This window comes from Ixodes scapularis, unplaced genomic scaffold (assembly GCF_016920785.2).
Source record: "Ixodes scapularis isolate PalLabHiFi unplaced genomic scaffold, ASM1692078v2 PGA_scaffold7__128_contigs__length_106722199, whole genome shotgun sequence".
Taxonomy (NCBI): Eukaryota; Metazoa; Arthropoda; class Arachnida; order Ixodida; family Ixodidae; genus Ixodes; species Ixodes scapularis.
Window position 1 is genome coordinate 26,957,656 of NW_024609882.1, and position 144,179 is coordinate 27,101,834.

At 43.7% G+C, this 144,179-nt stretch overlaps 3 protein-coding genes across 3 annotated transcripts; all 3 read right to left on the reverse strand.

Annotated features, from left to right (window-relative positions):
* Window positions 1-9,766: 9,766 nt before the first annotated feature.
* On the reverse strand, window positions 9,767-22,205 carry LOC8036530 (CD9 antigen). The gene is made up of 7 exons (XM_029973661.3): window positions 21,801-22,205; window positions 17,379-17,576; window positions 15,689-15,769; window positions 14,861-14,956; window positions 13,936-14,037; window positions 13,368-13,451; window positions 9,767-11,212 (listed from the first exon to the last, which is right to left on the reverse strand). Exons 1-7 carry the CDS (start codon window positions 21,858-21,860, stop codon window positions 11,153-11,155), a joined length of 681 nt encoding a protein of 226 aa, XP_029829521.2. The 5' UTR covers window positions 21,861-22,205; the 3' UTR covers window positions 9,767-11,152.
* Window positions 22,206-25,609: 3,404 nt separating this feature from the next.
* LOC8036535 lies at window positions 25,610-38,201 on the reverse strand. Its single transcript, XM_002402799.3, has 5 exons — window positions 38,027-38,201; window positions 32,780-32,980; window positions 29,291-29,371; window positions 28,618-28,695; window positions 25,610-27,207 (listed from the first exon to the last, which is right to left on the reverse strand). The coding sequence occupies exons 1-5, from the start codon at window positions 38,075-38,077 to the stop codon at window positions 27,130-27,132; spliced, it is 489 nt and encodes a 162-aa protein (XP_002402843.3). The 5' UTR covers window positions 38,078-38,201; the 3' UTR covers window positions 25,610-27,129.
* A 32,014-nt stretch (window positions 38,202-70,215) lies between these two features.
* LOC121046571 (UPF0606 protein KIAA1549) lies at window positions 70,216-90,838 on the reverse strand. Its single transcript, XM_042286517.1, has 11 exons — window positions 90,801-90,838; window positions 90,129-90,394; window positions 88,717-88,856; window positions 86,119-86,287; window positions 84,488-84,681; window positions 82,608-82,726; window positions 81,868-81,986; window positions 77,932-78,139; window positions 74,660-74,773; window positions 72,850-72,976; window positions 70,216-70,392 (listed from the first exon to the last, which is right to left on the reverse strand). The coding sequence occupies exons 1-11, from the start codon at window positions 90,836-90,838 to the stop codon at window positions 70,216-70,218; spliced, it is 1,671 nt and encodes a 556-aa protein (XP_042142451.1).
* Between the last annotated feature and the right edge of the window lie 53,341 nt (window positions 90,839-144,179).

Here is a 144,179-nt window from a genome sequence, read left to right on the forward strand (position 1 = left end):
TAAAGCTCTCCATTAACTCTGTAGCACAACTGCCGCCCACCCCAGTTGCAAAATATTTATTATTCGCTCTAAGGTTGCTCCATATCTACTAACTTTGAGGGGCTGTGCGCTCTGAACGTTAGATTGTACTATACTCCGTTCGCCCCTAAGCTGACAGTGCGGTGGAAACTGCGTTTTGCCAGACCAATCAGTGGCCTGCCTCTTATCGCCTGAACTCGCTCTCGGCACGTGGTATGTGGAGATCAGGGTGGTCACGTGGTGCAAGGCCGACAGTTGACTAGTCCAACAAGCACACAGCTTCCACCGCACTGCCAACTTAGGGGTGAACACGAATCGAACGCGACTCGACGGGCGGACAACGGTTGAGACATCCCTCCCAACCTAATCTATAAACCTCCCAACCTTTCTATATTTTCCATCGTTTTCTCCCGACCCCTTCCCTATCGACAGTGTGCGCACTGAGCGGGCAAGCAACTAAGTCAATTTTCTAAAAAAAAGGGGGAAATAAACATCTCTCTCTCTCTTTCTTACTCAACTAACAGCTGCTGTGCCATCGTACCTCGGGATATTAGATCTGCAACAACGAACAAAAGGTCCGTAGAAGGAAAGATCCTATCGTCTACATCTTCATTGTTCCTCGAACCTGCTACTTGTTTCGAGTTTTACACCTTCCAAACGCTTATCTCTGGTGCGAAAAATTCCGAGCGACTCGACTGTAAGCGCAGGTTAGGAGTACGGTATTTCGCGGAGAAGAGCTACTGCGCATGATCAAAATGCACTCCACAGCCAAATAAAGATGGCAACTAACAGAAGATCGAAGGTCTACACCATGCACATGGGCCCCAATGTATATAGGGCCATTCAAATTAGAGCCTTCTGCGAGATACCATCTTTGTTTGCTGGGCTGCGGAACTCCTTCGTATGAGAAATAACCCTCTGCGAAATATCGCACACCCGTCGTTAATATGAAGATAGAGGCCGGTCCGTCGACCGCTCCGTACTATCCGCGTCATGACGCGGCGGGCGTGGCGGCTATCGAGCCTTATCGGCGCTTGGCGCCTCAGCGAAATTAAGCGCTTGGATCGAACACTGTCTTCGCTTTTACTGCTCCGCTCTGCAGAGAGCGTGAAAGTGGATTTCTATTTTGCGACTTTTTGTGGGCGCTGTGCACACGTCATTGACGGCAAATAGTTTGCATTTTGCCCGTGGAAAAGCGCCGACGTTGCTCGGTATAGTTCATCAAAACTCAGATTCTTTCTTTATTATTCAGTGAACGCTAATAGCGATAAATATTTTTACAAAAGAAAATATTTCTAGCGTATCATGACAGAAGCCACTTCGACTTTTCAAAAATGAGCGTGGCCGAATGAGCCGAAAGAAATGCCGACCGCATTCAAGAAAAAAACAAATGGTTACTTTATGAAGTCACCACAGTGCCTCCTGATAACGTCCGAAAGGCTCCTACCCAATTCTCGCACTTTCTTCAGGGAGTAGCAGCAGAGCTGAGCTGATTCACACGCTGAATCTCGGCGTAGCGCGCGATAAGGTGCGCAAGCCGCCACGGGCCGCAGCATCATGACGCTGATAGTACGGAGCAGTCGGCGGTCCGGCGTTCACATTTATATCGACGACGGGTGTACGTCGCATTCGCGTCCACAGCCCAGTGACTCGGCAGTTTTCGTCTTTGTCAGAACAGTCGGAAAAGTGTACACCCTTCATTATGGATTATCACAGATCGATGGAAACTTGTTTTGTTCCGTACGTTACCAGCAAAAAAGAAATGGCATACACGAGAAGCGCATGAGCCAGGAGAAAAGCCCACGCGAGTGCACTTCGAAAAAAAAAACACAGCATACTAATGCTTGGGCGGTAAAATGACTGAAGTATCATCGGTCTAGGCAAGCTCTTGTAAGAAAACCTGAGACTGGGAGTTATTTCACGCGATAGCGTAAGGCTCCCGTTCAGCGGAAAAGCCGGCGTAGCAGTAGTCGTTGTCCGGCGTGACTTCGTAGGCCACGTGACCCGTGTCGAGTCACCCGGGTCACGGCGTCCGGCGTGACCTCGTGGGCGGGCCCCTCCCCTTCCCTGAACACTCGGGTCACGTGACCCGGGTGTTGAATGGGATCCCCCTCCCCTTACCCCCCCCACCTCCCATCCCCTACTCCACTACTCCTATCTGACCCCCACTCCTTTCCCCTGCCCTCCACCTCTTGCCCTCCCTTAGTAGCAGTCGGCGGCGGCGTGACCCTTTGGGAGGGCCCCCTCCCCAGCTCCCCTCCCCTCATCCACCCCCTTCCAAGCCCTCCATTCCCCCAACCCCCCCCCCCCCCCTTCCCTTCCTTCCTCCGCCTCCACTGCCATTCCGCCCTCCTCCACCACTGCGCTGACGACCCGGCCTTGCGCTATCACGTCATACACTTAAGGCGGAGCCTGAGTGTCCCCCCAATTTTTATTTGTCCTAGTCTCAGGTTTTCTTTCAATGATGTTTCCTAGCCAGCGCGCTCAGGTACTTTCCCTCCTTACAGTTCTTGTAGCTGGATGTACAGACTCCCGCAATATGAAGGACCCATTCGACCAGGCAGTTTGAGGCTGTTTTGGATTTGCCTATGCCTGGACCATATTTCTTGACGTGAAAGAATGAAATAAACTTTTATCTTTCTTGTCGCTCAAAATAAAGTGCGCCTGGCCAAAGTGGAATAAGCGCCGCCCCGTAAATTGCATCGGCGAATGGGTCCTTCATATTGCAAGTGACTGTACACGCACTTAGCGCGGGTGTACGGCCTAGGGAGCAGCTCGACATGCGAAATGTCGCGCTCCGTCGGTTCTTCGATGGGGTCTGGACTAGCTCATTTGGCGGCATATGTATAGTCGTCTGGTGGAGATATCAGTCAATCATGTGACACAGTCTTTACTTTGTAAAACATGAAACATCATCTCCCTACCCGGGTTCTTCCTCACCTCCTACAGATAATTGATTCGGCATTGTGATACACAACCGCCACCGAATGCAAAAAAACTCAGGTAGATAAAATAAGATGTCCATAATAATGTTTGAGTCTTGGTGGAACCTTAGAAAAAAAAACTGGGTGCGAACTCCCGAGAGTCCTGAAGTATATCATTGCCTGAGGGCCCGGGATTTTTGATGGTAGTCGAATTTCCCGGGCCTTGTGTAATAAGAGATACTGAAAATTGCATAATTTGGCATGGAACTACTTCAGGTCATGCAGTTAGTTCACGCCAGATTGTCAGATTTATAATGAGCGAAATAATTAAAAGCTCACTAAAACAGCATTAGATGACATATAAAAATACTCTCCCAGACTAGCGTCATGTATCCATAGTGGAGGCTGGACCTCCTCAGGCAATTTTGTGCTTTCCTGAACCAGGCGCAGCTGCCCCAGGGACATTCGGGCTTAAATCTCTGGAGCGAAAAGACGCGTCTTTCAGTGCCAGGGACGAGAATTTAGAAAAATACAGAAAAATAATTAGTATAAATATCAAAATGCTGTGCTTGAATATGATACTAGACATACCCAGCTACATTCTAAACGAACAGTTGATATTCTCAGGCGTTTTCTGTGGCTTCCTGAGCCAGGCGGAATAGCCAAAAACGTTCAGACATACTCTCCTCAGCGATGAGACGCGTTTTTTTGTGCATGTGATCAGATAAAAAAAAAACTAAAAAATAATTATTACTATTATCAAAATACCCTCCTGGAATATGATACTAGACATACCGAGATACGTGAAAGATGTAAATTAAATCTCCTTATCAATTTTTGTGGCTTCCTCAGCCAGGGGCAACTGGGCGGAAAAATGATCTGGCATAGTTCCCGGAGCGACAGATGCAATTTTTTGTGGGAGGGGCGAGATATAAAAAATTGCAGGAAAATAATATTTATGAATATTAAAATTTTTTCGCCGGAGAATGATAGTAGACATGCCCAGCTACATGCCACGTGGAAATTTTACCTCCTCATGCAATTTCTTCTATTTTCTTGACCTTATGAAAAAAGCACTGTATCGGCAAAAAGGCGACTAGTAGCCTAACTCGCACTTTTTACCTACTGCTTTGCCTTTTAACACTCCAGAAGCTTCCTTGAGATTATAAATGCGAACTAGGGTACCATCATCTCCGCTTTAATCGGGGTGATGACATTTTTTGTAGTACCCAATGCCGACAGCACGTGCTCACAACGAGAATAAAAAGAAATACCTTGAAAAAAATGGTGCCGTAGCACAAGTAAAGCGCGCTCCTACCAAAGAATAAAAAGCACAGCGCCCGTATGAGAAATATTGCACCATTGTTGGTGACATGGTCACGTGACGATAATTTACGGGGGTCACGTGACCATCGTCCGTTGCGCCACATTAACCACGTAACCACAGTGATAGAGTGGGCCAACGGAAGCCACAAGGTCATGTTATCAAGATCCGTGGGGTCATAAGAACACGGTCCGTGGAGTAACGGGAACATAACGCGCGGGGCTGGGGGGGGGGGGGGGGGGGGGGGGTTCCTCTGCGCCAGGTCTCCACGCGGGAAATGATATCGCATTTAAGCCTCACAGGTTGTTCAATTGTCCAAGATGACAGTCAACTTTTTGCCGATCACGGGCGAGCGCGGTTCTTCTTGGTAAGCGGCCAACGGACCCCCCCCCCCCCCCCCCCACCACCCGAAAAGTACAGAGGAAGCACCTAGAGCTCCCAGAAGTGCGTGAGTCAGAAATTGTGTGAAGTCGTCGATGTCTTTACTAGGATTTGGGCATGGTACAGGAACCGCAAAATCTCTTATTGGTCCATAATTGCTATCGACATGTATGGCGCTGAAATGAATTCATTTGTCCTCCGAAAAGAATGATCTTGCTACCATGGTGCAATCATCAGAAATATATATTTCATTCTTTAAAATAGTAAAGATTTGCGAAATATTTTGGGCGTGAGATCTCTGCTGACCCAACCATGTTTTAACGCTCTTGCCAGCCCTCGGTTATTAGAGAGCTTTAGACCTAGATAACTCAAAATTGAGCGTGAATTTCAAAATGCTCTCCTGGAATCAATTAAAGCTAAGATTAATAAAGCGATCGCATTTGACCTCAAGCTCCTGTGGCGGCAAGCTTTTCTTCCTGGAAGCTGAATGTCATGGCATCGTTTTCAATGGGAGTCTATGGGATTCGGTTTGTTGATTCGGGAAGGAGATGTAACGGTCGTGAGGCACTGAAATTCTTCAAATAAGCGGGCTATTAGATCAATATTATGGCTCCCCGAGTGCAATTAAATTTGTGGAGTTTTAACTGAATTACAAAAATAAAACTTTTTTGCCCATTGAGTTACGCTGGGGCGCTGACATGACTGCCGAGAGATGGCGTAAGTTGCGAGCGGCGGCATGTCCCGGATTCTTGGGGTTGCGAACGAGCATACGGCGCCGATAGCAGGCCTTTTTAGCAGACGATCTTTTCGACTCAAAAGCGGCGCGCGTTCCGCAGGCGGCGACAGTCGCAGAAACAAAAAAGACAGGCGCGGTAACAGTATGGTGCCTGGAGCGCGTCTTCGACTGGTGTGTTTAGCGTCCTATCCCGCCCATACATCAAAAGTGGTCCCGATGTGGCAACAAATGACGCGAGTGTCATGCTGTTGCCTGTCGCGATCCTGGCGGTTGGCCGTAGAAATGCTGACAAAAAGCACGAGCGAACGCGAGTGTCGCTGTCGTCACAGCGTCCCTTTAGGCGTCCCAACTTCCGGCTGCACTAGATTCCGTGAACTGTCACAGTGGAAAGCGACCTTCCAGCAGAACAGGCATCTGCTACATACACCATAACTGTTGAGACGCCACCAGGGTCGCGACCGGCGACAGCATGACACTTTTATGACGTCATCAGGCGGAAATCGAGGGACCACTTTTTTGGCCGCGGTAAACACACCAGTCAAAGACGCGATCCAAGCACCATAGTAACAGCAAGGAACTGCTGTTCTTGTCTGCAAAAGGGCCGGCTCTCGGCGTCGTCTGCTCGTTCGTTGGCGGCAGTTGGCGTCGCGACCGCTTGCGCCATCTCTTGTCTCCCGTGCGAAACGGCGCCGTGTTATTTGCAGACCGGTGGTGTCGGTGCGTTTCCATAGGAGCTAAGCCTTTTTCTTTCTTTACTTTTTCCTCGGGTAAGTTCGCTCTTCGCAAATTTTACAAAAAAAAAAAGCACCATCTGTGGGCAACGCTGGGCAAAGCATAGAGTTATTATAATGTACGCTAGAGGTTCAACTGGCGCTAGTGTCTATGCGACTTACGTGACGCAAATTGAAGCAGACAGCAACCAGTCTACTTTTGCGGTGCCTCTGTGCATTCCTATGGGAAAACGCGCGTGCATTTTGCCTCTTCACCGAAAAATAACATGGCACACTTTGGTTATTTGGGTCGTACCGAATAGTATGTACCTTGATTAACACTGTAAAATTGTAATTGCTTTAGTTAGCGCATTTTTCTTCATCAGTGAACAATGTATAACTTCGCTACATTTCAGTCCCAAACGTGTGTTCCGCAGCAGGTGTGTAAAAACAAGCGACGATTCAAAGCAAAATTACAATCGAAAGGAATATAGAGTGTGTTCAAGGCTCACCAGCATTCTGGTGACACTTATATATTGATAATATGCTAGTCCTGACACTATATATAAATGACCCCGTCGTGCATGAGCGGATAAAAAACATTCAAACCGTAGAGAATAAAGTCCGTGGGCTATGACATTGTGTCTCTTCATATTGTTTTCTCTGCCGGGCAGCTTTTAGCGAGCACTTGATCTGAGATTTCGAGCGTGCGGGTGATATTTTGAACGTAGAACGAAACATACATCTTCGCTCAGAGCAGAAAGAATAGCGGTACTTACTTATTTAAAATTGGAATAGATTACGTGGCCTTCAATTTATTTTGATCGTACATGCACGGGTAGTTCCTGATCCAGTGTTGCTGCGTAGTTCTTGCCGTCTCCCTTAATTTCCAGATGTTCTCCGTTCGTTTGGCACGTATATCCTTCATGCTGAAAAGCGCTGACGTCGTGTTCGCGCTAACAGTGTCCGACAGTGCACATAAATACACGTACGAAGCCGTTTTAGCACCGTTTTTAAAGCGGCGAATTTGAAAGAAAAACGCCGTAACTGACCAATTATTTCGTCGGCCTCACTGAGAACTGTTCCAAGCTAACTAGTATGTACGAATTATTTGGGATATTTGCTCTTATGATCGAGCGCAGGAAGAAAATGCACTCACTTTTTTCCATACAAATGCATTACCGGAAGTCAATTTTGGACTGGTTGCTGTCTGCTTTAATTTGCGTCAGCACACTAGCGCCACTTCAACCTCTAGCGTACATTATAATAACTCTATGGGACAAAGTCGTAGCGCGATAGGTTAAGACATAGAGTTGTTATAATGTACGCTAGAGGTTCAACTGGCGCTAGTGTGCTGCTGCAAATTGAAGCAGACAGCAACCAGTCGGAAATTGACTTCCGGTAATGCTTTTCTATGGGAAAAAGCGAGTGCATTTTCTCGCTGCGCTCGGTTACAAGAGCAAATATCACAAATATTTCGTACGTACTAGGTACATTGGAACATTTCTCAGTCACGCAGACGAAATAATTGGTCAGTTACGGCGTTTTTATTTGAAATTCGTCGCATGAAAAACGGTGCTAAAACCGTTTCGTACATGTATTTGTGTGCACTGCCGGACACTGTTAGCGCGAACACGGCATCGGCGCTTTCCGCCATGGGGATATACGTGTCAAACGAACGAAGGACATGTGGAGGACCAAGAGAGACGGCAAAAACTACGCAGTAACACTGGATAAGCAACTCCTTTCGCATGCAGGCGATCAAAATAAATTGAAAGCCACGTAATATAGTCCGATTTGCAATAAATAAGTACTGCTTCATTTTTTCTGCCCGTGAATATGTGCGAAGATGCATGTGCTGGGTTCAAATCATCAACAACACGCCCCAAATATTTACAAATAGGGAAAAGTCAGAGAACAGGTGCCCGATAAAAACTGCCTGACATAGGAAATAATAAAAAGGCACACCTTTCGTAGCCCTCGTGCTTTATTTTTTTACATTCGAATGTTCTTTAACCGATCGTAAAGATTCACGACGGAATCATATTCATAGAGTGACAGGTCGGGCATATTAGCAATATATAACCGGCACCGGAATCCTAGCGAACCTTGAATACACTCTGCATTCCTTTCGATCGTTAGCTCAGAATCGTCGCTCGTTTTTACATACCTGCCATGGAGCAGAGGTTTGGGCCTGAAATATTGCGAAGCGTAACATCGTTCAATGGCAAAGAAAAATGCTGCTATTAAAGCAATTACACTTTTACAATATTAACAAAGGTACATACTATCCGGTACAACCGAAATAATAAAAGTTTTTTATGTTATTTTCCGGCGAAGAGACAAAATTCACGCGCGTTTTCCCGTAGGAATGCACAGGAGCACCGCAAAAGTTGACTGGTTGTCTGCTTCAATTCGCCTCCCGGAAGTCGCATAGACACTAGCGCCAGTTCAACCTCTAGCATACATTATAATAACTCTATGCGTTAAGAAACCGAATTTTCCGGTCGATTTAAAGAGCCTGGCGTCTCCTTGTTTCATCCTGTATAATAGTAATACACCTTTCAAGCTTGACCTTCTCAATGGATCAGATCATCAACATAAACTATTACTATACAGGCACCTCGCAACATACTTTTCCAAACTTCTCCGTTACAGTTGGCAATAAACTATTGGAATAAACTACCTGCCGTGCCGATATCATAGCTCCTAATAACTTTGACGAATTCAAGAATGCGTGCGCTTTGTACTTTATGAATTGATGTGTATTTGTGTTCTAGGGTTCCTGGTATCTTCATTTTTGTACTTTGCCACAGTGTTTGTACGCGTATGTTTATGTGCCGCGTGTTTTTGTTATTTTTATTTTTGTACTTGACCGGAATGTTTTGTAGGCATTTTTTACTTTGCCATAGCATTTCTTTTTACGCGCTTTTACTTTTTGTTTACTCTCAATTTGTTGAATTCCCCCTCCCCCCCCCCCCCTCATGTATACCCTAGTAGGGCGCTTGTGAGGTACGAATAAATGAAACTAAATGAATGTTGGGGAACGTCGAGCAGTGTAGCAGGATGTGAGTAAATGCCTCTTTGTTGAAGCACTTAACCGCACACTGAACTCAGAAATTCCATTTAGGGCACATATGTAACAAAATGAGCTTTCTCTACCAAAAACAAATGTGTATAGTATTTCCATTGCTAGACTCATTCGAGCGATATGAAAACATGCTTTGATATCGGGGTCGACGCCCCGACATGGAAACATGTAATTAAAATTATACTCGCCACGTAAACGTTGCGGCGTAAAATTTCAAAGATTTATTTTGTGACATACATGTCATATTTCGGCATGGCTACCAACTTAAAATTTATCTAGCCACCTAAAGATTGCGCTCAAATCAAATTTTAGTTGGAAAAGGTTTGTATTTGTCATACCTTTCCTTCACCAATTTTTTTGTTTTGCAGGGGAAAAAGGGGGCGGGGGGGGGGGGGGGGGAAGGGGGGGGTTAGTGTCTTTTTAATGCAACCAGGGTTTTCATGGTTCAGATAACTCGATTATGTTTATGAAGCAATCCAAATAGCCAGCCGTCTCGATGTACGAACTGAGTAGAGCTATTATGTTCACATAAGAATTAACTACATTTCTTTCTACCAAAGATTAGAAAAAGCGACACAATAATGAACATATTAAGGGCATAGAGTTGGCCTTTATTACACGGATACACACATAGTCACAAAGTAACGCCCATAAAACGAAGGGAAAATAACTCAACACTAAAAACAAGCTGGTTCAAGGAATGATGTCTCTTCTAAAGGAAATATCGGTGATGTGACGTTGCGGCAGTGGGCAGCTGAATCAAACGCACTTCGGTATGCGTCGCCTGTTACAACGACCGCGCTTGACATGGGCAAACCGTTCGTCTTGAAGCGCAATGCCCTTGTGGCCTATGTACAGAGCGCCGAAGGCAAACGGTTCAGTGAAGACTAGGAATGCCGCGTACGTTCGTCGAACCCGAGGATCGACTGGTTCGACGAAGTTCGACCTATGGACGGGGTTGCCAGACTTCTACACAGAAATGTAATAATTTTGAAAAAAGTGCTTTATTTGAAGTATAAGAAAATGATGACCAATGTTTACACAATATAAAAGTAAAAACATGTTTTATACTTCGTTTTAAGTCTAGACGCAGCTGACGCTACGAGGTGATGGGAACAAACAGGCAGCGCCAAAGGCCCACCATCATGGTGTTCGATATGTTTCTGGATGTGTTCTGTCATCGCTGAACCAATCATAAACAGAAAAAGGCCTAGTGACTTGCACTTTTGGCGCTGCTTGACTGGTACCATTACCTCGTAGGGTCGGCTGCGCCTTGACTTCAGCTGAAAGTATGCATAGTTAGCTCATTACAGCGACACAATAACACAATGTACACAACAAATATTGCACTCCTCAGTTGACGTTAGCTCGTTTTTCATTTCCGATGATGCGCATAATTGTTGAACTTCAGTCGAACTTTGACGAACAAAGTCGAACAAAGTCGCGAGCTCGAACCTCGTCAGTCTCGCGACATTCCCATTGAGGACTTGGTCTGATTGTGTCAACAGTAGATAAAACAGTTATGTTTGGGGCCCGTGTTTCGTGGCTTCTATGAGAACGCTCTACCGTCAGGACCAGGGTGTTCTTGTTATATGTACGAGAAGATGATCTGCGAATGGGCTTTGAGAGTTATTTTTTGCACACGTGTGCACATGTACAGGCGCACCTTTTTTTTTTTTTTTTTTTGCTACTGCAGTCTATATATACGTTGGGTGGCTTCAGCTGCTGCATATTTGAGCGAGCTAGAATAGAGAGTCACTAATTTTTGTTTTGTTTTAGGAAAATAGGCGCTGTATATTGAACTCTGAGGCCTTGCATATTTAAGTGAACATTGACACCCGTGGCGGTGAGGAAGCGACCTGATTTGGCACGTGAGGCGATTCTCCCTGTGTACCGACAGTTAAAACCTGTTTGTGCGCGCGCTGTACATTCCCCGCAACGACTGGCTGGGCTGCTTTTCGCTGGAGTCTACTTGGAGTCTTGCCGGATGGTGCAGAAGAGGCACAAAGAGATGATCATCACGATTATCTGAAACAAAAAAGTTCAAAATGCGCGTTGAGTTTGATGTTGTCACACCTCGCGAGTCAGTTGTTTTTGTTACACAGCGGCAACCTATTTTCAAGTGGCACGCAGAGCCACTATATGGTAACTTGCAGACTGTCGGTGGCTGTAGACACTTCTCGGTTTACGAGCTTGAACGGTTGCGTAGGACAACATGATCCTCACACCCGATGGGCATAGTGGAAGACAGTCGAGCGGCTCGTCCACATGGGCGCAGAAAATCTAATTAGAAAACAAAGCAGGGCTACAACGGAGATGGAAGGTTTGCGTGTAGGCCACTAATATAACTGCGATGGAGTAATGGGGCTTTGGGTTGAGCTATAGATGGAGCATGATGGAGATGGAGCGTTGTCGGCGGCCGAGGGTGTGTAGATAGTAATCAACTACCAAGGCAATTCCACTAGATTCAATTTGCTTTGGTGGACAATAATTTCAGTTTGTTTTATTGCCTTAGGTTCCGCAGAGCCGTGGTCAATACCAGCGAAAATCTCCAGTCACAAGGTGATTTACCCCGCGCATTTCCGAACGCTAATGCCTCCATATTCCGCCCCAAATAGTGGGGTAACGAAATGTGGTTCTAGTTCTACTTGCTTGCTCAAAGGCCACTAAATCGCTTCCCTAAGTTACTGCTACAAGAAACACTCTTCACAGGGCATTAAGTGGCAGCTTTGAACATTGCCAGCATTATGTTTTTATCGTCCACTTACGTTGCGCATACTGAGAATGCCGTCTCGAGAGAGAAGAAAACACACGGCAACCCTCAGTGGAAACGACCTGTTTACTGCGTACACAATCCTTCCGAAATAGTGCGTACCGCCCCTATTCGCGACAGATGGCGCTGTCAGCGACTGGAACTATACTCCGTTTCACCGCACGATGGACCATAGCGAACGTTGCTAGCCATACTTGCCAATCGAGCGCTGTGAACATGTCATGTAACTACGCGCCCAGCAAGTCATTGCGCCCCTCCCGAAGGTCACGTGATATTCACACGGCATCGCATTGGTTCCGATGGCTCGTAGCGCCCTCTATACGGTCCGTCGTAAGGTGAAACAGATGTAGGCTATTTTTGTTTTGATCGCTAGATCCACCGCTGCGTTCTTCGCGTCGGCCGTACGTCTTTTTCATTGCTCCTCGGTGGGGTTCCAGAGGCCAAGGACACCAGGTTCCTTCCCCCCCAGGGGAAAAAACCTGATTTGTTGTATGCAGGGAAAGTTAGAGAGTAGGGTCGTAACTTTCACGATTGTCCGAGGTAGTGTACTCGGTCGAAATATAAAGCATTTTATTCTGTTTTTTTACTGTTAAACGAGGCATTGATACACGTCCGCTTTCATTGCGTAGGTTTTGGAAGGAGAAAGAGTGGACGTGATTGAAATCTTTAAAAAAGACTAAATGACCCCGCGTTCAACTTTTACGACTCCATGGAAAGATCGCCGACCTTCGATATTTACGACAATATTTCCATGAAAACGGTTTTGCGCCGGTTGTGAACTGAAGAGGGAACACGTTTGAGCTACTGGGTTTAGTTGAAGGCAGTATTTTGCACGTTTACGCTGAAAATGATTTACTACATTACTTCTGGCCGCCAAAGTCAACTGAACTCTATTTGCAGATTGCTGGGACTTATTATTTTAGACCACGCGATTTTGTCTTATAGTGGCTGGTTTGCCAGATACAATCCGACTTCCGTGAAAGTGTTCACTAAGAAGCCATAAAAAAAAAGGTATCTAGAGATAAGGTGGCCCAAAATTATTTTCGTACATGGCTGAAGCGCGCATACGGCTAAAATTTTGGCATGCAAGCGGTCGTCTAGATTATGAAAACAAGAACCGTCTGGCTCGCGTGGGACAGATAAAAGTCTAACTCGTTCATATCAGTTGTAAATAAATACGAGACTGAGTTTTATGCATAGAGTTGCTGCATGAAATACCCAGTGAACTAGAGCCTCTCGTTGGACCAGACAGCAGCAGCTTTTCTTGGTGTCACAAATTATTTGTTGTTTAAGAATATTTTCGTCAAGCAGACATTTTAAACTTTCTGTGCACACAGTAAACACGCGTACATTTCACTGAACACTAGGAGTGACTTAAAAGAGATAACTCGCTATAGGGATTAGGCTCACCTGGACAAAGCCGAGCGCAAGGCCCAGGCCTCCCACCACGGCACCGGTGCGCTCCAGCACCACTCGCAAATTTTCGCTACAACCCTGTGGAGAGTAAAGACACGGAGCTCAACGTGGAATTGATAATCAATAATTTATGTGAGCTGTTCACTATTTAGGATGCGTGAAAACGAATGAGATTGAGCGCGAAGAACTGAATCAGCTCCAGTGGACAAGCAACACGATTAGTCATCGACTGCGTAGAACATCGGCATTGTTAAAACCACACGGTCGTATACTTCTCACTATGGCGACTTCAGACTAAAGTGGAAGTCGCATTGTATTGGGCTTGCACATGACGTCGTTTCCGATGCCCTCCAGAGAAAAGGGGAAGAGGGAGCTCCCCTCTTGTCAGGATCCTCCTTTGTGTCCCCCGGATAAGCACAGACGTCGCTGTTCTCCTCCCAGAAGATTATAGAAGATTAACCTGTCACTCAAAATTCTTACAAAAGCAGCTTCCCTCTCCCCCTTTTACATGGTGTTCAAAAGTATGCGATGTGACGTCAGTGCAAGGAGCCTATATACTTACGTAGTAGAAGATGTTGTTGGTTCTGGAGCTGCTGCATGACTGTGGTATGGTTAGCGAGCGGACCTCGTAGTCGACCTTTGAGGTGGCGCCGCAACACTCCAGCTGTAATCAGTGAGGCACAAATACGTCATCAAGCGTATTTATTTTTATGTTTCATTCGAATGATGTGACCGATCCGCACCTTACCATCAGGTAACCGAGCTGTAGCATTCTTAGACTTGAATGGTTGTTTTCTCATTTCTAAATTGTATTATGTTTCTATAGTCGTCTTACGCTTTCTAGCACAAAGTAACCTGCTGAAGTGATCAGTCAGGCTAGCCAGGACATTCTTTTTCCACTCACTCATTTTTGAAATGATTGGCCGTTATCGGCTGCATTGCTTATGGTGTGAATCTTCAAGGTCTAAATCTCAAACGAAATTCCCTCGCTTCAAGGGAGGACATCATCTCAGACACCCTATTCCAAAGTGTATTGAAGCTATGCATTATATATTATGGCATAAATTCGTCTTATGGGATGCCCCAGCAAGAAAACGCCTCGTGATAGCATATATTTTAATTAAATTCCTTTTGTGTGAAGTATTTAGAATGTAGTCTTTGAAATAAGTGACTTGGAATGAAGTGTGGTAAAGCCGTCGTAAACCCTTGACACATAATTCCATCAGTGAAATATCATAACTCGCTGGTGATATTGTGAGAGTTTTGAGAGGTCTGCGATGGAAGTTTGTTGGTTTTTGTTGAAAATAGATCCTCCTTGTTCTACGCCTTGCTAGTAATCGCCCTGCGAGCTTAGTTATGTAGACGTAGAAGCTATGGCGATTAACCCAGCCTTCATATATTCCGATTCCTTAGACAGGGTGCCCTGTTTTATTGACTTATTCCAGGTTAGACTCAACTTTGAAGGTGATACTGTTGGACACACTTACGTGAACTTGCATCAAGTCCATGAACCTCCTGGCTTTTGAGTCCTCTATTATGGTGTCCATCTTCTGCCCTATGCTTTCTGCCAGTTTTTGTTGCAACTGTCAAGAGAATATGCATTGTTGAAGCTTGTGATTTCATAATTGTATTTAATATATTATACATCACATTATTTCCTTGAGTTTTAAGTAGCGGGTCCCACAATGTAAACACATTCTTTACTTCATAAAAAAAAAAAAAACTTTTTAATGGCGATCAGTAACTCAATGGCCCTCCATTGTCAAATCAGACAGTCTCAGTAACTTGCCCGAGGGCACTTCACTCCTGTTAAAGAAAATCTTCGTGTAGGTCACTTTAAGTATTGCCACAAGATACAGTATAAAAGATATAGCAACAGAGTGCATAACCATTTGTTTTATTTTCTGGAAAAGGTGCACATATAACCCGCCTCCTTGGTTTGGTATCATTAGATGTTGAATTTGGCAAGTTGCCTATCTGAGAAAGCGGTTACTCGGCATTCGCGGTCTACCAGTCTCGCTTGCCTCCCAGCGAGGAGAAAAACTATTTTTATCGATTATTTACGCTTTAGCAGTAGCGATAGCCGATAAACTTTGTTGGCATTCTGGGAACCAAGGTCTCCGTGAACGCAAATTGTTTTCTACATCTTCATGCAAAATTGGTCGCTTGCTCGTGCACTGGCAAGCAGCCTTTACCGAGCCCTAATACAGACAACAACATAGTCGACTGTCTTAGCTCTCGCTTAACGTCCTAGCTGGCCAAACAAGCATCTGATATCTCAATGGTTTGTGACGTTGAGAAGGTTCAAAAGTTACCTGGTCTCCGTCAGCTATCTTCCAAACCAGGCCGGCCACGGCACACTCCAGGATGAGCAGCACAAACATGGCGATGAAGTACTACAAAGATGCAAAAATATTCTCGCGTGAGCATCGCATACCGGAACTGCGACAGGCCAGAATATAACGTTATGGTGAATGTCCAGTGTCAGTCTAGGAAGACAAATACGGGGCACAGATTGGATCTGATCGTCGCGTCAGTGCTCGGCTTGGATTCGTGTCCAATCAGTGAGAACACGAGTCCCAGCCGAGCGCTGACGCAGCACTTGGGCCCAATTCGTAGTCCGCGTCGGCCTTCTTGAGGGGAAGTCTACAATTCAGCGCGATAAGTCTTTGTTACCTAGGAAGTGTATTATGATTTTTTCTTCCTCTCTCTTAAATCAGAAGGGTCATTGCATTCGATTAGCGCGTCATCCGCGTGGATACCTGTGAACGCAGGAACGACCGACGGTGGCCATGTATTTAAGTTGCCCGCAGCCGCTCAGGTCAGACATGTGGACGACTGGGAGCATTCGGCAGTTCTCTTGTCCAGGGTATAGGTCAACGCGTTGTTTACAGACAGGTTAGAGTTTGCCCGCGCCAGGTGTGGGCAGTGCTCATGCACAGAAACCAAATTCGCGTGAAGCGAAACTTCTGCGCATGCGCCATGTCGACAGCAGCGCCACCTCAGTGGCGTGACGTTGAAGCTGCGTGTTTGTGTACAGACCAGAGAGAAGTGTCAAACCCCCTCGGTACACGTTTACGCACACTCTTCCCAGAGCCTGCAGTGTCGTGCTGTATATAGTGGTCCAGCCTGTGTTAGTCAATAGAAAACTACGATCAAAGTATCGGCACTCTCATTCCCCACTGTTCGACGCCACCACGGCTCAATTCCGTATTTGTTACGTGACGTTTCGTTTACGTGGCAGCGGGTTTTAGGCCCCGCCATTGTGGTGCCTAGAAGCGCATACGGGCCCCATTTGCGACGGTTATGGTCCTGAAACGCGATTTTTTGAACGGTGGATATACGGTGTTATGAGACCACTGCGGTATAGTTTCGCTCCGTCGCGAACTGTAGCATTAAGCAGAACGACGGAGTACATGTCTCGCATTTTCCGCCAGGCACGTCGCGAGAAGCTGGTGATAGCTGGAAACGCTCATTTTACGCAACAGTATACATGCCTACGGTGCCTGGAACGGATCTTGAACTACCGAGTTAACCATCTATGAGGCCCAAAGCATCAAAAGTGGTTTCCAAAGTGACAACGGATTGCGTCACAGAAGTCGGCATGTCACGCTGGTGGATGTCGCAATCCTGACCGATGATAGTAAAAATGCTGGCGAAAAAAAAAGAAAAAAAGAAGAGCGAGCGGACGCAAGCTATAGGGTTGCTGTCGTTGCGGCGTTCCATCTCGCGTCTGCTTTGGTTTCCGTCGACTGCCTTGCTGCAGAGTGACCTACAGTAAAATAGGAGTCTGCCTCATCCTCCTCCTCAGATGTACCACCGCCAGGGTCGCGGCAGGCAGCAACATGACACTTTTATGGCGTCATCAGGCGGAAACGGAGGGGCCACTTTTTTGAGGACGCGGTAAACGCACCAGTCTACGACGCGCTAAAGTCACCACAATGTGACTGAAGTATCATTTCTGCAAGGCGCAGCTTTCGGACTGGATCTAGTCCACGGCCTCACCGTGAGCAGCATGCAGGGGCTGTCGATGGCCGCCGCACAGCAGCCCATGAATCCGAGCACGAGAAGAAGGACCCCGACGGCTATGATGACGTAGCAGGCGCTGTAGTAGTTGGACAGCGGCAGGTTGTCCTGGTACACCCAGAAGTCCGGATCCGACCTGATCCAGATGCCCACGGCCAGCACTCCCAGGCCGAGCATCTGCGAGCGAAAGTCTTGTCGTCAGCCGGTGCGCTGCTCTGGAAACCAAATCAAACTGTCGTCGCCGACAGGATAAGAATAGCAGGGACTCTCTCGCTAATGCCCGACTTCTAGCATGCGCTTGTTCCCTTCGGCCATGCTTTGTGGCTGGTGGACGTTCGAAGCTTAAGTGTCGCCGAAGTGTTACCGAAAATAGAAAGCTCTGTCGGAGACTACACATGGGTTGCGCGTGACACCATTGTACCGCGCTACTGGTCATTCGTACTGATTTTTACAGAAATAAAAAAAAAAAAAGCTCCGTGGCGCGAATTGTATGGTTGAGGAGGTACGTACTCAGCAGCAAAGCCACTACAATGGACACTTTTGTTGAGTGAATGCAAGCTACAAATAAAACTCACTTCTCCAAAGCTAAAAAAAAAAAAAGAACACAAGCAAAAGTTGAGCTTGTCATCTTTACAGCCCAGCGCACGCGTGTCCGTGGCTTCCGAAAGCTAGCAATGTTGCAAGCGATATACATACAAATTCTGAAGATGACTTCCGCCAGAAGCACTTGATTAGATAAGAACGGTTTTTATTTGAATCCGTTCGGTCTATGGGAGCACCCCGTACCATATTACAGCGAGGCAAGTTCGCATGCTCACAAGTTAGATACAAGGAGTACTATAAAGCAACCTTTCTGGATATAATGCCACCGTCAGTTTCGTATTCATTTGTGTCGGAGCCTTATAAAACACATTTCATGTTCCATACGGTGCCAGCTAAACTAGTCACGCTTCGTCAAAAATTTGCTCGATTTTGGTTGCAGCAAGTTAACTGTTATAGTGCATGAGTTTACGCATTCCCGTGGAAGTCCGTTTTACACTGCCAAAGGGACCCTTTCTTGCTGTAGGAGTTAATAGGCAACCAAGTTACAGACATATAAAAAACAAAACAAGAAAGAGTGGCAAGGCCCTTTGACTAATTGCGATTGCGATCATCAAAAAAGCGAAAGAAATATACAATAATACCATCTCATTATATTATGAAACGAAGCGAAACGTGTTTCGTAATTACAATGCTGAACACACAATGCAAGGTCCTTGTGTCTACCAACAATGCGGTAAGAAAGATACAAAATACAATTGCAACACGCTATTTAAATAAAAAGGCCAAAATAAAATTTGAAAAAAATTAAAAGTCACAAGCAAGGAAAGAAGAAAAGGCCAGAAATTATAGTTTTGCGCAGGAAGATGGACAGAGAACGGCTGAATGAATTAAGAAAATTGTATGTCTGTAAGTGTCGCTAGCTGGAAGGAATTGAAATATTATTGATTGATTTACGTATTTATTTTTTATTTATTTATAACATGTTGCTTAAATTTCCCCAAAAGGGGAAATTAAAAAAAAATGGAGATATAGACAAAAAAAAAAAAAAAAGCACAAGACAAGGAGGCACGAAAATCAAAATCAAGTACTATACTAATGTTTTAAACAGAGGAAAGAATTCAACAATAGAATAGACGAGTGTCCGAAATCCTTGACCCCAGCGACAAAATGGCGAATAATAATCTCAAACGCACACTATTGGAAAATGAATGGCTGTGCATGGGGAAACAAGCTTTTTGCTTTTTACAGCACTTTTAGCATCGGTGTCTTTTTTTTTTTTCTTTATTGATTAGTATCGGTGTCGTTCTTGAATCTTCGTGACTAAGCATTTGTGACATTCTTGCGTTACGATATGTGCGAACGTTTGGATTCTTGCAATAAGCACAGTACCCCTCCTATTAGGGTGAATAATAGTACGCATGGACATCTACCCCCTTTTCCCGTATCTCAACACTCCCCCCCCCGCACAGTCCCCTATACTCTGTCATGGCGTCAGCATAAGAAAAACACGGCGGCGCCCATGGAATGGAGCAGACAAAGGTCTATACTCGCAATACGTATAAAGCATAGTAATACATATGATTGCATGCAGTTAATCTTTGGGAAAACGAGTTTTATTTGTCGCAGGAACAAACGCGAATGTGAATGAAAGCTTCCAAAAATAAAGCAACGTAAGAAATACGTGTTGAGTAGTAAATTGAATCGATGAATTTTATGTCTGGTTGTTAACAAACATAAATGCTAGTAGTGCTTTAGGGTATTGAGGTACGCGCAACTTGAGTGCCTTCTCACCTTATTAATGAAGGGCATTGCCAAATTACCGTATTCGGAGCCCTTTCTCTACTTTGTACGTTAATCCATAGGGAGATAAGCAACAAAAAAAAATTTAATGGAAACGAAACAACGGTAAAGTATATGCAAGTATTTTTTTGTTAAACAGATGACATGCCGAAGTTTATGACGAATTTATTTTCATTGGCATTCTTACGTAATGTACGAGTGGAAAGTCACGTTCACCGTACACTTTTGAAAATCTAATCGCGTCCTGAGATTCGTCAATCGCCGAGACATTTTTTTTTTTTTTTTTGTGCCACGATTGCTTTTTTGTGTTTTGCGGGAAAGCGAACTCATGGGCCTCCTTTTTGTTCAAAGTGCATACGGGCTCTCTCCATTATGCCCCTCCTGTCTTTTCATTGGTGCATGCTGCTAACCGTTAATTAAAAGGCTTTCCTTTCACGGCCTCGAGCGAACAACGGTGTACAGTTCGAGTGTTGTTGGCGTCAGCACGCAGGTGTGCCTCAGAGTCCAACGCCCACGTGATGACGCGCCCCGACCGATAACGCGGATACGCGAATTCCTTTCCGAGCACGCCGTCGACGTGCCTTGCGCGTGTCTCACTTCCGCCACCTCGGAACGTGTTTTCATAAGTTTTACTAAAACAACGGAGCGTCATAGAACGTGAAACTAAGGTGCATGTCTGTTTAACCAACGTCATGGCATAAATCAAAATTGGCGGAGGTATATTTTGTTCGGAGTCTGGTTCCTATCTCGTTAATTCAGCTCTAGAGAGATTCGCATTTATTCTGAGTCTAGCGGTTGCTCAGCTGGTTCAATATAAAACAACTAAATGGTGAGAAGCGAAGCAACAACATAGTTGAATGTATTTTTAAATGATGCCGAATATTTCGAGATTTTCCCCTTAACTGCTATTGTAATGTGACCTTCTCGAAAATAGACAGCGGCTCCGTGACATGCAGAAAATACGTTTTGGGGCATATGTGTCACATGCGGCGAAGTCTTAACGTTCGAACTCCTGTATTTATTTACATATTTAGTGCAGCACCCAGATTATGCCATCAAAAACTACTAGAGAGATGAATGCATGTGCTCGTTGTGGGCCAAATATTGAATGGTAGAATTTTTACTCTGCTCGCTATTTTGTATCAGCGAAAATTAAAAAAAAGTACAAATACCAGGTTGAAACTGCGTCACACATTGACGTAAAATATTCTATCCACGGTAATTTCCACAAGCTATTTGACTTATTCTAGCAGAAACAATGATCGTCCTGTCATTTCACACCTCCGCGATTATTGATGTTGCTAAGCAAATTAGGTTTTTCAGGTGGAGGAGCATTCCAGCGACCATTACCATTCAAAACGTCTGCCGCAGTACGCATAGTCATCTCATCTATTTCCGCGCTTACACTCGTTTTTAGATCAAGACCCGCTGTTTACCTATTTTATGGTAATATACAAGCTTCATACAGAAAGAAACGTCGTTATTTTTATCCAGAAAACATACTCTTCCAAGAACCACTAGGAACCGCGTATAAACTATGCAAAAATTTAGATTTTTTTCTTCTTGATATGACAAGGTTCATAGTAACCAGTGGCCAGGCAGGTTACCGGTTCGTTTCCTGAATAGCGCCGCGTGATTCGCGGTGTGAAGTAGCGCTCTAGCGAACGTATAGACTTTAAATGCAAGATTCAAAAAAGAACAAACACGTATTAGTTTCGTTGGCAAATTAATTCACTAGATTCGCTGGCAAAGTGCATGTTTAACAGATTTATATTATTGCACTGTGCCATGAAATGAAAGTGCAGTACTTGCTCACACGAAGTTGTAAACATTATCGAGTACTGATAATAGAAACGTTTCAACAGTTTAACTGCAAAGCTAACATTTCAACGGGGGCCTTCTATGTATGTCCTCTCGAGATACAATATAAATTTCTCATGTGTTATTTCTTCTGCATCTCTTTGGCGAGCCGAGGTACACAAACAAGAGAACGCGAATCGCGCTAAGCCTAACGTGGAGGTTCTTTCGAACCGTTTCAGGTGAAGCCTCGAAACTCACCCAGACGAGCAGGTTACATGTGATGAGAATGTACTTGACGCACGCTATTCCTTCATCCATGATGACTTCCGATGTTTTGCGGTCACTTGCAGAACGAAATGTGCACGTCGCAAGAGGCTACGATCTCCGATGAACGTTGAACGCACAAAAGGGCGGTGGTCCGCTGTCTTGTTCCTGCTGCTATCTCCCGCGCCTGAGGCACGTCGAGGTATCCTTCTTTTTTATGTTTTCTTTTTTTGTTTGTTCGGTTATCGCTGGGTTACAAAGTGCGCTCGCTTCCCCGACTCGATGTTTGCTCGCGGGTCCCAACGGTCGTTCTGACGCTACGTAGACCGCGGAGACGCGACTGCTGAGCCCGTGTGCCTCGGGCCGATGAAGTCATCGAGCCCACAAAGCCCAATCACTGAGTCAGATCCGTCAGTTGTCTTGGCGGCTGAATGTTGACGACAGAGCCACCGTTACCTCCACTGCTGTTTTTGTCACCAACGCTCCCTGACTGCATACATAGGTTCCGCGGATTGACAGACATTCATGGTTGTAAGGTTGTTTTCAGTTGATTTCGTGCGACGGATCAACGTTGTTGTTCAGCGTTTTTACTTTTCAATGAGAGCAGCGCTCTGGTGATTTTTTTTTTTAATTCTGCGATTTAGTATAGGTTACTACAGCAACAAAAACACAGCAATATCCTGGAAATGCAGCAAAAACGAGCAAAGAAAATAAAGGGACAAGATGCAACAAATAAGAATTCAACATATTTTACACAGGCGTATATTAAGGCGACCTTAGCAATTGCTGAAATAAAGTCATAGCTTAAAAGCATACGTTTAAGCTCATCGATATTATTCCAGATATACACTATGCGCGGAAAATGCTTCTAAAACAATTAATACTTGTTCAAATAGAATATCGTTCAAAGGGCGAGATGCTTCAGTGATAAGTAACTTTGTATCGAGAAAAAAAAAACATTATAAGTTAACCTTAACGGTTCTCTGCATAAATATAAACAGAACAACCAGTGGTGGCAAACATTTTGATAAGTGTTTAAACCTTCTGATTGGTGAAGACGCTCCTGCATACATTTTATTGAATTTCGAAGTTGGTCATATCCCACATCTGTTTTTCTGACTTTTTTTTTTCTTTTGACGCGTTAGTTGCTAATTTTATACTTCGGAAGCAAGGCGTTCAATAGTAAGAAACCCTCGACTCTCGGTGCCTTGTTCTTAGGGCTGGCAGATATCTTCCTCTACCGTTGGTACTCATCACTAGAAGCCTGTCTTGGGATTCTTACTTTCTGATTTATACTCCACGAGTGTGGCATAAATGGCACATCTAATCCATGGAAGGTTCTGCACAAAAATGCCGGTCTTCATCTTTGTCCTTTGCTGTTGCGAACCCGCACAATTTTTTATTTATTTAACAAAATTGTTAGCAATCAACGGAAGACCATTCATGGAGGGGTAAAAATGAGGTATAAAACAGTCGCAGCTAAGCTATAATTTCTTACTTATGGCACATTCAGATCGCAGATTTAGAGCGATCCAAGACTGCTCCATGCTCGCGCGTTTAGAGCGGTAAATGCTAGCTCGCGTTTGCACGGGCTAAAAAATAACAAGAAAAAAAAAGCGCTCCGTAACCGCGACAAATCTATCAGTGGAATTTGCTATAAAACACACGAATATGGCAAAATAAAACCATCATACAGTCGCTACAAAAAATGCACATTGCACATTCTCAGAACAACACCAATATACCGTCCCGTGTTGCTATTTGCACTAATTCTTATTACTGAGAAAACTGCTATACCAGAGAAAGCGCAAACTGAGTCAACTGTTCAATTGTTTATATATAAAAGAAAACGAGTTAGGCGCGGGTTGTACTTGTGGCGCCATCTTTTGTTGGATCCAGCAAACAAAAGACGCCACTCGAGTGAAAAAGCAGGCCGCGCCGTTGCCTGCTTGCAGCAACTATCAGCAGAGAGCGCCACATGCACGATCCTAAGTCATCTCTATCACCTCTGTCGACATTCGCAATTGAAAATGTCAAGGGGGTTGGTCTAATGTTTCACACGAAGAGAGCTGCGCCTTGAAATTTCATGAGGTAAAATGCACTACTAAAATATGCATTTGGTGAGAGCTTGAGCTCATAAGGTGGAGGTGCCGCGATGTTTAGGGCAAATATAACATCGAGTCCCTGATTTTATACCGCCTTCATAGCTTCACAATTCAAAACACATTCACAGCAGTTTAGAATAAAGTTTTGATTGCCTGTTATAAAATAAGGAAAGAGCCTTAACCGCCCAGCCGTCTAGCTTCCAATGGCTGAAAATCATACTAGTTCAAGATTCTGTAGTCAAGGAACCTGTCCATTTTTACTTGGAAATAATAAAACTCGTTTGGTGCTAGTCGTATGGAACCTGTTTATTTTTGCTTGGAAATAATAAAACGCGTTTTCGTTCATGTTTCAGCAGCTAAACGTCCGTCGGCGGTTTAGCGTGCATCTCACCAATTGGAAGTGAAAGATTGCATTTGAGTAGTTGTATGCTTCCGGGTTGATAAACATGATAAAGTTATAGCAACTTGGGTACCTAAGTCACGGGCACATCTGCTTCATGAGGACATAAAACAGATTACTACGCCTGAAGAAAAAAAAATAGGGTATTCACGTATGACGTGTATCTAATTTTTCGCAGAAGAAGCGGAAGTGGAAAAAATACAGCGTAATTGACCAGCCGGAGCGGCACCAATTTTTATATGGCGGTACTCTAATTCTCATGCAGCCTCGTGGAGGAACAAGAAACGCTTCGGCCATAATCTTGAGATGACAATTTTATTAGTTTACGGCATCAACCCAATTTTCTCAAAAAAGCGTAAAATAAATCGACTGTACTCCTATAAAGGTTACGGCTGAGCACAGGCTAAAACTTTTTAAAGATCTCATAACTGATTGCTTCGAATCCCTTAATCATTCGCTTAATCTATTTAACGTCTTATTTGAAGGTACTGTGAAATTAAAACATTGCACATTTAGAGTCACAATTGATGGGATTTGCAGTGTGGGAGGCGTTACCGAAAAGAAAGTGGCAAAACACGTTACACGTTACTTGCAAATACAAGAAATGCGTTACCGACCTACTTTACATCAAAATAAACGGAACGTGTTACCTTTACCGTTACCGCTAAAAAGTAACGCACGTTATTGTTTTTAATTATGAATTAGCACGTTTACTGTTTGGCGTTACAGGTATGCATAAGCGCCATTTCTGAAGAAACGTACATCAAGAAACTGAACATATATACACCTTATCCTTTATACGTTGGCACCCAAATACTCAAATAAAAAAAAAAAAACACACAAAGAAAGACGAAAAAAAAACAACTAACAAACAATTATATGGCTTGGCGCCTAGAAACGTGACAAATTGAAATGTAATTTTTTTTTTAATTATGGGACAAATAGGGTAACTAGTGACCTAACTACGCTACACGTTACTCGAAACAATTGTAACATAAGTACGCTATTTGTCACCGTTTTGAAAATGTAACGAGTGCGTTACAGCGTTACTGGAAATACCGGTAACGCCGTTGCTTGTAACGCGTTTCCGCCGACATTGAATTGGCAAAGGCCTAGCGATGCAGGGACGGTACGTTCTAAGGAAGTAATTTCAATGCAGATATTGTTTCATATGCATCTGAATACCGCTAGTGGCAGGATTATACTAGAAAACAGAAAACATCGCAAACATTTCGTTTACCCACGTCAGTTTTCCAGCCACTAAGTACTATAAAAGTATTTGAGAAGTGTGAAATGGGTTTAGTTTGTCTATGCATATTCATTTCATAAAAATATTAAACAGTAGACCACAACAAAAAGAAGCGGGATGGTGGTGCCGATCCCTGAGTACTCTGGGCACTAGAAGCTAAGCAATTGTAATATTGAATAGCTTTTAGACATGTTCTGTTCACATTCTCCTGGTAGAGTAGTACTAAATGTTCGCGGTTGTTTGTCTAAAACAGTAGTTCTCAACCATTAAGGTCTCGCAGACCCCTTGTGGGTCGGCAGAGATGATGGAGGACCCCGTTTGTGATGAGGGGAAGGGAGAGGTAGTGGTTAATTATTATTATAATTTAATAAATGAATATAACTAAGGACTAATGTGGAAGAGACTTCTCTCATTGACATACACACGAGAAGACTCACCAGATAATCGGAACATTCCTTCGTAATCTGAAAAAAATACAACTTTTATTGCCGGGTTTGAGTGATTAGGCAGGGCTTCGCGGACCCCTAGAATGCCTTCGTGGACCCCAAAGGGTCCGCGGACTCCCATTTGAGAACCACTGGTCTAAAAGATTAAAATCACGGAAAGTTCTCGTCATTGATCGAGTTCTTTTTCGTCAAGTTTTGCAGGGGCGTAGATATGGCTCGTTGCAATGTCCGTGTCTAACGCGTGGGCCCGTCTCTGACCGAATAATGGTGAAACACTAATCGTCAATTAATGCATATTGATAGATATTCGAATATTTTGGCGGCCCTACAAAATATGTAAAATCACCCCACTCTCTGATGAGGCCGCATCCCCTGTAAGGCCGACATGAATCACCTTGGGTAACTACTGTGGTGTTCAAGGCATAGGCTGCGTTAGTGCTCACGCTTTGCTGCTGACGTGAGAGGCTGAAACTTCCAATGTCGAATTCTTTCTTCCATCACTGTTTGTCTCTTTTATCTTTACGCATGCAGCACTGTCGTCAGGCAACAACTAGTCTCGTCTCGTTAATAGTACCTCCGCACCCCGAAAACTTGTCCAAAATACCCAGACACAAATGCACGTATTTACACAATTCGTCCCCCCAAAACATTATCTATAAAGCGGGGTATTCAAATTAACCGGGCCCATATTACCATGGCACGACTGTATCTACACTCCTAGACTTTCTTCTCTTCCCGACCACACATTTACTAAGGGCCAGTGTGCAATGTCAACATTTAAAGTCACCAATAAGAAATCCAATGATTGCTTGATTTTACATCTCACATATCCATTAGTGATGGACAAAATCTCCGAGAGGAAGGAGACATCTTCGATATGAAGTGTGGTGTTCTCCTCCTTCTACGGCATGTCACATTCTAGTAGATGGAGAGTCCTTCACGCGCGCGCACACACAAACACACACAGTCTTTCCCAGTTCGTATGGTCTAATAGCAGTTCGGAGGTAGGGTTCCATGATGCAACTGATCTGGAAGATGGAAGACTACAGCGATGATATCCGATGTCGGGTAAGCAGGGGCTCGTGTTTGACTGCAGGAGTGGAGGTTCGCAGCGTAGAGTCCGTCAGAGGGGCACGGCTAGGTATCCTCTGCGGGTTTTCGCCTTACAGCAGACCAGGATTGACAGCGTCAGGGTCACCAACTGCGGTGGAATGAAGTATGCAAGAATTACTGCGTGGACGGTATCATCGTTTCGCCGTTTATGGCGTGTCCGTTGGCTGTTTTGCCGTTGGGTTACTATCTGCCTAGATCAATACACGAGAGATTCGCCAGTGATATGGTACGTGCGACCGATTGAGGGTCCAAGGCACCCAATTCTTAGCGGGACAATCTATGCGTTTCACATGGTTAGATTTAGTTCGATGAACTTTTTGCAACGGTGGATCAAGTAGAAAATACGTATTTTGGTTAATAAAGCCTCACAAAGCTATTTTTCTAGCATTTTCTCTATAAATCATTGCCAATGTCTGCGGTTATGACGCTGAAAATGTAGGCATACACAACACAAATAAATTACAAACAAAAGCTGCACATACGTGTGCCTGGGTATGGACTAAGCACTTTGTCGATTGTGACTCATCAAGGCACCGTGTTTTTGCACTATGCTTCGTTCACCCCTAAGCTGACGGAACGATGGAACCTGCGCACCCGTTGACCAGTCATACGTGTATCTTTCGCCACGTGATCATGCTCCCACCTACATACACGCGTAGAGAGCGGGTCAGGTGATGAAAGGGGGCATTTGATTGGTCCGGCGAACGCGTAGCTTCCGCCGGGCTGTCAGCTTAGGGGTGAACGGTGTATAGTTGGACCCGGACATTACGAGACGACTGCGGAATATAAAGACCATTCTCACGTAAGTCCAGCCACTGTATACACTTTAAAGCCTCGCATGCGCGACTTTCGCCCACCTTTATGGCGTTTCTCGAACCTGTGGTTATTCTTGCGGTTTACATCGCATTTTAAGTTAATAGAAGTGTCCGCCAACACCGAAGTCCAGGTTTGTGATGTGAAATTTTTGAATCTAAGAAATGTGAGTCCTTTAAAGATACATGGAAAAATTTTCAAATTTTATGGACTGAATACGACGAGCCAAGAAGTGGAGACGATATGGAATCGGATGTTCTTTTAAGGCTGTAAGCCTTCATAAAACATTCGACATAACAAGGCTGTAAGCCTTGTTCGATCACGGAAGCTTGGGTGGTGAAATTGTAAAATAAATTCTTCAATGCTTACGGTTTACAATTTCTAATTTTGACCTCGCAGTAAGGAAATCATTACATCACGACATTCTTACAGGAAGCTCGAGCAAATATATGAGCATGCGTTTTTAGTTCGGCCCCCACAAAAGCAGATTTGGAAACCATTATTGACACCGCCTCAAAACGAAAGTTTTTTTTTTATTTATTTTTGTTGCTATTTAATTTACCAAAGTTATCCGTTTGTGTTATTTTTTGTTTGTTTATAAGTTAATTTTTAAATTCGTTTGCAGCCTTTTTTTGTTTTGCGTGCTGCCGCAAATCCCCTCGTTTGCGGCTAGCCTGCGACTCACGAGGACGAACAGAGCCAGGGATTGGACCAGAATACTCCAGTGTCGGCGGCTCTCGACGTCGAAGCCCTTGGTGCAAACCTGAAAGCGGAAAGAGCACATAAATTCTATCACCTTAAGCGCATAAACGCACTGTCAGAAAGAAGGAAAGGATTCCGGTCACACGACTACAACGCGTACAATCGAATTATTCATTATCTAGTCTGAAAAGTAAATAGAATCGCGTTAAAGGTAGCAGTTGTATTTGGGATTACTGAACGGTATGTGTTAGTGAAAGGTTATTTTGCTTGTTTTTACCGACGAAGTTAAATTTTGGATCTTCGAAATTCAGTCGTTGAACTTTGTCGTTTCTGAAGTTCTTTTAGTTCAGTTTTATGCATAAATGTCAACAACGATTATAATAGGTATAGGGCGCGATGATACTCTTGAAGAAAACAATAAATGTGAAATGTGAAACAAATTGAGAGTAGTGAGAGTGCCGCAAGCATGTATGTAATTCTCACATCGCTTTCTTGATCCCAAATCTAGCCAAAGTGTCTCGTCATTGTTGAACTCGGAGAGAAATGAAATGATTTCATTATACGAATAAACTACTTGCAGTACATAGCAGACGGGAATTCTGACATTCTAGTCCCTTTGTAAATGCCGACAACCGAGACCTTTCTTAGGAACTCACCCGCTCCCTGATGCACGAATTCAGTTGGAGAGCCAAGTAGACCACGTGTGCTGCGGTGCACGAGCAAAGCAGCACCAAGTACTGCGTCAATAAAGAACATGTTAGCTTCAGGATATTTAATCAAACTGACTGGGCGACGGTGCTGTTCATAAGCTTACTCGAGCATTAAGGTAACCGTGGACCAGCCAGCACTTGGGAAACAATTGAAAAAGTACGACCTCATCATTGCACCGAACGCTGTTTTATTATTTTGATAACTATAGAAGATTATTATGTTCCATATTCAGTTCAGTCATCGTTTCACAAGTATAGAAATATATATTTTTGTCTTCTTTTTTTGTCATTGATAGAACGACAGGAGCTGAAAGAAAAGAGCTGTAGGAACAGTTGGAAAGATTTCTAATACCCCAAAAATCTCGGCAACAGCGGCAATATATGTACAAGTTACAGGCAGCACACCTGCACAAGAAATTGGAAATACGCGACAGCGTTATGGAGTTCGTGTCACAGAAAATCCGGCGTCGGTGGCGTGACGCTAAAATCCTGATTGGTTGATGGGGTCATGACGTCACAGATACATGACATCGCGCGGGAATATCAAGCGACCGACAACGCTCACGTGAAGCGTGACGTCACGTTGAAATGAATGTGAATAAAACATTACATATAGTGCGAATCAAAGGTCGCCACTTGTCTCAAATGTTTCGCTTCATAAAGTATTTCATTTGTCTAACAAACACTTTGAGGAATTTCAGGCGGGATTCAAACCCCGGTTGCGAGCCGGACACGCTACTGACTAGACCACGCAAAATACGCTTGTCGCCTTTCACTCTTAAAGGCGAAGCTTAAGCGTCCTCCGAGGTTTTTTTTTTTTTTTTTCGTCTGCCAATGTTTGCGTTTTTTTTTTTGAAGGTTGTCGCTACTTTTATCGCTATTCCCGATCAAACATCTAGAGATACAAGAATAGCTCAACATTTTTGGTCACGCCTGCTTTGTATGTTTGCGTTGAAAGCGATGTTAAAAAAACGATTCAGGTGTGTTTATGTTTATACAGCCTAGAACTTAGTCTGCCTCAACGGGCGACTTGTCTCCCAGCTGTGTATGAGAAATTTAGCCAGTCCAGTACAACCGCTCGCCTGTGGTCATTAACGTTCACCGCGCAATAGTGATACACGACCGCACGCCGCTACGATGCTCATCCAGATCCAAACGGGCAGGGGTGTGAGGCATTGTTCAAATGCAACGGGCTTGCGCTTGTTGCTGCTTCTCGGGAGGGAACCCTTCTTTCGATCTGACATTACGTTACGCGCCTTTGCAATACACCCTTTTCAAAAGTACCCGCCATCCAGTAGCTTATTCACCAATCATCCGAGCCGGCCGTGTTGCTTGATCACGTACTTCCGAGTATGTATTGGACACGAGGGCTGCGACAGGGTTCGGCGTGAACTCTGATAGAATCGCATGCCTCGCGCCCAATGGATGAATGGATGCTAATGGCTGTACTTTTATAACGGGCGGTAGCTTGCGCCACCTAGCCTAGAAAATTAAAAACCAAAAGTATCAATAATGGCCGCCGCCAATGTTGCTCGATGAATTGATAGAAAGGTTCTATTGTGCAATAAATGAATCGTACTTCACGGAGGGCCCAACGCAAGAACACCTTAGACTATGGCTGCTCCTGTTCCTTTGCACGTTACGATATACAAAGGCAAATGATGTAGGTCTTGCGAAAGACTACTCTTACCAACCAGAGGGGGCACTAATTAAATTAATGTAATGTATTCGCAGTAATTTATTACTTATGATAGTAATGAGTAAATTAATTGATTACTCTCCGCGAAGGTAATTTAGCAATTATAATACATTTTCCGGGGAATAATTTTGATTAAATTCCCGAATTACTATTTTAACTTCAGGTAAATTTTGTGCACCTGCATAAATAAAAGGCAACTTCATTTTTACAGAAAATGCATCTTCGAAAACATTGTAAATTAGGAAAACAAAATATGATTCAAGGAGGAATATTCCTTGAAGATGACAAAAGTACTAAGTTGTTGGAAGCTTCCAATAATTACAATAACTAAAACGCAGCACTCACACATACAAAAATGTACTCTACTTAAAAAAAAAAAAAAAGACTGATGAAATTGATTGGAGAGGGGAGGTTGCAGAGACCGTCTTTTTTGTTCCCGAGACCACTATCAAGCTTCTTTCTTGAAGGAATTCCTTGCATGAGCTTTGTCATTGCACATTTGTAAACACAAGTTACGATCTAGCCAGTAATTCAGATGCACTAATGGAACCAGCAAAGCAAGTCAACATCGTTGCTTGGGTAAAGGTTCCACAGAATTGAAGAGGCTTTAGTAGAAATTAGCACTGGTTCTCGAAAGTGTTATACTTCAGATACAACGAACATACTACGCATTCTCTTCACTGGTCAGGATATACTGTTCAAGAAACTATAAAGTGAGTGCGGGATGGGAGTTCACCAAATATTTCACTGCTCTAGCGAGATTAAACGTAATTTGAAAGTTAAGCCATTCGTTTCTTAAGCCATTTGTAATTGTAATAATCACTTTTACGCCGTGGTAATATTTAATGTAATTTCATTACGTTTCAGTAGTAATACGCTAAGTCACCATCATCACCATTTATTTTACTTGAGGACCCGCAAGCTGAATGTAGGAATTAGCTATGTAATTTAATTACAAAACGAAAGTAATTTGGTGAGCTCTGCAACCAACCACCTAGCCAGCTGTTGCTTAGACACTCCTGCGTTAATAACAAAAATTATAATAGGTGGAAAGAAAAGGAAAAACAACACGTAAAGACATTTTGCCTTTTTTTTTACTAGCTTTCAAGATGTCTTTGAATTTTTTGAAACAAGTTTGTGCAGTGAAGTGAAAGAACATGGACATTGAAACCAGAACACAAGCTATGCACTTTGAATTGTATCCGGGCAATATCAAGTCACAGTCCAAGTAAATCAACGCCGAGCCTGCGTGAGAGTTTTAGAACGCGCCCAACAAGTCTTCAGTGCTTCATCCAGTGACATCCGATTGTCCGTTGTTCCGGCACGCGGCTAAATCGGCTTGCCATGAAGTGAAAAAAAAACACAAAAACTGTTTGTCTTTTTGCTAAATTCCAAAACCGCTCTATAAACGACGTTATGTTATGTCACGTTATGTGATTATCAGGAAAGAACATGGTGATGTGACCTTGAGCCGGGGTTATACGTCGTACAAAAGACAGTCTGCGCAGAGATTCGAACGCGAGTCACCGCGAGATCCCTGCCTCGAATGCCGCGTGGCAATGAGTTCGAGGAGAAAACTTGGCACGGGGCATTCGAACCACGGATATTGCTGTGACTCGTGTCTGCATACTGTACTTTGTACGATGTATGAATGGTGTGACCCCGGCTGCCTCTAATTCGTCACGGAAACCCCGTGCATCCTGGATGCGACCTTTTGTATGCTGTGTGATACGTACTAGGCTGAGGACGCCGTACAGGTAGCGGCAGGCTCCCCACAGACCCACAGTGGCCGTCAGGAGGAGGCAGGACCCGGAGCCGATGTAGAAGGCGCAGATCTCTTCGCGCGAACGCCCGCTGTCATCGTTGAGGAGCCATTGGACCAGGTCCGGTCTGACGAACGCCGTCACGCCAGCCGCAAGTAAACACGCACCCATCAACTTGAAGAGAGAGAGAGAGAAAAATAAAATAAAAAGAAAGACATACCACGGTTCTTAGGCGTATTACTTCAGGTGTGGAAACTTCGACGTTTTCCGGCCTAGAAATGTTTACCGCTACAAGAGTCACTGATTGCAGCACGTTGGAAAAGAACATTTTAAAAATCAAAATCATTGCAATATCTTTCTTTTTTTTCTGTTTTATACTTGAACTAGATGCATGTTTGGGATACACGGGGTTAACCCTTCTGGACAAGCTATTTATCGTCTCTGAATTCGTAACATTTATTGATAAAACGGCGAATAAAGATGATGCCAAAACTAATGTTCAAATTTCCTCGCGTTTTCTGGTATTTAACTTCATATGTTATAAGACTTGCATGTTCGACAAGGCAGTCTAATAAACACAATACATAGCCCCCCCCCCCCTTTTTTTTTTGTTCTGTTAGAGTGAGTTCTCCCTGCATTCATTTCTCGCTATCGTACGTCTTGTATTCCATTAAGAACAGATTGTATTGCCCAAATTACAACATCTATCATCGCGTTTTTAGTGTTGCCAGTAGTGTTCTTCAGTTCATAAAGAATGGTGAGAACAAAGTCTGAAAATTTAAGTTCTCCAGAAACAAATATTTTAACATATAATTAATTTCTTTACTGTTTATCGGTCCGTTAATTCAACATTGAGGCAAATCAGCGTTCTTCAAAATTCCGCCGGAACTCCCATTTAGAGCACTTCTGAATATTTCGTGATTTATCTAAAATAGTTGGAACACATGTTGCTTGCGAGTTTAGGTAAAACGCCTTTAGGTACCGCTAAATTCCGCGTTGCTAATCAACGCCGTCTTGGTCGACTGAAAACTATTACGTTCATCAGAATTTCTAGTGACTGAATGGGAATGGTATAATTAACAAAACGCAAAAGTAAGCACGACCTGTAATCATTTCTAAACATATTCGCCCGATAACTTAAATACTTTTCTGAGAACGGTAAGAGGTTCGTGAAGTGGTAAAGAAACAAATCCACTCTCTGCTTCCTCAGCCAGTTTTCGACAGCCATATCACGTCTTCTTTGAATGCATACAGTTACTGATGTCCACGACGGTCTTCGCTAAGTTTCGGGAAAGGGTCGAAGTTATGTGGAGCCAAGTTTGAACTGTATGGTAGACACCCTTGTGTGGTCAGACTCTCCCTCAATTGTCTAGCTGGGGGCACGCAAAGCATGTGGCCTGGCATTATCAAGTTGCAAAAAAAAAAAAAAAGTAAAAAAAAGAGGTCCTATATTTTTTTTAAAAATACTTCTTAATAACTGTTTTAATGTCGGTAGCGTCAACAAGTAACGTTCGGAGTTGATTGGTGTTCTTTGTTTTAACAACGGCGGAAATAGCACCATCAACACCCCCCCCCCCCCACACACAAAAAAAAAAAAAAACAATCATTGTTTGCATTTGCAATACGTTTTAGCTGATGCCCGTGGTTTGGCCGCGGCCCCCTTCCCGTAGCGTATGCGGTAAATAGGGCTACTGGTTGTGGAGTTTTTTCATCAGTCAGATTTGCTCTATGTAACAAATTTGAAATCTTGTAGATAAAGTATCATAAAATAACTATACAAATCACAGATAATCTAACTCCTTCTAAAGAACTTCCAGAATAGTTCCTGGTGTATAAAAAAAGATAAGCAGTCTCAGTAACGTTAATTTAGCCGTTTCTAAAGAACCGTCAAGGTTGTTTTCAGTCGAATTTCTGACGTATTGCACAACTTCATATTTTTTGTATGAGACTGTTAGGTTATAATATTTTTTTTAAGATAAACCTTGTTGGTCGCAGAAATGGAGCTATCACAAATATTCTTGTTTTCAGACAAAAAAATCTTTAAGACTCTTGACAACTTTGGCCGAATTCAAATAAAGTGACCACTTTACTCGACGCGGGTTAGTGCTGCCATCTGTTGAGCACCTAGAAAAGTGCAGCCATCACTTTACATTAAACCGATAGAGTTATTATTATGTACGTGAGAGCCACGCGACTTGTGGTTTCCAATTGAAGCAGTCAGCAGCCAGCCTAGTTTTGCGGTGCGCTGGGCATTACTCTGGGAAAACTCTCATATGTTTTCTCTGTTCGCGGGAGAATAAGAGGAATCATCTTCGATACTTTCGCTACGACGCTTAGTAACTCGGGTCTTAGCGAACAGTATTCTTGCTCATTAAATAATTTCATTTTGTGTTTTTCTTATTGCATATTTTATTTTAGAATATTTTAGCAGAGAAGTAATCGCAATTGTAAGATCAGCAGTGTCTGTAATTGTGACAGTGACTGCAGAAAGGCTATTTCAAGCAATAGAGGTTTGAGCCAAGAAATATGTATTCAAAATCGATGTTCTGCAACGGCGGATAGCAAGTTTTAGTTGATGATGAGCGTTGCGTGATGCTATGTAAGATAGTTCTGAAAATAGCGCTTGAAATTTTTTTTTTGTTAGAGTGATAAATAAACTTTACGCTTATTACTGTAACCAGCACTTCGCAATAACTAAAGCAAGTACACAAAACAGTGTTACTAAGTTACGATATTTTTTTTATCAGTGAGTGATGTTTAACTTCGCATTATTTCAGGCCCCAAACTAATGTTCAAGAGCAGTTGTGTAAAGACGAGATACAATTCTAAACAACAAAGTACAAAAGGTTTTTTCTTAAAGCTATGCCAACCGTCTGATGAAAGTAATATTGCTAACCTGCCGAATGTATGTCATTGAAAATAAACCTTTCTTGCAGGTTTACCAGCGGTTAACATCCGGAAAATAGGGGGGGGAAAGGTACATAGACTATGTATGAAATGTGTTTCTTTTTTTAACGTGAGAGCTTTATTGGCGACACTTTTTGCAGAGACGTCGTTCTCGACAGCTGTCGTTGCCGTGGGCGCGAAGAATGGAAAATCTATTTTTCCTCTCCCTTCTGGGCGCGAAGAGCGGGAAGTCGGGACTTTCCGTCGGCCGTGCCGCGCGAAGAGAGCGAAGAGGGCAGCCCTGGCGTCCCGCCAAGAATAGCACGACGAAGGGAGAATCTTCCGTGTCGTCTGCTTCAAAAACTTGTTTTCAAACATTACTCGCGTTATGCGAACTCCCACTTTGGCAGTATCCATGCAGTTGCTCCGCGTAATGTTTGATTGTTTTAGAAACCCTCCCTTCACCGGGCTTACTCACTTATTTCAGGGGTCACCGAGCACTCGTGGCGGTCGTCAGTGGCCTCCACGACGCCAACCACGACGGCTCTGAGAATTAACCACGTCGCACTTCCGTCCTCAGGGACGTCACGGCACCATTCCCCCCGCGTTGCGCGACCGTGAAACAGCCATCGCTTTCGTTTCTTCGCACATTGTGGGCGCAAAATACGACTATTTGTTTTTAATTATTTTATAAACCTGACCTTTTTTATCGGACACCAAGTGTTTTATGGTCTTGCTATATTTTCAAAGATTTCGAGCATGTGGACATGTACTGGACGATAGAACACAACGGCATTCGTGCCTCTGCACAGGAAGAAAAAGAAACGTATTTCTTTCTTGGAAATTTCACTAATTACTTTGATTTCACTTTATTTTTTGCGTAAATGCCCCTAAATCTAATCAAATCTTTAAAAAAATTGCGGATAACTTTTGTATTGGATAACTGTAAAGTCGGAATCTTTCGCGTCTGTTCCGCGCCGCTAGCACTACATTTTAGCCTGAGACTAAGAGCACGACGACGCGTAATTTATTTTCGCAATAAAAAAAAAAAAAAAAAAAAAAAATTCCGAAAAATTAAAAACGTGATTTTTTATTTTTATAAAAACAACTAATTATTGCTTGACGATTAGTGTTCTTTTACATATAACTACAGTGGTCGGTCCGGTCTAGATGCCAAAATTTCAAAACTAACGTTATTTTTTGTAGACGTTCATACACATAGCTTGCCCGTGATGTCATTCGCGACCATGCCGGTATTTTATGTGCCGTGAGAGTTCAGTTCACCGTGTTAGTCTCCCACCGTCGAAGTAAGCTTGAGACAACTAGTGAGTGGAAAGAACCGTTAGTACCCAGGAATACCGACATCTGTAAATCATGTATTAGCAGCAACAGCGCGTTATAAACAAAAACAAAATGAGGTGAATCCTGGAAGTACAAACACAGCGCTGACTAGCAACTCACGCGTCTTCTACTTTTTTTTCTAAAAAGAAGGACCACGTTATAAAGAAGACAAAAAACATTCTAGAAATTTCGCTCATTGATTTCGCTGACTACTTCGCCAAGTAGCATAGTAGTATCTCTGTACAGTATCTTTGGTCGTCTAGGGATTCACTCTAGAAACTGTGTTTGCGATCTCAAGTTCACAAAATGCACGGTGTTAGCCCGGAATCACGTTCCCATAGTTATAGAGAAATAATTGAGGCCGAAAAGGTCGTGCGACTCCATAAAAACTGTGTCGGCGCCCCTTCCGTTTCTTTATCTGCCAAAGAGCTATATTACTTGGCGAAGTATAGTCAGTGTGATAAAGAAATATTTCCAGTGTTTGTGTGTGTGTGTTTTTTTTTTACCAAGAAAAAGTAGACGAAACGCTTTTTTCTCCAAAGTAGAAGAAGCACAAGTTTTTAGTCAGCGCTGTGTTAGTCTTTCTGTGTGTTATATCCTTTTGTTCTCCTTTACAATGACCTGTTGCTACTAATACGAACTCTTACTACTAACTCGTCCAAGCATCCATCCTAACGATTTTCGGTGACCTAATGGAGTCAGATGAATGGCGTCGGCTACCGTGAGTGCCACACTTTCTCGTCGAAAATTTGAGGAAATTCTTTAAAACTTTTAAATGAGATAATGCTTAGTTCCGAAACTTTGGCAGCTGGCTGTGATCACTAGCGCTAAATTTCGGTTTAGACTGAGCTTTTGGCGGTGCGTAGGTTATTTTTGTGATGTCACAAAGCAACAACACCAACAGTGGAAGGGTATTTTTTTTTCTCTGTGACACCCTGTATATCACGGGATAATTAAGAGCGATCACGGAAAGTGACGTGGTACAGGCCTTACCCAGAGTGCGATGTTTGTGACAAGCAGGAGACATCTTGTAATGGATGCCATCAAGTCGGTTCGGTGCTCTTGGCGGTCGCAGCATGGGAACCCGACGGCGACTGTATCCGGCGCCTAAAGCCGCGCAAGCCTGTCGGACTGCAGGGTAGCTCTTGCCTCTTTGACGGAAACGACTTGTGACCGTATACCGAGAACACGCACGTTGTTCCGTAGTCGACTCAGCACCCGCCCGTAATCGGGAGCGCTTATCTCGAACGAAACGTTCTTAGCTCGCCCTATCAGTTTCATTCCCGGCGATTGCTTCGTGCGCCGCGGTATCTTCTCTTTCTTAGACGTTATCCGATGCGTCAAGGCGCCGCGTGGAGACGGCATTGACAACTCCAGCAGCGTGCGTTTAATGGCGCCTTTTGTGGAGTTCACCGGTGCGTATACAGATCTGTGCGCACCGGACTGCTATCGGGTCCTCTATTATTGCGCGCCACCCGGGCAACGACACTGAACGTCTTTTATTCGGTTTCGAAAACCACACGCTCACGCGCCCTTCCCTTGCAGTGTTGGAGTCAACCTACAAGGAAGATTCTCACACCCGTGCCATTGCTAGCGCTGTACACAACTTGTGGAAATATATAATCATATACGTTGGATTCTTTTTTTTTTCTTTCTTTTTTTAAGGGGACAGACCCCCTGGCAGAGTCAACTTTCGAACCCTTCGGTTAAAATTAATGAAATTTACAGGGTAGGCTGGTGGTCATGCTAAAGGGTGCATAACAAAATTTCAGGTATGTCGGTTAAGAGGGAAGGAAATTAGAGCAGCTTCTATCAACAACACGCCTACATTGTTTGGTTAATCTATCGTCGGGAAACGATCACAGTATTTAAGATTTTTATTCGCTAGATATGTAGCAGAATGCCTAGGGGATGAGGCAATGAAAAGCTTTTTGTAATAAGTCATTTATTTATATAAATTTTCTCTTTTGCAAAATTGGTCAACTTTTTGGTATTTTGTGTCTTCGACAAAATGTCAACATTTTTTATAGAAGGCATTCCTAAAGTGAGAAAAAATTTCATAGTCACATTCCTTATTAAATTTCAGTCAGGAAAAGGGAAGAGCGAGCCTTCCCTGGGTATTGCCATTGTCAAACGATAGATTGACTAAAATTTAATTTATACCAAAAAGAGGAACGAAAAAAAAAAATGCGTTCAAAGTGCTCCAAACGCTACCTTTTCTTTAGCTTTGGTGGACAAAACAAAGTTAATAAAAAATTAACTATACAGTGTAAAGTAATGAAACGTTCTGGGGATACTATCTAGATGTTGGTGGATGTAAATATGTCTTTTCTCAAACACAACCTTTTTTTGCAGGGGAGCTGTTTTCGGAGTAATTTGTTGAAAACCATCGAATCCGAGTTTCTTAAAAAGGAGAAACTTGCAAAAACCCTGCCATAACATATCGATGTTTTTTTGTTTTTTTTCTTAATCCTTCCAGTTGTAGCAAGCGTGGAGGAGAAAATTCCCGTAATAATGAACCCTAATCGAACCTAAAGGTGACTGATATCTGCGCAAACGTCTGCATAATAGGATTTCGCCATATGAGTCCCCACTCACAGTAAAGTTGTACATCGAAAACGTCTAGTCAGTTACCCCATTCGCTATTCCATATAGAATATGCATTTGTCGACTACCATTAGACGTGTTCGAAGCTCGGAATAACACACGCCAACAGCTGATAATTGAAAACAAATTTATTATTGTTCCGCGCGGTTTAGAGGAATTATGAAGTAGCCTGTCCGTTCGAATTCAAGAAGCCAACACTTTTATTTACCTCGAGGTTATGTACGAAGCATGCAGGAGAATAAATTGTTTGCCTTCAAAGGCCGGTTCACACATGCCGCGAAGCGCTCATGTAGCACTGCTCACGTGTCGTCAGCTACTTATCGTCTGCCATGAGCAACAGTTTTGACGGTGCGATACAAAGCTGGTGAACGCTCCCGTCGGCACGCGCTTAGCGCGAGGTCAGCGCTGTGCTCGGAGCGTTCCGCTGCATGTGTGAACCAGAGCCTTTTATACAGTATAAAAGGCTCTGGTGTGAACAGGCCTTTACGGTTCACTCGCATTGGAGAGGTTTCTCTTGTTTAGTGAATGCTTCGTTTCCAATCATCTAGGTATGAGTTAGTTCATAGGTCCACATTGCGCCGAACAGCAGGTATTTTTCGTCTTTGGGTATTTTTGTTCCAAAACAACTCTGGAGAAAGAGAAAGAGAGATAGTAAGAAGGTAAATGTAAAGAAGTAACTGTATGAGTAGCAACGTAATTCGGTGATAGAACATAGAACATTAAGTGGCAATGCAAATCTGCGAAAGCTATTTACTGCAGGACGTTTTGTAACCTATACAGCGTGTTCCGGAAAACAATTTACTTTTTTTTTTTCTAAGCAAAAACGCACTATGCATCGCCAAAGGCTCAGTCTCCGCTCAAAAGCAGCGCTAGCGTACCGGATCAGATGCGAAACTTTCAAGAATCGATCCTTATCTTATTCAAAATGTATAATTGATTTTTCTGAAACTTTCAATGGGAAAGTAAGGCCAATTCACGGTAGACGACGTCATTCATCTTCATGTACTTCTGGGCTTTCTCGGCTCCTATATTTTCTTCGTGAAAATATTCAAAAATCGCTGATGACTTTCGAAGAAGGTAACGCTTAAGTTCTGAAACTTTCGCATCTGGTCTGGAGTGTTGGGCGATGCCTATTTTGTTTTAATAAAAAACAAAACACTTTTTTGTGTTCATTTTGCACGTTATATATCTATTCTGGGAAAAGCAAGAACTCATCCTTACTCGAAAAGTCCTCAACAAGGACACGGCAGTAACATTTTGTTTCTCCTTCATCTCCTGCAACAGAAAAATGGGCTGTCAACAAAATGGGAAAAGCAAACATTCCCCCTATTTTATGTCTAGTGTATGCTTACATAAATGCGTTGACGCGCTCATTGGAATTTACGACTTCGAAGCATATATTTCAATTCTACATATTTCGGGAGTTGAGATCGATTTTGTTTGTATTTGGGACTAACGCTGACCGATCGTGTTTTGTTGTATTTTTTCTCTTAAATGCATTTATTTACTATAGTATCTGGCAGCTTATAGATGCGGCGCAAGGATTTTCTACTTTACGTAAATATCACGAAGAAGGAACCCTTGACTTTTCTAACCCAGGAAACACGAGTCAATTTTTATCCTCGTACAAACGGTAGTCGCCAAAAATTAAAGAAAAACGAGCAGCGTTTTCCACCTCGACGGGCAGCCAAAACAAGCGGCCACGTAATCCGGAGTCGATTATATGCCGCCAGTGTTTATCATATAGTCACGCGCTGGGGTTTGCAAAACACGGGACACGCGCCGAGTTCCAGACATTGTCGGCAGTTCGGCCATCGTCGTCATCACAGCGATTTTAGACACCAGGAGCCACTAGCCGAATGCATGTCGAGCCATTGGATTATCGCGAGCCCAAATCGAGTGTTCACGCAATCAGTGCTGGGGCCCAATCCATGTGCCGCATTCAAATATCGTCACCGGGGGGAACTATACCAACACTGCGACCTCCAAACTGGACGTCATCACGTTTTGCGAAAGACAAATCGAAAGAAAACGCTCGCTTTCATTCTTGAGATAACACCTGAACAAAACAAAAAAAAGGTTTATTTTCGGCCAATGGCGTTGCGTGCGAGTACACTATTGGGTTTAACTGGTTTCCAGAAGCTTGTTCAAGGTGAAAAACCATGCCAAGTGAATATTGTTGCACGGCCCCTTTAAGAAACGTGCTGCGTGATTGGTTCTTCGGCCCCTTTAATGGCTACTGCTGCAATCTGATTGGTTGTAGAGCGATAATTAGATGCACGGATTCGCCACGCCCTCTTAAAGGGATACTTTATCAAAATTTGAAATATATTCGTCGTGTTCAAAAATAGGTTGAATATGATCCACAATATCCGTAAATGACAATCGCACGTTTGTATTTTGAGCCTGGTGGCTGCATTTTTTGTAATAAACGGCCCACTCTAGCAAGCGCTCGGAGAAGGCCCAGCGAAGACCACGTGATATCCGACGCAATCGTGACGTAGGTCGTCTCGGGACGAGCAAAGCTACGGCGAGGCAGACGTCGAGGGGATGGCCTAGTCGTTCCAGCCACCGAAGCGGCTGCTTTTGTACGAATTTTGAGTGACAGGTTAATCTTCTATAATCTTGTAGGGGGACAATAGCTACTTTTGGAACACACAAAAGGGATTCTCGGGAAGATGGGAGTTCCTCCTTCCCCTCTTTTCTCGTCGTGACCGGAGGCGAGACAAGCATCGTCACTACCTGTCAACGTTCCTAGACGGGCATTACAAACGAGGCGTTAGCGACATCCACCAGGTGCTCTTTGCTAATCGTTTAATTCGTTTTAAAATTCCTTTTCGTGACTTTTTAACAAGATATTGGTGTGTTCGATGTGATACTGGTCCTTTGAACACATATAGACCATAAAATAAGCGCCGAAATTTCGTTGTAGTATCCCTTTAAGCTGATGGCGACCACATGGGTCTTGGCACAATTACAGTTCTTAAAGGGGCACTTACACATCAAAATCATATTTTTTTTTATTATCCGAAACGATTGAAAACGATGCCGGGACATTACCCTCAAAATTTGAAATTTGGGAATTCAGTATTTGTGAAGTAAAAAAACAATTTCCAAATGCCGAATTCGAAGTTCCCGCGCGGTCGGCGCCGGTGCCTTGACGTCAAAAATTGCGGAGACCTGAGAGTCGACTTTCTTTCACCACTCCCTGCTGTTGCCATGGCGACCCAAAGCGAGGAGGAAAGGAGTGCGCGGCGGCGTTGCGGCGGACCGGTTTTGAGCGGTGTCGCCTGTTTTCCGTTGGAGGATACAAATCCAGGAGACGGCACCACAACGAACTCCCGATTTTTGGTATTTCAAAAAGAAGGGCCGTAGTGCGTTCGCAATTGCGTTAAAAAACATGTTTTAGGATTGCCGTAATTAAATGTTATAGAGATGTCGCCTACAAAGCTTCTAAATTTTCTGATTTTTGACGTCACCGATCAAAAGAAGCGAGGAGGCGAGGGCGGGAAAATCAAACGCCAAAAATAAAAAGGCGCGCGCGCGCGCGGGAAAATTTTTTTTCGCGATGCGTTTTTTTTTGCGTGTCTATGACTGCAACTTGCATCGTTTTAGACAATAAAAATAAATACGACCTTTGGGGTGTCAGTGCCCCTTTAAATAAAGTAGGTATAACTGGCCCTTCGTAATCTTCTGGTGCATGGAACTCTCCAGTGCTGGGGATCTCGTTCTTTGCAAGCACTTAGCGCGTTGACTCTGTACCTTAACGATAATATGATATTTAGCACTTAGTCGGCGATTCTCAAAAACGTTATGGCTTAGAGGATTTTTTTCATGTCCCAACGTGAATTTAACGAGACTCAGAGGAAACCGTAACACACGTCGTGAACTGGTCTGACCTTGTGTTTCTTTTATGCTACTCTCATATCTGAAAAAAACAATAAAAACATGCACACCAATATGGCTTATATGTTATATCTTATAATACCATATGAAGGAACCCTACGACCTGTTATATGCATTTTCTTAATAGAGAAAACACAGGATGTTTGGCCATGGTTGTCCACCATACTTTTCCAGCCGGATTGCAGACGAATGGCATTGTTTTCTTTCCCGTGCTGTTAGCAATTATTTTTCAATTAGTCGTATTTTAACTAGATAAATGTTGCGCACAGCACCGGCAGGATTATGCGTGTTTTATGCGCATAATTTGTGTGTAAGATAAGGTAGGTTGTCTTGAATCACATAATATTGTAAAATCCGCTTATGAAGAAAAAAAGTCCCTAATTTTTAGATGTTGTTCAATGTAACTTCGCAGCGCAGCATACCTCATAATGTTACACCAATTAGCCCAAACCGGAGCATGGTTCGTTTAAGCACCCGAAGCTCGAAGTTTACTAGAAATTTCAAGGCTGCAAGTAACCTAATAGTCGTATTCCCAAATGCTGCTCAAGCCGGTCGAACATTCGCAGGGTAATCAAAATATTTTAGGTAACTCGGGTTGTCTGCGTCCAGTTATCAAAAAATAAGACTTCGAACTTTTTTTTTTTTTTTTTTTTGCAATTTAGGATTTTAGCAAGATCAAAACCGGCTTACTAGAGAAACATCGTCTGAGCTAAGACCGCGTACAAGAAAGCCTGTCGAGCCTGGGGGGCTATGTTGCACGTTTTGGACTCCCAGGATACTAGGGGGAAAGAAGTGACGTCAACAACGCTCTTTGGATGTTGATTGGTGGAGTCGCTGATGACGCGTTGCGTGGTGCTGCTAAGATACGTTCATTCACACCTACGTCACTTCCGTCTCTCTAGTCTCCTGGGAATCCAAAACGTGCAAAATAGCCCCCCTGGTTGCAGGCGAGTGCTCGAGACTCGAATTCACGTGCCTCTCCGCAGGTTCTGCAACTTTGGCAAGGATTTCTTTTACACAATCTCATTGAAAGCCGCGGTGATACCGCTATTGCATCGTACAAAAGTGACAGCCTGTAGTCACTGTCCGAGGCCGTGTCTCTTCCTTGTGTGACGGTGTCTGTACCAGATTGAGCACACCAAAAACTGTCCACAGTCATGTTCTAAGCATGCAAATATATGAAGCAAACTTACTTGAAAGTTGGAACGTATGTCTGAGGAATATGTCCTCTGCTAATTCTGTCGTCATGTCTGTAGACCGTGTTTTTTTGTTTTTTGTACTATGTATGAGCAGTTCGACTGCGGTTCTTGACTTTGCTTCTAGCAAGCCGGCTCCGATATTACAAGAAATTCGGATTGCTTAGGTTGGTCGTATATTGTTCCGGTTAATGTTGCAACGTACAAGGAGTTCGCGACGAGGCACATTGCTATTATTTTACTGTTCTTTGTGCATTTCTGGCGACTCGTTCGAGTCGCGCAGTTCCATCAAAAAACTGTACCGAATACGTTAGAGAAAGCTGGGGTTTGAAGTCTCGAAGGGAGCGTGAAACTTACGGGATGCAGGACGTCGTAGCCCATGAAATACTTGTCGAAACAGCGATGGAAGACCCTGCTGAATTTTGCGTGATCCTTGCGAGGAAAGTAAGTGAACGTCAAAAAACTCGACCCGTATTTTTTTTTTCTAGATTCAGTTCACCGCGACTTACATCCTTGGCTTCGTCGGCGTACGCATAGCAGAGCCGTACTATGGCACAGTAGCGCTTCGTTTCCTGTTGCAGAAACGTTCAGAAAATGAGACATTTTCTCAATCCCAGTGATGGTTAGTGCAAGGCAATCTCCGTGCAATCCCGTCAAGATAACTAATGCTTAACAAACAGACCCTTTTCTATCATCCAGATAAATGTAGTCGTAAGCATGAATGACACAAAGAGACCAATTATCGCAGTCACCCTTGATTACATTAAAAGGTGGTTTGCACGTTTGTATTTGAGCGTGATCAGCTGCTTTGCAACCACATGTCATTGTTTACGCGACGACAAACCACACTGGCGACATTTATCGGTGCATCCCTAGGACGCCTCGAATCTGGGTTCATTTTTTGCATTATTTTTTTAACTCTGTGCATGAAATATTTCTGACACATTTCTCATAGACGGCGCGCAAATTCGATCTTGCCAATACTGCACAACCTTCAGTCTAGTTGTACGTATGCAGTTCGGAAGTGTTCCATGGCCCCGATAGATGGCGCCAGTGTGTCATCTCGTCCGGCTCTGATCTCGTCGTAAGAGATCGCAAGCGGGCCTAATGCACACGGTCAGACTGAAACGCAAAATATGTGTGAACAAGCATTAACATGAGGGTATGTGCGAGCGCAGGTCTCCTATACCCCTTTCTCTAACCGCGACACGAGGAGGGCGACTCTGGCATACCGACATCTTGTATTTTTTCGCGATACAGGATTACATTAGGTTTCAAAAACAGCCACCAATTACCCCTTATGCGGCCAGCTGCAGGTATTTTGAGACAACCACGGCAGCGACACGAGTCATCATTTTGCAAAACTTTGTTGTTTCTTTTGTTTCTTACTGATTTTTTTTTTTTTTTTTTTTTTTTTACACGAGGTGCATTGTTGTTGAGGCTACACGCTCGGTCTGCCAGTAAACGTTGGAATGACTTCGCCAAAGCACTCAATAGCTAGTGTGTTTTGCAGCAAATATTATTAACAGTGTCCGTGTAGTTCTGTGAATGTCATTTGTGAAAAGCGACATTAAATTTGTCCTTGTGACAGGGGTATCGGTTTGATATGTACCGCCTCGTTAATTTGTTCGACGGAGCTGTTTTTTAGAGATTAACGATTGACTCTCGCCGATACTTTTTTTTTTAATTCTTATGCGGTTACTAAATGTGTGCCTACTATGACTAAATAATACACAACGTATGATTGATTTCACTTCCATTTAAAGTGAAGCGTGACTCGCGCCTTTTAGGATACTGGTGGCCACCGAAACAAAAACTGCCAGGTCTGGGAATCGATCTTGGTATGCTTTCAAACCGAGACGAGCGCTCTATGAGCTAACCAGGAGCTAGCGGTCAGTATAGTAGAGCAAACGAATGTAAACAGTTGCCACCGGCCCCGATCGTAACTACCGCAAGGGTGAAATTAGGCGTTTAATGATTAGATATAATGTTTAAGCGAAGTCCCCGAGGCGGATAAACTTTACGCAGACGTAAATTGACTCCAACCTGAAATGGAGCTCAACTCGCGCCCTTCATTGGCGACTGGGGGCCGTCAGTCGTCTGGATGGCGCGACGAATCGTGCTCCATTTTAAGGGGACAAAAATCTGTTATTGTATACAACTCCTTCCTTGGGTACTTCATCTCAGCTAAAATACAAGGTGTTTCTTAGGCCTTGCAGATTTGTTTAAAGCAAGTCGCGAAAGCTATACACTAGTCCGGTCTGTGCAGGTGGTCAGGTATACGTGTAAAGGGACATAAAACGGGGGGGGGGGGGGGGGGGGGGGGGGGTGAGGGAGGGAAGGGCTTATCATTGCGATAAGTCGAATAAATAAACTAGCTTGCTATCTTTAATTAGTGAAAATAAACGCACGGTTCCAATTAGAAACTTGCTGAGCGTCGTTGAAAAGCATTAAATCAGTAACTCTACAAATATTTGGAACGTGTGGGATGCGCGGTGGTGCCCAAAGTAGATCTCGTGCGCAACAAGCTCAAGGCTGGCGGTTCGAGGAGCGCAGATAACCATAAAAAATTAATGACCAAATTATAGTTTATTATCCAACTTATCGTGATGGTTATCTCCCCCAGATTATGTCCCCCTGACGGCGTAGTTCACGTGCACAAACCGCAGTAGCGTAACTTTCATGACAATTAAAACGAAAATCTGAAACGCCCCCTTTCTTTCAACAACGACAAAAACACCAAACAAACCCAACCCTTTAAACTTGAGGAAGAAAACGAGAAGGTACGGACAAACACAAACTTCCAAGGAAGTTTCTGTTTGTCCGTCCCTTCTCGTTTTCTTCCTCAAGTTTAATTATACATACCAACCCGCTCGTTCTGTCCTTAAACCCAACCCCCTGCAACTAATAAATCGGAAGAGCGAGTAACATTCTATTGGTATGAAGGGTGCTCTACTGTCACCGAGCAACCTTGATCAAGTATTGCCTGACGACGTCTCCAAACATGACAGACTTGCAAGCGTAGATGGTGGAAGTAACAAATGCTGTCGCCTTGGCCGCCTCCCACGGGTCTGGAACGCATGAAAGAAACGCATTTAAAACTCGAGCGACCGAATTTCGCGTACGATCAACCTTTCGTCAATTGTCCCTTTTCAAAAGTGCGCGCCGCCTATACTTCGTTTCACTTTGAGTTCAGACGCGGCCGACGCTACAAGCTGATGCAGTCTCAGAAAAGAAGGGTGTATTGTTACACCCTTTGCCCCTCATAATACGACTCAAAACTTCAGTGCGACGTACAGAGCACTGGCGTCGAACTGACGGCCCCAACTTTTACGAGGGGGGGCTTGATGAAGGTGCAATATAAGTTATATAACTTATTAAAGAGTTTTAGGGAACCGTGTTTGCACGTCCGATGCGGTATACGATGGGCCCTCCGGTACAAACTGCGCATGTGCGATACTTCTGTGGTTGCGCATGCGCAGTTCGTACCGGAGGGCCCATCGCACCTTATCAGATGTGCAAAAACGGTTCCCTAAAACTCTCTATTAAACAGCTAAACTACGTTAAAAAAAACAACAAAAAAAAACACATTGATGTTTTGTGATATGGCCAAGACAACTCCGATTATTTTTTTTTTTCGCGGTCAGTAACAAGTAGATTAACTGTTTTAATAAGTCGTATCACTCGGCTGTCGAACCGCTCGTGAAAATTGGTACCGTCAGTTTGACATCGCTTCGCTGTACGTTGAACTGAAGTTTCGGGGTGCATTATATGAGAAAGGGGTGTAAGGCCTATACCGTTTTTTTTTTTCGTTTTTTTTTCCTGTTTTTGTTTTCTGCGTGTGCGGGATGAGTTAGACAGCGTCAAAAGCGTATCATCATTGTGTTCGTCATGCTCCTGTACGTGTTCTCTCATCGCTGAAACAATCACAAACAGACAAGGCCCAGTGACTTGCGCTTTTTCCGCTGCTAGACAGGTCCCATTTCCACGTAGCGTCGACTGCGTCTAGAGTTGAGCTGAAACGAGGTACAGTCGTAGAAGCGCCATTTTCCTATACTTTAAGAACGCATTGGACGCGAAAGCTGCGTCAACGTCCAGCGTGAACTCGGCTTAGCTCGTTTTGAGAACCAGCGCGTCGTCACCGTTCCGCGTGGTACTCGGATCCAATCACACGTGTCATGCTCAAGAGATGGGCTGTGAATGAGGTTTGTTGTCCTTGAGCAAAGAGAGCATAAGAAAAAAGTACCTTTGCTTTTTTTAAAGTTTATAGCGAGTGCTGCTAGTAAAAGTGGACTTGAGTGCTCCACACAAGTCATTCGTACAAGTCATTCTTTCACATGTGACAAACGTGCTCCGGAGAAGTAGAACTCTAGGAGGTTATGTCCTCTCATCAGTTTACTGTTTAAGGAATGCTGAACCGAAATTCGGATTTCGCGGTAACCTTGGTACAGATTCGTCTGGCGTCGTGTAGCATTTCGAATTTGGGTTGTTTTGCTACTGTATTTCACAACGTGAAATATAGTTTTTTATCAGGACTAGGTCAATCCCGGGTAAAAATTTGTTTCCCAAACTTAACTGAAAGGTGCTGTTCCTATTCCGCTTACAAATCGCCATGCTGCGCTGAGCTGAGGGTATTAAAATATTAACCCAATTATTTATCTGTAACAATAAGCAACCAGCGTTTAGTCAAACATCCAGAAACATGCAGAGTTTCTGCATGTTTCTGCAGAGTTTCTAGAACGCCCTAAGCACGTAAGAAGGTATCGCATTCCAAATCGTCTGCGTCCCCACAACAAAGTACCCACAAAAAATCGCCGGACGAATCTGTACAAGTAATGCCGCGGAAGCGTTGAACGGGACGCTATAGGAACTTCAAAACATCGGTCATTCTTGGATATCGCGAACGGAGGGCCGTATTTTTGGAAATGAAAGGCGCGATTACGCGAGGCATGTGACCCCCCTTTCTCTTTAAACAGCTCAGAACGAGGGGAAACGGCCTCGCTTATCTCCCTCTCGCTTCGGTTCACCTGATCGAGAGGACGAAGCGAAGAAGAGAAGGAATGAGAATCGCGACGTCACATGTCTCGTCGGCCTCTTCGGCCGTGTTCAGTCGCGCACTTCTTTTCCAAAAATACGGTCATCCATCCTTTAGGGATATCGCTGTATGAGTGATGTTTTTAGGTGTTTTTTTACTGTGAAGTCCAAATTTCGGTTCAACATCCCTTTAAGTACACCGCTTCCAAGCTATCTTCTTTATTTCCGTCTTTTTTTTTATTTTTGCAGGGGCACGAGTTGCGTAATGTCCGCGAGTATTGCAATTCTTACTTAAGGCTGCGGTCCCACAGGTGCCATCTTGAACAAGGCAGTAGTTCAACCTAAAGTCCCTGGCTAAGAAGAGCTTCCTACAACTAGTGCCATTCTTTGTAGCGCCAACTGCGTGACGGTGCAGGTTTTGTGAAGCGAATGGCTGCGCACAGCAGAGGTTTGAACGGAATGCCGCCATTTGGTTCCAGCGGAATGTGCTTTGTCATTAGTATTGGTTGTCGTTATTTGTGGAAGTATCAAGGGACTTTGGTTCAACCTTCAAGGCGGCGATGCACGTCCGTTTGTGATGAAGCTTCTTAATAGTTATTTTTACAATTAACGACAACCAATAGAAATGACAAAGCACATTTCGCTGGACCAAGATGGCGTCATTCAGTTGAGTCTCCCGCTGTGCGCCGCCATTCGCTTCCTCAAACCTGCACCGTCACGCAGTCGGCGCTTCAAAGAATGACGCTACTCGTAGGAAGCTCTTAAGACGCGGCCTGGCATTGGGTTGGCTAGTGATGGGGTGATATCAGAAACACGGATGGTATATACACCTTTTCTACGTGGACGCCGCCATCTTCAATTTAGGAACTTCCGGTATGCGTGGAAACATCACTTTCTTCTCGCCTCACCAGTAGAACATGTTAAAATTTTAATTGCAACCGTCATTCCTTCTTGTTATGTCCTTCCCATACTTTTCTTTCTTTTTCCGGGTTGAAATCGCTTGCTTTCTTTCGGAACGCATACCGGATATGGGGACAGCGTGGCTGGGTGCGAGGCTAAACGAAAAAGGTGTATAATACCCCTGTTACACGGGCACACTTAAAGGGGCCATGAAACGAATTTTGGGTTGGGATGAATCATTTCAAATTGGGACTTTACTAATCTCATATCGTTTAGATGGCCAAAAGAAAGAGGCTAGAAACTCAAAAGCCAGCTTTTCGGTACGAGCATTTGAAAATATAGCGGACTATTTTGTACCTTCTTGCTTTCGAAAGCTCTCCGCCTTTTCACTATGGTACATCCGCGGTTCCAAAACCGCGTCACCGGCGCCAAACTGACGTCAGCAGAGCCCAGCTCACGCATTGGACACGAGAACGGCGTCACTCGGACGTATGCGCTCGTCAACAATCAATCCGTCGACGAATATTTGGATTCGCATTCGTGGCCAATAAGTGCCCTGACGGAACTTATTGTCACTGGGGAATGACAAGTTCTATGGTGTGTATAAAAAGCACGGTGGAAGCTAGGAGTCATCGCACCGGTGCCGAAGGAATGTCGCGACCACGTGATTTCACAATTCGCATTTGAGTTGAGGATTAAAGCTAAGGAGGAAGAAGTAGGAAAATCGTTTCATGACCCCTTTAACCGCGGTTAACTCAGCTGTAACTGCGGTTACGTGGCAGCACAGATGCCGCACTATACCCTCGGACAGCTATTTCAAAAGAAGTGAAGAGAGCGCGTGCACTGCTTCGATGGGTGCTCAAGATGCTCAAGCGCACGTTCGCCCATAGCTCTGACTGCATCGCCGCAGAATGTTGTCGGCAAGTATTGTGCGCTAATTGTGGTTTAGCGTAACTGCAGTTAAGTGTGCCCGTGTAACAGGGGTATAAGTGACGTTTTATATAATAAAATCGGTTGTTAGTAGCGCACTGTGGTGTCTGATTCTGGTCTTTGTGTCCCAGTGTTTTGAGCGCTAAAATGTATTCGAACGTTGTCGTCTTTCCTTTTCTGTAAACACAAATATAAAAGCCGAGATGCGTGCAGAAATGCTACCAAAACCAAAAGTGCTAGCAAGTATGTTTGCGGTCATGTAAAACATTAATTAGCATAGTGATGCAAACATGTAATACAAAATGAACAGAGTATGTAATTTATAATTCTCTCTAAACAGTTAGCAAAATTTAAAATGCACCTTTATTTTATAACTAAAGATTTAAATCGTGTTTCTTCTCCCCGAATATCGTTGTAAACATAGCACTTTTTAGACATTTTATTAAATCACATTTTTATGTTCCTGTTTTCCTTGAGTCTTGTGTTGCGCGCAAGAACTCGCGCCAGGAATGTATCTTCTAAGCTATGCGATCGTGCTCGTGCCACGCACGCCTTTTTGTAGAACTCTTGTGTTCCTGATATTCCTAGCTATATTCTAGGGTGCCTCAACGTCCTTCTGTTTAGGGTGATGCCACCGTTTGTAGTACCAAATGCCGACAGCACGCGCTCACAGAAAAAATACAAAGAAATCGACGAAAACAAAATGTCGCCATAGCACAGTCAGCGCCACAAGCGCGTGCAGGAACACGCTCTTTCACGCGCTTCTGAACAAATAAGAAAAATAAAAATGTGTGACAAAATGGCGAGATGCCACCACCCTAAGCAAAGCGCACATGAAGGCACCCTAGCTATATTCTAATCATAGCGATGGCAGGAACTCCAGAGTTCTGATATCGTTATGATCTGGCAGCGGAGTTTCTTTTAGCGCATCATAGTATGATGTGCTACAAGGATCTCCGCCGGCATAGTTACAAACAAAATGATGGAAGAGAAAAACCGTTTTATACCTCCCCACTGGACGTGTACTTCTATAGCAATCTGCAGTTGCTGAGAAACATTATTTTAAAATTTATGAATTGTTCAATCGAGGATGTTTAGCAACTGCTACTTTGCAGCAGATTACCAGAAGGGATCCACTGGCACACAAGGCTTCTTCTTTTGTGGGTGTATGACCGAACTGCACTAATCAAATGGAAATAAAAATGAGAAAGGAATCGAAAAGCATGATTGTGGTAGCCAGAATTCGAGCTCCGGGTTTCTTCATAACCGGGAAGCTGTGGTACCCAGCTGCACCACTCCAATATATTGTCAAACTGCACCACACCACTTCGTCATTCGGTAGGTCCTATCTGTCTCACAAATGCTCCAAATACAAAATCTACCCAATCAAAGGTGTTCTAGAGCAGCGAGTTTCAATTCTTTTGCCGTTTCGAACCCCCTAAAAGACTCAGAAAATATCCGGGGACCTTCACCGAGCACAACATTGATAACGAGAAATCACACATAAAAGGGCACGCGAATAAGGGCCAAAAAGGGGCACTATATTTTAAAGCTGCCCGAATTACATTATAGGTTCTTGATATGAACTGCCACTTGCAGTACGCGATCTTTGCGAAAAGTAGTTTTGCATGTTGTAAACATGGCTGCTGAAGTCAAGCTCACTGGAAGAAAATCGAAGATGTAAGTCCAACTCAACATCATCCTGTTTTGTGACTTTGACTTGATTTGAATTAATGCAGAGAACGTGGCTTCACTCAGGAAGGTCATCGAAAAAGAAAGCAACAGTCTTAATGGCTTCTCGCACATGTACGGGTACTACGGAAGCACTCTCCCACACAAATTGGTGAAGGGGCGTTGCGAGAACACTTGTTGCAAAGATGAGCTGCAGGAAAGCTCAAGCAGCTCATTGTCTTCCAACGGATTTTTCTTGAAATTGATATATTATCCACCCTGCGGCGGCATGGAGATGGCGAAAGTATTCTCTCGTTCTCGCTATCAGGAACTGCGATTGCTCTTAAATCGAGGTCCTCAACTTTCATGGCAGCTTCACTTAGGAGGACTGGTCAAAACTATTCAGCTGGGGAAAAAAGTCTAAAACCTTTTTTCTATCCGGCTGCTTGAAACATTGAGGTTCTTGATATTTGCATCGATCTTGTCATGCACACTGAAGATTGTGACAGCTTTTTCCATGAAAAGACAACTTCAGTTGGCAATTCCAGAGTCCTTGAATATGCGCGGACCACACTGAACGCTCCCGAGGACCCTTGGGGGTCCGCAGACCACAGCTCGATAACCGCTGTTTTAGAGGCACATAAAGCCGGGGGAACGCAGTACAATATTTTTTGGCATGTCGTTCTCCTTGTGTTCCAGAGATCATCTTACTATTGGCCCCGCCACGTGTACATGCATTCTCTGCCAGGGCACATCCACTAAAATGGTAATTTCAACTGAACTACCAGCATCTCAATGTTCTTTGGACATGTTTTAGAAGGCAGTCATAAAATATCAATTTGCTGTAACGTAAATAATCTTTTGGGTGCTTCTATGTTTATTCCACGACGCTACATTATTTTTTTTCATTGAGTTTTATCCGGAGCGCAAGTTCGTCTGCTTCTTGCACAGTGATTGCGATGACATCAGAAAGCGAAATCTTATTGGCTGATTGAAAAGCGTAGTGGGTGGGTCTTAAGGCATCGAGCATTGAGGTTTACCCCCTATATTTTCAATCAAAGCCAATCAGAGCTCGGCGTCGTTCTGACGTCACCGCATTGCTTGCGCAAATAACAGACGACTTGCTCTGCGCAAAGGTTACATTTACAAAATTATCAATTTCTGCTTTTCTTGACAAAATATTCTAATCCCCGATGACTGTATTTGCCAGAGTATCATAAAACGCACAATGTCTGTGTAAAATGCACAAAATTGTGCAGCATAAAACGCACGCATCATAAAACGCACAAATTACAATTTTGATATTTCCTCGAAAACTTTACTTCACGGAATGTCCCACAAATTTGGCCAAGTACGGACACAAAGCATTGTACTTGACGTGCTCGCACCATGATGGTGTCATTCCTACTTCTTCTTGACGAGAAAAACAAAAGCAATGGTGCAAAACGTATGTTGCTCATGAGTCCGCGTCTGGCAGCAAGGGCATCATTATTGACGCTGATGCAACGTTAATCCAAGTCCTATGTAATGCATAACCAGTACAGCACAGTCAACGCTGCTGGCTTGAGTGCGTGGCTTCATATTCCGGTTCATTACCACCTCTAGAGCGAATTAGACAGGTGAAGTCACGCGCTCGCGCCAGCACATTGACAGCGTTGCACATTCAGTATGAAACGGAGTATAGTCCCACCTGAGGGATAAATAGCAACAGCCAACGCCGTCTAACGTCAAGCACAGTCAGCACGCAAGTGCTTGAAATTGGTGCTTGTTTTCGGTGCATATGTACCACCTTTCATCACAAGGCCTGAGCACGGAGAGAATGGCCGAAACGCGTTTCCTCCCGTACGATGATGAAGACTGCGTTGAAACGATGAAGAAAACATCGATTATTTTATGTTTTTTGTTCACTTATTCTTTTTATTTCAATCTTCGTCATCTTATGAGAGAAAGCCCGCTCCTACCACACGCGCCCTCGGCTCAGGGCCTGGCAGTTCGCCACGAAAAGCGGCCGCCGAAATAGAAAAGGTGGAGCGGCAGACAACGGATGAGAGGAGAGCCACGTGACCGGCGCCCCGCTGCGGCGAGACGCTGAAACACACTACTCCCGAGCGAACAAGTGTTTTTTCGGTCCTCGCCGCTGCAAAAGCTGTGCGCTGACGTCCAGGTTTTCCGACCAATGGCTCTTTGATGCTCTGTGCTACCGGATCCTCGCGCTCTGATTCTGCGACCGGGCATATGGCTCCGTCGTCGAACTGCCAGGCTTTGTGAGTACAGAGGAGGCTATGCTCAGGGCCGGCTTTTTGGAAGCAGCGTCTCAGCTAAAACAGGGTGTAAGAAAGCACTGTCAAAGCTAGCGCACGAGCGTTGTGGCCACCGTGGTTGTGGCGTACATCGCCGAGTCTCAAGCGCTCGCGCCCCCCAGGCTTGGCAGACGTTCTTTCACCCAGTCTCAGCTAATATGATGTTTATAGCAAGCCGGCCCTGGACTTCTGGCAAAGGCTGTAGATACAAGGGACGTACAATACTGAATTTCACTGTATTTGTTGTTGCCGATACCGGCTACTTAGAGGTCGCTAGATATGTCCACCCTTTTCACATACACCAACCGAAGCCGAACGCACCTGCACCACCCGTGGGGCGGTCTTTTCATGCCTTGCAAATGTCAGATTTTGGAAGGGCCTGGCACCCCCGTCTGGAAAGCAACTCGCAGCTCATGAATGACCACGAAATGGCGTCTACGTAGGAATTTGTAATGGTACCGAAAAGGTGCTAACAACTGGGGAACATATCGGGCCGTATACACATCCGTGCCTGAGTGGCCGACGACGATGTGGCGCGCGCGTCTCCCATGACTGTCCGGTTGGGCGGCATCGCGGGCATCGTGCGCCCGCGGCCCGCTCGACCACATCGTGACATTGGTGACCCATGTTTTCCAATAAACACTGTTGTATATTGGGATATCCGTGTTTGGCATAGCGTTGCCGAACACCCGCGCGGCAAACGCTCTTTGCCGGTAACCGTCGGCCGCGGGATGGGACGCCAGTCGGAACGGTTTTCTTTGGGCATCGGGTTCCCTTTGATCACCGGTGCCGTACGTAAAGGTGGGTAAACACTGTACGGCCCATTTTATGCATTTATATATCCCCACGGTATTTATCTGAGTTTCCATTTATTAACCATTGGTCTCTGTGCTGGCACACTTCGGTGATGATGATGGTGATGATGATGATGATGATAATATTGATTTTGAGACGTTCGATCACTAGTGCGGTTTATTCCTGCGTTAATCGAAATTGCTTGTTTATCTTATACGGACATGGTCAGTTAATGCCTGCTTTCTGAACAACACACGTTTTATGATGCCACGATTTAAAATATTATATTGCTCAGAGTAATTTTACAACGATTATTAATATCATACCACATTAGTGCCAAGTATTATATAACTTATTTTTTTATCGTTTTACTGTTCATAAGTCGATGTTTACATGCGCATGTACATCTAAGAGTAAACTCCATCGATAAAATATACTATACATGCCGGCGACAAGTGTCGCCGAGCGGCGCTCACTCTGCGCGTGGCAGCAAGGAGACAAAGATTGGTTTATTAAACAGACGAAGAGTCTAACTATGGTGCCTGGAGCGCGTCTTCGACTAGTGTGTTTAGCGTCCTATCCCGCCCATATATCAAAAGTGGTCCCAAAGTGGCAACAAATGACGTCACAGAAGCCGGAGTGTCATGCTGTTGCCTGTCGCGATCCTGGCGGTTGGCCGTAGAAGTGCTGGCGAAAAGCACAAGCGAACGCGAGTGTCGCTGTCGTCACGGCGTCCCAGGCGTTCCAACTTCCGGCTGCTCTAACTTCCGTGGACTGTCACAGTGGAGAGCGACCTACAGCAGAACAGGCGTCTGCCATGTACACCACAACTGCCACCAGGTTCGCGACCGGCGACAGCATGACACTTCGATGACGTCATCAGGCGGAAATCGAGGGACCACTTTTTTGGAGGCGGTAAACACACCAGTCGGAGACGCGTACCAGGCACCATAGTCTAACCGAACTGAATGATGCATTGGAGGTCTGGCGATTGCACGAGAGAGATATATCTTGCGATACAAGCCGAAGCGGAGTATAATCTGTTTGCAGGCAGCCGTGCCACGTTGCATTTCAGGTCTAGATGGCAAGAAGGTATTAACAAAAAAGTATTTTATTGCATTCTGGAACGGCATTGTTCATTCGTTCGATGAAAATGAAATTACTGTAGCACTCGAGAGATGATGCAAACAATATGTGGTATGTGAACTGTTAATTAAGTGTTGACTTTCTTGTATTATAGTTTAAGGTCCCGTGCAGCTTTTTACATCACTATATGACAAGCACAATGAGATGCACGTAAGAAGTCAGTTTTAATATGACATTGTGAAATAGGTCTGTTGATGACGCCATAATCAGTTAATAAGTACCCCGAAAAAACGTAATTGCGAAACTGCTCTTTATTTGCAGAAAAAAAAAGAAAAATTAATAAAATAAAACATACAGCCTTCGTCTCAAATTACAGAGCAGTTCGGCTCCAATTCATAAAGGACGTCTTCTTATTTATTCAAACTCAAGGTCAACCTACCTCGCCTATCTCCAGGTCCCTACGTTTATCTCTGTGTCCATGTGTCCGTGCTATATTGCACCCCCAACTTTCTTCCTTCTTTTCTTTCTGCGTTCCCCTTTTATGGTTTATTTTTCCGCTCTTTCTACCCCTTTTTTATTTTTGACGTCACATTATTGACTTTATTCCGCACAGCATACGATGCTCTCTACATTGTTTTTAATATCTTCTACCTTTCTATAGAAAGAGGTTGTCTTTTTTCATAAACACGCATGGTACGAATACTTCTCCAGCTTGTTTGAAACAAAACTAGGGATGGCATGACTCGGTAAAACTCTTAAATAAAATAAAAAGTGTGGAAATAATAATTTGCCGAGTCATGCCCGCACCCACGGAAGGTCGCTTTAGGTGGCTCTAACGACAACGCAACAACACATCGGTATTGAAACGCCCGAAGTTGACAACATCGTAACGAGGATTAGTGACCCCATTCGTATCGTCTTCGGGAACGTCAGTTTGAACTACTAGTCGATGCTTAGAACAATTAGTTATCTCTTGAAAAGTTAAAACCGTGTAAAGTAATCTCAAATGGATTGAGAAAAATTCTCACGACAAATTTCCTTTAAAATAAATCACGTTTTTTCTGCATTGCGTTTTTCGCGTACATAGACACGCTTCACAATATTGCTTCATTGTGAAATTATACAAAACAACTTTGAATACAAATACAAATAAATTAGCCTTAAATGAGCTACAATCTATTTTCGCAAGAACACAATTAAAAAATACCAGAACTGCTACTAAAATGCTAATCGAAAAAAAAAATTAGAACTCCTAGGGTGACACTTCGAAATTTAAACATTTTAAGGCAGAGTTTAAGACTAAACTGCTGCAGTTGCGCTTCTCATATTTTTTTTTATGCTAAGTTGTTAGGCTCGTGAGGAAAAAAGCCCTCAAAGTTCGTTGCTCAGTTACAAGGCAACGCTGAGTTATGACACTGGCAATTTGTATAAAAATTGTTTTCATAAAAAAATTAAAAAATTTGTGTGCATAAATTCGAAAAACGACGTAAATAGGAGACTGCACGTGTTCTTTAAGTATTTAATAATAAAATCATAACGATCACTTGGTCGCATTAGAAATCTATAAAACTAGAGCTCATAGAGGCATGTCTCCAAAAATATCAAAATCTTCGCTATTTGTTTTTTAAATTACAAGTTACGTTTGCGAAAATAGATGTCACATTTTATTCTAAGGTATTGAAATTGAATATGCGATTTCTTTGCAGTTAGAACGAATTGCGTTACTCCCGCACAAACGCGGCATTTGTAGCGCGAGCCTGAGCCGAAGTACAGCCAGCACCGACACTTTGGTTGCAGCCGCGAGACCGCACCCTTAAAACAAACATCTGAAAAAAAAATTATAGAACGATGAACGAAGCTGTTTAATGTTAATTTGTAGCAAAAGAAAGGAAAACAAAATTTCAAGTTTGAAACTAGGTTTTGAATATTTATGCGTCCAAAAATTAGGGAAGCGAAAGCATAAACAAGATTGGCAAGCAGTAGCGTTTTAAAAGGGGACTCTTTGGGTAAGATTTTATGCGCTCGTGCAAATCCAGGCAGCACCTCGGAGAAACGCGTAACTTGGCACAAAATGGGCTATCCTAGGCGGCTCACTTCTGCCTAATAGGGTTTCGCGATAAGACGTTATTTGGTGCCAGGTACGTTTCTGTGACCTTTCTCTCGCTTACAACAATAATCGCCAAAATGCCAAACTTCAGCAAAAGATGCCACGTTTATAAACCAAAAAACCAACAGTGAAGCCTAAATATGGCAGACTTGTTTGGCAGTTTAGGCTCAAATTCGCCAAAATAAAAAAATTAACGATCAGAAGTGAAGCCTAACTCCGGCACTTGTTTGCCAGATGACAACTAGGGAAAAAGAAGGGAAGCCTATAATCAACTTTAGCCCTAGTTTGGTGAATTAAGGCTGAGATATCCAGACTCTGACCGAGAAGTTGTTTGGTTGTATACGCCTCGACTTCCTCGGGCGTTTTAAAAACAGGCCGAAGCTGAGCGGACTTCTACAGCTTCTTGACCCGTGAATTAAGTTATCGCACTTATCGCTTGCAGAAGTAAACGTTGTCCTCAATTATTTTGAAGATTACGTGCAGCGATCGCCGTCTGTTATCTGTCTAGAAGAGCGTCGTGACGTCATTGACGGCATCCTCGAGCCAGCTTAGTGGCGAGCGAGGGTCATCTGACCCCGCTGATTACGTCACTTTTGCTAGTTTTTCTTTCCGCTCTCGCGTTCTCCTACCGTCGGCGCTCCGCCATGTGCGGGTCTACGTCTACGTCGAAATTTGAATTGGCTGTTGCGACGCTCCTACTAATACGATCGAAATAAAACTTAAGACAACAAATTTTTAAAATGTCTAGTTTTTTTTTTTTCTAGTTCAATTATTTCTTTAGCTACCCTTTATTCCTCAACTCTCCAGACCAAAAAAAAAAATCTATCCGAAAGAATTCCCATTGAGAATGCAGTGCCTTGAGCCGCAGGTGAGTTTTATTATATATAAGCGAACTGAGCTGTCAACTTTTATCTGTACATAATATTATTACGAAGATAAAGAAGAGGTGATCGGGCAGCGATTTGGAGGACAGAAGAAGAAGAGGATCAGTAGTTTTTGCTTTGCTGGCAACGGAAACTGTCACCTCTATTTTCTACCATCTCAATCACCTGTAAGTAAACCCCATTTTCACCGTAACACCTTTTGGTGGAGGTGCGGGGTAACAGTGGTTGTCGACCTGGACCTGCGAAACCGACGTCTCCCACCTCCGCCCAGTATGGCCAGTGCGTCCGGCACCCCACCCGAAGGCGGAGCTTCTGGGTCAATTCCACCCCCTGTACCAATGCAACCTTTGGTCCTCGCCAAGCCTCGGGACCCTGGGCCTTTCACCGGCACGGGTGAGCAAGAGGTAGAAGAATGGTTAGATCTCTACGAGAGAGTGAGCGCCCACAACCGTTGGGACAACACAATCATGCTTGCGAATATACCATTCTACTTGAAGGATACGGCTCTCACGTGGTTCCGGACTTACGAAGGAGAACTTACATCGTGGGATACGTGCAAATCTAAATTGGAAGACCTCTTTGGTCATCCAACCGGACGCAAGCTCACTGCAAAGAGAAAACTGGCATCAAGGGTGCAAACATCCACGGAGTCCTATGTTACATATATCCAGGACGTCCTCGCCCTCTGCCGTAAAGCTAATCCTGAAATGTCCCAGCTTGACCGGATTGCCAATATCCTCAAGGGAATTGCGGATGATGCTTTTCAGATCCTGATCATCAAGGTCTGTACGACTGTAGAAGATGTGCTCAAGGAATGCCGTCGGTTTGAGGCGGCAAAAAGTCGTCGAATCGCACACAAGTTCGAGAGACTACCTAACACCCCTTCGACATCATCATGCGAGGATACTGATACGACGTCAACCAAAATAACAAAAATTGTTCGCCGTGAACTCGAAGCCATGATGCCGTCGGAGACCGTTGCCCCTTCTTCCGACTTGGCAACGAACGTTGTATCTATCTCCGTCGTGCAAAGCGTCGTCAGGAAAGAGTTGGACAGGCTGTATGACTCGTCTCAGCGTCGATGGTGCCTCACCCCACCGGAGGCACATGCCCGTGCGGCCGACTGCTGCAGCTTGGGTTCACCAGCTGCTACACCGGGGTTTATACCACGCCGCCGTCGAGACCCTGCTGAGTGGCGCACTGCTGACAACCGCCCTATCTGCTTCAACTGCAGCAGGGCAGGCCATGTCGCTCGCTACTGCCGCAATAATTGGAGCGCACAACAACGTCCATTTTCAGCTATAAGCCGTTGCCCGTACAATGGTCAGTTTTCTTTTTCCAATCGCCGCGATTTTCAAGACGACACACTCCATGCTCCGTCGCATAATCATCGATCGCCGTCTCCACACCGCCGCCAATCCCTGTCGCCTGTTCCCCGTCGCACTTCGTCGCCGCCCTTCACTTCAAGGCGCTCGGAAAACTAAGTCATGCAGCCTCAGGAGGTGAGGCTGCATTTCGCGGATTGCCCGAAAATCCTCTTCACAGTACTTTTGGCACCGCTCGTAACCGAATGCTCATTTATATTGACGGTATACCGACGCATGCACTTGTGGACACAGGCGCCGCTATTTCCATAATGAGGGAAGATTTCCGACGACAATTAAAAAAAGTGATGACCCCACCTGACACAAAAACTCTACGGAGCGCAGACGGTCGAATTTTCTTGTCCCTCGGTATGTGCGGTGCACGCATTACGTTCGATAGCGACACGGCATTTATTCTTTTCACGGTACTGACGACCTGTCCCCCCCCAAATCATCCTAGGCTGGGATTTTCTTTCTTCGCAGGCAGCCCTTATTGACTGTGAAAAAGGAAAAATAGAAGTCGGCGGCTGTGACACATGTGAACTTTCTAAACCTATGGAATATAAATTATGCTGTGCCAAAACTTTGAGAATTCCATTACTTGCCACTGTCTCCCTAGACGTCACGACTAACCTACCTGCAGAAAGTGGTGATTACGTAATTGCACCGAATATGAACATCTTGTTATCGAAACAACTCGCCCTAACCCACTCAGTCACCACCATATGCAATTGCACGGCCCATCTTTGGATAACCAATATTGGTACGTCTACTCAAACCTTAGCTAAGGATACGACCGTAGCTACGAGCTTCCCAACTGACCAATGTGTTATTAGAGCGCAGCTCTTAGGGGCCCGTTTCCGGCTTGAGCGGCGTCGCCGTCGGCGTCGGCGTCGCCGTCGCCGTCGGCGTCGCCGTCGCCGTCGCCGTCGGCGTCGGCGTAACCGCGCGGTGCATCATGGGAAATGTCCCATAATGCACCGCGCGAGCCCCCCACCAAGGTCACGTGACCTCGTGGGGGGTCACGTGACCCCCCGAAGTCACGTGGCCCCCTCCTCGAGGTCACGTGACCCCCGCCGATGTCGCGTGACCTCCCGATGACGTCATCGTCACTGATGACGTCACCGGCATCCACATCGTCATCGTCATCATCACTGATGACGTCACCGGCATCCACATCGTCATCGTCATCATCACTGATGACGTCACCGGCATCCACATCGTCATCGTCATCACTGATGACGTCACCGGCATCCGCATCGTCATCGTCATCATCACTGATGACGTCACCGGCATCCACATCGTCATCGTCATCATCACTGATGACGTCACCGGCATCCACATCGTCATCGTCATCATCACTGATGACGTCACCGGCATCCGCATCGTCATCGTCATCATCACTGATGACGTCACCGGCATCCACATCGTCATCGTCATCATCACTGATGACGTCACCGGCATCCACATCGTCATCGTCATCATCACTGATGACGTCACCGGCATCCACATCGTCATCGTCACTGATGACGTCACCGACATCCGCATTGTCATCGTCATCATCACTGATGACGTCATCAGTGACGTCACTGATGTCGTCACCGGCATCCGCATCGTCATCGTCATCATCACTGATGACGTCATCAGCGACGTCACTGATGACGTCACCGACATTCGCATCGTCATCGTCATCATCACTGGTGAAGTCATCAGTGACGTCACTAATGACGTCATCGGTACCCGCATCGTCATCGTCACTGATGACGTCATCAGTGACGTCAGTGATGACATCATCGGCATTGGGGGTCACGTGACCCCCAAGGTAACGTGACCCCCCCCTGGTTAGTTTAACCCCCCCCCAGTGCCCTTCACTTTTCCTCCTCAAGAGCTGCGCTCTAATTCGGCGTTACAGGGAGTTGTAAGCGGCTTTCATTTTTCAGTTGTTTCACAAAACTACTCTCAAGCTACTACTTCGCAGCAGTTGCAGTACCCTGCCTCTTTACAATTCACAAATATGATAGACGCCAAGTTGCACCCAGACCAAAAACAACAACTCCACACTCTACTTTCCAAATTTCACGACATTTTCGACCTTGAGCATCGTCCTCTTGGCCGAACTGCTGTCGTTACCCATCGCATCGATACCGGTCTGGAAGTCCCCATTCATCAGCGTCCTTACCGTGTCTCTGCGAGCGAACGCCGTATTATTCAGCAAGAAGTAGACAACATGCTGTCTAAAGATATTATTCAACAGTCCTCAAGCCCCTGGTCAGCCCTAGTTGTCCTCATTAAAAAGAAAGACGGGTCTTGGCGCTTTTGCGTGGACTACCGCCGATTGAACAAAGTAATTAAAAAGGATGTTTATCCCCTCCCACGAATAGACGACACCCTCGACTGCTTACATGGAGCTGAGTACTTCTCGTCTATCGACCTTCGAGCCGGCTACTGGCAGATCAACGTAGATGAAGTCGATCGGGAGAAAACTGCTTTCATCACTTCCGATGGCCTTTTTGAATTTAAAGTAATGCCCTTCGGATTGTGTAACGCGCCTGCCACGTTCGAAAGGATGATGGACCGTCTGTTGAAAGGTTTAAAATGGACCGTCTGCTTGTGCTACCTGGACGATGTTATTATTTTTTCGGACTCCTTTTCATCTCACCTCGAACGCTTGGCGCAAGTGCTGCAGATCTTTCGAGACGCTGGATTACAGCTCAATTCATCCAAATGTCAGTTTGGCCACCGACAAGTTAAAATTTTGGGACACCTTGTCGATAAAAACGGAATTCAACCCGACCCCGAAAAAATAAACGCTGTTCGCAGTTTCCCTCTACCTCAATCGCCGAAAGACGTCCGAAGCTTTTTGGGCCTCTGTTCTTATTTTCGACGCTTCATTGGACAGTTTTCCCAGATCGCTCAGCCTCTTACCATGCTTCTCAAGAAAAATCAGTCTTTTATCTGGCACAAAGAACAGCAGACATCTTTTGCATATTTGAAGGCAGCACTTACATCACGCCCGATCCTCGGCCATTTTGACGACTCAGCACCTACATAAATTCGTGCGGATGCCAGTGGCCATGGCATTGGAGCCGTCCTCGCGCAATATCAACACAACCAGCAGCAAGTCATTGCCTATGCCAGCAGACTGCTTTCTCCAGCGGAACGGAACTACACAATTTCAGAAAGAGAATGCCTAGCCGTCGTATGGTCAATCGCCAAATTTCGTCCATATATCTTCGGTCGCCCTTTTTGCATCGTCACCGATTACCATGCATTGTGCTGGCTCACTTCTTTAAAAGATCCAATCGGTCGCCTCGGACGATGGGCACTCCGCCTGCAAGAATACGATTGTACTATAGTATACAAATCCGGCAAATTACATCAAGATGCCGACTGCCTATCCCGCCATCCTGTAGACCCACCAGATATCAACTCGGATGCATTCGACCTTCCGGTGCTCCCCATCTCTGACCTCCTCAATCTCGCACATGAACAGCGTCTTGATCCAGTCCTCCAAGGCATCAATAACGGCATGACGGCTGGCACACATCTTTCTTCTTGCGGCCTCTATTGTCTCCATAATCAAGTTCTTTACAGACAAAACTTTAGACCTGACGGACTACCCTGGCTCCTCGTTATCCCAAAACAACTGCAGACAAGCATCCTTCAGCAATTACACGACGCCCCATCCTCTGCCCATCTAGGAGTCGTCCGGACCTATGGTAAAGTAAAACAACGGTTTTACTGGCCCGACCTCTATCGATGTGTCAAACGATACGTTCCTTCCTGCAACCTCTGCCAGCGCCGGAAAAAGCCGCCTTCCCGACCACCCGGACTCCTGCAACCACTACACCCGCCTGAAACCCCATTTCAACGCCTGGGCGTGGACCTACTCGGTCCTTTCCCTTTGTCATCGGCGAGAAACCGGTGGATAGCAGTGGCGGTCGACCATACAACTCGATACGCAATAACGTGAGCACTTCCCACGAGCACTGCAGTCGACATCGCTCAGTTTCTTTTACAAGTTATCTTAAAGCACGGAGCGCCTAGTGAACTTCTCACCGATCGAGGACGCGGCTTTCGGTCATGAGTCGTGGAAGAAGTATTACAGTCCTGTTCTATACTTCACAAGGTGACCACCGCCTATCACCCTCAGACAAATGGATTAACTGAACGATTTAACCGTACACTCACCGACATGTTATCCATGTACGTCTCTTCAAACCACACCAACTGGGACACAGCACTGCCTTTTATAACCTTCGCTTATAACTCTTCCCGTCACGATACAACTGGCTTCACACCTTTTTACCTCCTCTTCGGCCGTGAACCCCGGTTAATGCTCGATACTCTCCTTCCTCTACAACCTCATGCTTCACTTACCGCCTACACAACTGATGCAGTCAGTCACGCCGAAGAAGCCCGGCAGTTAGCGAGAATTCGTACCCTTGATTCTCAAGAACGCCAGTGTGCACGTTACGATCACAGTCACAGAGTCGTTACATTCTCACCCGACGACCTTGTTTTGCTCTGGACTCCGCAACGCCGTGTCGGACTAGCCGAAAAACTCCTCTCTCGTTACACTGGGCCTTACCGCATTCACCGCAAACTAAGCGACGTCACCTACGTGATAGAATCAATCCACCCAAACGACACCGGCCGCAACAAACAACGTCAAACCGTCCACATCCTACGCCTCAAACCATTTTTTACTCAGTGACATCACGACCACCTTCAACTCAACGACGAGGCGTCGTTTTCTACCTGGGGGGGGGTAGTATTACGAGGATAAAGAAGAGGTGGTCGGGCAGCGATTTGAAGGAGAGAAGAAGAAGAGGATCAGTAGTTTTTGCTTTGCTGGCAACGGATACTGTCACCTCTATTTTCTACCATCTCAATCACCTGTAAATAAACCCCATTTTCACCGTAACAATGTTTGCCGGTAAATGTTGAATCGCTTCATTATCAAGCGAAACTCAGATACAAGCGAAATGAACGGTACAAATTCATAATGTTTACCAGCAAAAATTTGAATCGGTCCATTAACAAACAGAACTCACTCAAGGGCTCTCCGCACCATTTGATCTTCGTTGATTTAGTTTCCGAAATTACAATTAGCAGTGGAATCAAAATGAAGCCTGGTGCGTGCCAAGAAGTCACCATAGCAGCAGACCCCGGAAGCAGGAATGCTCTTCACATCTAGCAGGTTGTTTCTTTCCGCTCACATTTCCCGCTACGAAAAACCTGCCACATCACCGTTACTCCATCTCAAAGGGTGCAACGAAGAAGTGCGACCAAGGCCGTTTGTCTTTGCGCACCTGCTGCAAACTTCCGCTACTCGCCAAAAAAACATAAAAAAACAACATGCAAAAAGGTCCTTGCGTTACGTCACTGTGCAAATCCTCGAAGGATGATTGAACGCATTTTGATCTGGGTACTCTGGAGGAACTTGACAGAACACCGGCTGTATGAAAAAGAAAAAAAGAAGTGATTTTTGCACCAGAAAAAGAAACTGCACGTGCCCGAACGCCTAGTCTTCGCCGGATTGCAACTCTAGCGATTGAAACCAGGTGGCAATGTTTAAGAACTTACAGTTCATAAGCCAGTGCATTATTTCCAAAAATGTTCAATAAACAAGGAGGCACGTTTCCGGTAGCAGACGCCATTCATCTCCATCTGCTCAGGCTTCAGCGGCTGCTATATTTGCATTAAAACTTTATGAAAATAGCTTAGAACTTTTGAATTAGATAAAGGTGAGTGCTGAAACTTAGTGATACGTTTCCAGCCGCTAAAACTACATTTTGGAGGCGTCTGAGCGTCGGGCGACGTGTATCTTAGTTTTGCGGTGAAAAATACAGTTGTCTTTTTTTCCAAAACACCCGGTACATTGATTTAGGAATCAAACATACACGTTACGACACACATGTTCAGTGTGGCATAAAACGCGATTTATTGTAACACTTTTGCATATCAAGAAAAAAAAAATTCCCTCAGTACACAGGGGCTCTTCGCCAGGTTTAAGATCATTGCATAGAGCAGAACCGTACACATTCCATTATTAAACGTAAATAAAAAAAAGGCATGTCGATCTTTTTGTTGTCCACGTGGCTAGCCTCTCATAACCGTCAAATACTTTTTTAACTTTATAATGTTTAACATCCCATTCAAAACTTGCGCAGTAACTGGATTAAGGGTGGACGCGCTCTGTCTGGGATATTTAGCAGGGGATTGCTAGCAAGCATACAAAACGCAGACATAAAAATACAAGAAAACGTGTTTATTAGATTGAACGATAGCTTATGTTTGAGACAGAAATAACGTCTTCAGTCAATAAATGTTATATCCACTGTAAGCCTGCGCATTGCTTTTGTATATGCTGACAAATCAGAACCCACCACATCTTGATGTTCTCGAACCGAAGAGCTGGTTCCGAATTTAAGGAAAATACTTATGGGCCTAGTTCTTAAAGGCCGCTTCTTGAGTCAGAATTCGACACGGCTCTGTGTAGTAGAAATAGTACGAAGCCCTCAGAGCTGTGAAAACCTGTGTAGTTATTTAGGCAGTCAATTCTGAACATCTGCGATGTTGGTCTTGCTCTTAACGTCATCTCTGAGAGGTTGAGTGTGGCATAAAACGCGATTTGTTGTAACACTTTTGCATATTGAAAAAACAGAAACAAAAACTTTCCCTCGTACACCGGGGGTCTTTTTTTTCCAAGCTTCGCTCCTAAACGTGGAGCGTGAACTAAAAAGGGAAAACATGCTGTATACTATTGCACATGAGGAAAAAACATCTTCGAGGTATTTATTTCCATCCGGATATATTAACTAATTTTTATGAATGTCTTTCTCTTGTCTCGTGCATTTCCTTCTATCAAACACGTATTTTGAAAGTCACGAATCTAGAATGAATGTTTTTGTCCCTAATACAAATCACGCCTTTAAATACTGTGGCGGCCATCTTGAATGACTAAAAATTGGGTTTCAATTTCTTTAGAGATATTTAGTGAAAAATTAATTATAGGAGGGTGATCGGTTTCTATCGCATGCTCAATGCGATATGAAAGAAGGGAACGTAAAGTCAGGATGTGGGTTATTATCTCTAGAAGCAACTCACAGGACACTAATAAGAAGGGACAACGTTTGGTCGATAATTTAGGTCCCCAGAGTTTGGTACCCGACTCCTCACCTGGTAAATTGCACCTGCACCCTTCGGTAAAAACATAATGCTAGACCCTGCATGCAATCACATTATTTGCTACATTTGCGTGTAAATATTTATTTCACTTGCGACAACGATACTGAAGGTGTCCCAGTGTAGTAAGACGAAACTTCCATCACTCCTGAAAGGGTGCTCAGACGTCTTTCTTTTTAGCCTTGAGCGATACGTGTATATATAAAAAAAATGTATATATATATATAAGACTCCAGAAACACAATATTGCCAAGAGTCAGTCACCAGCCTAGGCATGACTATGTTTAACCGCATCCAGATCATGTGCGGCGTTACGTTCTGTTTACCATTTCGTCGTTTACCCTGAGACTGAGGGTTTCTGTTACTTCTGCTCTTCAAAAAAAAAAAAAAAAAAAACCCAGTCTCAGGGTAAACGACGAAATGGTTGACTTCCACCAGCTAGCCTGTACTTTGACTCTTTTCACGTTCTGTTTATTTCTCTGTGGATCGTCGTTCGCCGGCGTTCTACAGCACAAAGGTCATTTTGTGTCACCAGTCATTACTTTATAACAATGGTTACATTGGCTCATATTAAACGCCTGTTTTGGGGACTTGAAGAAACTAATCGGCCAATTAGAGATCGTAAAATATTCTGAGTCAATCAATAAATATTTCAAGGAACATTTTTTAAAGTAATATTTTAAGCTGCAGCATGCATATGGGCACCTGGTGGTTGTCTAGGCTGACTTTAACTAGCGAAATATTAATTACTTCTCACTCAATGACATCGAAGAAAAATGCCCATGGAATCACTAAAACATTTAGCTCTCTCGGAAACCTTCTCTACGAAAATTCAAAACGCTTTTTTGAGCTTCACTGGGAATATTTGTTTTAGTTATCTTTACCAGCTCTTGCTGCGCTTATTTCCAACTTAACTACCTACACGGACTAGAATAAACTGGACGTCAATGCTAAATGACCTGATTTTTGTGGTTACAATGTAACCACAAAAAATGGTTGACTGAATGACCCAGTAACGCATGTATGCATATATATTCTTAATTGCAACTCAATAATGTTGCCCCATTCTGACGTCCCAGTTTCGGATTTTTACTTTCTCATAACGTCACATGATATTTGAAAGTAAATCTCGGTGTTCCTGATTACGCTTCGAGTGGCTTTTGATGAACACTGTCCAGGATAGTGTAAATTTGTGTGCATGCTCCCCCGCGTTATGCGAAACTCTCTCCCTGGTGCGTTCTGTGAGCAGCGTTAAACTTTTGTAGTTCTCCCCGGATGGCGTTGATGACCGTCTGCGTCGGTTTGTGAATGTCGGTGACTGCCGGCGGATGTGTCTTGTTGTCCGTACCAACGCTCAATCCAGAAACGTGTCGGCCATTCCGGCCCTCCTGGAAAAAAATCAAATATGACAAAAGTCAATTTCCTTGACGTTGGCAGTTTTTTTGCTGAATTTCAATTATATCCAGGTGTTTCCCGCGGGATAAAAAGCAAAGCTCCTATGAATTATTTGTGCTTAATTCATGCCGTGTAGAAGACTGGATACACTGTCGACCAAAAGGTATCTTGAATCTCGCCAAATGATTCTAGCATGTCGCACATTACGCTGTACAACACAATTACACTTACAAAACTGGAAGAAAAACTTGCAATTGACGGCATGTTTGTTCTGCTCTTGTCTTTTTTGGTTCCATATTTTCTGTTTCAAAAATAAACACCACAGTTGTTACCAGCGATATTTGTCTATGTCAAATGACATGCACGCAAAAATCGACATGATTAAGGAATAACAAATTATTATCCATTGCAACGACATATCCCCGCTCAACTGATTTGGGAAATATTAGTCCTCCGCAGGTTTGTGCGCAATACATTTTTAGGTATTTGTCTTGGCGATCGATTGTCGACAATGCGACTGAATCAACACTGCTACTCATCAGAGCTAACTTATATGAAAGATGAGGGTCGCTCGCCCTTTTATCTTGGATGACTGAAAGGTTACTGTCAAGAACATGACTCCGGGCTCGCACGGTTCTAGTTTTATTGGAAACAAATGCCGGATTTGCTGCAACCGGAAACATGTTGTCCTTTGAACGGTGATTAACACTGAAGCGAGAAAAATTTAGTGATACTGGTTTTGGTTTTTTTATTTATACGTATACAGAAAAATGAAGTGAACAAAAAAGAGAAGTGCATATAGTTGTTTCTGTTAAAACTCACTCAGCTGCAAAGTTGTCCCAATCTGCCTTTCATCCATTTTATCTTCGAGGACGGATGGTAAAATACAATAAAAAAAAAAAAAAAGGGGAGCTACCTGTCGCTAACCTTTCTGAGTCTAGATCAGAGCAAATGATTGTCGAGCTTATGTCAGTCTTCGCCTGAAGGGCGGTTCTACATAATCACCCTCAATACTTGATTGCAATGTCAAAGTAGTGGAAGCCTACTCCGTTTTGGTCAACACCTTTTTTCTCTACCGGCAACAGCAAAACAACCAATTTTCGTGTTGCTTTCACAGTAAGGCGTTGGACTTGCGAATTCTAAGGAAAACTCCAACAACCGGAAGTTTCATTTGTGTATATAAATCACTAATAAAATTTAAGTGAAACAAAGTGTCGGTGGCTGATATTCAAACGAAGAGAACTGGCAGACGACCCTCTACCATTTTTTGCAGATGGACCACCCACTCCCAACAACACGTCGCCATTAAATGGATTCCAAGGCCATCGGAGCATGATAGGAAATTTAAAAGCGCACGCGCTCTCCCGCATTGAAGGAAATTCGGGGCCTCCCACCCTCTGGCCTAAATCCTATGACCCACATGAACACCGCAAGAAGCTACACAAAGCTCGGACAGTTATCCTTAGCGAACTGCGCACGACCCCCTCGACTCCCCCCTTCCCCCTTCCGACTTTACACGTGAGGACGGCACCATCTGACGACGTGCGCAAACTCACACACTCATGACCCCCACTATACACACTTGATACAGGGGCTCCCCGGACGTCCCTCTTGCCCGCACTGCAGAAACTTCCCCTTCCAACACACACACTCGACGTGGGAATGTCTCCGCACACGAGACCACCCATATCTGTCACTTTACCACAAGCCCCCTCCCTCGCCCCTTGCACCCTACCTCTCTGGAGAACTGGCTCGCCGCACCAAAAACAACACCAACCAGACCTACAACCACTCCTGATCGAGCACGCTCACAGCGCGCTTAATTAAGAGTAGTGGATCTACACAAAATGTACTTCTTGGGCGCCGGACGAGTTGTTTGTTTGACAACAAAGATTACCTCTCTCTCTCTTTCTCTCTCTCACAAAATTTGCCAACTGCCAGTCTAGACGTGGCCATAGTGTTCCTGTCGCCTTTTTTGTAAATTCTATTTCTACGCTAGCAACAAATGAACAACAACGACGGCAGCTATTCTCCATGTCGCCTTGTGGTGGACTCCATGGAATGCTATACGAGTCATTCAACCAATTCAATCTCTTGCGAGAGTCACGCGACATTCACTTAACGCACAGCGATGCGCAACGCGTAGTCACGTCACACGTTCACACGGCGTTGAATTGGCTGGAATGTCTCGTAGAGTCCGCTGCTGCGTTTATTAGGGTCTTTCGGAACAGTTTTCGCACATCCCGTGTGGTACGATGGGCCCTCCGGTACGAACTGCGCATATTCGTGTCTTCTGCGGTTGCGCATGCGCAGCTCCTACCGGAAGGCCCATCGTACAGTATGGGATGTGCAAAAGCGGTTCCCTAACACACTCAGTTGTGAGGTGAACTGGAGTTCCGTGAACGTCGACGACCTTTTCAAAATGTCAGCCTGAGTTCGGGCTCGCTCACCGACAGCGAAGTCTGTGCGGCGACCTCAGATGTCTTGCAGATGGACCAGATGACTCGGGGCTTCGACTCCGCTGGGGTCTGCGTCGGTGCATCGCGCTTGACGGGCGTCTCCGCCGGCGTGGCCATCCTGTGGGGAACGGTGGGCTTTACCGTCGCCGGCAGCTTAAGACACGTAGGGTGTCGTGCATCTTATACTCTCGCTCCGCAGTCAATGAGACTTAAGACGCAAGAAGATACGAAAGTCGGAAGAATCAATGACGGAGGAAGAAGCGTGGGTTTAGAAGCCCCGCTCCGCGTTTCTTAAAACTGAGAGTGACCGTAGCACACAAATGCAACTTGTCTTTGGGTACGTCCGGGTTACTCTACATCCCTATATTCGTACATATTCCATGCGGAACAATATGCGGGTTCTGCAGGATGACGAAACCTTAAAAAGACACGAGTTGGTATATCGCCGTACTCTGTGCAGTGATGTGTATCTCGTTGAGATAGACAACAGCGTATCTCAAAGAGGTGCCCTGTAGTCACTAACGAAATTTAGAACACACATATATCAATTTGTCGTCTATACTCTGTTTCACCTCAAGATAAAAGGATGTTTCGCACATTCTTCGTACGCCGCGCTAAGTAGTTCTTAGAGAAAAAGTGGAGGTGGGGGGGGGGGGGGGGGGGGGGTGCAAGGAGCGATTCTTTTGGCTTCTGAAACGTGCACGTCTTGATGAGATAACATATATTTAATATAAAATGCACCAGCATATACTTTAATTTTCTGCAAAAAATGTAAATTAGCAATGCTCCGCGATGAGCTGGACATTTTTTTATTACGGTTTTTGAGGTGACAACGATTATAGCTGTCACGTGTACAGGTGATATTTTAAGAAGCATACAGAATATCCCTTAGACAGATAATTTTTCTTTTTCATCGCACAGGGACAGGAATCTCAAAGTACACGCGCCCGAATTTTTAGACCTCAGAATAAAACAGGAATATTTTCCATTTAGAACAAGATGGAACCGTTAAGCGGCATATTTTATATAATCTAATTGTAAGGTTGTCTTGACGCTCACGCATCTCTCTTGTGGTGGTGACGTACAGCCGTTTTAATTGTATGTCCTTTCTTTCTGTTTGTGATTCCGCGTGAAACAGCGTGTCACGGTTTGAGCGCGGTAAGTCTTTTCCGATGCTTCGACGCCATATTGAAGTAAGCTATCATTTTTATATTTTGCTGGGGTAGCACACTGTAGGTAGGCGATACTACGACAAGTGCCCCTTGGAAAAAGAAAACTCGGGCCTTCTAGTGAAAAGGATCTAAATGTAGAAAAATGTAGGCGCCGAAAACCACCGCTCGATTCGAAGTGATTAATTGCATACATTCATTCATATAAAGGATCATCGCATTGTTGCTGAGCTTACAATAAAGAAAAGAAAAAGAAAAAGGAAACACCCTTGAAAAATATTTTCCCTAATAGCGATATAAGTGGAGAGAGGTGTCTGAATAAGGTCAGCCAAGGCGGCAATACTTTGCTCGGACTTCGCGCATCTCCCGCCAGGGGCACTCTCAGTTGAAGGGCACTCGCGTAAACGCAGTCGCGCGCCGCATGACCTTGTAAACGTTTGAGCGAATGAAGTTGGTTACTCGAGTGAGTCTCTCCGGTCCCTCGAGGCCCCTTGACATGCCCCTAGGCAGGAATTAAGCCATCTCATGGCGTTTGCCAAAAATGCTAGCGAACCTTCGGCACCGTTCCCTCCGCCGCCGTGACCTTAACTCCAACACCTTTACATCTGGGGTCATCCTATATTTGTCCAAACCTTTCTGCCTGAGGCTCTAGTGTCGTGATGTGATGTTGGTCACGTTTGGGAGCCCTCAGGCTACTGGAGCGCCGTACGTCCGACGACGACGGAGACACCCGTTTCTTCCTGAGGCTGCAAAGATAAACAAAATTACAAGAAACAAAACAGGCACAATAGACGGGCGCGTTATTCACCACTAAAAACCACAACCCGAGGCGCGCTTACTAGCGTTACTATGTTTATCAACGACCTTCCAAACTCGCTCTCGTAAGATATACAGAAATGTCCGCGCATCTGCTTTCCAGACAGGGAGCCAACTAAGATTTCTGTAGAAAGCTCGACCAAGGACAAGGCCACAAAACAAGTGTAGAGATAACATGAACTCAGCAGTTACACGCTGAGCGCGACGCGAACATGTAAACAACAGTACCCAATGTCATACCGTAGACCTACTGTTTGTTTAGCTTTTCTGACCTTTGTCGCTTAATTTTTGAACCGCAGAGTAATATATCGAATGCACGCTGCTTGTTGCCCATACCATAGAGTTATTAAGGCGAAAGCCTTATATCTCTTATCGTTCGGTCGACCTTCAAAGTCTTTGAGCGAAGACACGTCGGCGACATGAAAAGTACGAAAACACGTTGGCGAGACGGGAGGTACCAAAACGAAAGGTACCAATGAAACGGCGTCAAAAGTGCGTCGTTAGAGGGCGCGCTGTCTTTGGAGGTTCGCTATCACGTTTATATCGGCGTTTGGACTTTCGCCTTCAAGTCTTCTTAGGGATAACATAGGAGACCCTGCGAATTTTTACACTGTACGCTAGGGGCTCAACTGGCGCTAGTGTCTATGCGACTTCTGTGGCGCAAATTGAAGCAGACAACAATTCTGCTTTTGCGGTGCTCCTGCGCATTGCTATGGGAAAACGCGTGTGCATTTTGTCTCTTCGCCGGAAAATAATGTAGATAACTTTTGTTATTTGGGTCGTACCGATTAGCATGTTCCTTGATTAACATTGTAAAAGTGTAATTGCTTTAGTTAGCACATTTTTCTTAATGAAGTTTAACTTTGCTCTATTTCAGGCCCAAACATGCGTTCCACAGCAAGTGTAAAATATAAGCGGCGATTGAAAGCAAAATAACAATCGAAAGGCACATAGAGTGTGTTCAAGGCTCACCAGTATTCCGGTGACACTTATATATTGCTAATATGCCAGTCTTTTCACTATGTGAAAATGACCCCGTCTTGCATCTTTACGAGCGGTTAAAAACATTCGAAACGTAAATAATAAAAAAAGGGCTATGAAAGGTGTCTCTTTTTTATTGTTTTCTCTGCCGGGTAGCTTTTGTCGAGCACTTATTCTCACAGATTTCGGGCGTGTGGGCAATGTTTTGAACGTAGAGCATGGCATCTTCGCACAAAGCAGAAAGAATAAAGCAGTACTTACTCATTTAAAGTCGAAATATTTTACGTATCCTTCGATTCATTTTGTTCGTACATGCACGGTTAGTTTCTAATACGGTGCTACTGCGTAGTTTTTGCCGTCTCTCTTGGTTTCCAAATGTCCTTCGTTCGGATGGCACGTATATCCCTCATGCTGAAAAGCGCCGACGTCGTGTTCGCGCTAACTGTGTCCGACAGTGGACAAAAACAGATGTACGAAGCCGGTCTAGCGCCGTTTTTAATGCAATGACTTGAAATAAATACGCCGTAACTGACCAAATATTTCGTCTGCTTGACCGCGAAATGTGCCAAGCTACCTAGTACGTACGAATTATTCGAAATATTTGCTGTTAAGTAACGAAGGATTTTGTTAGAAATAAGAAAGATTTGTTTTAGAAAAGTCTATCTTTCTACAGTTGCGTCGGCATCGTTTTTTGTTTTTTTTAGCTTTCTTTGTGAGTGTCGGCGTTTTGGAGGGAGCATTTGCGGGGGCAGAGCGGCCGGGAGGGGGGAGCGGTTTCCCCGCGGTCGTTAAGAAACGTCTCGGGTTTCGGGAGTCTGCTCGGACAGATCCCTTCTTGCAGCTGGTTGTGGCTTTTAGCCGAATGTGCCGGTATATAGAGGGTTTCGCCGCTTAGTGTAAAATTGTCGCTTTTTGCCCGATGCAATAACTTAGCGGTTGGCGCCAGTCAGACTGGAAAAATTGCAGAGAACAACCCTACAAGGAATTTAGGTTTGGCGGTTACAGCGACAGGATGACAGCTCGCCGACCATTGGACGACAGTGTACCACGTGGGAGTGGTGAAATTTGAAGTGATTGGTCCATCTCTGGAGGGAAAGGAGGCATCTACGAGGCTAGAAAAGGGTTGCCGAGAGGGTTCTCGGGGAATTCGGCTCTTGAGACTGGGGACTAAAGTGTGGGGTTTTAATTTTGGAAGTTTTGGTATAACCGTTGACTTGTCGTTTTGTTTTGAAAATAAACGTGGCCACACTGGCCACCGTAAACCTACCAACGTCGTAATGTGTCCAGCGGGATCGAACAACTTTTAGTTGTTTTTTTTCTTATTCGACTTCCCGAGGGACTACCATCGGGCGAATACCATCATCGGTCGTCAACATCCTGACCGGGCCCCTTCCCCCTCGGAAAGTTGACTTTTGCTCTTATGATCAAGCGCAAGGAGAAAGTGCGCTCCTTTTTTCTCATCGAAATGCATTACCTGAAGTAAATTTTTGACTGCTTCATTTCGCGTCAGGACACTAGTGCCAGATGAACCTCTAGCGTACATCATAATTACCTCTATGGTCCATGCATCCTCTACAATGCAACCCGGTAGCGCGCGCTCGATAGCTGACGACCAGACGCATCACTCCCACAAAAGACAAACAATAAAAAAAAAATAGTGCGCTTCTTTTTAGACGATTATTGTAGTATCATGTTCCCTCTCTGCGAAAATAACATTTTTCGATTACTCTTATTTGCTTTTATTATCTACAAAAGCATACGCATTTTGTATTAACAGGGTTTGCAATCACACAGAAATGTCGCGTTTTTATTGGTCACATATGTCCTGGCTGCCGGAACAATGCTCCCCCATCGCCAGGGATGACCTCGGTGTGGTCGATCTTTGATTGCTTTTCTAATAAGGAAATCGGCCGCGCATCGTTATGATTTATGGATTTGTAGGATGCTTATAGAGCCCGCAGAGTGAGTTATCGCTACTTTTAGGCGATCTTAGAAACCTCCTTAGGGCACCTTTATGCGTAGCAAGTGTTTGTGCTGTGAAGTCGGCCTGTGCTGAGCCACTCTATCACCAAAATATTACAGGAAGGGCGGCCTTCGGTTTTCTTACCTGCCGTAGACTTTCTTCGGGGCCGCCTTGGCGAGAGCGTCGTCCAGGATTTCTCCGATTCGCTTCTTCATGCAGTCCAGCTGCTTCTGCGCTTCTCGGATCTCCTCGTCGGTCGACGTCTTGCCCGAGTTCCCGCTTGCGGCCGGGTTCGAGCCCTGCCAAAATGAGCGATAAAAATACGGCATATGCAAGCCTTCCTGAGTATTGGCTCGTAAATAACACGCAAGCAATGAATCACATTCGAAGGGCATAGTAACACAGGGGATTCGCGTTGTTCTGCATTCTGCTCATTAGGCCGCGCCGATCAGCAGCTTCGCTGAATTCGATGTTTCCTATATAAAAAATGAAAATGGATAGTGAAACCCTCTCTTAGCTCTTGCGGTCACGTAAATAACAATCAGAAAATTAATATATATATATATATATATATATATATATATATATATATATATATATATATATATATATGTAATCTTATTGACAAATGCCTTCTAACTTAAAATGCAAAGTGAACGTAAAATTAGCCTGCAATTTATCTCTAAAAATTGCTGTGGTGAGTTATAGTAATTGCCAACTCAAGAGATGAAGAGCACCACCAATTATGTTCACGGTTTTTTTGCTTTGTGGTTCGCTCTTCATCGTTTCTTTCGGTTAATGTCGTAATCTCATTTGCTGGGGAACAGCGACTATAGACCAACTGAACTCTCTGACGTTACGCTACTGTGGTGGCGCTGCTGTCGGCACTGCGCATGAGCAGATGCTTTGCCTCGAGCGAGTGTGCTTCCTGCGCTTGCGCAGTGCCCATACCCGGTGTGGGCAAACATGGGCTTGTTGATAAACACAGTGTGTCCGTCGAAATAACTTTTTTTTTTTCGTTTAGCCTCGTCCTTAGCCACACAGTTCGCATCTATTCGATATGAGGGACGAAACAAAAAACAGAAAAGCTTCATAAAAACAAAACATTACAATCCTGAACGAGTAAAAAATACAAATGAGAGGCTAAACAATAAAGATTGGCAGCCGTGATAAAAGCGTGAACACGTTCCAGTGGCCTGACGCGGCCAGGATAATGTTTTCCCCCATTCCGCGAGTTCTACGATTCAAGATGGCGACTACTACATGGAAGAAGAGTATGGAGCCATTGGGTGCCACAGCCGTCTCATGATTTTGGAAAAATATTACTTGTCGGTTTCCCGAGAAATCGGTTAAGAGGGGCACGCCGTTTCAACATAACTAAAACTTTTTTTAGCCTTCAGCGTACAATGCATTTCGTATTATAGGTGCAATGACTTTACGGAGTCCTTCATCTCAGAGCACATTTCATATGTTCCCAGATAAGTTTGTCCATGAAGCGAAGTAAAGAATGTTATACGCAGGTTGCGATGATAATAACATTGCGATATATACTGTGACGGACATGTTTGTTGGCCAGCAATCTCAAATAAAGTTCAACTTGAATCCTACTAGTAAATTAACCAGCATTATACGAACCTCGTCTGAGATGAGTGAAGTTGTGACACTGTCTGGAGAGCTGGTGATACCTTTTGCTCTCCCCGTAGACACTGTTGATGGTGTGGAGCGAAGTCTACAAGAAACAAAAAGATTACTCGGCGCACTGATAGATCTGGCACCAGGGTCAGATATTCATCCTGAAATTCGCCATTTTATTCCACCGACATTTACGGAGTTTGCTTGAAGTAGGCTGATCATAACCTTTGATTTTCCACATCTGACCCTAAAAATGTTTTTAAATATAGGCTAGCCTTTGAACGTGTGTAGTAATTGTTTGCTTCGTTTGGAAAGTAGTGTGTTTGACATAAGAGAACAAAAGCTTACACAATTTTAAGAGCACATACTAATACTTTGTAATAATTATATATCCGAAATGTTTAACGCGCACGGGCATGAAGACGCCGCAGATGTTAGCTTTTAAAGTAACTCATTTTACTGTCAGAAAAAAGAATATACCAACTCCCTTAGTTCTAAACAAAGATTCAATACGAATCTTTGTTTAGAACTCCACGAAATGTTCTATATCTTATTAATATATTCCATCAGATTCTGAAGCAATAAAATATTGCAACATATCATATGACATAGATGTCCTATACTCCCAAAAAATAGATGTACATGGCATAAACAAGGACAGAGCTAATTGGTTTGTATTTGGAGACCCAGAACATGCTCCGTAAACCGATGATTAAAAAATTAATTACGGCGAATTAACCGATGATTAAAAATTACGGCGAATTAGAAAAAAATCTCTACTGCAGCAAGATTTCCTGAAGCATACCATACGATTGATCCCGCATCGGACACCTCACCGAAAGGAAAAAAAAAAAGGAATAACTATTTTTGCTCTAAACGACTGGCCTCAAATCAAGTAAGCGTTTTTGCAGTATACCTGAAGCGAACCTTGTTAAAACCGACTATACTCCTTTTCATCTTAGGGTGAACTGTATCTAGCGTCTCTCTTCTTTGTGTTTCCACCAGCTGCGTAGCTCGTGGCATTTTCGGCGGCACAAATAAAAGTCGATTATATTTCCCCTACTCACGGCCGACAGAAGCCCCGAAACTCTTCGAGCTTCAGTGGGCCGTGGACGTGCCGGACGATTTCGGTGACACTGACGGAGCTGTGCTAGGGTGAAACTCACGAAGTATCGCTGTCGCTTCCCGAGTCCAAAGGAGCGGCTTCCGGCCGCAGGCTTTTCCGCGGAAGAGGTTGCGGGCCATCCGTCTCGTGAGCCGGGATTGGAGGCACGCGGTCGTGCAAGCCCTCCGGTGCCTCACCGTGGACTGGTTCGTCTAAAGACAATTAGAAAGTAAGAAATTTCTTTGAAGTTCTAGAAGACCTATGTTGCTTTTACTAGGACGTGGCGCGAAAGAGGCAAGCGATTGGGCATCCAGCGTTCAGGCGAAATAAATATAACTTGAGAATTCCAAGAGCTCGAAGAATTTGAGTTGAGGACATCGCACTTTGTGTTTTAAATGTCATTGAATCAAGACGAGAAATTAGAGACGATCGAAGGGTATTATTATAAACGTGGAAGTTAACATATTGAATACAAATAAGCGGTGGATACCCACGCTTGCACTTGAAGCGAAATGCAGAAAATGCTAGGATACTTTGATTTTCGTATTTCAAATATTCTAGTTTTTACTGACGCTCCGAGGTTTTGTTACTAATTCCTCATGTTAGCTAATAAATGGTATTTGCATATTAGTAACGAAAAACCGACTGAGTTCGTCCGAGCGCACTTGGTGCTAAAAACTTATTTACTTATTTATTTCTCCGTCTTGATGTGACTGCTTTATGAGTGACGGTGGCTGAGTCAAGGTGCGGTTAACTGTGTTTATTATAGCGAAAGAAAAGTGTCTAGTCAAAACCCCCAGAGAAGATGCTCTGTGCTGGTTTTGACAAGACGCTTTTCTTTCGCTATAATAAACACAGTTAACCGCACCTTAACTCAGCCACCGTCACTCATAAAGCAGTCACATCAAAAAAGAACTCTCAAGTGAAAGAAAGATGGCGACGAGAACAACGATATCGAAGCCCTCATCCAGATGTCCAATATCTGACAAGGCAAGTCGCATCAGTCTAATTCTGGAATGTTCTCCTTCTACGTTCCCCAAACCTCTAACTTTAAGACCGGGTCCTTATAAAGGCTGCATATGAAGCTAAGCCAGATGAAAGCATCAGAATGTAAAGTCAGTTGTCGACGCTTTGCCACTTTACCGTCTCAAACCCGTGATCCCTATTTCTCTGCTTCGTTCTTTTTGCCTCGGCAACATAGTAATTGCCAGTTCTCTTCACGCGTCTACGACTAAAACGATCACTTTTTTTTTCTTTCTAGTGAAATTGATTTGTAATGTTCCCTAAGTAAGCTATACTTTAGGAAATATTTACGAGATTTCGTGCTGGCGTCTTTGTCTCACCGTTGACGTAAGCGTGGTTTTCGGACGTGACGTTAGTAACGGTTGATATTCGATGCCTCCGGTCAGGGTCAAATGCCTGGTTGATGTAATACTCCGATATCTTCTTGGGTCTTGGGTAGCTGAAATCAAACGGTTGTCTTTTAGTGTTAATGCTTTTTGGTGAGACCTTGACGACGAGTACCAGTTTGCTTCCATGCTAGATGTTTGCCGTTTCTTTTTTTTTTGTTATTCCTTCAGTTTCCCCAGGGTGCATCAATACGCGCCTAAGCAACGCAAAATGTAAACGATTTCTTTTCTTTTATTCCTTCAGTCTCCCCAGGGTGCATCAATAGGCGCTTAAGCAACGCAAAATGTAAACGATAAAAATCACTCCCTTGATATCACCTCCACGGAGAATGTTGGTGTCCCCCTGCCCCTTTAAGAGACGCTCATTTTCGTGTTAATCATCGCTTTGTTAAAAAAAAACAAAAAAAAAAAAAACACTTAGCATTAACATCTCAGCAATGGTAATACCTTGTCTAAACAATGATTTGCAGTGGGTTACACATTAGGTCATCTTTCCTGAGATTTCTAAGACCGATATTACGAAGGAATCCTCTCATCCAAAGTTTCGTTGTTTATAAGGAAACGTTGGCTTCGATTCTCAATTCTAGCTGAAGCCTTCCAGCTTCTGTTACTTTGGGGCTCCTTTTTTTTTTACTGTTCTTTTGCTAAGTATTATTATTTTTTTAATCACTTACGAAGTATGTGGCGTTCGCTCCTCCGGTGATGCGGAAGGTATATGAATTGGACTGGTGAACACGTCTTTGTAGGACTTCTCCGCAAGCGTACCAAACGTGCCGGGGGATCCCTCGAACATCTACGGCAGTCAAACAGGTTTCATGCGGTAACACAAACGCAACCAAACACGTCTCCAAATATTCCGTAATTGCGACAGCGTCCAGCCTTGACTCGCCCAAAACAATACCCCGGTGGATGCTAGGTATCATAATAACAAAAACATTCTAAGAAAAAAAAATTGGTGTTTTCACAAAAACTTGTTCGCCATTACAAAACCTGCTTTTAAAATTGAGGCCACCAACTACAGTTAAGCAAGAAATCAAACCTGCGTGAATCGCTCATGGTAAATAATAATAATAAATTATCATTTTTAAATTTGCCAGCGCACTTGGCCTATATTGACATTTATAGCCTTATAACAAGGTGGGAGGTGACTTTCCTTCTAATTTCTTTATATCAATGCAGCTATTCGTGTCATTTTATTATTGAGTCATGCGAAAGAACATGCCTTTTGCACAATCAACGACGCTGAATAATCCTACTCCAATAAATATTAAAGACGAATCACAAAGTAAAACTTTTCAGAATTTATTAACGCGACAAGCCGATGTTAGTGGGGTTAATGAAGTCATGACTTAGGCGCAAAATTGAAATTCCTCGGTCGTAGTACGCACATAAATTAAATAAATAATAATTAAATAAACAATAAATAGGGCACCTATTGGTTGAAGACCGGTGGCTTCGCTTGCTTTCCATAAGAGTTAAGTCTTTTTCTTTCTTTACTTATTCCTCGGGCAAGCTCGCTCTTTGCAAATTTCTCAGAAAAAATGCACCACCTGTGGGCAACGCTGAACAAAATCGTAGCGCAATAGGTTAAGAAACTGAATTTTGCGGTCGATTTAAAGATCCTGGCCGCTATTTGGGACAGCCAGTAGTTCACGTGGGACGCTAGGCTTAGCGTCCCACGTGACACAGTGCTTCTGAAGGCGCACGCTTTCCACTGTTGTTTGCTGCAAACTAGGTCGGTTGAGGAGATCTTCCTCTAAAAGCCACAGTGAACGCAGAACAGCTCACACTCATAAAAATAAATCAGCTGAATGAGCTACGCTCCTTCAGTACGCCGCAAGCGCAGCCATGTTTGTTCTCGTGTGAAGCCGAAGCGGAAAGGCAGGCTCGGGATATTTTTGAAAACCATAATGACTCTATCTATATTGTTTGTTTCTAAAACATAAAAAATATTGTCGATAGAAATAAATTACGGCAAGGAAAAACAATTTTAAAACGGACATTTCACTCGTCAATTATCTTTTTGACCAATAAAAGCCGCGAAAAGGTGCTTAGTTTTGTAAGCACCGGGCGGTGCTTAGAGCAGGGCTATGTCCATTAAATTGCGTGTAACAGCGCAAATATTGCTACATTTATTTATTTTTTTTTTTGTGGGGGGGGGGGGGGGAGAGGTACAAGAATAATTAAGAATATATATATATTTTTTTTACTTCAGTGTTTATTAAGAGTAAGGATACTTCAGCTAATTTTGGGCTTTAAGTCACTTTTGCCACTCGTCTGAAGCTTTATCTAGTCTATCCCGCGGAAGAGCAAAATGGTGTCACCTGATTTTCCTGACACCGCGTCTCACCCTTAGACATTTTTTTTTTTTTATGACGATTGCCGATTGCATTTGCCTTGCACCAAGTACCAAAATGGTGGAGTCGAGAATAAAATCGAAAAATGGGATGCCGATACTCTAAGCGTCGCCTAGTTTTTTGCTCTAAGTATGTGCGTTATTAAAAAGATGTGCGTGATGAATACGTTTTCGATTCAACGAAAAAGAAATACTTACTTTGAGTCTGTTTTCTCGCCCGTACGAGTGGATGGAGCCGGAATCCCTCAAAGAAGCTCCGGCAAACTTTGGGCGACAGCATTTGCAGTAGATGATTAGAAAGACAATCACGAATACCAGGATTCCCACCAAAACGCCAGTCACGATCCAAACCAGCGGGACCGACGATTTTGCAGGGGCTGGTTTCAAGTAAGCTGTTGGAACAAATAAACGGGTTATCATATATTTCATTGGCAACACCTGGTGTAAGAATGTAGACCAATTATGGTAAATTGCGGCTTCATGGGGAACTATAGAGATGTAGGACTACCAAAGTTCCTATGTTTTTTTGCGTCATTCTTCTCTTATCAACCTAAATGTATACTTTAGTTTTAGGTGGTAACCTGGACAAAAAAGTGCGCGCTCTGACCACCTACAGATATTTATTTATTGTTTTAAATATTGAATATTGAACAGAAAGTTAGGGGGCAAACGAGCTGGTGATGGTTCAGGCTACTATAAGAAAACCATGGGACGATATGCAGTATTATATATGCTGCTGGTACGCCTTAAAACACCTAACAATCACCATCCTTGCTGCCGTTGTCGTCGGGATAATTATCGTCTTCATTATCAATATTATTATACAAAATTTCAACTTCACTATTCCTAAGCACGACACACATATCTTTTTTTTTTTTTCTACTGGGTGATTCAAGGAGTGGCCAGTCTCTTTAAATCGACCGCAAAATTCAGTTTCTTAACCTATCGAGGTACGACTCTGCGTTGCCCACAGATGGTTCATTTTTTTTGTAAAATTTGCAAAGAACGAGCTTACCTGAGGAAAACGTAAAGAATGAAAAAGGCGTAACTCCTATGAAAAACGCAGCAAAGCCACCGGTCTTCCAACCATAGAAGATCGGTGGCTTCGCTGCGTTTCCATAGGAGTGAAGTCTTTTTCTTTCTTTACTTTTTCCTCAGGTAAGTTCGCTCTTTGCAAATTTTACAAAAAATATTCGCCATCTGTGTACAATGCTGCAGAAGTCGTTGCGCGATAGGTTAAGAAACCGAATTTTCCGGTCGATTTAAAGAGACTGGCCGCTCCTTGAATCACCCAGTAGAAGGAACTTTGCATCTTTCATTTTCCACACCTAAACGACTCCTTCACTATAGAGTTTGATTTTGCGTTTCGCACTCGTTCTACTATGCGGTTGTGTCAAATTATTGTTGCAGTCTCCCCGTGAGAGTAAAATCGATTAAACAATATAGTCACCCTAATTGCTTTAGTTTGTGAGTCATCCTTGCGTGAAACTGTTATTAAAAACAAAACAAAACGAAAGACGCGAGGAATGATAGTCATACAGACCTCTTCATTCTTTGTGTGTGTCTTTGCCCCACTTATTTTTAATGGTGGTCTTCTACCAACTATGGTCTTTGACGGTCTATTCATTGCGCTTCTTGCTTTGTGGTTTGTTATAATCGGCGTTTGTCTCAGCTAACGTCGCAATCTTATTGGTCAAAGTGATAATAAGATGCTCGAAACGCGAAACGCCCTGCCTTTCTTTAAGCTATCAATGACTACAGTCAACGATTTCAGAGGACCTCAAGCCGACCGCTACGACCCGCTTTGAACTGAACCATATGGAACTCACGTTCCGCCTTGGTGACGACCTGGTACCCCAGAAGCCTGGACATGTCGGTCTCGTTTACCGACGCCATGGCGTCGACGGCAAGCTGCACCGGGACAGGCTTGCCCTCTTGGGACAGCGTGTACACGAGGGACATGAGGCGCTCCTTGTAGTCCACGGACAAGTTGACCACCTGCCGACGAACCAGTGTTGCGACGGAACGTCTCCCTCAAAGACGCGCAGGAAAAATGGTCAGATGAGAAGAGTTCAAATGTCCTCTTCCCCGCAGCTATATATCATTCGATCCCTTAAAAAGAATACTGTAGGACTGCCATTGCCTACATAGTAAATTTGGTGGGACGTCGCCCCTTGAGACGTCTGACCGATGAAAGAGGGCACAAAAAACTTTCGGAAAGTGGTAATATTAAAAATAAGATCGGCGTTCATTGTTGAGTGTGCGGTTTAATTAAAACACCCGTTCTACGTTTACTGAGAGCTTGAGAAACGCGACTGGTTTGGGGAGGGGGGGGGGGGCGGGGGGGGGGGGGTGGTTGAGGGTAATAACATCTCGCTTCTTGATTCAAAATACGTTTTTCGACGTTCTTATTAGCTAAGGCCTAAATCTGATCAGTTTTCAGGCGATATTAATATTCTCGGAACTAGCCATGCCAGTGACTTTAACAGAATATTAAAAAAAAAAAAAAAACTTGCGACTGCGTTTTGTGTTTTGTAAATTTGGTAGCTTCACAGCTTAAAGGAATACTAAACCGAAATTTTAATTTCGCAAAATGAGGCCGCAGAAACGTTGAACGGGCGCTGCGAGCTTCAATACATCACTCATACTTCGACATTTCAGACGGATGGCGTGTTTTTGTAAAAAAAAAAAAAAGGCTTGATCAAGCGAGGACTATACATGATGTCACCATCCTCCTGCAACAGTTGAGAATGAGGGGCAACGTCAGTTCATTGCCTGACAAAGAGGTTCATGAAACCTCATTTTATGCTTGTTTAATAAAAAAATACGTTTTAGTAAGTTTATTTAAAGAAAAGTTGGGAATCTTAACATTTTATAAGTAAACCGGACATATGCATGAACTTTTTTAAAATTATAACATACCAATCATGCCTTATTTTTACTAAAAAATACAAAGTGTATACCATAAACACTATAATCATGTTACAAGCCTATATATACATATATAAGAGTTATGTGAAATATTTGGCAACGGCCCATATATTTTCATATCTTAATGGAAGTAAAAAATATGTCTTGTTTTCGAACGCACTGCTTAATATAACGAAATTATATATGTCAATAAAAAGTGTTGTTTCTTCCACATAATCTATAACTAAATTAACAACGTTAATATCTTACATTGACTTGGTTCAAGCTTTCATTTTATATGTTTCTTGTGCCTTAGATAATTGTACATCTAAAGCTAGCTCGATTCAAACTTGGGCTATCATTGTCAAAAATGGAAAATTAGAGAATTTCTATTTTATAAAATAAACTTAAAACAAAAACACTTCTAGAGATCTTTAACCCTTCCATACGTAGTCCTAAAATAGTAAAAAAGTTATAATTCTTGCTAAATAAATAATCTAAAAGTTTCGAGACATTATATATATATATAAAAGGCCCGTTCTATGTTCACTGAGAGCTTGAGCAAAGCGACGGGTTCTCCACGGTGCCGAGAAGCGCAACAATTGCAAACCGAAACTTAGAAACTCGTCGAAGTTGTGCGGTTTTTCAGAAAGCCGTAAAATACCGCGCGTGCCGTCTATCGTTTTAAAATTTGTAGATTTATTGTTGTTCAATGATGCTCAGCAAGATTCTAATTGGAACCATGCCCTTAAACTCAATATTTAAAAAGAAAAAAGATTAATTACGTAAAACGAATTAACGACCCTGTTATCCCGAAGTTTAATGTTGTTGTTTTTTTGTTTTTTTTAAGTAGGCCCCTGGCCTAAAACCAAAACAACATAAGCCTTTTTTGGTGCGATGTGTAGTTTTCGCAATTCCGAATTTGTCCACCTTTCCTGAAACACACTGTGTGTGTGTGTGGGGGGGGGGGGGGGGGGGGGGAGGGTTATATAAACATCGCGTCTCGTTACTGAGTTTTACGGTGTTCAAATTGAGTGTCTTTTGTGTCAATTTACAATGTAATACCCCAGCTTCCTATGTCAAATCAGGTTTTAAAACATCGGGGCTCTTACAGTCAGTTTCTAAAACCACTTTTTTTATGACAAATTGTGTTCCGATAGATACTCTTGCCTGACTGCATGGAAAAGACATGTCAGCTGTAGAGTGAAGCATTTTTGAGAAGTAATTTACTTTGGCTAGTTTTGTGACTGAATCAAGCAAAGTGAGTCGCATAGTAATAATAGATACCGGGCCAACCGTCGGATTATGTTTATCAAGAGCCCTTGTAATTTGAATTTCCAAAACTTTTATTCCGATCACAAACACATATGGCAAATTCTTACTAACATGCACAAATACTAACATGAACGCATGATAAATATTATTTGTATAATAATATTGGCGTTACCGATTCCACTCAAAGCGAAAGAGCAAGCGAAGGGTTGTGTCATAAAAATGCCAGTAGTCCGACGGCATACCTGCACCGCCATAGACCTCCCGGAATATCGTTTTCCTCTGCGTGGCGCCTGTTGATGTGCGAACGCTTTCTCGTAGACAAAAGCCAGATGACTTGCGAGTTTTTCCGTATCCGTCTGGTTGAAGCGATGGACCCGCAGCACTAAACACAAAGAGGAGAATTCAGTTTTCCACGGGAAGCCTTGGTGTATTTCGTGCAATTCAAGTACCGCAGCTGTACACAACTTCTGTGTTAAGTCGTTATCTTTTTTTCAGTGCGTTGCGAGTGCTGGTGCCATTAAAATGTTACGCCCAAGACAAACTGACTGAGTCATCGTGTCTTCAAGTATTACATTAATCGCGGTCACAGGTTTATTCAATATTTAGTGCCAGATTATGAAGCTTAGACAACAGCAATATTTTCTTAGGATTATCAGAAATTTTTGTAAAATAAATACATCATGTTTTTTCGATTTCCAGCACTTTACTTCCCCACCGAGCACTCGTAGAGAAGAGTTTGAAAAAATGAAGAAGCCGAAAAAACGTTTCGACCCAAATATGAATTTCGCGATGTGACATCAAAACTTCATAAAAATGTTAAAAAAAGAACTGACTGTTTAATGCCACGTTGCATACGTTATGTCCCATCACAAACATTGTCACATCGCAGGCATCGCTAAGTGCGCGGCAGAGTTAGCACAACGACAACATCGCGATTTCGCCTCAATTAACTCCTGTTTGAGGATGTCAAGAAACAAGTTTGCCCACCTACGTTGGCGTCGCGTATGCTTGGATCTCATGACACAATTAGATTTAATGGAAGACGCTTAGCCCTGTCAACACATAATGCTCGTGGTCACTTGTTCTGTTTAACTCTACGCTGCACCCCGTACGTGCGTTCAATTCTATCGTAGTAAACGAAAGCTGCATTTTTAACGTCCGATTATATTAGACTCGTCAATAAAGGATGCTTATTTCCCTGGTGAAAACTTGCATGAATCTGAGCACTTGAACATGATATAAGTTGATGTTCCCTTAGTTACAACCAATTTAATTTATATCAGTTCTGGTGTGTTTATGGCACAAATCACAGGAAACAATACTGTTTTATTTTCAATGGGGAGAGCGCCATCTGATAGAGCCAGTGCATAACCACCCTATGGAAAAGTGAAAGAAGTCATATATATTACGGTAACGAAAGAGGGATATAGAAGACAAAAAGACGACACAGGCGTCGTCTGTTTGTATTCTATGTCCCCATTTCGTTGTCATAACTTAGGCATTAACACGCTTAATCACCCTTTCATATATAATCGGCTAATATACATATTGGAACTTATACAAATCATGTAAGATATATATGAATATATACATATATATATATACAACTCAACATAGTGATCACTGCGCTTGTTCCCTTCCTAAGGATGCCAACCTGTCTTGATCCAGAACTTCATCTTGTCGTTCAGCTCTTGCCAAGATGGTGGAGTGGCGTTCGAGGGAGATCCGTGCGGCTGCATCATTGCGGTGGGCCAAGGAGTGGTCACCGGTGGACCGATGTTCCAGTCCGGCGTCGCGGTGGGTCGAGGTACGAACCACCTCGACATCGTCGTCAGGAACCAGTCCCTCGTTCTCGTCACCGGCGGATCCGAGGCGTACCACGGTAAACTTGGATTGATAACGTGATGGCTGTGAGTCGCCCTGGGCGAAGGGTACCCATTACACACGTGTTTGGAGCGATCAAAAGAATACGCTTAAAGCCGCGATCACAATGGCTATATATACTACATCATACAAAAGACAGACAGCAAACATTGTCTCAGGCCTTTTTTTATGTCTGTCTTGATACATTTATTATATAAAAAAAACTAATTGCAGAGATGTTTGAAGCAGACTTATGTACGAAGCAAACTTGCTTGAGGCATGTCCGCACATCATTTTCTCAACATGTATGCAACAAACGCTGTGCTTATTTTTTTTTATGTTGTACGAACTGTGTGAACTCGGTTTTAGCTTCAAAGAGGCACCGCAAGTGCTAAGATGATCCGCAATGCCGTCGCCGAGGGGTGATGTGAGCTTCTGCATATGTGAATACGGGTGCCCAAACTTTGATGCTTCCACGATCGTCGCGACTTCTGTATGCATCGCTTGCACGGAATGGGAGAGCACCGTGCTAGTAATCAGTCTTACTTACTCGTGTAAAAAAATGTTTTTTCGGTGGTGTAAAGTGTGTTATTCGGAATGTTTCGGCAGCAAAGCCACAACAATTGCCTCTCATGTGACGTCAATGCAAGTCCTGTACAAGATTTTAAGTGCGAAAAGTCACAGCTTCCGTCATATCGTGCAGATCACTAGATGAAAGTCACCAAAGAAATACAGCATGGGTTGAAATGGACTGGATGGACTTAAAAACTGACCGAATAAATCGGCTTCTCAACGTATTGCGATGGGATTTACTACACAGGTGCTCGAAGTTGGTGCACTCATTAATTGAGAGTATGAATACATGAAACCTCGGGAGTCAAAATTTAAAGAACAAAAACTGGTTTTGTCTGTCAGAAAATTTTTCTGTACATTTCTGGCGTTTACTACAGTTGAAACATTTGTTAAATGGAAAGAAAATTGAATTGGCTTACCTATTCTTCACCTAACTTGGCCCAACCTTTCCCAGCAGTAACCCATAATATTCTTAGTTTAGATACAAAGTATAGGAAAAACATAGTATTTTTTTTTCTTGGTTAGTCAAGTGAGTCAATCTTTCCACAATTTTAGCGAAAGCTTCCACCAACTTCAGGCACCTCTGTAGTAAATCCCAGCGCGATAAGTTAAGAAACCGATTAATGCGCTCAATTTAAAGTGCGTTCATTCCATTTCGCCCACACTGTATATTCTGTCGCACAAGCTAAGAGAGTTTTTTTTTAATTTTATCCTTGCACACATCCTGCCGTTATAAATCTTAACACGACATTATACCTTTCAACATGTGATTCTGATTGTTTTAGCTTGCTTGTTTTTATATTTGCTTTTGTGGATTATTTTTGTGGACTATTTTGTGGATTATTTGTGGATTATTTTTGTGGATTAATTAACAACCTCTGCACTATTCCTACAGGCTTATGTTTCACCAGCCGGTTCTTTTTCGACATCTGCTATATCACACCTGCTATAGTGCGTTCGCGCTGCAAGTTTTTATTTATTATTTATTTGCGCATAGATGAGTAAAACAACATTTACGCCCACCCTCTTTAATCTTTTTAGGACGACGCGTCCAATATATTTTATGTTTAATTAATTTCTGCAACAAATCTAAATGACTTGCACATTGCTGCGGTCCCTTTTGGGAGAGGTACCCATACTTAAAATACAGCTTTAATATTCTACGTAAATGTTTGTGTCTGAATTTTTTTTTAAACGCAATTACGTAGCCTCAGGTGAGAGTAGACACGTGTTCGTATTCGACAGACTGTCAGCTTCGTGTTAACAAAAAAACAGAAACAGTGGGGTGATTCCACGTCAGTTCATGCAATGGTGGTCCGGGTCATAATTTTGATATTTCTGTTGAAAATATATATGAAAGCCATGTTCTTGGGAGGAACATTCCGCTAGATATGAACGCCGTAACGTTTTTTTTTTTTCGCTGAGATATAAAATAAAGAAGCTCGAGGCGTGGAAATTGAGAAGATTTCACTATGCTACTTTGCACAATCGTCATTTTCTCATCGAAGCTTTCACCTTACCGTAACTTTTTTAATAAATTTCACAAGAGATATACAACACATACCCAAAAAAGTAAAAATATCAATAACATATTTCTATGCAAACAAAAAAGTCAAACATGGCATAAAAACACGTTTTAGAGACATATTCACAATTTTTTTGCAAATAAACTATCTTCTATAATACTTCACAAAACATATCAAACTGCGCGCCTTTGAATTATCTTTACGAATGTAAAAAGATAATAGGCCCACCCTTAATTGTCTTCTTGTTATTAACGCGGAAATGCGGCTGATTTCACAAAATGTGTCAAGATTGGGCGTCGATATTTAAAAAACTCCATCTTTTATATTTTTTAAACTCCCCTTGGCAGTTTGCAGTGACATGAACTAACTTGTGATGGCAAAACATTGAGTAACATATGACCTCCGAACGGGAAAAGCTACGACAAACCTTCACTCGGAGCGAGCCGACGTCTCGTTATAGCGGCTTTGCTGCATAACGTCCCCTTCATGGAAGCGTCAAAAGCTGGAAAGCGGGACTCTGTCGTAGAGAGCGGAAAGTCGTGCTGTTCCGAGCATTGCTTTATCGTTGTGTGACTAACCCCCCCCCCCCCCCCCCCCCCCGTCCTCTTCTCCCCGCCCCTTAACACGAGCAAGAAACGCCTGCGAACGTCACTGCTTGCGGTAGTTAGTAATCGTAAGCACATCACATTGCCTTGAAACCCAAAGCTGTGAAGAGTCAGTTACGGCAAAATAAGGCGAGAGTAGTTGTAACGGAAAATATGCATGTCAGTTGGTCAGGAAACATTTCAATCGAAACCAAGAGACGAGGAAAAACAAAAATAACGGACAGTGCGAAACGAACTCTCAAACGCAGCTGAACTTATTCACAAGAAGAACGACAATAAATGCATGTCCACGCGGAAAGAAATAAAATAGGGAAGATCGAGACATGCGACCGCAAAGACTTGACCGAACCTAACCAGACAAACTAAATCACTCCAAGGTTAAGGACAGCAACGGGAACGGGCACCTCTCCCAAGGACCTGAACAGATGCGAACCGACCGAGACCGAACCCCTAACCCCCCTTCTATTTTACTGCCGTAACCCCCTTCCCCAACACACACACACACACACACACACACGCACGCACACGCACACACGCACGCACGCACGCACGCACACTCCACTCCACTCCACTCCACTCCAACCACCGAAAACCCCAAAAACATTACAATATAAAAAACTTTTAGAAGGTAAAAAAAAAAGAAAAAAAGACGGCTGACCATCGCTATGCTTACAGGAGACTCGGTATCTTTATTGTTCAATAAGTGGTACTACAAACAAACAACACCAGCTTAACCATGCGCGACGCACCGATTATATCTACAATGGAAGACAGAACTTGATAACCACAAGGACATTTTCTTTCCGAACTCTGACCGGATATTCGGAGCCGGGAGAGAGGAATTCAAAACCTCTGAAATAGGCGTTTGCGAGGACGTTTGAAGTTCCGTCATTTACGAAGCGAGTAAGAGTCTAGTGTCAAATCGAACAGCCATGGCCCAGCGATTCAGCACCGTGCGATTGTTCTGTGTGGACTGTCTACGGAGACACAAGAAGAAAGTGTATAGCGATAAGCACCTCGTATCGGTAGGGAGACTCAACAAAGTGCGGTTGGAAAAGCTACTGGCTCCACGGACAGCGGACGAATCTGGCCTTTTTGCCAACATTGCTACAAATACCTCCAGAATGAGATTGCTTCTCCTCACAACGTGAGTACATCAGACTCTTCTTTCCGGGACTCTGATGAAGTTCTGGCTGAAGTGAGTCAAGAATTGTGTGCTGGTAGCTCCATTGAAACCACGTAAAACCATAAAAAAAAAAGGCGCGAAGCATATTTGAAGAAAAAACAAGCTCAAGTGAGTTCTTCGATTAGAAGAAAGCTGTCAGGCGTTGATGGCATGAAAACCGGCGAAGACAGTTGTGAGCACTGCGCAGAGTGGTTTGACGCGTTCCGCGAAGCGCTGAAGGCATGCAGTTCCCACCAGCAACGCAAGCGATTGTACACGCTTCTGCCACCAGGCATCTCGAAAAAAGAAATATTGCGTCTGGTGCCAGAAGCGACTGCCTACATGATTGATCGAACAAGGAAACTGAAGCGTAAAGGTGGTGTATGGGCAACCCCTGATCCCTACATGGGGGAAAAGGCGAATGCCGAAGACGTGAGAGTTGCACTTGAGTACTACACACGCGACGACCTCGCATGCTCTATTCAAAGCCCCAACAAAAAGGACGTCTTCAAAGCCATGATCAACGACAACAAGACCAAAGTCGTAAAAAGGTTTATGACCCACTCTATTAAGGAAGCTTACCAGCTGTTTAGGAAGGACCATCCCCATCGAGAAGTAGGCATCTCTAAGTTCTATTTACGACCAAAATGGGTAAAAAAAGAGTCCCGAGCATGAGGTGTGCGCTTGCATATATTGCGTCAATTTTCAGTTGATTTTAACGGCAATAACAAATGCCTCACAGGAGACATTTACTGAAGACGACTTCAAGCGCATCTACGTCTGCAGCGCTCCACAAAACGATTGCTTCCTGCGCCGTTGCGAAAAGTGCCCAAAAATGCAGAGCATCTCGCTGCAGTCGCTCCATCTCGACGAAGACGAAGAGATCTGTTACGCGTTATGGGACGCCGGCGAACTCGTCAAAAAGGTTATGGACACTTCCGCTTTCCTAAAGGAACTGGAGTCAGGGAGCGAAAAGTATATGAGGCATTCTTACATCCGTGACCTTCAACGAAGCCTGATACGTGACACAGGAACCGCCTTACCACCCAAGGCAGTGATGTTCCACTTCGATTTTGCGGAAAATTGGACAGTCATCTTCCCAACCGAAGTGCAGAGTTTTCATTGGAAAAAAACTCAAGTGTCTCTCTTCACATGTGTGGTTACGTCCACGCAAGGCACGGAAAGCTTTGCCGTTGTCAGCGATGACACAACACATGACACAGCTCACGCTCTTCTAGCCACAAAAGCCATAGAAGAGTATGTTGATGAACATTACCCGCTCTTTTCTGAAATAATTTTTCTATCAGACGTAGCTGCGGCGAATTTCAAAAATCGCTTCCAACTGCACGAATTATCTCGGGAGCCGTACTCTTTGGCATCTTTTCAGCCACTGGACACGGAAACAGCGCTCGTGATGGATTAGGTGGTGTTCTTAAACACCACGCAACGCTCACCAACTTGAGATCTTCGCTCAACTCAACGATTGTCACCGCTAAAGACTTTGTGGAAGTGCTGCGTGAAAAAGTAACAAATGTCTGCATGTTCCACCTGTCTGCGGAACGGGTTCGAGAGTTTCGTGCGGTGAAGCAAGTAGAGTGGGCCACCGTAGAACCTGTGAGAGGAATCCAGGCATCTCATCTGTGGAAGTCATCATATGCCGAGAGGCCGGATGTATACATGGCCACTTGCGCAACTGAGAGTTTTAAGCTTAGGTATGCATAGTTAGCGAATTCGCAGAGTGGGGCCGTTTTGTTTTTGTGAATTGTGAGCTAAGTAATGGTATTCCAGCCCAAAAGTACACTTTCGTGTCAGTTATACTAACCACTTCTGAAAAAAAAAATTTTGAAAATTATAAAATACATGCCATAACTAACGCTCAAAATATTTGGCGCTGTGCGGCAAAGCCGCTATGACGAAGACGTCGGCTCGCTCCGAGTGAAGGTGTGTCGTAGTTTTTCCCGTTTGGAGGTCATATGTTACTCAATGTTTTGCCATCACAAGTTAGTTCAAGTCACTGCAAAGTGCCAAGGAAAGTTTAAAAAAAAATAAAAGATGGAAATTTTGAAATATTGACGCCCAATCTTGCCACATTTCGAGAAATCAGCTGCATTTCCGCATTAATAACAAGAAGACAATTAAGGGTAGGCATATTATCTCTATACATTCGTAAAGGATATTTATAGGCGCGCCTTTTGATATGTTTTGTGAAGTATTATGACAAATGGTTTATTTGCAAAAAAAAAATTGTGAATATGTCTCTGAAACGCGTTTTTATGCCATGTCTGATAATTTTGTTTGCATAGAAATAATTCATTGATATTTTTACTTTTTTGTGTATGTGTTGTATATCTTTTGTAAAATGCATTAAAAAGTTATGGTGACGTGAAAGCTTTGATGAGAAAATGACGATTGCGCAAAGTAGCATAGTGAAATCTTCTCGATTTCCACGCCACGAGCTTCTTTATTTTATATCTCAGCGAAAAAAATTGTTACGGCGTTCATACATAGCTTAATGTTCATCCCAACCACATGGCTTTCATATATATATTTAACAAAACTATCAAAATTATGACCCGGATCATCATTGCATGAACTGACGTGGAATCACCCAGTGTATACTTTTTGTTCGCCAAGCAGAAAAGTACCTGTGGCTCTCTGTTGCTGTTGAAGATGGATCTGCAGATGTTCCAGGAGATGATAGGGGACTGGCGAGTGATTCTGTATAACCATCGTCAATCGACTCTGATGTCAGTGTCTCTGCTGAGGTGACTCCTTGCGATGTCGACATGGTTTCACTTGAGCTCAACGTGGATGAATTCGCCGTCGTTAATGTAGTTGGCACCGTAGTTGACACCGTGGTTGACACCGTAGTTGACAGTTGACTAGTTCCAGTGCTTTCAACGACTGTGCTTACAAAGTCCATTTCATTTGATGTTAATGAAGGTGAGACGATTATTGGTAACACAACAGAAGTCGAACTCACCCAAAGCTCCGAGTCATCACTGAGTTCTGTTGGCGTGCTTTGAACAATCGAAGCCGAACTCAACACAAAATCTGAGTCATCACTGAGTTCAGTTGGTGTGCTTATAACATTTAAAGAATGAATTGTGACCAAAGAAGTAGTAGAGACAATGGCGACAGATGATGGAACCATGAATGCTGATGAATTGGTATCATTAAGAAACGCAACAGTCGTTTCTTCCGGGAGTTGAATGCTAGTGTAATCTACGGGATATGGCGACGACATCGTGGGTGTAAGAAGCGTGTAATCTACGGGAAACGAGGAGAGAACAAATGCAAACTCGGAGCTCTGAGGTAATTGATGCTCTACTTCAAGGCTGGACGAAGGTCCCTCGTAAGGCATCGACGATCTAATCATGCTTTCGTAGCCATCGGAGGTGGGCTGCTGGGAGACCGTTGACGATGAGGACACGTCATCGCTGGCATCAAAAATAATCGATGATGATAATAATGACGACGATGGGACTATGGTTGGTGTCATCTCTTTAGAAGTAACCACAGTCTCCGGGACGTCGACATGGCCCAGGTCTGGACTTGTCCTTAGGTCTCCCGAGCCTTCGATGTCAGCTTGGTCAAGTTGGCCTGTGTCGCTTGTCCAGATCTTCCGGCGAATCATGTATTTTGCTCCATTTTCAGCCTGAACCCAGTCCCTCCGAAGCCAAGGTCCTTCCAGTCCATCATCGACATCTATTTGAGAGCCTGTGTAGAAAGAGAGAGAGAGAGAGAGAGAGAGATGGAGAAAAACATTCTTATTGTTATGACCACGTCCACCAAAAATGCAAAATAAAAAAAAAAAAAAAATAAATCTAGTGCCGCTGTTTGCTAAAGAAAATACCTGAAAGGGAAAATAGAGGTCGGTCCAAAGGTTCTGACCGCTTTAGTCATTTCACATACAGACTCAAAATTGCGCTTCCAAGAGCTGCCGCGGATAAAAAGAAATAGTAGTTTAAGTGTGTAAGGATATTTTTCTTCTTAACTGTGAATATGTTCCTAACTCTTCTGCCAGTCAAATAAGGTTAAATTCGTGCAAGTCAGTTTGAAAACATAGTCGCAACGAAATTCACAATAACGACGTACATAAAGTTAATAAAAGCGAAGTTTTTCCATTTTCGCAGTGCTGCTTATTGTGGCCTGCACACCAGTGACCAAACAAAAAACTAAAACCTCCCCGCCTATGCATTATGCAGGTGTCTAATATCAATCACTCTCTTTCTACAGTAGTATTAAAAAGAAACAGTTACGTCGGTAGACCTAAAATACGAGACAAATATGTTTACCAGTTACATTCATTGTACATAAAAAAATACACAGGAAGCCCGGTTTCTAAAGCCAAAACAGCTATAATTTAAAAAAAAAATACGTTGTAGACAAGAAAGAGCGCTCATTTATAATAGAAATCATGATTTGTTACGAGGCAAGGCATTTAAAAATCCCGCGCCTCTCATCGCTCACGTTTACATGAACTCGTTCAGATGGCGCCACAGGGCTGAGAGAAACAACTTCCAGTCCATTCACAGGGTGGCCAGACGAGGGCAATCGGTGTCACTTAGAAGGCAGGCAGTTAAAAGGATCTAATAAGAAGCATGGGCTTTATTCACATGCCCTCACCATCGTCTCCTTGGTGACCTTTCAAAGCATGAGCATAAAAATCCCACCGCCCCTAGTGAAAAAAAAAACTAATTTGTATGAGAAATGTATTGGTCCAATAAACGCATATGATCAAATACGATAATATAAGAACATATAAAAAACTTTTGAAGAACATATAAGAACAACATAAGATTATATAAGAAATTATAAGAAACTACTTACCAGTTTCTTATAACTTCTTATGTATACTCTTGTATGGTTCTTATATGTTCTTATATGATCTTAATTCATCATATGCGTTTATTGAACCAAAATATTTTTCATAGAAATAAGATTTTCGCTAGAGGCATAAAAGGATACATGAATGACTCTTTCGCCGAACATTGGTGCTTCTGAGATAGTTGGAAGCAGTATGCAAGCGTTATATTATAATGCAGTACAAAAGTACGTTGTGGAATTTCTGTCTTGCGCGACGTACAACGTTATCTGCGCTTGGCAACCTACATCTAAAGTTGCCGAGAATTTTAGAACAAATTTAATAAGGATTAGTCAACTCAGACGTGAGCTACATCCAGTTCGTAAAACTGTGAAAAGTGTAAAGTCACGCTCTAAGTATCAAGGCCAATCGCAAAGCTGTACACAGACAAAAAAATGCTATTGTTTTTTTGTTTTATTAATTTTGCAGATCGTTTAAGTTTGTTTCCTATAAGCTCACACCCCTTATTGTTGCAATGCATTCAAGTGATCGGATCGTAACAAAGAGCGTCTAAATTAAGTTCTGCAAAATTTATCTTTCAAATTACGACTGACTCCCTAAAGGCTGACTCGTACATTTGTGTCGACCGCGTGGCGCTGCGTTGCGTCGTGTAGCGCAGCGCCTCCCCATTGGCTCGTCGTAAGGGTCGCCATAGTAAGAGTACGGACGCAAGCCAAACGCAACTCTGTGAACGATCCTTAAATCTGCCTGATAAAAAAGCCTTTGATTGTGAATTGATGTAGGGTTGACACAATTAAAGCCACTTTCGTGTGAAATCTCTGAGAGTGCCACATCATCGAAGAAACCACGGGCTTGGGAGGTTTTAGCACGCATTAGTTTTAGCATACATTAGCCTTTTCTACGAACAATATCCATCCATGTTAATCTTAAAAACAAAAAGCGCTGTGTGATCTTTTTCTTTTGTTCAAAATGTATTATCTTAGTTATGGCTCCTTGTTTTCAGTTTCAATAAAATCACCTTATGGGTATTCTGTCTGCGCAATTTCGAAATGTAGAAAGCAGGGTCTTTGTCAAGCTACAGTGTCACAGCTTTTTCTGTTGTCGCCGGACCCCCTCCCCCTCCCTCCCTTGCTTACTAGAGGAGTAAAAAACAAAAAATAGAACTGAACTGAAGTTTCCCGAACTCAAGTCGACCTTGTAAGATGATTGCTATGCTCGGCTTGGGAGGTCGCGGCTTCTGTGTATACTTGAGTTGGCAGCCGACGTCAAGAAAAATAAATCGTGTGTTTGTGTTTTTATAATTTTTGCTTCAGATGAATGCTTTCTCATTACGGCGTCTTCATGAAGATGCGTCCATTATGACTGTTAAAATAAAAAAAAGCAGATAGCTACGTCTATTATGAAATGCATCACAGGCGGTGTTCTTCGCACCGACCTGTGAACTTCATCAGACGGTTAATATAATCGTACCAAATCTCATTCCCTGCATTGAGCACAACGAGTTCCTTTGCTCAATGTCCTTGTGGGAAATGGTGTTTTTAGAGTAACACTTCTCAGTGCCTCGGCATTCCCTGTACGCGTTCGAATGGTCTCGCTACGAGAACCCACCGCGTGCTTTGCAAGAAAGTGGACGCGCCGACATGTTTGAAGTTCACTGGCGAGTTTTTATGTATACTCCCGAAAGTCCCTCCCTGCATACTGCACCACAATGCACTTGAAGTCCCAATTATTGTTCTTACTTTAATATATTCAGCCAATGAAGAGGACTGTCAATATAAGACGCTAATTACAATAGCGGTCTCGTTGGAAAAAAGGGTGGACTCGGTTTTACCATCGAGACGGTATTATCATTTATTTAATTTAATTTTAATCTATTTATTCACTAAAGGTCTTTTTTTTTAAATGAATTAACATCAAGAGAAGGCTGGCAAATCTAACAATCCTATAGTCAGCAGCAACCTAAATATGCAGTACTTTGCGTATTATGCACACGCTTCCTTCTCCGTGATTGGACTTCGAGGGTCTTATAGTTTGATGCCGCAGTCTCATTAGCTCAGGAGAGTTAATAAGATGCTTGGAAATTGCCAGCCCTGCGTTTCTCAAGTTCTCGGTGACAATACGCGAACTCAGCTCTGTTACGTCACGGCGCTGTGGTGGCGCGTCGGGCGCACTTCCGGTGTGGGGCTGTGGGCGGAAGTCACATTGCGGGACGTGCATTCGTGTGTTACTTTGCAAGAAAAAGGACAAAAACCTGCCTTCTCGTCAAAACACCGTACTGGGGCTGTACCAAAACGGTCCGAAAATGTTTGAAGGTCAGTTTTCATGTGTTTTCTGCCTGCTCGGTTCGTCCGAGAACTTTGATATAGCTACCGTGAAAAATAGAAACCAGACACCGTCTGATCACGGCTGCTTGTGTGGCAAGCGCTTTGGGTTGAATGCGCGGACACTTATGGACGTCAGATTTATTTGTTAAATTCCAATATGAATGCGGGAAAATCGCCAAGTTGTACGAACCACCTGCGAACTACGTTCAGTACACGTGTGCCTTCAAGCTCAATCGGCTGCCTGATCGTTCGAAATGTCGTCTGCTATTTCAAACGTTTCTGCTTGTTGTCGTCTGCTCGTTCAAACGACAGCGGCCCGTAGACCAGACGTTGACTTGGCAATTACAATAAGAAGTAAGTGCAGGCCTCAAAAGACTTAAGTTTGAAGGTTGGTTGGGGTGAGTAGGCTGAGCGTAAACAGTAGATACAAGGATATGTTGATCATTGTTAACAGTGGCCATCAACGACTTATGCCCGATTCACTCCGTCCGCTCCTGCTTCCAATTTTCAGTACCGACGTCGACCATCCGAGCTACGGTTCACGCTTTTGCAGCCCGAGTAACGTCGCGAATGAAAATAGCGAGCAGAATCTCATCATGCGAGTCAGGCTTTAGCCCCCATTCTGCGGCGTCCACGCAGAATGAATCGCCGCACGCCACATTATTCACGTGAAGTTTAACGAGCCTCGCTAATTTTGCTAAGGCCGCTCAAATAGTTATACATTGCTAGGAAGACGCAGAATCAACAATTCCTACGCGAAAAAGAGCACACGGACTCACGCCGACGCCGACGACATCCCATTTCAATGGTTTGTTTATAGGCGACGGCGAGCTCCTTGCCCACTCCACCGCGCACGCGCGGCGCCGGTGGCGTCCGCTAGGGGCGCTCCGGTTTGTTTATAAACATGAGTTGGTCTGTAGATGATAAGCGACAACAACAAAAGGAGAAGAAAAAATAACGACAAGATTTGCACTCTCAGTAAACCTAAAACAATCGCTAAATTTCAGGACAAAATGAAAAGAAGCGCCAACAAGAAAGCTATGAAATAAAACATGTAAAAAGGAACACGGCATCAAAAGATAAAAAAATTAGAGGTACAGTGGTAAATTTACCATCATTAGGGGCACAAGTGTGGAATCTCATTGCGCCCTGTAAAAAATGCAAAATAACAAAAATTTAAAAAAAATCTTGGAGTAGTAATTGACGCAAGCGTGTAGGGAATTCTAGCTCTATAGTCAGCAATAGTGAGTGGTAAAAATGAGGTACTAAGTCGGCACTCAAACTGCTGGTACACAATACAAAATACACGGTGTTTGCTGCATGACCTGGTAACAAAAATTATTCCCGGGAATGCCTGAAACATGTTCAAAACCAATCTGGAGTAAGATTTTTTTTTTTTTTTCGCGACAACTTGGACAGGGTTGCCATACGAGGAAGACATGTACCTCAGACATTGTCGGCAAACTGTATTTCGTACAATGTTGGTGTAGTGTGACCGCGACTGTAGTGGTATCTACTGGCGGCGTACCGCGCTGCCCCCTTATATTCACTAAATGTGCTCTATAGCTGCTTTGCGGGGCAGTATACCTATACAGGAGCGTATAAAATTTGACCTCCGCGTGGGTCAAATGGATGGCGGTTTGAAGGGACCGAATACATCGGTCTCTTAACTTACCGCGCTCGGATTTACTACGGCCGTGCCTCGTTAATTGAAATTATGAATAAATGATGCCTCCGAAGCCATACGAAAAAAAAAAAAAAAGACTGGTTTTGTTTATGGAAACGTTTTCGCTAAGCCTCTTATCTCAATATCATCGGAACATTTTTGTAGGCTATTCTGGCGTTTACTAAGATTGAAAAGCTTGTGAAATGAAAAGAAAATAGGATTGGCTTACCTATTCTTCACTTCATTTGGCCCAAATAAGCGCCTTAGTAAAACATAATATTTTAGTGTAAATGCAAAGCAGATGAAAAACTGATTTTTTTTTTATTTGTCTTGATTTGCTCGGGTGAGCCAATCTTTCCACAGTTTTAGCGAAAGCTTCCACAAACTTCAGGCACCTCTGGAGTAAATCCTAGCACGATACGTTAAGAACCCGATTTATGCCGACCCTTCAAACGGCCATCGATCTCTTTGACCCACGCGGCAGATCACACGGCGGGTCTAATGGCCCATTCATGCAACAGGGTTTGACTAGGTTTATCCGGGTCACGTTGGTGTACGACTGCAGGTTAACAAGGTCGTCCTTACTCTGCACTGTGGTGTATACAAGAGAAAGGACGACCTTGTTAACCTGCAGTCGTATACCCCAACCTGCCAGGCCTCTTCCTGAATCGGTTGCGTTAAAGCTCTATGGCGCATGGCATGGACACGTGTCGTTAACGTGCCGGAATACTCACCCATATTGGAGAAACCTTCAGCGCAGACCGCATGGCGCGTTTTTCTGCACGCGAAAACGCGACGCGCTATGAACGCTGGCGCGGAAGCTGACGCGGGGGCACCCGCATGCAGACAAAGCTAAGCACCGCCAGCCGCGCGTTATCAGCGTTGCCAGATAACAGAATTCTCAACACGCGATGTAAATGTTGACGCAAATACTACAACATGAAAATTAAATGAACCAATAAGTAAATAAAACGGGTTTTATTTACTTATTGGTTACTGAACTTTTTTTACATTACTAAACTTTTTTTACTACAGAAAAAAGCCGTGCGCGCTATCTCTGGTTCTCCTTACGATGCACCTACCAAACCACTTTTTCAAAGTTTTAATGCACGTCCGGTTAAATTTTTATGTAATGATATACTGCTTAAGAGGTACTATGCCGGCAAAAAACGAAATGACAACTTCATTGAACAATTATCTAGATGAACAAGAAACACTAACATTTATAACACACAATGAAACATGGATCATTCCTCGTGCATGCACAAATTACGGAAATCAATCTTTATGTTACACATTACCATTTTTACTGAATTCGCTCGATAAATAGAAATGAAAATATAAGTGTGCCATGTTCCATACAGTTTATATATCTAGATATATAGTTTTCGCCTTGTATATCTTCGCGTATACATTAATTGTTTAATGTGTAGTAAGTGATGCTGATGTTTCGTTACTTGTTTGTTATTGTATATTATTACCAGTGCTGTTGCCAAATCTTTTTTGCTTGTTTTTTACATTGCAATGGGACTATGCATATGTAGAAAGGGCTCAGAATTTTGATTTAATTTGATTTGATTATTGTGCGATCATTCTACATTTCTTGTATAGTGCATCCTTGTACGCTACGCGAAACTGTTCATTGGAATATGATAGTCGTTGGATTCCTTTGCCAGGAAAGCTGTTAGCCTCCACTGCGGGGCAAGTTGCTACCCGCCTAGGCGTTGGTGCTTTGCAGCAGTTTGGGCGCATCTCAGCGTCGATAACAAACGTCTACCACTATAGTTGGTGCCTTAACTGAATCGATTCGACTACATTGGCAGTGTTTTGGGCAGTAGAAACAAAACGGCAGTGCGGCCATTCCGGGTTTGGATAGATATGCTGCGCTCCGTACACCCTAAGGGGAAAAAGAAGTCTATTACTTTTATGTAGAACATTGAGGCAATCTGTCATGGCGAACAATAAAGGGTTTCCTGTGAATGACGAAAATAGAAATACGATTAGACCTGATAAGATGCGATGTGTCTAGTAACAATAAGCATGAGGTTTCACTTTCTCGTTCTCCTACACCCACAACGCGTTTTTCGGGCATAATCGTATTCCGAGCTTATTGATTGGCTGGGGTCCTTTTAATTGCTCGCCGTGATTGGTTGCCTCAGTGTTCCGCGGGAAAGTGAACACACTGACATTTTCTTAATGCTGTCGCATTATTTCAATGCGGTAGAATCATTAAACTACTCATCAAAGATTTCTGTCTATCTGGTATCTGGCCTCCTAATGCGCAGTAGGTATGCGCACTAGACCATTTCAGCTCGCTATGCTTGAATCCCGTTGCGCCGCGCGTATGCGTAGCGGCAGTACGCACTCCTTCGCATGCCCAGCCTCTTCGAAGGACTTGACGGCCTTGACGTCGTCTTCGACGTCGTCCTAGACGTCAAGGTCGTCCTGGAGGTCGAGGTCATCCTAGAGGTCTTTGAGATCACCCTGGAGGTTGTCCTAGAGGTCGTTTTTAGATCACCCTAGAGGTTGTCGTAGACGTCACGTCGTCCTTGAGGTCATCCTAGAGATCGTTCTAGAGGTCGTCTTAGAGGTTGTTCTAGATGTCGTATGTGACGTCGTCCTCTCGGATGTCGTCCTCGACGTCGTCTTAAACGATGTCACGAACGGCGTCTAGGACGACGTCGAGGACGGCGTCCTAGAGAACGACGTTAAGAACAATGTTTAAGACAACCCCAAGGACGACCTCTAAGGTGATCTCAAGGACGACAAGGAGTTAACGAAGCCCTCGAGGACGATGCTAAGTGTAGCGGCGAATTTTCCCGTTAAATTAACGTCACGACTTATGCACCAATTACTTTTCCCCGCTCAAATTTGGCGGTGTGCCACGATAAAGGCTATCGCATTCATAGATAATCATCCCTGTGGTTTCTACAAATTTGCCTCAACCGTCACCTTGCCATCCTGTGACTTTTGCTGTTTTCTTTATCTTTTTTCTGTACTGCCAATGTTTGGAAAGTAAAACTAATGTGTCTTTAATGGGCAGAAGTGTCGGAACGACTCAAGAGATTGGGGAGGGGGGGGGGTGGAAACGATTTTCCGCCCCCTTCTCCGCATTTTTTAAGGCGAAACCCTTATTTGTCCCATTACACGAAAATGCGGCGGCGTTGTGGCCGAAGAATGGTCACACCAATATGTAATCAAGCACGCGCCTCAGAAATAAAACACAAAGAAAAGCACAGCAACGCATATGCTTCGTCACGGAAGCAGTCGTGAAGCCGGCAGGGTTCACCGCGCCTGCGCAGTGGAGAGCGTGATGTCACCGCCGGAGCACCGTGTCAACAAGGAAGACGTGGCGGGCGGCTTGTAGGAATGCGCTGCATGTAGGAATGCTGTTGCATTCCTGCACGTAAGAAGTCTTTTAGTGTCTCTGCCGAATTTTTTTTTTTTACATAGTAATTTGTCAAAACACAACGACGTCTTTAAATGAAAAAAAAAAAAAAACGGGTTTGTTCAAGAACATTTTTAGAAGTGAACTGAACATACATTACGAACAGTCGGCGGCAATATATATGAGCCGAGACACAGCCGAGTGTCCTCCGAAGGGGATAAATGACGCACGGGTTGCCTCCGGAACGCTGTGCCCATAGAAGTTAACTAGAGAGTTTTCGAGAACCGTATTTTGCACACTCGATACGAAACGATGGGCCCTCCGGTACGAACTGCGCATGCGCCAGTCTTCTGCGGTAGCTCACGCGCAGTCCGTACCGGAGTGCCCATCGTACCGTTTCGGATGTGCAAAAACTGTTCCATAAAACTCCCTAGTATTTTCTATGACGTACCGTTTGTATTACCCCACCTTGTAGCCCCCAACGAGCAGTACTAAGGATGGTGGTGACCTATAAGACCGAATCCTTTGTCCATTCAATTCCATAAAAAAAAAAAAAAAAAAAAAAAAAAAAAACCAGAAAAAGGAAAACGACGTCAATGCGTAAACAAGTGAGACGAAATTCGCTCGACACGATAACCGGTACAATCAACCCAAAGTGCTGTTTGTTTTTTCTTTTCCCACCAACAAAAGTGAATCCCTCACACGAAGTCAATTTCTCCTTCAGCATTTTTGCTCCAGTGCATACGACAGCCTCTTTATTGGCTGTATTTTGTCTTTCTGACTACACAGCCGTAAATCGACGGGTCATGGAAGCACCCGCGCAGTTACCATCAAATCCAGTAGCTCGCCGATTTTCCTTTCCATATTTCAGTTCTTATTCTTTTCTCTTCAACCCTGTCCGTCGTGTTTATTCTAAATCTCAGCCACTCTCCCGGCAGTGCCGTTTTGCTCCCTCGGGCTTCCGCATTCCGCGAAGTAAAGCAGAGCTCCCCGGCGACGACTCCCAAACTCCCAGATGCAACCAAACAAAATCAAGCGAGCCGACAATCAAATACCGCGAGCGGTAAATACAACTTTGCTGACAGTTCCTCTCCCCCGAAACGCCAAACAAAACATCAAACAAAACAGCAAACATGCGCGGAGGGGAGAGCCTCCGCGCGTACGACGGAACGCAATCGGGAACGGGAAAGGGAAGGTGGCTACCACGGAGATTACATGCACACATCGCTCTCAGCGTCTTTTCCACCGTTCGCCACTAAGCTGACAGTGCGGGGGAAGCTACGCGCTCGTTCGGCCAATCGGGTGTCTTTCTTTCGCCCCGTGATCACGCCCCCTCTCCCGGCACGAGAACCCACGCGCAGAGAACAAGGTCACGTGACGAGAGGGAGGCGGCTGATTGGTTCGACGAGCGTGTAGCTCCCACCGCAGTATCAGCTTAGAGGGCGCGAACGCGTAAGGCATTGTCGAATGTCAAGCGCGCGCTGAGGTCGTCGGTGATGTCGCCGTCCTTCTTGATTGCTCTTGTTTTTAATTAGATTTTGTTCAATTAGGGCTGCGCTGCAAAGACCCAATGACCCCCTCGTGCTACCGTTTTGATTTTGCGTCGTTTTCAGTTTGGTTCCGACCGGACGCGGAAAGAATTGCACGCTCGTTGAGCGAGCCGGAAGCTACTATACAGCCGGTATGTACGCGCGGCTGATCCACGACAGTTCGCGTCAGACACCGACGGACAGACGCGTGCACACACGCGCACACACGGCGTACACAGAGCGAGACAGGCGAGGGCTAATGATAAACAGAGTAGCAGCGGGGGTCGCCGACACGAAACGAACAAACTTGTGCCAGCGGAACAAGTACGCGTCGTTTGAACGCAGACGTTTAGGCATACACGGCGGGTGCAAGTGTGAGGAGGAACGTTTGAACGCGCTCGATGCTGACGAGACACGAAGCGTTCGTGCATGACAGCAGGTATTGAACGTTCAGTGAAATGAAGCATTTATTCTAGTGACTTGAAAGGGCGTGTCTTCTTTCCTGGTGCTGTCCATTGTTTTGGGCAGAACACACACGCACACACACGCACAGAATAAAATGAAGTTAGAGAGAGATAGCCCGTGCGTGAAAAATGGCTACAACAAGAGCAAGGTCACGAATTAAGGGTTACAGATGATTACACAAACATGTTTTTATAACCATCAGTTTTATGAGTTTCGAAGAATGTGTTCATTAATGCGTGGGATCTACAACGGCCACTTTTTATAGTCAGCTACATCGGGCTCATTTATTTAGGCGACGGTGGACGTTGTGTGTATCGACGTCCTCTGTAGCTGTATAGCTAGAAAAAGAAACATTGATGGGTTTTCGACGAATAACATCAACGTGTTTGTAGTTTAGTTTTCTTTTTTCTGACAGTAACGTTCTAATTTTTATCAAATTTGTCAACTTGAGCGATGTTTCTCGCGATTGCCGTTTATAGGTATTTTGCTTAATTTCGTCGCAAGTGTCTTTAGCTACCGAGCACTGTGTTTAGTGAGAATCAGCCCGTATATGGCATACAAATTTTGGAGGTTGGCGTTGAGGCGTTAATCCCCCAAATGAAATCGCGTCACTTGGGTCTCCGCACCCTGCTGAGCATGGTGAGAGAAAGCGGCATAAATACTACGAAATGATGCGACATTGATCAAATCGGTAACAACTTCTGCGGCACAAAATCTGCCATTTTTTAATTTATTACTTGATAGCTATTGCGTGAGAAAAGGGGGGGGGGGGTATATTTTTATTGTGCAAGAGCTCATCGGGCTGGTGGATTTCTTGAAGTAAAGTGATCGCGCTCATTATTCTCTCCTTCATCTGACGATGGCCCTCTGCTTAAACCGGTTTGAACCACTAAATGGATATGTTTTCCGTGTTGCTATGGCTGTATGCACGATTTCCGCCTCTAAACGAATGACTACACTGTATAGTTATTTACATCGTTCCTCCAATCTACTCTCATTTTCAGGCACCACAAAATAAGAAATTGCGATATTTAATTTCGACTAAACAGTATGTACAAGAAAATCTAGATGAACGTACGAAACGTCGTATTTATACAACTCAACATCTGTTTGTTTACCTCAGTCACATATATCTTGTCTGAATCGAAAGTTTGTCACGAAGAGTGGTAGGTCGCCTAAAAAACCCGTGATTAGTGAAACTTTAGGTCGAAGTATTAAAAGCTAAATCCTAGTTGTGTACATGAACTACTTAATTACAGTGCATAAAATCCTCAAATGGTCATTTCGTCGACATATATATCATGGAATGTGGTTTACGAGATGTTTCATACTATATAGTACGACAACGCAACCGAACTAAAAGTAATATTATTGTTTAAACAGCACGCAAGTTTTGGGGCAATCCCTTTCGGCCTACCTTTTATAGAAACGCTGAGCGGCAATCACGACGCTTGTTTTCCTAACCAACATTGTTTACACTTATCACCATGATGCAGGTGAAGAATCATGCATAATTCCCTGATCAAAATTGTTCACTCTAATGTTATACACACCTTCGTACCCAGATCGAATCTGACCCAGAATAGCGCGTGCCCAAGTGAACATTTCCTTATACATGATAAGGTGGCATAGCCCGGCTGTTGAGGTTTTTGCTCTTGAAAAGATTCCGGTCAATTAAATTTGAAAACAAGCATCACTTTTGCTAATGGACGATTTTTCGTTGAATAGAATCAGCTTTATTTTATTTATGCTTTACTCTGACCGTCACTCAGACCGTCACTTTCTGACGGTCTGCGTGCATAATCATGGTACCGCCGCGCGCCCCTGTCTACTTTGTATTTGTCCAGCCCACAGACAAAAAATACCTGTTCAAAACATAAAAGGCAATAACAAACTTCTATCTGTCTGAGATGTTATATACATAGGCTTCAGAAACACATAGTTATTCAAATCAGCTTCAAGATCATAAATTTGTTTAAAGCTCTCCCAAATCACTTATACACGTCAATCTTGAATAAAAACGCCGGAAATACTGTGCAGAGCATATTTACGAAAACGTGGGGGTGCATATACTCGTGATGTCGTGATGTTTATAGGGTGATCGGATCTTTATTTCTGTTGTCAAATCTTCAGTGAGTAATTAAATATATGTTTATTCTTATCAATACTTTTGACTGCATGAAGTTAACAAAACCGCTCGAGATCGACACGAGAGAAGGATACTTGAAAATATGCCCGCTGTTGACCCGATCTGCGGAACGTGCTCTTTGTTCGCTGTTTGAGAGCGCGAAACACCGGGTCGAGGGTATGCCGAAAAGAACATTGTACTGACACACATGATAGACCTGAGGGCAAATACACGAAATGTGCACAAAGACAAAGATAATAAATGGTATTCTTCAAACGAATCCAATATACACGATGACTTCTGCAAGAAGAAAGAGACGAGACGCAATAATATTCCCAATTACAAATAAATAGGATGAAAAACATATGAAGATTCTTATTAACCTAACATAAATCCCATTTGGCCATCAGCTTGCATGAACCCGAAACTTCACGAAATACTGTCTCGGGAGGCTGATGTTATATTCGGCTTTACGGGCACTTGTTTTGGACCCGCACTTTACGACTCTGTGCTTTTATCAGTCCTGCGCTTCAACATTTTATTAGGCTGCTGTATATCATTGAGGGACTGTTATATATACTGCACAAATGTAGAATTTGGACATTTAGTTTTCCTAGTGCTGCCAATATCACATTTCATCGAAAAACTGAACTGTTTAACATGGTTTGCACGCGATGTCATCGCACTCTGTGCTGGTGGGCATTCGGATTTGTTGCTGAGCAAATAAAATCTGAAGGTGCAAAATTTAATTAACGCTGCAGAGGGTTCGCGCTCCTTGCAAGCCATGTGTTTGAGAAACATTAATTCTTCTTGCTTGGTGCAGCGTCGTGAGAAAAGGTGCTAGCGTATGGTACCCCGAAAAGGCGTTTTCTGGCAAAAGTGTTTTTGCTAAAGTTTCCGGGTCCAAGCTTTCTGGTCTGTGCCGAAGATCCGGGGCAGAGGAACTTTCACAACACGAAATGTTTTTAAATCTAATCCCCCCCCCCCCCCCCCCCCCTTCCCCCGTTTTCTTTATTTGTTGCTTCTCCAAAATAATACATTTTATTCCTGAGGGTGACTCCCTCTTCGTTTTGGGGTGTTCGTTCGACAGTTATATTTGTGTTACTTGTTAACTGTAATCCTCCAATACTTTTATTTTGCAGCCATAAACTGTAAAGTTTAAACAAAGCTCGGGGAAGATTTGAAAACGACACTCCTGTGAGACTTAGAAGCGTCTGCCAACGTTCGACTGTCCCTCTAAGATCACTAGGATCTTTTTTTTTCATTCATCTTTTCTGTGCACACTTGTAGTTCTATGTAACGGTCAGCTAAGTTACATTTGGTCGTTTCAATGCTCCTATTCTCGGGGAAAACTTTCTGACGTAGTTCAGCGACCACCAAGGCATGTTTGGGTTCGACAAAATCAGTCGTGCAACAATTTTTCTACTTTCACTGAATACCGCTATGAACTTATCCCAAACATTTATATATTGCAAAAACACCGATTAGTCTTCTTCTTCTCGCAACGGCAGACACATAAAATATACAGGAAAGAAACAGCTTTCTCCTCCTCAACTCGCAATTCGAACAACCGCAGCCACGTGATCTGACGCTAATAATGTAGCGCCACTGTTCATCATAGTCACGCGCTTGGGATGGCAAATCACGATGCATGAGCTGAGCTTCACACATTGTTAGAGTTCGGCTATTCACATCTTTTATTGAACACGAGCCATTGCCCGAATGTTTGGCGATGCTGTTTGTCATGAACCCGAGCACTCGATTGGGGCTCACGACACTCCAGTACGTCAGGGTACACGTGACTCGCGGTGCGAACTCGTGAGGCCATGTGACGTCACCCTGTTAACAACGCTGATAAATCTGGTGATGTTCTCAATATAAGTGGACCTGACACAGGGAGTCACCTGACTACGTCACGTGACGTCATGGGTCCACGTGACGTGACATGAATTTACACCATGTCTTGACATCATGACGTCACGTGACCACGTGGCACATGATGAATCATAGTGCCAATCCAAAAGCGCCATGAAAACCCACAATTTCTTATACAGTAGAATTCTGTATACGACGATTCGATCAATATACACGTTTGCAAGTCCGGCTTCAGGGCGCTGCCATCTTGCCTGTCTGGGGTGCGCTTGGACCAGTCATAATCCGATTACGAAGCCTTGCTAAGGCGTCGTAATCGGATTATGGCCACTCCCGAGAGCGCGCCCCACTGAGGAAGATGGCGGCGCCCTGAGACCGGACTTGCAAACGTGTATATACGAATACAGCTGCCAATTTTGAATTCTCAAATATTCATTTTGTGATGCAAAACAAAATTAAAATACCCTTAACCGTTTTCAACCGGTATATTTTTTCCGGTTCAGTCCCAAGATAGCGGCGAAGATTTCCGTTCGGTTAAGTTCCGGTTGGGCAAAAAATAACGGTCCGGATCCGGCTTCCGGTTCGGTTCGGTTCGGTTCGACAGTCTGCCTGCGCATCGTGGTGCTACTTCTCAAGGTCACTTGACGCTCACACGACATTGGATAGGCTCCGGTGGCTCCCAGAGTCCGCTGTGGTCAAACCAAAGTTAAAACAGAGTATAGTACCGCGCTCACGTGTCATAGGACTGTTTTCTCTTTCAAACACGTAGTACAGAATTTAATGCAATTAAATTGCCACTAATTCATTTCATTGAAAGTAAAAAAACAAAAACAAAAAAAAAACGATACCATAAACTGCCCTCGAATTTTGACCGCAGCCCATTTATTTGTTTGAATAGAAGGGACTTCTATGACGCAGTGATATCACATAAATATATTTTATGGTTAGCGTCTCTAGTGCCTGTTCAGAAGTACTTCCTACAAAAAAAAAAAAAAATTAAATATTTAACTCATAACCGTATGAGTTAAGTTTGGATTAGAGAAAGCCGTGAACTAGCGTCTCGCATACTCGAACGGAACATAGCAATATTCTGAGTACACGATGTTAGCAGTGACTATCCAATCATAAAATCGAACCTCCACGCCTCAAGCCATAGGTGGCTGTAATGATGTTATACAATTTGAATAATTTAATTAATGCTTCCTGTAATGTGCCATGTACTTCACTAGTTGCTTTAAAAAGCAACGTTACCGCCGTCTCCCGCGTCACAACCGCCGTCGTCGTCTAAACGTTTGTGATTATTGTCTCTCGGAGTTTCGTTCACACTACGGACACTGCGTGCGGAGACTTATGCCGGAGTTGTGCAGACGTCTTCGAATGTCGTAAACACCAAAACGTGGCGAAGAGTGCGGTGCAGACGAAACATGCACCTGGCACGCGCCCGCCCCATTCCCTCCCGGCGTTGAGTAGAGGATCACTTGACATCTTGTATTAGTTGATAGCCATGTTCTTGGCGGCCTCAGGCCAATGTTGCCAGACGAAGCCGAAGTTTCGGTTTCGATTTCTGCTCGTATTTAAAATTAGATTGAAAAATATATATCCCATTTTTCGCGAAAAAAATGACGTAGTGTCTTTTACTGAGACTTTTGAATCTGAAATCACTCATTATCCCGATACCTTCGGACTTGAGCGGAGTTAAGGACTCCGAAGTTTTCTTCATAGTCCCCGATTTGCCTGAAAATTAGCTAAACACGTCAACAAATATTGTTGAAATAGTAACCCAAGTATTGGGTCAAAATACATTTCTTTTCAAAGTGAAAGTTTCTAGCGGCAACAATGAGAAGTGACGTCATCGGAAGGCGCAGGTTTACTCTTTTTGAACTGTAGGCTTCGTTCCCAACTGATTGCAAGCAGTTTCATGATGTCAAATGAATGCTTTGGAAGCTCGTTCCAGCACCCGCGCAGCAGTACGAACCAAATGTTCAGCATAGTCCATTTTTAGACTGCCCGCTCGACCTGCAAGCCTGCCTTTTCCTGACGTCACGGCACTGGAAAGTGCGGGTATATTTGATTGTTTCTTTTGGCATCATTTTCACTTGCCTATTTTACAATAAATATTCTGAATTTCGCGATACTAAATAGCATACTGTAAAAAGTAAACGCAGGCGACTGCGAAGATATGGTTAGTTGAGGTAACTAAAAAAAAAAATCGCCGGACTACCCCTTTTAAGCAGTCGGGTAATTAATGAACACGTGGCGAATAATTCTATTAAACGACTCAGTGCCTTATATTAGTTATTTTTAAGGTAAAATCACTCATAATACCAAAACTTTTGAATTGAGCTGAGTTGCCCTTTAAATAATGTTTGACGCGAGTTACAGGACAACCGTTGAAATGGGAGCGATGTCTAGAAAGACCTTAAAGACGATCGAGAATCATCAGTCATGACAAAGAAGGGAAGACAATGAAGGGTAACAAAAGGTAGACAATATGTCATATCTTCAAACTTATGCAGTGGAAAAAATATCATCCTCATTGAATTACCCTTGCAGCATAGTTATTTTATGCAAGACAGAAGTTCCACGACGCAAACATAGTTGAAACAAAACACTTATTTGTGTTTGCTACGTGAGTTGTCATTAAACAAAATATGCTGCGAGGTGTCGCAATTACAAAAAAAAAACTTTCAAGTAATGCATATTTCCAATCGATTTCTGTGAAATACTTAATTATGAATTTTCGTGAAATAACTCGCAATGTAATTTCGTCATTTTTCAATCGTTTGTTCTTTCATATGCGTTTTGTGTGTTTTTACTCTTGTTTCACTGTGCACGCGTGTTACTACCCTATTGAGCTCATTTATTATCCTGTATGTATCTTGTCTCTCTTTCCCTGGTGCCCTCTTACAAAAACCTTCGGCCACTGTAGTGTTTACACATTTGAAGAAGCGATATGTCTCAACTCGGAAAATCTGTCTAATAATTATTTATTTATATATTTATTTAGTTACCCTCAGGGTCGTTAAACATTACAAAAGGGAGTGGTAAAAAAATAAAGAAAACGTAATGGCAACGGAAAAAAAAATAAAAAAAGAAGAGAACACAGTCATGTTTTAGAACAAAACAAAAAAAGTTAGAAAGAGCATTTTTAAAGCACCTTGGTCATGGATGCTTGCAATTTAGTGGGGAAGGAGGTTCTATACTACAGAAGTCCGAGGGTCGAAAGAGTGAAAAACTCATATGTGTTACATGGATGAACGCCAACTTAGTTTCGGTGATCTAAATGACAAAGAAATATATAATTGGAGTGTTACTAGGTGATTACTCAGGCAAGAATGATGATAGATTTCGTGCAGTAGAGATAAATGGGAACACTGTCTGCGCAAGGTAAGACTCGGTAATGATCAGGGTTGTAAAAGTTACTTAAAAAATGTACCTAAGATACAGTTACAGTTACTCATACAAAAAGGTACTTAGGTACGCACCTAGGTACTTACTTAAAGATGTACATAGGTATAGGTATTGTTACTTTAAAGATACTGTCTTTATTTATCTTCCCCAAATTTGTAAAAATATATTGGAAGGAGAGTTTTTTATACTAAGGATACACTAAAAACGAGTTCGATAAATGTGCTTTATTGGTGTCAGTGCAACGTCCACATTGGTGTAGAGTCCTCACTTGCCTTGTGCCCACACTCGAATCGGTTCACCGAGGCCACAGCTTCCACTGTTTAGCATGTCACACCAAAACCGCCGAAACTCGCATGTTGACGTTCTTTCCCTCAGAGACGGTGCTGACGCCGACGGGCCCAGAAGACGTCGGCCGCATGAAGAGATGCATGAGCCGAGTGCATATGCACCGAACCTTTGCAACGACGAGCGAAAGGCTTAAAGCTTCCTCATTTTATTTTTTCTTTCGTTAGTCAGTAGAAAAATTAGTTTTTTTTCTTCTTTCGGAACTTCCTTAGTTTTGATAACTGCAAAATTTAAGTCCGATTTATTGAGTGTAAACTGTATTATATGTGCAATGTTACATTGCTTTACGATTGTAATTATAATTTATTTGTAATTATATTTTATATTGTATTTATGGCAGAACAGTGCCACCACCAGGACAAGATACGGGCAACAGAAACTGCGCACATCGTTCAAGTTATCTCGTCCCTTCTATGGTAGTCAGAGGAGCTATAAGCACGCAATGAAGTCGATTTTGGTTTCAGATAAAGGAAGCAGGTCGCTATTTTTCCTAAACAGAGTTCCGAAGCGATTAATCAAATTAGTGTTGCTAGAACGGCATCGCTAATTCACCGTTCGCTCAAATGAACACCTACATTCACTAAAGTGTGTCGTTCGATGAAACATCATGGGCGGGGCTTCGTTCGCTAAAACGTCGTTTGATCAAGACAGTGCCTCCAATGCCGTGCCCAACTCAGTGTTAATCACGGCACATGGTAGTGGATTGATACTTCAAGATTTATAGTTTCTACCATTTTGACGAAGTGAATAGAAAAGTACCTGTAAAAAGTTGCTACACTTAGTTACAAGTTACTGGAAAATGTACCTAAGATACAGATACAGATACCGAGAAATGAAAGTACCTAGGTTTGTACCTCAGGTACAACAAAAGTACCTAGATACAGATTTCCAGTTACTTGTACCTAGGTACTTTACAACCCTGGTAATGATAACGAAAGTTTCATAGAGGTTACGCTCGCAGTACGATGGTAGTTAGAAAGTATGAAACGTGCATATTTGTTTTTAACTGATTCCAGGGACGGAAGTGATGTACTTCATGCCGGGGTCCCAGACGGATAATGCGCACTGAAGCGTTGATCTAACCAGTGACTTATAAAGAAGGAGTTTAAGGGACCAGTGCACATGGCTAAAATTTCTCCTGAGAAAAACAAGCATGCGGTTAACATTTTTAATGGCGTGCTCTGTGTAAATGTTCGGCGCAGGGTTGGATGTTATGTGAACACCAATGTATTTTAACAACAAACGGACGCCAAACAAATGTTATTTAGATAGTAAGCAGGACAAATTACATTACGATGATATATGCGCATTGGTTTGAACTTAGTGATATTAGTGCCATAAGCCATGTACGACACCAGTTAGTTGTTGATATTAAGTCAGACTGCAACAAGCTTATGTCATGGTCTGTCGATATATCAAGGTAAATAACGTAGTCGTCCGCAAATAAACAGGCAAGAGATTAAATGCAGGCTGGCAGCTAGATCACTGTTATAAACAAGGAAAAGTAATGAATTTAAAACTGAACGCTGTGGAACACCGTAGTTAACGGGGGTTAATGAGGAAGTAGAGTCATTTATCAGCTACGAATCGCAAGGGATGAAGCAAGAAGCATCCAATCCAGTTCAGTACGTTTTGATGAATATTAAATTTACCAAGTCTGAACAGCAATAACTGATGACTGACTTTATCGAATGCTTCTGAAAACTCGAGGAATACACAGTCCGCCTGCGGCGCACAGTCATAAAGGCAAGCAGATTGTGAGTGAAAGACAAGAGTTGTGTTTCGCAGGAAAATGATTTGCAAAAGCCATGTTTACATGGGCTAAAAAAAAGAAAACAAAAAAAAAACGTTTGAGTTGAGAAAGTCTTTTCTGCCATTGAAATTCCTCTCAACGCTAAGAATTTTCAAGAAAGTACGGTTACAGGTTAAGAAGGTAGCGGCAAATAACCCTCAAAGGGAATCATATATCCCTCCGCCACCTCCGTATTTAATAGCGTCCCATCGTTTCCGTGACGTCGCGGCCAACGCGCAAGGAGGGTCTTGCCTTTTGTACATATTTGCTTTATCTTTCGACTTTGACTTAGTATTGTGGAAGCCACGAGAGGGAGATTAGAGTTTTCCCCCTCCGATGGAAACAAATACAACTTTCGGGGATTAGCTTCCCCCTCCGATGGATACAAAAGCTGCTTTCAGGGGCTCGGTTCCCCCTCAAATGAATACAAAAGTCGCTTTCTTAAAAAGTGGGATCGGAGACAAGTTGGAATCCATTGAAGCGGAACAAGGAGTGTTTCCAGTGAACTCTTTCGACTGAGGAGAGATTTGAAACGGGCGCGTCACGCTTGTGGGAGGAGCTTCACCTACCTTCTTGACTTGTAACCGATTATAGTAACGTAATAATATAGTCACTCACAGATGAGAACGGCAGGACGTGTCTTTCCAGCACGCGCTCACTGCCTTCCGCCGTACTTTGACTGCGCGCGCAAGCTCGAGGCTCAAGAGACGCCAAAGCATCATCGAAGGCAGAAACATTGGTAGAAAGCTCGCGCTGGAGGCGGGACAACTGAAACTCCTCTGTGCCGTGCTCCTCTTGTCAATGGAGACAATAAGCATTCGACTAAGTGAACTCACCGGCCCACACGACGGCGACTTCGACGGCCCAGAGGACCCAGAGCAGTATCCCGAACACAAACACCGCGCCGCCGCGTGCTCCCATGTTGATGAGGGATCCGCAGCGATCAGGACTGCCGAGGACTCGGGCTGCGAGCGGCGGCAGCGCTCGTGCCGGACACCCGACGCCATTGTCCACCGTGTCCGGATGTCCACCTCGAGCGGGACTCCTTTGAAAGCATTTCCCGGCAAAGCGCCGCAAAAAGGGCACGTCGTCCCCTCCTTGTCGTGTGGAAAGCAGCGGTCAACACACCGTCAGTGACGGTCGACGCCATTTTCGCTGGCGGGCGTGGAAAAAAAGAAAGGAAAACAAAAGAAGAAACGAACGGGATGAACCGCTTCAGGCGGTCGACACCGGGGCGCGTTGTTTTGGCTGGTCGTCGTCATGGTGACGGACGGTTTTGGAAGGGGGAGGGTGGTTGCCCTCAACTGACAGTGCGGTGGGAGCTACGCACTCGCCGTACCAACCAGCAACCACCTTGCTTTTGTCACCTGACCCCTCACCTTGCGCGTTGGCGTTTAGCGCCAAAAAGTTGTTTTCAAACGCATCTGCCTCAGCCCCTATCGGAAATGCGCACCACGTGTGCACAGAAACCAGATTCTTGTGGGTGTGAAGCGTCTGTGAACCGGGCCGTGACGACAGCAGTGCCACAACAGCAGCGTGACGTAGAAATGGGAGCGTGACCACGTGACGACATGACCGGTCCGACGAGAGCAGGTTTCTTCTTCCACCGCACTGTCAGCTTTGGGTGGAACGGGGTGTCCCTCCCGCCCACGACTCCGAGCGGATGAAGCTTTTTCTTTTTACCGTTATTCGTTTTTTTTCTCTTCCTCTGCTTGTTTTAATTACGGGCTACTATTGTGCGCTCTTTTGTAAGGTTGTTTTTGTATCGTTAGCATATGCCATGTGTGGTTGTCAGGAATGATGAGGAAACAGGTGAGGGCAGATTCGTAGGTCGTAAGAGTGAGGTGCATTGCGGTTCGTTAAGTTGGTGTTCTTGTTTCGGGTCATGTCATGTGTGACTGAGGGGCAAGTGAAGTTTTCGAGGAGTCCTAGGAATTAGATTGCCTACTGCGCAGACGTACGGTATTCACTAAAAGTAATAAAATCACCCGTAATCGATTACGCTTTGGAGTAATTTCGTAATAATTCGAATACATTTGATAGGAAGTAATCACGAAAATAACCTGATTACTTTTGGAAGTACTTAAATTACGGTTAAAAGTTGAATTACTTTAGACCGTCACTATTTGTGCCGCCCTTTCGTAATGCCATCCCTTCTTTGTACAAGTTTCCTGGCAACGATTAATCCTCGAACCAAAGTCTCCCACAGGGTGATGGTTTACCCCAATTGGAGGATTAAGAAGATAAGTAGTTTATCATATGGTGACTGTAATCTAAGAATGAACAGCAGAAGAGACCCGTTTTCAAGCCGGCAAAAATAGCTGTCGTTTTGAAGGTACGCGAAGTAATCGGAAAAGGAAGAGATACTTTTTCAAGCATCGACGAATTACTTTCTCTTCTCAAGTAATCGAGGAATCTAATTGAATGTTTTTTAATCCAGAGTAATTGTAATTGTTTGTTTTTTTTTTCTCGAAGAACGTGTAGAAGACTCTTACTGTGCAGTTCAAACCAGCTAACTGAAGTCTAACGTGGGTAACCATGACTGGCCTGCCTTACCAGCATTTAAACGAGAGCGTCGCTCCTGATATTAATTTCAAGAATAAACTACGCATTACCGAACGCTTATTTTTCGCCCCACTGTAGCCCTTGCGGTCCGAACCACATGCCAAAGTTTCAGGGCTAACCGTTATCTTAAGTTATAACCGATTTTCTGAAATTTTCGATGGGAAAATGGAGACCGACGTACGTCTTATAATACATCCAGCTGAATGTCGCCAGCTACCGAAAAACGGGCGAAAACGGGTAACGTGAAATTTGACTGGCGTAAATTATGTTAGTTAAACCACTTGTTTAGTTTATTTCTTTTTCTTTTTCAGAAACCAATATTTTTTGTGGTATTCCATTGATATAAAACTTGGATCTAACCTCTCTCGTCGCGTAGCTCTCAAAAGGCAGCGTTAGCATCAGACTTGTGCGCATCTTAAATGCTCTGCTCGGGATACTGTATTTAAAATACTTTTGGTAGTATTTCGGTATCTTGCAAATACGTTTCGTCTAGAGTATTTACTACTCTATCTTAATTACTGTCTAAACTATCTTGTATTCAGTATGATTTTCTTTTGTATGCAGCGTGTGAGCAATCTGGCTAAAGTTGTATTCAGTATTTCGAATACATTTTTCAACCTTCGAAATTATTTGACGCCGGAACAATCTACGGTTCTAGGGATCGTTAGGGTGAAGGTGATCCGATTCCAGACTTGGAGGCAAGTGACCAAACACAGGACAGGAAACAAGGCACGAGAATGTGATTGTGATTTTCAGCGAAGTAATCACAACTACAGCACACCATATGCCTTTCTATTCCTATATTACCAGCTTGCAGCCTTCTTGCCGAGTATCTTCGCATGTATTTCAATTAATTTTTTAAAGTATTTGTACTTTACTGATAGTTCGTAGTAAAAGTAACTTAGGTGATACTTTCAATACATTTTCTAATGGGTATTTAGTATCTTATCTTAAATACTTTTGTTGACTATTTGTCACATTTATTGTGCTTGCTCGTCGAAGGCCATCTCATTTCTCCTTTTCACCAATGCTATCAAAGCATTTTGTCGCACGCATATTTTTAGTACTTTCCAATCGCGCGCCAAGTAAGCCATTGATGCGCCACAGTGGGAAAACCACTGTTTAGCTTTCTTCACGGTGTTTCATTAGAGCTTAGAGCCAACCGGGTTTCTACGCTCTTTAGATACACACGCACAAACAAACAATAAAGAAACACCTGATTTGCTTACATTGCAAGTGAAGGTGAAAATACCTTGGTATTGCTGAATTACTTGAACGTTCATCCCCACCAGTATGCGTTTCGATCTGGAAAAACAACGTTCCGGACTGCGTTCGGATAATCGCTGCTGCATGATGCAGTTGAAAGAGTCGAGGATAGCAGTTTTTACTGCACTGGCTAAATGCCTCATCTGCAATGGAGTCAGCAAAAGTCCATTGGAGCTAACTTCAAACTGCCTAAACATACACACAACCGAAAAAATATGAAACTTTCGTATATATTTGTACTGACAGGTACGTTTTTTATCACCATTATTACAGAAAGCAAGATCTTGGTAGGCGAAAACAAAACAAAAAAACGTTCAGTTTGGTCTTGTATTTTCTTCGCTAAAACTATGTTTAATTTTTTTTCCCCCTTTTTTTATCTTCCAGCAGAGGTTTTTTCTTATCGAACCCTGGAACGTTGGCATGATCTCGTTATTGGTATCACTTTTCTTTTCTTTAAAAGCGAAAGTTTTGTACAATCATTAAACGTGAAATATTATCAGCAACGTAAACAAAACGTTTTATTATTGTAAAATAAACGTGAGTCGTCTTCATTATTTGACACTTCTGTGGAGGACATGTTTGGCCAATGTTGTTCGTCTCTGTCAGGTTACACAGTTCTGTAGAAATAACGGAAGTGGAAAACCGACATGACACATGACAGGAAGTGAGAAGAGCGGCCGTGCTCTCGCAGTCCCTACCGGATGTAGACAAAGCAGATAGAAATCAAAAAGCGAAAAGAGTCATTTTTGCGATATCATGTAAATTTCCCTTATAGAGTAAAAAGGAACATTGCCAGATACAACTTTAGAAAGATTATTTGACGCTAAGATAAAAAAAAAACAGACTTCAACACGCACATGATGTTATAATACTTTTATTGAATCTGTTTAGGCGGTGGGCTCAGTTCTGGTCAATAACGAATGAATCTGAAGAAAGTGGGTAATTAGAAAACGTTTGTTATAACGAAATCTGGCTGTTTGAGAACCTCGCTCATGTTATAAAATAACAGTTGCTCTTCCTACTAAAATAGTCGTTTAACTTTAAAACATTAGGAATGTTGGCTACAACAGTTCTTGACAACGTTTCGAACGATACTAAAGTCGGTTCTTTACAGATCAGTGTGTGTGACTCAAAGCAATTAAGAACGAGTTGTCCATCAGGGAACAGAGATATCGAAGCTTTAAAATAAATGAATTTGAGATACTTCAAGTTCATATGCGAAAAAAAAGCCTAAGCAGTATGATACCTATGATACCTATGATGCCTATGCATGATACCTAGAAAAAGTAAAGGTTTCAAATGTAAAACGGCATGCAATACTCGGCAAGCGATAGTGGCTTGCTGAGAAAACAAATTGAATCAGAGGTTCGTGTTTCGACAGCGTAAGGTCGTTCTGCCTTAGAGGTGTGGCGGCACTGGTTTACTCTGTAGATGAGAAATGCAGTCAGTGCAGAGTAGTATACGACTGCTCGCCCGGGGTCTTTATCTTACATCCCGCAATAGTGACGCACTAGGCAGCACGCCGGTATGATGTTCACCCGGATTGAAACGGGCAGGGCTAACAGGGCTAGGGTTTTGAACCAACGCCGCCTTAGAAGAAGCAAAGCCTGCGTGTACTTGAATTTAGACGACTTCAGCTTGAGATGATGCGCGGACGCGGGTTGGACAGGAGCACGGCATCAGCATTCGTCTGGCAGTCGTCTGTTCAGTCAACGCGTCAAAGCACGCTCAGCGTGGCGAGCTTGGGCTCAACCGTTGTGTGGCCGGCATCCGAGTATGACGACGTTCCGTGGAAGAAGAACAGGTCGTCCACAGGCTTTGATTACTTTACAGGATATAGCGTTCAGTCAACCCGAAATCCATGCTCGCTGCAGCGCGAGCTTTTGCTCCACGTAAATCCGATGCTGCGGTGCATGCACTAGCACACTCGGCCACCGATCTCGCCGCCTCATAGAGTCGCCCCCCAACCCTTCTCCGTCGACCGACAAACTTCCGGGTACACCTCAAAGTCTCCTCATTGGCAGCTGAAGCGAAGAGCGCGGGGTCACAATCTCACGCGATCTCACGCTGAAAGGCGAGACGAAGCGAGAGGATTCGAGAACAAAAGCGGCGTCGCCAAATCACTATCTCACGCCTCGAACCCTCATGACGAACTTGTCAGTGGCCAGCCATTTTTATGAGCCGGAACAGGACGGGAGGAGCCGGAACAAGCCGGCAGAAAAGCCGAGCCGAGTCGAGACAATGTGGTCGCCGTGAGCGCTGCGCTTGTGGCGCTTTCTTCGACGGATATATGGGTTACTGTAAACTAGGGCTGTGCAGGGATCAAATATTTTAGCCAATTAATCGGCCATCTTTAATGAACGATTTAATGGCCTAAGTGGTATTACGTGGGACCCCGTAGAACTGTTTAAATAACGCGAAAATATTATACAATATACATTATAAGTTAGAGCTTTTCAATGCGAATTTTTGGAAAATTTTTGAAGTTTCAGCAAATATAATATTACATTATAGAATTGCGGAACACATTTCGTGGGATTTGTGTAGCTTTAGCAATGTATGATCAGTACATAATAAGGAATATAGTTCATTTAGTGTCTAGGCTTCTCTTGCATACAATCAAATTCAATCGAATGATGGCAGGAGTGAGCAGAGGACCTGGAAGAAATGTACGCGTCTCATCAGTGATGTCAAGTTGCGAGATCGTAATTACTATCTGAAAGACTGAAAATTAAAAAAATGTGTTATTTACATTGAACAGTTTATATTATACAGATTTAAACAGTGTACTTCAACACGGATGCACGAGGCTTCGCAGGAACCTGATGTCACTACCATACTTTGTAGTCATGTGGAGAGGAGAAGAAAACCCCAATAAGGAGAAAGGAAGCTACCAAAACCAATCATATGTTTTGTTTCTTTCTTTGTTAGTAGTTGGTCAGAAAGAAAAAAAATATAGCAAAGAGAAGTACGGGCTGCCTTTACGGGGTCACGTCGCTGCCCGGAGTGTCAGTTATGCAATATCGTTTTGCCATGTTCCCACACTGGGAAATAAAGAGCACCAATGGTATCGAAATAGAGGTTATAACGAGCTAACCAAAATAGAAGATTCTACTAGTTTTATTACTTTGTTTATTCCCGCGGAGCGAAAGACTTGAGATGACTATGTAATTAAGAATTTGTTAAATATGTAAAGAGTCGTTGGCATATTTTATCAAAAACTGAGAAATTACTAGTCAACAATTTATTGTGGTCAGGTAAGTCGGGAAAATACTGCAAACACAAATTTGAAGTAAATATTTGCGGTTTTTATAAGTTCTAATTCAAATAACGGAAGCAGTTTATATAAATGTATTTTATTCGTAAGGTATAGATTGGAAGTACCGAAAAAAAGAACTTTTGAGTACACACTGAATTGATGTTTCTGTCGACAAATTGGCAATCGCATGCCCCTCGATACTTTTAAAATCTGTAACTCCCACAGTGGTAAATAAAGTATCTACTGTCTAAACGGCGTAATTCGTATTTTCCAAATTAATTCTTTCAAACCCCATAACATAAAGCCTCTCATTCAACTAGTACAAGGGTTTTTATACTTTTTTTTGTGTGTGTAACTTTATAATAGACATGTAGAAGAAAAACAAAACGTTCCATACATTAATCTTTTTTCTAGTTTAGCCTTCATTTAATCCTTGTGATAATGATTTTGCAATTAGAAATTAAAAATGTGTGCCTGCATACAGTTGCTGATGTATTGATCAGGCGAGGGGGGAGGGGGCGGTAAGAATTTGTTTCGGGAGCGCCTCTGCAAACAGATGTGGCGTCACGAACAGATTTAACGTCACGTTCGGATGTGGCGTCACAGACAAAGGAAACTGCCATTTCACCAAAACCGAAACATATTTTTGTTTTAAAGGAAAACAGATGTATCCCCTTTTTTATAAAAGAAATTTTTACCTTTAGAAGGTAAATAGGAAATCTGCCAAGAAAAGGCTTTTATCTGTTGTAGCTGTTTATTTTTAAGGGTGCATGAGGGCTAATCATTTAATTCCGGGACTATTTTTTTGTCAGTTGTAGGGTATGTTTATTGGCTAGTTGGTCTTGTCTCCTTCGAAGTATTGTCCTTGTGCTTGTATGCACTTATTCCAGCGTTCCTGCCTGTTATGTTCAGTCATAGCCTCCCATATACTGACATAGCCTTGCCAATCACCACAAGAAACGGCCGCCGAAATTGAAAAGGTAAAGCGGCAGACAACGGATAAGAGGAGAGCCACGTGACGGGCGCCCCGCTGCGGCTAGACGCCGAAACACACTTCTCCCGAGCGACGGAATGTCCGCTCGTGCTCCTCACGTTCCTCAGGCTACAGCTTCTTTTCTCGTCAGGTTTGAAAACCGTGTTAGGATCCTCGACGCTGCAAAAGCTGTGCGCTGACGACCAGGTTCCCCCAAAAGCCCCTCTATCATGGGAAAAAGGGCTCCATTTATTGTTGTGGAAATGCTCGAGACACGTGCCGCGTGCCAGTTTTGGGAACAACGTAGCATCTGAAATCTAGCTCAGCCTCTATGATCTTTCCTAGTGTCACTAAATAAGCTACGCTTCAGAGTAACGACACTTGGCCATATTGTGGCTTAAAATCATGGTTGCCAGTTATCTGAAGCTTTATCTGAAATCACAGGAAATGCTTTTCCGCCCTCCACAAATGTTTAAACCGTTCGGGACAGAGCAGAGCAGTATTACATGACCTTCCTAACACCGAATCTAATGCTGAGGAAGTCGCACTTTTGAATCATGACGATCGGCCGTTGCGTCTGTTCTGCATACGAGCCAAAATGGCGGCGCCCACAACAATGTCGGGGAACGGAGTGCCGACACTCCAAGCGCAGCTTATTTAGTGGCTCTAATCTTTCCAAGGGCTGCACGTTGCACGTACCTCGTGCATTGACGTACCTTGCGCTACTTTTGAAACATGATGGGGCTTTAGGTTCCCCGAGAAACGCTCCGTGCTACCAGATCCTCGCGCTCCAAATCTGCGACCGGGCACTCTATATGGCTCCGTCGTCGAACTGCCGGGCTTTGTCAGTATAGAGGAGGCTATGGTTAAGTTCAGTCTCCATTTCACATTCTTTTCTCTTATGTGTTGTCCCTTCTATGCTAGTCATATGTGGCGTCGCACTGAACACCTGCGACGCTGGCGAACGGCACGTACCAAGAGCGCGCGCTCTGCTCTTTTTGCTTGTCTGCTTCTTCTCTTTCTCTGCCTCGAAAATAAAACCGTTTTATTATGTAACTCCGACACGGCTGGTCGCTGCCTATAGCCGCCTCCACACTGCCATTGACGAAAGCATTTCTGATAGTCACTTTTTGTAATGGCCCTCGTTTGACTCGTCGCGTTGGCTTGCACCTCTTCAATGTCATCGAATAGGCGACCTTTCATTGCTTTTTTTTTCAGCTGTGGGAACAAGAAGAAGTCTCGTGGAGCAAAGTCAGGGGAGTAGAAAGGGGGTGGAAGGGACGAAATTTTTTGTTCCTCCATAAATTCATATGTGACGACAGCCCTGTTAGCTGGGGTATTGTCATGGTGCAGGATTCATTTGGCGGAACGACACTTCTCAGGGCGATGTCTGCGCACGGCTTCATGGAGGAGTTGCAGGACTGTTTTGTAGAACGCCTTGTCTACTGTCTGGCCTCTATGGACGCAGTCATGATGAACGAGCCCGTCAATGTCGAAGAACGCGATCAACATGATCTTGATGTTGGATTTCACCTACCACGCTTTCTTCGGTCGAGGAGAAGATGCAGCTTTTCCACTTTGAGGGCATTTGCTTTGTTTCTGGGTCATACACTTAAACTCAGCTTTCGTCACCAGTGATTACGGAGGACATAAAGTTCGAATCGTTTTAGGCTCATCCACAGAGGTCAGTGCAAATGGGCACGCGATCGTTCTTCTGCTCCGCCGTCAGGAGACGGGGTGCAAATTTTGCTGACACACGTCTCGTTTGCAAATCTTCAGTCCGAATTTTCTGGCATGTACCGAATGCTATCCTGTGCAACCTCTTTCATTGTCAGACGTCGGTCAGCGCGAATGATTTCTCGCACACGTGTCACGATCTCTTTGGTGTGGGAGGTGGACGGCATGGGCCTTGGCGGGGGTCGTCTTCGAAGGACCGGCGTCCATTTTAGAAACGGGAATACTACTCTAATGTCGTTCATCGACTTAGGCAGGACTCTCCGATAGCTGCTTGCCACATTTCGTGCGCTTCAGCACCAGTCTTCCCAAGACGGAAACGAAATTTGATGCACACACGCTGCTGAATTTTCTCTTCCATCGTGAAATGCTACGCACACTTCAGGTAGACGTTCACTTAGAGACTTCTACAGAGCGAACGCGGGGAGATGGCGGCTTCCAGTTATGGAAGTACACTTGCACAGAGTTATAATAATTGTAGCTTTATTTTTTCCAACAAAATACAATGTTGAAAACGTTACCACTTGTCCTGCCCTGTTGCTACTTTGCTGTGAACTATGGAAACCCCGAAAGAAAAAAAATATGTCCTGGAATTAACTGGTCAGCCCTCGTGTGTGTGATTTTGAACGTGTGCATGGCAGTTCAATCTGTTCTAATACTCAGCAGGCAGAACACCGAGGAAAGAGCGAGGAGCCTGATGACTGATTGCACAGTTTCATGACGCAACCAGTACGCTTCACAATGCACTTCTTATAAGGTTTGCTTGTCGGAGAAACGTTCGATGCTTCTAGAACGTAGCTCTTAGGCGCCCGTTTCCGGGTGGAGCGGCGTACCGTCGGCGTAACCGCGCGCGTTGCATTGTGGGACGTCACAGGTTCCCCGCTAAATTTAGTGAGAAAACTAAATCGGTGTTGAGTTCACATGAAGTTTCCCCGATAAATTTAGCGGGGAAATTGATGTCACGTGACCTCAACACCAATTCAGTTTCCCAACAAAATTTAGCGGGAAAATGACGTGACATGACTTCGTGTCACGTCACTCAAGAACGAATTCTGGGGGGGGGGGGGGGGGGGGGGGGGAGGAGAGAAAGAGGAAAGGAGGGGAATGGGAGGAGATTAGGAGGAGGAGGAGGGGAGGGTACGGAAGAGGAGGGGTATACCCTCCTTGTCGTACACTTCCCCCCTTCTCCTCAAGAGCTGCGCTCTAATTTCGCGTTACAGTGATTCGTAAACGTCTTTCATTTTAGAGCGCAGCTTTTAGGGGCCCGTTTCCAGCCTGAGCGGCGTCGGCGTCGGCGTAACCGGGGGGGGGGGGGGTCACGTGACCCCCCCCCCCCCGAGGGTCACGTGACACCCCCCCCCCCCCCCGAGGTCACGTGACCCCCCTCCCCCGAGATCACGTGACCCCCCGGGGTCACGTGACTACCCGCAGGTGACGTGACCCCCCCCAGTACCCTTCCCTACTCCTCCTCAAGAGCTGCGCTCCAATTCGGCGTTACAGGGATTTGTAAACAGCTTTCTTTTTTTTTCTTTATAGAATATATCTGTTTGATAAAATAGTACATAACATATGTTAAATCCAGATACAGATAAACTGATTCAGCGCATAAGGGAGGAAATTAGTAATACTCACAAGACTCCGATAACTTTACTGTGCTAATTGTGGTGAAAAGAAGCTGTATGCATCCTTCAAACTACGAAATTCCTCAAGATCCTCAGAATTAACGCAATCACCTCGCTAATGAGGCTTGTTCTTTTTAAGTGAGCAGCCCTCCTTATAAGGGGCTCATTTTCTAGTTCTCCGAACCAGTTTCATCTATCTGCTTTATTTTAAAAACTAAAACAATCCTGTAGACGCATAAAAAAGTAGGACTGTCTTCACAGACCTTAAAACAGCGACTACTTCTACTCTAATTCGCTGTCATTGCTTGAAATGTTTTTAATGCACCTCAGCCATGCCGCCTACCTCGCATTTTCTTGCGCGCCTCGAAGAAGACAAAACTTACAAAACCTATTTAGGATCAGGAACTTTTTTTCACAACCGCTCGGACCTCCTCGACGTGCTAGCTCTTGACAGCCCCCCCTCCTCAGGCTTTTGATTCGCGGTCAGCTTGACGCTCGCCTTTCTCGTTGCGGTCTCTGCTGTCCGATGCATGCCGCCGCCATTTTTGTTCGTGTTACTAGTTTTCCACGTGTGTAGTCGCGACCCTTCCTCCTAAGTGGCTAACGACATCCGATCACAAATTGGTCTCTCGGCTTTTGTGGCTTAATCCCCAGGCCAACGCCCAAGGACGACTTAACGTTCGTCACTCAAGCTGGCCTATCATCAGCCTGCTTCATTTTATCTTCTTGTCTTTGCTGAACCGCTCAGCACAATTATTCGAAGTTCACGTCCTACAGCTGCCTGAGTTGAAACTTGTTAGTACCCTTTTTTATATCCATACTTTTATTTTATTTTCGTCGGGCGCTCGGAATTTCATTTTACAAGTTGAGATGCTTTCGAAACCTTTATCACGTAATTATCGCTCAAGAATATATATATATATATATATATGTATATAAATTCAGAGCAACTTCAAACAGCAAATTTTGCGTAAGGGGACAAACTTGTTGTACGCTGTACAGCTCGAGCGGTTATGGGTATCTAGAACGAAAAGCGTGTTTTAATAACTTCCTCGTTAAGGCTATGTAAAATTCATACTACCATTTAAACCTATTTCTTATTATTTCAAATTTGGTTTGTCCCTCACCAGGATAAAAAAAAAAAGTTTCGATTTGCACAGGCACATCAATTTGTCAGTGATCTGAAAAACGACACATCGAATAACCGCTCATTTAACAACACGGGACGAGCGGCCAGCCAGTCAAACCTGTCCTCATCCTCGTACCTTACAAGTCAGGGTATGGCATCCAGACAGATAAACAATGGCGGCACGATCAGATCCGTCCAGCCAAAATAAAATTATAAATAAATAAATTGAAACCGCCAACGACGCTTGCGGAGACATCGTGGCCTAGAAGAGAGTCTCGAAGGCCTGCACTGAACGCTACGTCACAAAATGCCGCTTACAAAAAAAAAAAAAAAAAAAAAAAAAAAAAAAAACTTGGGCACCTTGGTAACATACTTACTCCCCAACGATGGACCGCGCAGGACTATAAGAGTCATCTGAGCCAATCCAGTGCCACCTGAATGTCACGTGCCCTTCAGCAGGGGCGCAACGACGTGCGGGGCGCGCGTTGTCATTTGACGCGTTCCAAATGCTGGATTGGCTGGAATCGCTCGTAAAGTGAATAGCAATCCATCGTAAAAAAAAAGAAAAAAAAAACGTAAAAAGAACAAAAACGATGTACAACTTTGTTTACTTTTAAGTAGACTTGTAAGGCATTCACTAGAAGTAATCAAATTACTTGTAATAGATTACTTTTGGAGAATTTTTGTAATTATTTGGGTACATTTATTACGAAACGATGACGAGGGTAGTTTGATTACCTTTGGAAGTACTAAACTGACTCGTAACCGCTATTATTTTTGTCTTTCCGCCTTTTTAATGGCATCCTTTGTTTCCCCCCGTTTCTTACCACGGAATCACCGAACCAGCTTTTCAACAGGACAATGGTTTACCAAAATTGGTTGATTAAAAAAATGAGTAGTTTATAATTCGGTAATTCTAATCTAATAAAGAACAGTACGAGATACCCGTTTTCAAGCCGGCAGAAAAATCAGTTCTTTAAATATCTTAAGGTAATAGGAAAAGTGACGGCCAATTTCTTTCTTTTTTCCGAAATATTCGATTATTCAAATTGAACACTTTTTATGCAAGAGGAATCCTAATTGTAGTGGATTATTTTTTTTCCTCGTGTTACGTATACTAGATTGCCGCTAAGCTAACAGTGCGGCCAGACTTGTACGTAGTTTCACAACTCTACTCAAGTTACTGTAGTTAAACTTCTTTTCCGAGCAGTTTAGTAACTTTCCATTACATTTTTATTTTGGTAATTAGTTGTTTAGTTAAATTACTTTTTCAAAGACACTTCTACTGAAATTACCAATTACTTTGAAATTTTAGTGGTTGTTTTGCCTATCAACAAACATTCCTGCACAAAAAGAGATAAGATGTTTGAAGATCAGCTGATATTTGCAAAGAGGGGGAGGCATGTGGCGTAGAAAAGGGGGTGGAAAGGGGGGGGGGGGTGTGAAGAAAGTGGTTTGGAGAGTCCGAAACCCCCAAAAATTTCCCCACCCCCTCACTGCAACAACACTGCTACGAGGCGCGGGGAGCAAACATTGCACGATGAGGAGAGGCCGAGTATAACTGCGGGATTAGCGCCGAAGACTGGCGTTTCATTGTGTCCCGAAGCTGAAGGAGACTTGACCCATTTGAAGAAAGGGCTGTTCCCCGCTTCTCCCCAACGTAGAAACTCTCGCCCACTACAGGAGGTGTACACACCGCATCCTCACTCAAAGGAGGCAACAAAATGCAGCACCCGCTCGGAAGCTCATCTGCTGCTCCCGTAGTTTGTGCTGTACACGAAGAATCGCGTGCTAAAGGGCAACGCAAAGGTGACCTTTCTGCTTTGCTTTTTCACCCAAAACTCAGAATAGGCAGATCCTCATAGATTCGAAGATCGTTCGAGAAACTTTAGTAATTCCCCCCAACGTTTTCATATAAAAAAAATAAAATAATATAAAGTAGATTCTCTGAGTACGTACTTATACTTTACTAAAGCATTTTTTCTGAAACTGGAAAATAAAACTCCCGACTTCAATAAATGCATTCCTCAAATATGAAAAAAAAAAAAAAAAAGTTTTATCGTTGTGGGAAAACGTGCTCTTTTGAGACGTCATCTGGTCATTTCTGAGTGAAGTAATAGCTCGTCAGCGAGAGTAAAACAAGTACTCTGTGGCGACTTGTCTTTATACAATAATTTCTGCAGTTTCAGTAAAAAAACTGATGCACCACCAATTATTCCTGGGGCAATGCATACCAGTTAAAAAGAACACTGTATGCAGAACAAAAGGGCATCATAAAAGATTGTGTTAAACATACTTGTACTTTACCTTCAAATATATTGTATTTATAGTACGTTACTTCAACTACATTGCACTCGGTGTACTTACTACTTTACTTGAGGTACATAACGTCTCATTTACTTTGTACTTTAGTTCAAGTACTTTTTAGACGCGCTTTTCGCAACACTGCAAACAAGCAAACACTGTCTGCAATATCAAGCTCAGGCGGTGCTAAACCTCAAAGTAGAAATGATACATTCGCAGTACATCATTGACCAAAAAACAAAAAAGTGCAACTTGTTCCTTTTTTATGTTAATTAGTAATTTTCTGAATTACTTTCCATTTGTGTAACTTCTACTCCACTCAAATTACTTTTGAGGTCAATAACTCAGTAACTTAACTTAATTAATTTTTTTTAGTAACTTGTACAGGTCTTCAGTGCGGTGAAACCTATACGTGCTCCTTGGACCAATTCGTCCATCTTTTGCCACGTGATCACGCTCTCCCCCGTACCTGCAAGCAAAGAGCGCGGTCAGCTGATCAAATGTCTCGCCTGCTGACTGGGCCGGCAAGCACGTAGCTCCTACCGTAATGGATCAGCTTAGGGGAGAACCAAGTTCGACAGCTGGTTTGCCTGTTTAAAAGGGTCCCACCGCGAGCGTTTGAAAGAGACGACCGTTGTGGGAACCTCAGCGTCCAGACCAAGGTCGACCACTGCCGTTGTCGTCGGCATCGGCGCCCGCCGATGTACATCCCATTAATGGCGACGGGTGTCAATTGAGTTCTCAGGACCGGCCAACGCGACGCCGTTACGGCTGAGACGCTGTCGAACGCTTGTTAGCGGGCGCCAACTCGCTTGTCTCGGAGCAGCTTAGAGGAGTGACGGAGGGCAAGGCGGGAAAACGCTGCGTTGTTCGCAGCGCCGGATTTCTCATTAGGATTACGTTTAGACGCGAAGGTCGGCGCTGGTACCCCGCGAAATGATACAGATACAACTAAATTATTAAAAAAAAACAAAAAAAAAAACGTATATACAAAGATACGTTCTTGTCCCGTGCGTCAGATTAAAGCACTTCAAAAATATTGAGCCGCGTAAAATCGGGCTTGGAGAGTACGTCAAACTAGGTCTCGTCTCTCGCGAGGTCTAGATTAAAATGGCGCGTTATGTCTTTTTTTATTGTTATTATTGATATTATTTGTTTTAAATAGCACATGTTCATAGAGAGCATTATATTATTTGACGAAAAGGGTGGAAAAAAAATCAAATGCTAGGACGAACCGTTTTAGCACGACCAAAAGCAGGGTTCACATTGCAAAGCATGTTGTAAAACGACATAATCAAAAAGTTAAAGGTAAAATTAAAGACAAACCGCCAAAATGAGCGCCCACTCTTTTTGGTACCCTAAAGAAAGCAGAACTCAGGAAACAAAATAACGACACCGTACCACGAGGCTTTCTTTTTATTTTGATTTTACATCGTGCGACAATAATAATTTCTTCTTAAACGAATCGCATTTATTCTTTAACCGATGTACTGGACGTCGCGTTTTAAATGAAAAATAACTTCATACGAAAGCAAGACACTCTTAATGCTGTGAAATAAGCATATATTTATATGAGAGTCGCACCCAAACCGTACCATACACCAAGCGCAAGGTACACACCTTGGAAGGCAGAGATATCGACGTCATCTCGTGAAGCGAAGCTTAGTAGCAAAATAAATCTCGCTTGACCCTCTACATCAGAGAGTGGCTTACACCATCCAAACCCGCCTAACTCGTTAAACTCCGCATCCATCACGCTGGAATTAAGACGTGCCATTCGAGATAGTTCGATGTTAAATACACGGTAGTCCGGTGACCAGTTTAGGTGAACGCACTATATGTTCCGTAAAGATCGGTAGCCAGTCACGAGCACGAACGCGGCGCTCCTAGGTGCTACGCCTTGTCCACAGGCAGTATGCCTCAGCTTGTACCATGAACCACGTCGGACGCTATGTGCCACCCAGCCAATCCAGCACTGCTCATTAATCACGTGAGTACGAGTGCTGCGCGTTGTTTAGCGCTTTTTCGAAATGTCACGTGATACTCACATGGCATTTGGATGATTCGTAGCGCCCTCAGCGGTGCATCGTAATGTTAAACGGAGCATAGATATCGTTTTTTTTTTTTCTTTCTATCTTGATTTGGCGTGTTGTGTTTGGATCTTCGACTTTTGTTCGATATCTAGGTAGTAAATGGGCTGGATGCCACCCTCTACGCAAAGAATCTCCACCCAGTCGCTGTAGTGCGTGCCGCTGGCTTGAAGTGGGATCGTTTGGAGATTTGATTATAATCTTTAGCGGGGTGCCGCCTCGCGAAACACGCAGGATTGCGTCAGAAAGACTTGGGTTGGGTACATATCGTCGGCGCCTTTGAAGGGATCGCTCCATAATCAGGAAACTCTCGCTGTTGTTTTTTGGTCTTTAGTTTCGAATAGGTAGTGCGATTCAGAAGTCAAACAGCTGAAATGAGGTAGTCAGTTGTGCCAGTCGGTTAACGTTGTACTGCACGATGGAGATAAAGAGCTCTGTAAACGCAGAGAAAGAAAATACTCAACCTCGATGTGACAAGGACGCAACACCTGCCGTATTTGTGTCTTTTTTTCGTCTCGGTTTACAGAAATGTGCATCCCTATCGTGTACAACGTTAGGCAGCTGAAAAGGGAACGGACGTTAATGTTTGAAAATGTGAAGAATTATATTTTATGATACTGCATACATACAATGAAATGGAGTATAACTGATTGGGTTTTGCACCAGTAAAGCTAAAGATGGCGGCGTCCGTCGCATCGCCGCCCATGTCCAGCGCCAGCGAAGGACTTACTATTGCGCAAGATTGGGAGAGGTATCTAGAAAGTACCGTTGCAGCAAATATTGTCAAAAGAGCTATGATTCGGGGCCAGAGTTGCTGCTAGAATGCTCACTGTACGTAGCGGAAGCCAAAGCTCGGCGAGGACAAGCACTGTAATGTCGGTGCCAACAAGACTTTCGTTCCGTTTATCCTCCTTGAATTCGTGTGAAACATACTGATTTTCATTTCTTTACTCTAAAAAAATAAGTTTATTTTATTTTGTTTTAGGCATTTATAATGAACGAAAAATGTGCATATAATTCAATTGCATAGCTAGTAAAAAAAAAAATTGACATCGGTTTTGGTTTTGTCTTGGTTTAAGCTCCGTCCCTTGACCCGCGTCTCAACTGGGGTTGTTTGCTCTATGTGCCGTGTAACACCGAACAACTCAGTTGAGCTCAACGACAGTTGGGAGATCGTTCGTTGGCTTAATGACAGGAAAGAGCGCTTTTGTAACTTGGGTTTAAGTCGCGTGTCTCTTTGATCTCACGGTGCATGTCTCTTTTGTCCACTTAGGCTCTCCGTAACTAGTATTAGTTTGTTTCTTAGGCTGTTCGTTAGTAGTATTAGTAACAGACAGCCTAAGAAACGAAGAGGTTGGCTTATTATGTTATTTTTTGCTTTTGGTGCGTTGTGATTCGCTCTCCTGTGTTCTTATCGGCTAGTGTCTGATTATCAGTGTCTGCGGAGCATTAACAAGATGTCTGGAATTTGCCACGCCTTGTGTTCCTTTAAGCTGCCAGTGTCTTTAGTAAACTTTAGTTGAATGTGCCTTCTATAGTGTTCGTCATTCTTCAACTTCTTCGTCGTTTTTTCTTTTTATTTTTTTCCCCGCATTTTCATCTTTTACAACGACCACAACGCCGTCTTCTTTCTGCTTGCTACGTACTTGCTACAAGGCGCCTACAGCGCGTACTACAGTCCGTCTTTGGACGCAACCCAAAAGAGATACAGTGAAGTAGGTATACGACGGGCGAGTTATTAAATACGCGGCACCGCGTTGTCCCAACGTTTGATCTCTCTTGATGCCGTTTGATCTCCCCGCATTCCGCGAGACGACCATTAAGAAGGAAGTGACGAACGTTAGAGCGACTATACTCCGCTTCACCCGACGATGAACCGTAGCGGAAGCTACGCGAGACGCGCCCCAGCCAATCCGGTATACTACCAACGTATCACGTGATATTAGGCACCGCGAGGGGTCGCTGCGCCCCTCCCAAAGGTCACGTGACCTTCCACCCGGTATTAAATTGGCTTCGACTTCTCGTAGCTAGGGTTCCGAGTTTTGGGGTAAATACTGACAAACGCCCAAAATAACCCCCGAGCCGGTTTCGTCAACGACCATTCTTTAGGTTGCTCTTTGTTTGGCGTTTGGTGCGTCTTGCGTTCCGATGCTACAAAGGCGCATCCTGAAACACTTGCTCGCCGTATAGTCCTCGTGGCGGGCACTCGGCTGTGGACGTTTTCCGGCCGAGGAGTCCGCCACCAGAGAAGCCGAAAAGGGGGCGTATAAACCTCAGCCTTATTACTCGGAGATCGAGAGCAGACCGATATCGGCGAGGAGGCCGAGAGGCGTGCTTCCGAACGGGCGGCGCGCGTTACGAACGCCGATGTGCAATTACCGTCATTCAGCCAGTTGAGTGCGCATTCTTGATACCCCCTCCCTCCCTCTCCCCGTGGCTCGCTTTATTTTATAGTTTTTTCTTAGGCGTTCTTATGAGTGTGTGCGCGCGCTCGTGTTCGTGCGCGGTGATGAGAGAGGATAGGAAGAACGCGAGGACTTTCGGGAACGTCATGAAGGCGGACCGTGCGAGCCGTCAGCAACCGCGTGTTCTGCTAAACCACTCTTATGGCGGAGCTCAGGGGGTCGTCTGGGGTGCGCGCTAAAGGGGTGAAGAGGTGGTGCTTTTTTGTTTTGCTTTTGGCTGGGGTGTTTTTACAACAAACTCTTCAAGAATCGGGCAGTTCAAGAGTAAAGAGAGAAAGACATGCGGTCCCAAATTCCAATGACTAGACAAAAAAAAAGGAGGGGGGGGGGGGGAGGGGGGAGATGGCATTGCCTTTGTGCGTGGCAATATGAAGACGTGATTTTCAGATGAAGCCTTTGCACTCAAACCCGAAGAAAAAAAAAATAAAAACGAACAAAGCCCATCACCGAAAGGATCAAACTTTTGCGGTATCAATCTTCAAATCATCGTCCGCGATTCTATTTTGACTCATATCATTGTGACAGAAGACCTCAGTCAGCTGTCTTCGTCATCTCGGCCGCGGGCATTGCCCGTGGGCCGGAAGGTCAGTACTTAAGCTTGAGGTATACTGCAATTTCTTTCAATTGGTTCGAATAAACCCCTAATTTCATCATACGCAATCATTGCTTAAATTATACAAAATACTTAACATCAACCAAATTTATAAATATTGTTTAACAATTGCTTACAAGTATGCGCCATATAGATCCTCTATGACAATTCTTGAATTATTTTAATTAAAAGCAAAAACTAAATATTATTCATCTAGACATCGCCGGCCCTGGCATATTCTGAAGTGCCGAACAAACTTCGGAAATCAGATACTAAGTTACTACGCTTTACCTCTTTCGTTGAATGATTATTTCGATAGAAATATAGGTGTCATGCGAATGCCTAAGAACCGTATCCTTAAATCGTTCATTTAATACGCATGAATAAAGGCACACATTTTACTGAACGCGTTTTATTGGGTACTCCGTCGCAGTCTCTGAATTGGGTGCCCGCGAAGATCCGTCCAAGCTGCATTTCTGACTCTTTCTCTCCGGCCTCCCATTGACCACATGTGTCTGTGTGGTGAATCAATAAGCTTTGTATCGCTCTGTATCGTATCGTATTTAATATGTTAAAAACATATATTAGAGTCGCTGTCCCTTTACAACGGTTCTTACCTTGTTTATCATCGTAGATACGACATCGAACATGCTTTTGGACAAAACAGATCGTATTTATTGATTATCGAGCAGAAGCTTAGAAATACGATGTCCAACATCTAAACGTGACTGCTTGAGCAGAACCACACACAGACACAAAAATAGTTTTGGGCGCTAATGTACCGAACTTCTGGTTTTTGCTTTTTGCCGATATGTCCCAAAAATTGAGAATCAAAGGGATGTCCCGCTCAAGGGATGTCCCGCTCCGCTCTTGATTCTGCTTCTGCCGACATCATTGTGTTGACCGAGACATGGCTCTCTAGCAAAATACGTAACGATGAACTTTTTTTTTGTGATAAGCAGTACAAAGTTTATCGGCATGATAGGGATTCGCGGACGGGCGGAGGCGTGCTGGTTGCAGTTGCTGATTACATTGAGTCATCCCATATTAACTTAGCATCTAGCTTAGAAATTGTGTGTGTACGTTTCCAACTAAGTCACAGAAACATTGTTGTCTGTGCATGTTACCGCCCACCTACCTTTGCTAAGAATTTTGTGGAGTTATTACATGACACACTTAGCGGGATTGTTTCAAGGTTTCCTAACTCGCAGCTATTTATTTTTGGCGATTTTAACTACCCAAATATTAACTGGTCACAAGATATTCCTATTTGCGTGCCTTATTCTTCTGAAAGCAACGATTTCCTAAATCTCTGTGCAGATTTTAAACTTTCGCAATTAGTAACCGAGCCCACGAGAATTACGTCCTCAGCATCCAACGTTCTTGATCTTATTTTAACTACGTCTAAGGACCTCGTAGAGCCGATCTCTTATCTTCCAGGTCTTAGCGACCATTTAGCCTTGCATTTTTTCCTGAAAAGTCCTAAGAACAATCCTGCTGATTGTGTCAAACACATCCGTGATTACGCCAGAGCCGACTTTGAATCCATAAACCGCGAGCTATGTACATTCATGGGCTCTTATATGCAGAATTTTTCAGAACGATCGGTTGAAGGCAATTGGTGTCTGTTCAAAGATAAAATTACTTCATTGATCACCAACTACATTCCCTGTCGTGTTGTCAAATCAAACTCGAAATCACCTTGGTATAATACGACTTTAAAAAGGCTGTCTAATAAGAAAAAGCGCTTGTTTCGAGCAGCTAAATCATCAATGTCTCCCGATCGCTGGGCCGCGTACCATTCGGCAGCTGAAGTATACAAATTGGCCGTCGATGAAACTAAATATAACTTCTTCAGCATAAAATTACCCTCAATGCTCACTAACAATCCAAAACAGTTTTGGAACTTAGTCAACCCTGCCGACAAACATTTAATACAACTTAAAAATTCAGGCGGAGAGGTGATTTCTGGTGAAGATTGCGCTATGACTTTCAACGAAAGTTTCATCAGTGTCTTTAGTGATTTCTTAGGTGCCAACCATCCCGTACTACCATCTTCTGATTTTTTGCCCATGTTACCAATTGTGTTTGATCCACCCGGTATTGTTAAAATTATTGAAAACCTCAAGCTGTCGTCGGCATCAGGTGTCGACGAGATAAACGCGAAATTTTTAAAAAATACCAAAATGTACTCCTCAATCATCTTGTCATCTTTGTTTCAACAATCACTTGATCATGGCGTCTTACCCGAGGACTGGAAGGTAGGGAAGGTTGTTCCAATTCACAAAGCTGGTGACCGTTTCTCCCCTTTCAATTACAGGCCAATATCTCTTACTAGCGCACCCTGCAAAATCATGGAGCACATAATTTCTTCACAGCTCTCGCGTTTCCTGGAGTGCAACTCCTTCTTTAGCCCTTTTCAACATGGATTCCGCAAATCTTTCTCGTGCGATACTCAGCTTTTAGTTTTCACCCACAACCTCCACTCGGCTCTGGACCGTGGATCTCAGACTGACTGCATCTTTCTGGACTTTGCAAAGGCTTTCGATAAGGTAACACATAAACTACTACTATACAAGCTTAGCCTACTCAGTATTGATCCATATATCTTATCTTGGTTAGAGTGTTTCCTCACTAACAGATCGCAATTTGTAACTGTCAAAAACAAAAACTCGTCATCGTCCCTCGTTAAGTCCGGTGTACCACAGGGTTCTGTCCTAGGCCCCCTCTTATTCTTAGTATATATAAATGACCTACCTACTAGCATTTCCTCCTCCATAACCGTATTTGCGGATGATTGCGTTGTTTACCGTGAAATTACTAATGACTCTGACGTACACATAATTCAATCTGATTTAAATGCAATTTCTTCCTGGTGTGATGCTTGGCACATGAAACTAAACACTATGAAGTGTAAGACAATGAGGATTTCTCGCAAAGCAGCACTCTGTCCTAACTACTTCCTATCAAATAACATCCTTGAAAACGTATCAACTTACAAATATCTAGGTGTTCATATCTCTCCTGACCTATCATGGAAAACTCACACCGAATATATCGTTAATAACAGTAACCGCATGCTTGGATATTTAAGACGTAACTTTTCTCTAGCTCCATCATCATTAAAATTACTACTTTATAAAACACTGGTGCGACCAAAACTTGAATATGCATGCTCGGTCTGGGATCCCGGTACAGAAAGCCTCATATCAGCGCTTGAAGCCATCCAAAACCGGTCAGCACGTTTTATATTATCAAACTACCATCGTACATCAAGCGTCACATCCATGAAAGCTAGTCTCTCACTGCCCCCTCTTTCCACTCGTCGCACTATCTCCCGTCTCTGTTTATTCCATAAAATTTACTATGCCAATTCACTCTTGAAAGAACAACTAATCAGTGCTCCCATCTACGTATCCTCTCGCCTCGATCACTGCTGCAAAGTTGGTATACTCACTTCCATTTCAAATTCTTTTTTCAAATCTTTCATCCCAAAAACATCTCGTGATTGGAACGGCCTTCCCTCACCCATTGCGTCCATTGGCGATTTTGTCCTCTTTAAAGAAGCTTTAACAAGTTACTATTCATGATCTGTGCCGGACTAACCATTTTCAGCGTTTTTTGTACTTCCGTTGCCCACCCCCTCTGTAATGCTTCGGCCCTGAGGGTATAATAAATAAATAAATAAATAAAAGGAAGACTTTTAGCGAAGGAAAGAATAACAAACGCGTGACGCCGCCAGAGGAAGCGCTCACTTCATCGTTTTCGTGTGCCGTTATGATTCCGGTCGCGAATTGTCATTTTGGACGCCACAATTCTTTCCTTTAGCTGTACCTTTCTTTCGAGAGACAAGCGGCAGAACGATCGGCTTAACTGAAAGCGTGCATTTGTGTTTTTTGTTTAACACGCGTTATGTCACCGCTCGTGATCCGTGTTGCGCGACTTAGCCACCGAAAATAGGTGGATTCGGACAGGTTTCCTTTTTCCGGCTATAGACGTCCAGCAGTGACGTTTTAGAATTCGGACTTGAGCAATTTGTCAATCACTTCAAGTGTGCGAAAAAGGGCCGAGAGATGGCTCTGGCATATAAGGAAGCTGACTGATGCCACCAGTAGTGAAGTTTTATGATACGAGTGGTTCTATGGAACGACGATTTGCTTTCTGTCCCAAGTTTGCAAGCTAGTGGCAGGAGATGACACTAGCATGAAATAAATTGTGGTACCGCCCAGTTAACTATATGAAAATATACACAAGCAGAGAAACCACAACAACAAAATTGGTTCGGCTATCAATGGGATTTATCCGATGGAAATTCGTAAGCATTTCGATCGGATTTAGTTTAATGAGTGCGTCGCTTCGGCTTTCTTCCATCGTTGCTCTTGGTGTCATCACCGGAGCGGCAACTGAGCTGGGCCAAATTCCAAAGCGGCGCGGCTCCTGCTCGTCTCTGGCTCCGCGCCAGCTGTGCGACGCTCGTGTTGGTCCGAAGCGCTGACGTCAGCACGCGTCACTCTCTCCCTCTCTCCCCGCCACCGACGACCAAGCACGACAAGATACCTCCTCATAACTTACTCTCGCGACGTCATGCATGGCGCTCTCACTAGGACTGACATCGGCGGATTTTCACGAAAACGGGCGTTCTAATGCCATTAAAAGGATAACGTGTACAAGATAGGAAAAGTGCTAACTAGTACCTGGCGATTTAATACAATTCAGTCACTGTACTGGCTAAATTTCTCATCCAAAGCGGTGTCCTCAGATGTCCTTGTTGAAAATTAATCGTCATCTGTTTCAACAACAAATTAGTTTTACGCATTATATTATTTATTTTAATTCGAGCTACGGGCCCACTAATCGAGAGCATTATAACGGCCCGCATTTCACTATCTGATTGTTCGAATGTGATGTGATGGAATGTTTTTTTTTTCTAAGGGTGTAATAGTTTAATGCTTAACTTCTCACACGTAAAGACAAACAAATTATTTAAAGAACTTTCATCGACAATAAATGTGTTAAATTATATAGTCCCAGTTTGTAACAACGAAAATAAAATGAAGGTAATTGTAGAAGATGCTACAAAAAAACTTCAAGAGCAACCTCCTGACTTCGTAGAGTGGTGCGTTCTTGTTTTTTATCGGGTCTCAGGTTCCGACTCTATGAGCGTCCTACACGATGGCGAATGCTTTACGGCGGCAGATGTCTAGCTAGCCGAGCAGAAAGATTTACAGCCTAATTCTGTTATAAAAGAAGAAAAAGTCAGCACAGTGCTCTTTGATACGAGCCTCGATTAAAGAGGCCAGGTGACGTCCGAAGTTCTTGCCACTTAGCTGCGATGCACTCTGAAACTCCAAAGAGATTTTTTTTCTTCATTTTCTAAATTAAATAAAAAGCAGAGCTACAAAAAGAAAAAGACACGTGCCATGTTGTTCAACGTGCAACAAATTTATAACAAGGAATGCTGCCGTGACTAACGCTGCAACATAATCCCAATACAGAAATTTATTCTTGAAAATTGAGCTATTGGACGATAAGGTCGCCGATGAACAAATCACGAAGACAAAAGCGTGAATAAGCCACGCCGTGCGGTTCTAAAGCTGCCGGGGAGAATAGTGTCCCAGCAATGGATACAAGTTTATGTTTACCTTCTCTATACACCAATTTCCGCCATTTACAGACAATCCCCGCTTTGCCCACACCAGGTGTGGGCAATGAACATCCGCAGAAACCAAATTTAGTGGTGTGACGACTGAGAGCTAAGTTGGTCTCTGTCTGTGGGCGTAAAGTTTCCCGGTTATGTTTTAGTTTTATTTCATAAAATTACTTTTCATAGATCGAGTGATTCCGTTTCACATTTCATCTCGTGTTCATCATCAGCATAAAGTTAAACTCCCAAGCTCATGAACAACGACGCTCCTCTGGTCTTTCCCACCTCACGCAGTGTAAGGATAGAATCACCTCTCCGGTTCAGTTAATACCATCACTGACCCTAACCTGTTCTGAAAGGCGAGCACGAAACATTTCTGCGATGGTTTATGATTTGTTTGTTTGTTTGTTGTTAATGATATTGACTTTACTTGTTACAATTGTACTACTTGTTTTTGTGTGTGCCTGATCTCTTCCTCAATAATGCCTTCGGGCCCTGAGGGCATATCAAATACATAAATAAAGGAAGGTACGAGTCTCCTTACAAAACGTTTGTCTAAGGTTTGGTCCAAACAATTCCTGA

Excerpts from the sequence above, each read along its gene's own strand:
- LOC8036535 (XM_002402799.3), bottom strand. The coding sequence starts at position 38,077 with ATGGCATCCATTACAAGATGTCTCCTGCTTGTCACAAACATCGCACTC. Across the intron at positions 29,372-32,779 it reads TGTACGGCGTCCTCAGCCTA|TACTTGGTGCTGCTTTGCTC; the intron begins GTACGTATCACA and ends TTATTGACGCAG. Across the intron at positions 27,208-28,617 it reads CCCTGGCTCTGTTCGTCCTC|TTGGTGACCCTGACGCTGTC; the intron begins GTGAGTCGCAGG and ends ATTCCACCGCAG.
- LOC8036530 (XM_029973661.3), bottom strand. The coding sequence starts at position 21,860 with ATGGATGAAGGAATAGCGTGCGTCAAGTACATTCTCATCACATGTAAC. Across the intron at positions 17,577-21,800 it reads CATGTAACCTGCTCGTCTGG|ATGCTCGGCCTGGGAGTGCT; the intron begins GTGAGTTTCGAG and ends TTTCGCTCGCAG. Across the intron at positions 11,213-13,367 it reads TTGCGCTCGGCTTTGTCCAG|ATAATCGTGATGATCATCTC; the intron begins GTGAGCCTAATC and ends TTTTTGTTTCAG.
- LOC121046571 (XM_042286517.1), bottom strand. The coding sequence starts at position 90,838 with ATGCATACAGAAGTCGCGACGATCGTGGAAGCATCAAA. Across the intron at positions 82,727-84,487 it reads GGCGAGAAAACAGACTCAAA|ATGTTCGAGGGATCCCCCGG; the intron begins GTAAGTATTTCT and ends TGACTGCCGTAG. Across the intron at positions 70,393-72,849 it reads CCGCACAGACTTCGCTGTCG|GAGGGCCGGAATGGCCGACA; the intron begins GTGAGCGAGCCC and ends ATTTTTTTCCAG.